At 38.0% G+C, this 142,153-nt stretch overlaps 1 protein-coding gene across 1 annotated transcript; it reads left to right on the forward strand.

The window, feature by feature from the left end:
* The first annotated feature begins 14,889 nt into the window (after positions 1 to 14,889).
* Positions 14,890 to 114,522, forward strand: FUT9 (fucosyltransferase 9). Its single transcript, XM_065632457.1, has 2 exons — positions 14,890 to 15,034; positions 113,435 to 114,522. The coding sequence occupies exons 1-2, from the start codon at positions 14,890 to 14,892 to the stop codon at positions 114,520 to 114,522; spliced, it is 1,233 nt and encodes a 410-aa protein (XP_065488529.1).
* Positions 114,523 to 142,153: the final 27,631 nt, after the last annotated feature.

Genomic DNA, 142,153 nt, shown 5'->3' on the forward strand with positions numbered 1-142,153 from the left:
TGTTTCAGACTGGCCACTGAATATCTCTGATAATGAGACCCATGAATCACTTCTCTGCATGGAATTCCAGAGCCTTTTCTCTTACTTCTGCTCTATGGAAAGGCGTGTCTAGAAATTGTTTCTGCAATGCCTCTTTGTACCTGCAGTACTCTGGCCCCTCATCAGAACAGAGACGGTACACATACGGCATTTATCTCAGGTTTTAAATGCTGAGCTTAAAAGAGAATTTCTGGGGGAAAAAATCAATTAAAGCATTGGGAACAGGTCTTTTGGTCAAACAGCTGCCTCTTCAGGCACTTAATTTCAAAATTGCCTCATGCGAGTCACTTAAAGACCCTTCTTTCTGTCCAGAAAAGTCCCTGTGGCTCCTAATTACTTAACGCTTGGCCACAATGAACAGTTCTGTGCCTGTTTTGTGCCTAAAATGCAGTGGGACACACAAGTACCTTTAATCTTCCTTAGCTGTGGGGTTTTGCCCTAGGGCATATGCTCTAACCTCATGGTATAAACCCACAGGGGGAGATATCCCTGACCATTTGAGAGTCAACACATTCACTTTACACTGTCCTTGGGCCAGAGACAGTACACATGTGTTACTAGACTGTAAACTGGAACACTGGCTTGGAATAAATATTTGAAGTATTTATATAAATAAGTATGACATAATCACCAGAGACTAATATTAGTATGTCATACCATATCTTACAACTTGATAGCAAAGATAGGATAGCAAACGAGGAACTGAAATATCCACCTGTCCTAGGAGTGTTTTAAGCCTTTACAAAAAGGTACTGAAATGATCTGACCAGTACCTAAACCCAGGGAAGAGTTAATGAGTGCACAAAGGTGTGTCTACCCAGCTTGGATTTAGGTGTCTCTGTCTCAGAAAGAAGGTGGCTTTGAGCCAGCTTCTTCACTTTAGCAACTCCTCCTAATTCCTTCAGCAGTTCTATATATTATTTTGTGAATTCTGTTCTGGGGTACCTTACCAGTCATTAAAGTATTTCTCTAATCATTTTGTGGAAAATGTGCTTACCTAAAGTGTGGCTGGGGATGCTGCTAAGTAGAAGTGAAGAGGTAGTTTGGCTCACTGCTGCACTGAGCCAAAATTCGCAGAGAGTCCAGACCTCTGAGATCATCATTAAGAGGGGATAAAAACCCTCTTTAAAATAGTATTTCATGCTGTAATTCCAGACTGATGGAACTAATTCTGAGAATTATATATTACTCAAAGTAATGGTGATAAGGACTTAAGTGGCAACTAGAAGCAAGCTACAGTGTCGTATTTTAGGGCCACTAGGGACCACTAAGATCATCTAGTCTGACCTACTGCCTAGTGCAGGCCAAACAATTTCATCTAATAGTTCCTGCAACGAACAGAAATATTCTTCCCTACAATGCAAGTTAGCATTACTCAGTTCTTTAGCTTGTAGCTGAGCAAGAATGTAGCCCTTAAGAAGACATCCAGTCTTGATTTAAACACTTCAATCTTGAATAAACCTTTTTCCAAATAAAAAGAAAAAAAAAATACAAAGAAAACCAAGATTCCATGTGGTTGCTGGTTGGAAGGTGAAGAAACAGTAAGGACAGTGGTTTTCTGAATAACAAAATTCTGAGTTGCAACAAGAAGCTGTATGAGTCCACTGTCAGCCAAAGATGTATTTCTTTGTTTATTTCCTTTATTCTTCTATACATCACTGAGATTTTTAAGTAGGTCAATTCTGGAGGCTGAAAGGGTTTTCCTAGTGATTCCAGTCAATATATCATTGGATGTATTCCAAAACCACTGCAACTAATAGAAATCTTTCATTGTCTTAGACATGCTTTGGAGAGGCAGCTCAATGTCTAAAACATGCTTTAAAATATTGACCCACACAATGGGCTATAAGACAACCCTTTATGACTAATTTTACACTTTCCAATAACTAAGTATTAAAGCTAAGTGGGATCTTGAAGCTCAATTTATGTCCTACAAAAAATAAAGGAGAAAACCTTAACCTTAGTACATGGTACCTAACTTGCAAAAAGAAGCTTCCTTCTGCTGCCATTTATACTGAAAGAAATAAGTAAAGAAAACACTAAGATAATCAAAGACTGATCATAAGATGGATCAAAAACATATTGCAAATCTATATATGTAATACACATAGTAGCTGAATCTGAATATTATATTAGCACTTCAGTGTGTCTCAGAAGATGCAGTGGATAGGCCATCAGAAATATACAGTTCTGAGACTGTTTCAGAGGAGAATTTGGTCTATTGAACTGATGTGATGTGAGGTTGCATCTCCAAAGTATCAAAAATCAAACTGCCAGAGAAATTTGCTGAGGTCATTTGACTCCCTCCTGGAATTTTTCCCAATAATCTGAGAATAAATGGAGTATCATGAGCTTCAAGATAGCCTAACAAAATCTAATTACATTCAACAAACTACTGACCTCTCTGTTGCCAAAGCTTAACGCTTAATTCTCAAATATCTTATTGCACCCCTGTGCAACCTCCTTCATCAATGGTCTGCGGTAGGATAGAAGGGAACTTATACCCAGTGACTCCTCCGTCCCTCTAGTTTCAGTCCAGCATGAACAATCCAATATAGAAGGAAAAATAATTGGCATTAGGTACAGGGCCATTTATCTGTGATTATCTCCTCCATGGAGTGGTTTAGGAACTAAATTACAAATGTTTGAGTCTCAAAATAATCTCTAGTCTCCCTGATCCGCAAAAATGCCACCCTCCCCCATCGCCATCCTTGGCTTTTGATATGTCATAATTGGTAATGACAGCTCAAAAGCTGCTTTGGAGTGTATTTATGACAATTTCAAACCAAATAAAAAGTCATTTGCATGGCTATATCCTGAATTGAGAGACATCCAACGGCTAGTAGAAATTGCTAAGGAGAAAGGATTGTTAGGTCCTAAAAGCATCAAACTTCAGACAAGCTTGAAAAAATGTGAGCCTGATGATATTTTATATCAGAAATGCCTCATGGTTTGGCTGTTAAGCAGAGTAGTGCAGAGCTAAATTGTTTCAGAGTGGAGCAATGCAGTTCTGAGTAAGATGAACCTTCATCTAGTGCATCATTGTTCTGTGGTAAAATGACGGTCTTCTGTTTAGTAAAGGGATTTGATTGGTAACAGAAAACAGCACAATGAGCAGAAGATCCAGAGGAGAGCTCACAAAGAACAGATAATGTTAGATGAATGTAGATAACAGCCTTCTTTCTTTGACAAAAATACCAGTTTTCATTTTTTAAATGTGCCAGAAAGCATTCTTTCACTATCATCAGCCAGGAACCTAGGCTATTTTCATTAAGTCTTCATTTTTGGTATGAATATTGTATGAATATTCTTTGTTAAAATATGTTAAATGAAGAGAAGAAAATGTTGGTTTTGATCCTCAAAAACCCCCAAGAAATTCTAAAGATGTGCTTTCAGCCCCTCCGATGAAGAAATTTAAGAGATGCATATTGAGTGGTTGCCTCAGATTCCCAAGTCTTCCGTACTCAGTTTTGCAACCCATTCCTAAGGACTTAAAAGAAAATAATTTCTTAATAAACACTGATTACTTCAAATCATGTTTATCACTACTATGTATACTAAAATATTATTTTGCAGTTGTGTGTCTTTAAAGACAGCCTTCAGCTATCCATGGGGAAAGCGTAAGAACTAAGTAATTTTAAACATTCCTGTGTGACTTCTGCAATATCTGTTCATTACTCAAGAGCAGCACACATTACATGAATTGTATGCTGTTATGGCATAAGATGGTTTACAGTCAATGCCATCAGCTGGAAAGTGTTTTATCTCAGCTCAGTGGTTTGCTGGGGATTGTGTGATCCTCAGGAGCTTGCAAGATTTGAAATATATAGACATTTCATAGACTGCTTTGTGGTGCCTGCTGAGTGGTTTCCTGCAGGTTGCATCAATTCACCACAGTAATCGACAGATAGCAATAAACAAGAGTCATTTAATTACTATTAAAGACCACTTTCTGACTCTGGATATAGACAGGTAACTGCCAGTGACTTTAAAGGGAGGTGCTGATGTGAGCCTGAGTCTAGAATCTAATTCTATGCAGTCTGGTTTTATTCTCTTGCTTAATGGTTCGGCTGGAAGTCCAAAGACCTAGATCATGTTCTCAGGTGTCTTTCTCTGGCTGCAGCAAAACTGCTTTATCAAAATGTTCCACCAGTATCCTCATGGTCTTATCTCTCAAATGTAGACATTTTCTGGAACTGGAGTACCCTCAGCATGCTGGAGATGAACATCAAAAAAGAAAACTACTCCACTCCACATGCAGCCTGGACAAGACTACACTTGGAAACACTGATGCTCCAAATCACAGCCTGCAAGGTAGAGGCAGCACCTCAGAGCACATTTTGAGTTTCCCTCTTCTAAAATTTCACAGTGCTGACAGAGGTCACTATCACTATTATAAAATATTACTGTTGTCCACATGCAAATGCAGAGCCAGACTCTGCCCATACCATGCCAAACAGGGAACCACCCAAATGTACCGACAGGGCTTACGCTCTTCGCTGCAAGCTGCCTAGCAAAGACCTTCCTCCTAACAGCGTCATGGTCCAACATGGATTTATCTTTTAATTTATAGCAGATCGCGGGCCATCACTAGCTAATCAACTGAACCATTCCTTTGGGCAGTGAATTCAGACTAAGACTTAAAAAAAAAAATCAGTCTGGCTGGTGAGATATCAATGTCACCTTGCAACTTCTACAATAAGGATGTAACTCTTGGAAATTCATAGGAAATTATTCAACACTAAAAATGAAAATGTTGGAAAGCTCATTATTCCTTTAGGATTTCAAACCATGTTGAACTTGACGACTGATACAATCCAAAGAGCTCTGAAGCAGTATCTTTACTATGATTAGTTTGGCAGGCTGAGGAACAAAATTTTTGCTCCTCAGCTCTGGTAGTAGCCTGGTTGTTGCTTGGTCTCCTAAGCCTAGACTCAACTCATCTAATTTTAGAATCCCAAATGAGGTAACGAGTTCATCCCTATAGCCAAGGAAATGCAGTATCACTGTGGTTAGTGACACTTACAGACTCTTTAATAACTGTAAGGCCTCAGGATGGACGTGTTCAGACCCTCTTTGTCTGGTCTTGCCTTGTCAGTCCCAAAGTTTGTTTCAGCTTGCTTAGTTGAAACTGTAATTGCCTAATGACCTTGTGGGCATTATCTAATTTCTTTTAGCCTTGCTTAGCTTTGTATGATTTTGTGTTGCAACATCTATTGTTATTGCAATGTTGATGTATTTCCTGTAAGTAATACATACTGGTTACAGGTAGCTATTCTGGTAGTTAATCTGTGTAGAAGCTATTATCTGTGTCTCCAGAATAACAACATGGTGAAGTGCAAGACAAGTGCAGGATGTCAGCAGAGGCCATAGAGGCACAGGCCAAAGCCCATAGGCTTCAGGGTTGCACACAACCTGCCCATTATCAACTACTGAGCATAAAATTGATGCAGCTTCTGGTGCTGGGTGAAACTGATTCTAGGAGTCACCAAGAGAACAGGGAAAAAAATGTCTGACACATAATACACACCATATGGAATAAATTCAGACATAATTTGAAACTGCAGGTCAATGAAGAAGGAGCAAGGTGTAGGCTTTGTTAAAAAGACAAAATAGCCTCAAATTTACACTTACTTGAGGAGGAAGAAACCATCGACATCACTCTCCTCCTTGCAAAAGGACTTGAGATGCTAAGTATTGGAGTAATCGAACTACCGAAGTGAAGCAGAAAATAACAGTATATAATGACTGGAGAAATAAACAAATTAATGAGTGAAAGATAAGTAGGAAGAAACAAATGTTGTAAATATTCAACCCAAGACATATGGGGACTGATTTACAAAAGTGCTGAGTGCTCACATCTGCAAGTGAAATGTACTTAAACTGTGTTCTGGATATACAAAGTGCTATAGCAATTTTAAGTATTCTGAAAATGAGGCTGCCAAGGGCCATATTTTAAACAATTTTAGGCACCAAAAAATGCAAAAATCATGCCTACAGGAACTTTCCAAAGGACCTGAGAAGTCGAGTGCCTAACACCCATGAAGAAAGGTTAACATCTCCCTAGGATAATGATCTCCTTGGACAAATTTGCCCAACTGCCATTTTAAGGTTTTCAAAAATCTGTCTCCAAGTATCTGAAAAGTGGTAGACAAAAAGAATTGATGTTTTTGACACTGTTTATGCAAGTCACTCTGTGCCTCAGTTCCTTTTGTCTAAAAAAATAACAATACTACCTTGTGTCACAGGGCTGTCAGGAAGATACATTGAACTAAAGGCTTTGTAGCATTCAGAAACAATGGTGAGAATGTTATTGAAACATCTTAGCATCTGATCTTATGTAGATTTACCCCACAGTGCAGTATTTGGAAAATGTGGACAAAATACAGCTTGAGCTATAGCCAGTCAGGAGAATCAGGCCTGCGAAGAGAATTTGAAGAATGGGTCTGTGTTTTTCTTTCTCTCTTTTCTTTATTTTTTTTAAGAATGTGTGATTATAATTGAAATATATATATATTTAAAATATACAGATATTCTTAAGAAATTCTTCCAGATGCCAGACCATTATCTGAGCCAGAGAGACTTCAGCACCTCACGAGACTCATCATCATATCTGCTATCCTGATTCACAATCTATTCAGTGTATCTAACAGAAGTTTAAAAGGCAGTTTGATCATGGTTCATAGGGACCTAGAGAGGAAGACTTCTGATATTTGGAACACTTTTATCTGACAAACAGCATAACAAGATATGGATAACTGGATAAGCTGGAGACAGAAAAGTACAAATTAGAAAGAAGAAATAGATTTCAGCAAGGAGGGTAGTTAACCATTGGTGCAGCTTACCAAGGGAAGTGGAAAATTTATCATAGCCAAGTCTTTAATTTCACATTGAATGACTTTCCAAAGGATGGGATGCAAACAATACATTTTGGCGCTAGGTAGCAAAATGGAAGAACAGTTCCTACCTGCAGAGGAATTACTGGCTCACATTGCCTGTCCTGTGATACGCAGGCATCCAGACTAAATCAGTGTCATCTTCTCTGGACTTAAAGTGAATGTATCTATATTTGGCTGCTTTTCACGCTGAACCAAAGATGGGCACATACCATACTTGTACAGCACACAGCCACTGAACTAAACATGCAGCAGCTATCTTTGGGGCATGTAGTGTGTATTTTCTTAATTAATTAATAATGGCAGGTAATTATTATGTATCATTTTTATAACATCATATATCTGCACTGTTGCTTAATGAATATACATTAAAACACTGCCCTGGCCTTCTACACTGTTAATTAAATAATAAGCAGATCAAAGGAGAAGGAAAGAGTAAACTACAATTATAGTGTGAAAACTTTTCACATTCAGGCATATGCAATGGCATTTCTGGTTTTTGCTTTTGATGTCATTTGCTTACACTTGCTTTCGGTGTCATTATTTCAATATAAGTTAAGGTTTTACATGTTCCAGAGACTCTATTCCTCATCAAGGGCAATATACATGGTAAGAATCAATTTTGTAACTGTTTGGGGATTTTGTTTGTTTGTTTGTGGGGGTTGGTTGGTTGGTTGGTTTGGTTTTGTGGTTTTTTGTTGTTCTGTTTGTTTTTCCCCAGCATTAAATGTACATAAATATATAAATACATGTATGCCATTAGTTTTGAAGGGGTTGTGTCCCTTTCTATCAACCATGAATTTACATCCTAACTTGTATGTCCCTACAATTCAGTGCAGCTTCAGGATGCTTTCACAGAGAACAAGCCACTTGATATTGGACACTCCATCTGGGACATTTTAGCCAATTAAGAATGATCATAATTGAGATGGTATCCATTGAAAAAGGGGAAGAGAAATTTCTTGTGATAGCTGCTTTGAAACCCTTGCATTTCAAAAATTCACATATCCATTGATTTTCCCCTGAATAAAATTCCAGAGGGGGATTTGAAGTTCATATAAATTCAGGCAGTGGCATCTAGACTCCGATTTGTAATAGCTTTTTCAGTTAGGTATTTAGAAAGAACATGACAGGACCTAATCTTACCACTTGTTATTCATGCTGCAAATAGTCCTGTTGCAGTCACGTGACTCAGATTCATCAGACACAGCATTTAAATATTCAATATTCTTTAAATAAAGGGGAGGTAATAAACTGGAAGTGGGAAGGGAGTATTGCTTCCTTTCCAAATCCATCCGCTAGTTTTGCAAGAGAGATTTCTTCTCTCCACAGACCTTGCTTCTCATGTTCCTAGACCAACACAGCCACAGCAACAATTACTCAAACTAGGACTTTTTGATTTAAATATTCTGACTGATCTTCTGGGTTTGGATTTAGCTGTTGGGTTTCTGGAAACTGTTTCCCCAGAAGAGTGAATTAAACTGTACTTTGTGAATATTGGCATCTAATGTGATCATGTTCTGAATACACCAATGGAATTCTGCAGTTTGTACTCAAAATAGGTTAATTACTATATGGATTTTACTCAAGTGGAACTTCATGGCAAAAATTGTAGTCACTGTCTGACTTGTTCTTTGATCTTATGGCCTCACTAAATTTGAAACTTTTCCAAATCTATTTTCTTAGAAGTTTCAGTCTGTTAGATGCACATGTATTTTATGACTATTGTTTTTGTAGTGATTCAAAAAGCATATGAATTATTTTATATATTTAACTTCAAGCAGCATAAACAATTTGAAGTATTTTCCTACTTGCTCTGTAAATTTGCAAAAAAAAATTTGAACTTGAACCTATCATTAAATGGACTGAAAATATGGATACATGCTTGAGGTGGAAATTTCCAAAGCACCAAGTGGCTTTTTTCACCACATCTCCTGCTGTCAGCAGGAAGGCAGCTTCTCAAATCCCTCTGTAGGCTACTAACTTTGGCTTGTCTGCACAAACAAACTTTTCATGGCTACTTCCCACTCCATTGCATATTTTTCTAACATCAAAGGAGTTTGGGTCTTTTCACACCTCTCAGTTGTCTAGCCTATGTGAATAGAGGATTTGGAGCTGATATATGATCATTATTACTAGCTGTTATTTGGAACCATACTGCTGGACCATGACTCTCTCTTGTCCTACGTACTGTAAAATGTGAGAACAAAAACATGGTTTGTGACTCCAAACAGCTTATGGTCCTTCCAGACAAAAGAATGAAGTCAGGAAAGTTAGAGAGCAGCTAAAAAAAAAAAAAGAGACAGATCTATAATTAATCATTAACAGTTGTAATGGATACTGAAGAAAAACACTCAGAGAGAACAGAGGATTAACTGTCACATGGGTGAAAAGACTTTTAAAGCTTAATATGTCCCTGAAGGTACACTGTGAAAAGGACCACTATGTCATTTAATGCTTTGCTTGTCTCCATTATTTCAATGTCATATATACAGAACCATGTTTCAAATGGAAAACATATTCATTTTTCTAACTGTAGGCTCTGCCCAACCAGACTTGGCTCTAACATGAAAAGGATGTATTTCTATTCCACTCAGTGTTCGCAGTGAAAACTGTCAGACAAGTTGAGACCTCAGATATTTTCTTACAGTAATGCAATCAATAACATTTCCAATATTCTGCTATATATATCAATCAGAAATTAAGCTATATCTGCATTGTAGACTTCCTCTGGCATAGCTTTGTGAGCCACTGATATGAAAATATCTTCCAGAAGTTCCTGTTACAAGCCCACTTGCATTTAAGAAGAAATACAAAACCACAGAACTTTTAGCTGTTTAACTCATTTAGCTGTTTAGCTTGTTTGACTCAGAGGTAATCAGATAAAGCATGTAACACACAGCTTTCACAAGATAAGCTGCATCCTTATTAGGAAAGAGTTGATGCTATGGTACACTACTGTAGGAATCACTATAATTCATTCCTAGTGAAGACACAGCCCTTAGCGAACAATTCTGCTGATGTCACACAGAACAGACTAGAGTTTGCAGTGTAGCTGTACTGACTCGGTAGCACTAGCTAATGTTAGAAGAAATTGGTACATTCTTTGTTTCAAAAATCACCAGGTTTAATATTGAGTTAGTAAAGAAACAATCTGTTGATGTGTTTATGCCCCTTTTTTTCTGCATGAAGCTTCATTTTAGTACACCACTGTTGGAATATATATGAAGTATCAACGACATAATTCTGGCACACAAGATAGGATTCAAGGCAAGAGAAATCCATAATTAGATTTTTCTCAGTACATCCATCTTCATTTATCCAAGAGGCCAAAGTCATTATTATTTACTCAAGAATCTCCTTGGAGAGTAGAACTGTAAAGATTTACTGCATATTATGAGAATCTGTAAGTATATTGAAGTTCCCCTAGTTCAATTATTTGTCTTTTCTACATTTGATTAAAATAGGAAGAAAGTTATGCCAGCACCTATATATTTGGTTTCTTATTTTATCTTCCTTCTCCTAAATTGTTCCTCTAATGGAAAAGAGGTAATGGTATTTAATTTCTTCTCTCACATTGTGTTTCCCTTTTTTTTTGCCAGCTGATATAAGCTTACCTGTAAAGTTCTTTGTGTTTAGTAGAAGAAGACAATCAAGTTTGTTAACAGATTAATGACAGAAAGTCTCAAGTAGAGAAAATGTACATTTCACAGCCATCCTTTGAGCTCAGTGGAGGTTGAGGCTCGGATGCAGCAAAGTACGTCTTACAGATAGTGGTACCCCAAACCAGTTTGAATTCACAAGTGAAGTCCTTTCTGTATCTTGGCCTATTAAAACAAAACACTTTTTCAGGATCAGTCCTACAAACCAAAGTGCAGAGGCATTTAATTTTAAAATTTAAATCTGATTGTCCTGTATAATGTGAAACTGCTTTCTAGCAAAGAGTCTTACTCAATAAAAATGGCACAATGCACACACACACAGAGAGAAACCCCAAACCACCCCAGTTTACCATAGATTACTTAATCTCAGTCTTTTTTCCTTCATAAAACGTATTGAGCAAACAAAATATTCTGTGAATAAATGAAAGATATAATAAAGCCTACAAGTTAAACTTCCATATAGAAGATATTTTAATAAGTGATTTATTTTATTTTCTCTAACACATGCTATAAATGTGCCTAAGAATGGAGACCTAAACCATTCAGATATCAGAGTTAAATGTGTTCAAACTGCCACAGAAAGTGAAAACTGAGAACATACAGTTCTTTCTCAGATTCAAATAGTAATAGTATTTTATGTTATTTTCTATCTTAATCCTATACAAACCTCAGCCTGGGTTGGGTCTCACTATACAACACAGCTCCTATCCAGTCCCAGGATCCTACTCCTCATCCCATAACCCTGCAAACTGCAACGGGCCACTGCACTATTCAAGGTCATTAAGGCAGATTGCACAGCATCAGGTACTGGCATTAGTCAATCCAGCTGTAGGATCAGGGCCAAGTTTAAGGCAAGCCATAACTAACAAATGGCAAGAATAGTAAGCCAAACGATGATAGATTTTTAAATGATGCGGTTAACCCTCAAGCCAACAATCAATTGCAAACAGGGAAAAGCACACGGGACTCCCATAAGCACAGGTTCTGGGTCCTCTAAAACGAATGTGGATGTAAAGAGAAGCCTTGCCCCTGCAAACACTGGTGGCACTAACTTTATGGAAACAACATCAGTGGAACACACTTCAGTACTGCATGTGAGTTTTTAGTAAGTGCTTAGATGTTCTTACTTTAAAAGCATGCCTGACATATATGTTGAGATCATGTTAGGTAAAAAATAAAACCCCATCTTTTTTACATGGTTTTGATAAATATCTATGTTAGGGATTGGACAGCTGTTTGGAGAGGGGATTGCTTGGTTTTGTTTTATTTTTGTAATTTTGTTTTCTTTCCTTTGACCTTTACAATATCCTGTTTAAAAAAAAAAATGGTCTCTATCTACATTTTTTTTGCTTTTAAAACTTCTGTTAATATTCACATGCATTCCATTATGTGAATGAAACAATTTGTCAAACTGTGTTCTCAGAAAATATCCTGGAACCTTCAGAAAACAGCATACATATACATCTAAGGTAGCAAACTCAGCAGCCAGCTTTTGCGAAGGCAATTTATGTAGCAATGGTGTAATCGCTTACATTTTCTCTCCAGTGAGGAAAAAAAAAGTTTACTGCTCTCACACAAAGGTTTTATAGAAGAGAAGCAACCTTATATCTAAGAATAAACCAGTTCACTACAATGACTCTGAAATGTAAGGGTCAATGTTTGTATTCTTCACAAACACCATGGTGATATACTTTAAAAACAGAAAATCTTAATAAATCCTTGTACATATACATAAACGGCATGCAAGAATCTGAAGTGAGCCCTGTGATAACCTGAAGAACTGACAAATTTCCAACAAAATAATTGTGGTAAAGAAAAAAATTTCTGTGGGCAAATATGTGCTTGCTTTGACGCAGACTAAATTTGTAGTCAAAGCCAGGAGAGAGCTGAAGTCATTCATCTGAGGACAGGACCTCAGCAGTTCATTTCCTATTCTGGATTTCAGAGAACAAAGATGTTTACCCTCAGTCTCCCATTTCTCAGGAATCATTCTACCTACCAGGCTACTGTTACACTGGGCTCAGTTGTCCCTGCTGGAGGTGTTCATCAGCACCTACAGAGCAAGAAAGGAACAACATGTTTTAAAACTGCATTCAGTGTACTAAAACTGTGTATTTACTATATTAAAAAATATAAGAAAATTTCTGTGCCACTCACACTAGATAAGTTCTTGTTCAAAGGTGTCACTGTCTATGCAGAGCCCAAATCTTTCCCACTGCCCAGTTTCCATTCCCTTCCCTGTGACTTCCATCTCTCTTTACAGGCCAGAGCACTTGCAGGGCAAGGCAGAAGAAGGATGGAGGCAGGCGGGAAAGCTGATATAGGGGAAAAGGCAGAAATCTACAAGTTAAAGAGCTGCTTACATCTAATCTCAGGACTGAGACCAGAGAAGAGAAAAACACTGAAAGATTAATTTGTGGAGAATTTCCTTGCAAGCAGCAATGGCTCGAAATGAAACTTTAATAAGTCCTGGCCTTACTGGCTTTACAGACATGCAAAATTTGACCTAACAATTTTACAGTTTCCCCTTTTTCCCTCCCCGTGCCTACTGTATTTGATGGTTGTATGGCTTGGTTGAGCCTACAGAGACCAGAGGACATCCTCCAGCCAGGGACTGTAACCTGCCTTCTAGTACATATTTTTGCCAATAGCTACAGGGAAGCAGAAGCAGGTCCCTGATCTTGTCTCAACAATTTTGTGAAAAAGATGCATATCTTGGTAATTTTTCTTTTTCCCAGGGAGTTCTTACTGGTTTTGAAGAATAGTGACACTCAGAAATACCTTCATGCTAAAAGTGAGCTCGCAGCAGTTTGAACCAATTCCCACTACGGTTACAGAAATATTCATTTTGTCTTTAGAGAACTTGGAGTCAGGCCTCTCCTTTGGAATAAACCTGTTAGAAGACCAGACCAATTCTCTAAGTGACTGTAGCCCTTACAGCAAATCAGCGGTTTGAAATGCAGAGCTACGTGGAAATCTACCCAATCTCTCTCTTCCCTGGTTTCACAAGTGGGAGCTCTTGATACCTGCACGGCTCTTGGTACAAGGCAGAGCAGAAGAGCGTAGTAAGTTAATAATCCACAAGCCACTCAGAAACGTCTAGGACAGAGACACTGACACCAGGGAATCGTATGTCTGCACTCAGAATCTAGTAAATTGTTTACTCAGAGGACTGATGAGAAACGCATAGATGAACCTCTGAAACAACTACTTGGCAGGTAAGGCTATTAATGTACGCCAATAAATAGCCCTATGTTCTTATCACTGCTGTATCTTTTCCCCAAATGTACTTGCAGCAGTTTATCAACATTACATAATGCAGGGAGAGTTCAGATCAAGGGTAAAGAGTTGAGAGGCAGCTTTCGGTGTGCTTGTTTATTTGGCATATTTGATTTTACAGGTCTCCTGTTTACACGATGCACTTTGAGCTGTTGTTTCTTGCATTTTAATATTAAAATAATTACTCTTGATCCTAAATAAACATCTGGAAAGTCCTTTAAATTTCAGGAGCAGGTTTGAAAGACTGCTTTTAAGAACTACTCTGGTGTATGGTTTGTTTCCATACAGTCAATGATTATCGTACTCTATATGTTTTCCTCTTGTTTACCGGCTTTTTTCCCTACCGCAGCACGGTTTTGTTCTCTCCTGCCGGGTGGGAAAAAAGAAAGAAAAGGGAAGAGCAGAACAGGCAAGCGCTACCAGCGCTTTTCCCCTCAGGGTTACGGGGGGCAGCGAGAAAGCGCGGCTGGGGACCTCCTGCCCTTCAGAGGAGCAGGTCGCCCTTCCCGGGGGTGGGAGGCGAGGGGCGCCGCGGGGACGCGCCGGCGGGGCAGCAGCGTGTCCGCGCCCACCGGCGCTGCCTGCGACCCCGCCGCGGTCCCGGAGGTCTCTGGGGTCACCCTGCGGCGGAGGATGGGGTAGGGAGGACTGCGGGGGTCACCGCGGCTCCGCGGCCGGGGCAGCGGAGGGACGGCGGGATGGATGGATGAAAGGATGGAGCGATGGAAAGATGGAGGAGTGAATGATGGAGGGATGGGAGGACTCGGGATGCAGGGATGCGGATGGAGGAAAAAGGGATGGAAGGGCGAAAAAATGAGTACTGAGGGACGAATGGATGAAGGGCCGACGGACGGAGGGCTGCAGGAGCGAGCGCCCGCGCTTCTCAGCTGCTCCCCCTCCGCTGCGCGCCCCCGCTCCGCTCCCCGCCCTCCCCGCCACTACCGCGCGTGCCCGCGCCCGGAGCTGACTCTCCCTCGCATCCTCCTCCAGCGGCGGCGGCGGCAGCGCCGGGGATGGGCAGCGAGAGCGCGCCCAGGAGCAGCCCGGGCCACACCGCTCCCCCCTGCTCCCGCGCCCGCTGCTGCTCCTGCCCCGCCGCCCCCCGCGCCCCGGGGGCAGCGCCGCCGCCGCGCTACCCGCAGCCTCCGCCTCGGACGGGTGAGTCACCGGGCCCTTCCCCCCCACCCCAAAAAGCACCTGCCGTTCATCCCCCCCCACCCCTTTCCCACCCGCTTCCCATCCCGGAGCGGCCCCGGGGATGAGCGCTGGAGGAGACAAGGGGGTGCGGGGGGAGACACCGCGCTCCCGCCCGCCCCCGAGGAAACGGAGGGTCCCAGTCCGTGCTTGCGCCGTCCCCGCAGGGCGGCGGAAGGTCCGCGGAGCAGCAGGGATGTCCCCGGGATTCCGCGGGGGCTGCGGGGAAGGGGGTCCCTCCCTGCTGCCCCTCCCGGGCACCGCTGCCCATTCCCACGGGGGTCTTTCCCACGCACAAACAGATACCCCGACAGCCCCGCTCCCCAACCGGCGCCAGGAGCCCCTTGACCCCCCGCAGACTCCCCCCTCCCCAGGGCGGCTCGGGGGAGGGGGCAGCACTTTAACTTTTGCAAGGGACCATTTGAAAGTGGGGTAGACCCAGCTCAGCAGAGTTGGCGGCTTCCCAGGAGTCGCTCCTCGGAAGGGTCGCGGGGGAGGGTCCCGGTCCCCCTCCCCGGGGCCGCCGCGCTCACCGTGTGCAGCGAAGCTCGGCCTTTCCCGTGGGGCGGCCGGAGGGGACGGAGGGGCGGCTTCGGGCAGGATTCAGCTTTCAAAGGGACTTTCCTGACACCCCCCCCACCCCAGCTATAGTCAATTAAATTAAATAAAGCTCGGGGTGGTGGTGGGGAGACGTCTCTGCTTGCTTTGCCTTCGGTCCCCAGAGCCGAGAGTGCACAGGATGGGATGCTGTGGCTGAAGAGCATTTTCTGGTTTTATGGATCATGATGCACACGGTTGGTTGTAGGTAGTGTAGTAACTATCTGTATCCCAATAGTTCCCCGTCGAAGGGTTGTTATGGCAGCAGCGCTTTCCCCTTCTTTTATTTAGCGTCTCTGGCTCAGAGTAGTGTTAAAGACCTGGAAACCGCCTTTAAAAAAAAAAAAAAAAAAATCAACCTCTCGCCTCTTTGCCAAATAGCCAACAAGTACAAATCTAAGATTCGTACTAAATCTTCACGCCCTTCTCCAGAAGCTGGTGCTGTGATAACACTTAAAACTGAAGGAGCCTGGGGGAAAACATTTCATCATATTTTTTTTCCACAATTCTTGCTTTTTGTTAAATTTTGTTGGAGATTTTGCGTCGGTTTCTCTTATGTGTTTCACTTATTTTTTTTTCCTAGTATTCTTTCTCACTTACAGAGGACTTCTTAGTCCTGCATTACACAGGGTGAGGGTAAAGGGATTCAAGCAGTTCTACATACAGGTAATGCACAACGTCTGTGGGAAGGAAAGCTTGTAAATCTGTAGATTTAGATTTTCTATACAATTTACAGGATAATTAGTTTTATTCTTGCAATACAGAGAGGAATCTGCATGAGATGCATCAGAAATGTTTCAGCACACCTTAACTGCCACAGCTGGTGGCAGTCTGAGACAATAAGATTTAAAGGTTATTATGAAAAATAAGTTCCTTTGTCACCTGTAATGGTCGGCCTGTTCTCAGTCAAACCACAAATGACTGTAAGATAAATGCTCTTCTTTTTATTTCAGTTTAGTCAGTAGTGGTTTTTGGAAACGGTGTTTTTAAATCATGAAGCCTTTGATGAGGATGGATGTTAAAACCAGCTGAAATTGGTAGAGGGCTATGTTATTTTGTAGTTTTTACTCTGCACTTACATATGTGCCATTTGTTGTCCTCAACTGGCATTTGAGCAGTAAATTATAAGGACAGAAGGATTTTGTCCTGGAAGCTCACACATTTTTATTTCCAGTATAATATTTGCAGACTGATATTGATATTGCAGGATGAAATGTTATTGAATTGTGCTATCTTGTTTCCCACTGTACATTTCGAAATAAGTTTTGCTTATCAGTAGGAAAGCAACACGAGTGTGTGACTGTTCATTTAAGAATGAGAAATTGCTGTCCCAGGATGATTCATATGTTGAAACAGACTAGATTCAGGTTAAATAGGTGAACTAAAATAATATAGTGTAAGTGATCCATAACTAATTTTCATGGCTTGTAATGAAAACAGGCATTCTTGGTTTTGAATTGGAATAATGAGATGTTAGAAGAGAGATGAAGAACAGCAAAATATATCTTCTTAATGACAAACTAAACTCTTGAATAAACCTCAGATATTTCTGAGGGAATACAAGCACGTTTCTTGGTATAACTGTGGTCATGATTCTGATCCCAGCTAAATCAGTATGAGATTCTCCTCAGGCACTGCTGTGAGCAGAATCAAAGACATTTCTGCTAACGCTTTTTGAGGAACTAGGACATTAAAAGATAATTTGTATTTTTCCCCATTGTCATGGCTGGAAGGATTTATTTCGTGTCTCATATGGAATATTTCACACTTTACCCTTCTCAGCAGTACTCAAGCCTATAGTTCTTACCTGCCCAGACAGCTCAGCTGAAATAATTCTTGTGAGAAAGAATAATATATGTATAGCTACGAGCAGTTTTATTGGGCCCTACTAGTTAAATAATAGACATGTTTACTGGAAAAAGGGTTTGACTTTGAATGATATTTTCATATCTGATAGCAGATATGGGAATAGCATGTTTCTTAAAATGGCATTATTTGTTTTATGGTTCTGATATGAAAGGACTAGCTGCATCTAATCAAGCTGGAGAGCAGATGTTTCCAACTTTAGTGATTTAAAAATATCCTTAGTGATTTAAAAATAACCTTAAGTTGTAATGAAGAAAATACAAATTTGGTCACTCTGAAAAGGGTTACAGCTGAAGTTGTTTGATACAATCAACAGACTGCACTTAACAGTAAACAGAGGTAAAATGGGACAAAAAAGAAAGTTGGCAGAACACAGTCATCATAGGAAAATGCACACTAAAACCCCTTAAAGACTAATGCAAAAATACCCAAGAGGTTCCAACTTTAAGGGTCTGACTCTCTTATGGGAGTTAAATGTAAAAAGCCTCAATGACTTCAGTGAGCATTAATAGCTGGAGCATATGCTAAAGGATGGGTAAAGTTAATTAAGTAGCACAAGAATTTTGACACATAGTTACTAAAACCAGATTGGAAATTTATAGGGTTTTTTTGATTAGGAGATAGTCCTGGCTCCACCAAAACTGAATTGGAGTCTCGCCATTGATGTCACTGGGGCCAAAATGTCATCCTGAGAATTATTTTCCAAGTGACTTCTGAAATATCTTGCTTGTTATATTTAATCTGGTTTTAATTTGTATGATATTCCACTAAAATGAAGTTACCGTTGCCAAGCTTGAGTTATTAATTAGTTATTAGCAATTGTTTTCCCTTTCCCTTTATATTTTTTTAAATGTCAGTTTTTCAGGAATGGCAAGAAATACAAAATAGTGTTCCTGTAGGAGTGCACTCATAAGCTGAATAATTCAAAGCCTGTACTGTCATGGTGCAATCAAATTTTTAATATGATGCTGTCAAAGCCATAAAAAAAGAAAATCAAATGTGACATCATAGAAGACAATGTATATAGCTGACATGACATCCGAATGTTTTAATTTCCCCACCTGATATTTAGTAGTTAATGAAGACAGACTTTTCTTTCTTTCCTCTGAGGAAGCTCCTAATACAAAATATTAAATGTTCAGAAGAAAATTATGTGTATATTTTCTTAAAAAGAGATATACCTCTTGTGAAGAAAAATCCCTAATGTAAAGGAAATGAAATCGTAAAGGAGACAATTTAAAGCCTTCACTCAGAAACATAGAACAGAGGTAATTTGCAGCTAATGAGAAAAAGTATTGTCAGACAGGTTTTCTAGAATATAGTAGGTATAATCTTGACAAAGGACAGTTTATTAACTGTTCCTAACTAGGTATGTACCTCTGTGTAAAAAAAGGCACTAATGTGCTTTCACCCTCAAAAACCACCATCATTTCTGTGGTGTGTCTCTGCTGTTTTTCCTCTTAAGTACATTTAATGCTAACGGAAGCACCAGATTGGCAGCAATGGAAAACGAAGCTCTGTTTATACCCAGCATTTGTGAAGCACAGAAAGCAGCAGTGCAATGGGGAGACCCCAACACCGAGCTGCCATTTCAGCCCAGCTTGGCTGGCTACTCGACATGGACAAAATGTTTTCCCACCAAGACCCTCCAGGTGGCTAAGACCTCTTTGCCTCAAGCGGTCAATGTACTGAGGGAATTTGCCTGATGTGGGACTTTGTTAGCCTCGGCCTCTGCCGTCCTCAAAGAAACCAGCCCTGGTTGTGGCTCCGTGGGGACCAGGCCGGACCCTGCGAGGAGCTCAATGTTCTCAGCGCTGGTGCTTTCCAAAGTGCCGAGTGCGTTTCCGAGATCCTCTAAGAAATGCGGTGAAGTCGCCAGCTCATTTCAGACAGGCCACAAACCAGCTTTCAAATCACAATGATTTTCTATCACTACTGTGCGTTGGCTGTGTTTGAATCAGTTAACTAGAGGTGAAAGGCTCCAGAAATGTGATTACTAGCCCCCTGAGACATTTAGTCCTTCAAGGATATCTTACTGGAAATACGTGTTTGTATTTCACAAACTGGAGCAGAGTGGATGAATTAATAACACACAAATATTTTTTCTTTTGCTTCAGACGAAGATTTCACACTTTTTTTTTGGTGGCGGTGAGACTGTTAATCATGTCAGAAATTTGCTGCTGAAATATGTTTATAATCCATGGGCAAACAGCCTCCTACTTGCTCATATTTCATTACCACATAATACTAAATTTTTGATCTGACCGTAGACAGTGATTTAACCATGCACTCCCATACTAATACTAATGTTTGGGGTGTTGTTTTTTCCGCCCTAATGTCTGCTACTAAACAGCAGAAAATGTCAGAAAACAAAATAAATAGTGAATAAAAATCTATTATTTATAATGGATTTTTATGTATAGTGGCTTATTTTATATAAATTAAGCCTACTACTCTTTTGGGAATAAAAACAAACAAACAAACAAAAACCCAAAAACCAAAACAACAACTTAACTATTGTAGTGGGTTTACACTACAACCTAAACCTACCATGTAAGTAAAGGTGCTAAACTAAGGGAAGCTACCAATTGAGCAATGAAAATGAATATTAATGTGTTAATCCAGCTGTTCAAAGGTCTCTTGTCTTTTCTCCAACTGTCTTCTTCCTTTTAGTTTATCCAGGACAAGAACTACAGCAGTTTTGAACTGAGAAAATGTGTTAGAACTGAAACTGCAGGAAAGCCTGTTTTCCCATTTTAGTGTTTGAATGGAAGTGAGAGACAGACATTTATAAGGTCTCAAGTTTGAAGGACACGGTAACTTAGAACATATACTTCCTTCAATTTTTTTTTTCATTTAGGAAATGAATGTGGGGTTTTTTAAATACGGAACTTACTTTTAAAAAATGTATTAATCTAGCACCTTTTTTTTTTTTTACCTAATAAAGCAATCCTCTTGAATATTTTCTGGACTTCAATTGTGTATCAACTTCCGTCCTAAAGCATCTAGCTAACCTTAAAACATTAATCATCATTTTTCATATTAAAATACACAAATTAAAAATCCTAACAAATGACAGAGGCAGACTTCTTTGTGATTAGTAAAAAAAATGGTATCAAATGTTGTATAATGTTCACATTTGACTGTTGATTAGTGTGCTTTACTGGTTAAGAGAAAGTGTAGCTCAAATATTCTTTAAGAAAACAACCAAAAAGCACATAGTCCACAACTAAAGAGTCATTTAATACATTATGTCTTTCTCATTGATTTCAATTCAATACAATTCAAGTTGAAGATTTAAAGCACTTTGGTAGAAAACTGCTCACACTTATCACTAAGCATCTTGTTTACATTTTTGTATTTACTTTTCCCCACAGTTCCTTCTGAAGATTTTTTCACCTGTTGTTTTCACCCCAGATGGAGACACTGGGCAGGAGTTCAAAATATTTTTAAATTGCTTCTGAATAATAATTGAGCAGCATTAACTCCCTGTATATTCACCGTCTTTCTTCAGATGAATCTCTACATCTTAGGAAGTCAGGTACCAACAGTAGTACACATAGCAGATTACTAACCAAGGACAGATGGATGCAGGTGGCAAGTAGACCATGCCAGACACCATCGAGTAAAGCAGGCCCATAAAGCAACAAAAGCAGTTTTCTCTATTTATCAGGGTGACATTTCAGAGGGTTTTGAAATTACAAATATCCCCTTTTGAAATGAAAAACAAAAATTTGGAAGTCCTTAAAAAAATCCCCAAATTGTTTTGTAGAGACTGAAATGTACAATATTTTAAAACACGTCTCAAGATATCAGAAACAATTTGAATATTTCTTTTTTTGGTGTTTTTCTTTCAAATCAAGACTTCAGCAAAATTAGTTCAGTTGCATGGAAAATTGTGGTTTTAGTGGAACTGCGTATTCCAACAGAATAGGATTTTAGTGAAGTTTCTTCAGTGGCTTAAACTATAGAAGAAGAAAGACTTCCCTTATAATTAAGGTTATGCTGAATGAAGGAATCAATCCTGAAATGGTTTGGGTAGATGCAGAGCTTTAGGAATGTGTGTATTCCAATAAATTGGATGACTGTGTAAATCAATTTACTCATGTGACAAGTACTCTGACTTTATCAGAATTGAGTCTTCACTAAACTTCGGCAAAGCAGTGGATATCTTGTCTTAGAGTGAGAGGATAGAACTAATGGTAGAACTTGATTGGGATTTCTCCATAAAAATGTTTTCCAATAGAAATAATCCATGCTTTAAAATTAGAAGTGGCATTAGTTTTGGTCAGTAGTAGAAGATCCTTAATTTAATTTGAAACATTGAAAACCAAGAACTTTTGAAATGAAGAATTTGAAATGGGATATATTTTATGTTCACTACTGCTGAATATTTCATTTAAATGGAATGGGAGAACATCCAACTACACTTAGAAAGCAATCAAGTTATTATTATTGGCTGTATTGTTATGTTTGGAATAAAATTTATCAGCTAAACAGCAAAGGCTATCAACGTAAGCTATACCAATTCTACAATTTATTTAAGCTGGCAATACAAGATTTTCACAAACTAACTGCTTAAGACTATTATTCAGCAGTTCTAAATACCCATAGTTTAAAGGCCAATGTTTAAGTATAATGAAGTAAGCTTGCTCTGACACAAATGCTAATTAGTTTCTTGCAACTACCAGACTTAAAAGAAGTTTTTAAGCAACACAGTTTAGCTGAATGGAGAAGGAAAATGTAATAATATCCAACAAATGCCATTTTGGAGCATAACAAATTTGATAATTCTACAACTTGCAAGCATTAGGAGAATTTTAAGTGAGAATGCTTGCCCCAGACAACAATCACCTCAACCACCTATGCTAAGAGATGACTGATGTCCTACATTAAATATTAGCACTGATATCAGTGTTGCAAGGGAAGGAATCAAACTTCACTTCCCAGATGCTCTCCGCATCTCCACTGTAGCTGCTTCCCGGCCACCCTTGCTGTGCAGAACACAGAGCGAGCAAAGGAATGACCAGCTGCCTCCCCAGCAAAGCTTCCCCAGGGGACACAGCCAAAATTCCCCATTACCTGACCTCGCTGCACCCAGATGCTCTGTACCTGCCTTCCTGCACCTGCTTCCCTCCACACCTGCTGGGCCTCCAACATTGGACCCTATGCCTGCTTGCAGAAAGCTAATAATATTTGAGATTCTAAATAAAGAATACTTAAGGAAAAAAAAACAATGAGAAGATTTCAAAATAACATTTAACATATTTTGGCAGTTAGAAATCACATAGCTAGATACAGTGTGTTTCCTTAAAGCCTCACTGAGATGAAGAGCTATCCCAGGGCAGGCAAGTGCAAGCAGCTGAGAGCATTGGTATTGTTACAGCAATCATAAGGAACAAAAACATTAACAACAGTAATTATATCTGGTTTTTAGTTCTTTCCAGGTGAGAAGTTTAAGCTTTTCATGACAAGCGGTACCAATAGTTGGTACGAAGGAATTCCAAACTGAGTGCGTGTTGGAGTGAAACACAACAGCATTGCTATGAAACTTGGGGCTGGGGATTTTTACCCAGTTGATGATATCCAGGATAAGCCTGGGTGTAATTTAATGTCATGCAATCAATGAAATAAATACGAAAATGGTTGGTATGTGTGTGTACATATAAAGTACAGTATTAATTAGTCAACTCAATTCAGTAAAAGGAAAGTAGTTAAGGAAGTAGTTGACCAAAACCTGTGAACCAGAACAGTGGGTAACCAAAGAAGATACTAGCAGTTACCATTTTTTCACATTTATAAGATGTGCTTACAAAATGTGGAGACAAACGCGAGTCTTAGAAGTACAACTTGAAACTGGGAGACTACCTGTTATTAAAATAGATTGCTTCATCCCACATCATCTTGACACTTTCAAATAGGCCTACATTTACCTAGCTTTCAAATCACCGCATTCCTCTCAATCTCCACTATCTGTGAAGACAATTCACTTCCTCCAATACTTTTGTGGCCAGATAATACAAAGTATTGGTCACTAAGGAACAAATTCTGTTTTCCTTAACACCTAAGATACACTGTGAAAAAAATGTTACGACTTTGCTGTGTAGTTAGTGTTGAAGCACTCAGTCATATGAAAATATAATTTTGTTCATGGGTGATCTTACAGTTTCACCAGTTTTCTGTTCTGAAAAGAACAAAAAATAAGTTGAATGTTTCTACAGGTTAAGAAGTTAAGCTTTTGTTTTGTATGATGAAAAAATATTGCAGTGGAAAGCTATTTCAGAATAGAAACTTGAAAAATATTGCTTTTTCACTTTTTCAAAGCATTTTTTTTCTTGAAATTTGCACAATTTCATGGGATGTTTTGATGTAAAAACATCAATTGTCCTTCATTCTTCTCTGAAAATATTTTCATGCAGCTCTAGATCTACAGGAAAGAACATGATATCCCATTGCATGTTATTGGGAAAACTTGCATAAGGTATACAAAGGAAATAGTCTAATCTACTGAACAGAATCACTGTGTCTTAACCATATAATTTTTTAGGTATATATATATGTGCACTTATACAGGAACATACACATATATACACACACACATATATACATATATACTCCTATTCCTCCTGGTTCACAATAGCAACTGAGCTCCTCAGGCACCCTACGTGGTTAAAATCCTCCTACCTGAAAGTCAGTGCTTTTTTTTTCCCCTAATAGAGCGATTTCCTGTGGTGTATTTATGAATTTATCTCTTTTCCTGAATTTCGTTGGATTAGCCCAATTTATGATTCTTTTTGCTCGCATTACTATGCAGATAATATTTGTTCCTTTCACTGGGTTGTTATAGACTAAGCCATTTTGATGTTTGTGCCCCATTTTTGTAAGTGCTTAATGCTGTGTAATGGTTATGGATTATCTGTAGTTTTCAGGTAAGTAGGAAAAATTGCTCCAGAATTATGCCTCTCTGAAGGTCAGAGATGCACAGCCAGCTATGGAAGCTGAGGCACCAGGTTCTCAGTCCCCAGGTCTAGCCATGCCTCCTCCTACAGCACAAAATCGTTTCAGTACAGATTTTCTCCAAAGTATGGAGAACACTTTTGATGCTACAAAGGGAAAGTAATATATGATAATCACAGGCTATTCCAGCAGCAGTGGAAAAAGGCTGGTATAGACTTGCGAGAATAGTCACTTATCAGTTTAGATAGTACACTAAGCTGATATATTTATTTTTTAAGCTTTCTACAAAGCTTTCTTCAGCTTCTGTGACACTTTCTTCCTGCCTTTGTTTCTTTTATTCCTTGGATTTGTTTTATTTCAGTTCTTAATTTCCGTCTTTTCCTTTGCATCATTTTCCCAATTATCACTTCTTACTTGATTATTGAAAAGTTATTTTGTTTGCTCCAGAAAAAAAGAGGGAAATTGAAGTTTTCACTAACAATTTTCTGTGATGATTGAGGTCAAAATCCACACAGAGACTTACAGCTAAATACATTAAGGATTTTAGGCAGCAGAAGTGTGACTTGGATGTATTTGTCTGTATTAGCTAGTAATTCAGCACAATAGGAGCAGACCGGTAGATCAAAGCAGCTGGTGCTGAGGTCCTTATATTTAAGGTATGTGATCAATGTGGTTTACCATGGACTAGATTTAGTTTGGTCTCTTGGACCAAATGTTATTAACCTGCCTGTAGTCTGAGGCTGTTCAAAGGACTAATTAGTTCAGATCCTTTTGTCCCCACTGCAGGTTATAGTACATTTGGTACAGACTGTAAACAGAGCTTCCAATTTACTTTGCTTGAGAGGAAATCTAATCAATGCACACCAAAACTGCTTTGCAAACCAAACCAGTGTAAGGTAATAGGAATTCACTGCAAACCTACACTACTCCTCCCAGTCATATGGCAGTGCAGTCTCCTGGGCTCTGAAGAGCAAACCAGAACACTCATTGCCCTGGAATTGACCGTTCCTAACTCAATTTTTAGTCTCAAAATTTTCATTTGTGTATTTCCCCAGAAGATCCTTAGGTCTTCTAAAGACTGAACAAGCTCAAGAACTGTGTAAATCTTTCATCATGCCAGCTCATGGACCAAGGTGCCCATTCCTTGGGCAGCTCTCTCAGGCACTGGGCTAAAGAGGCATCCACCTCTTCTGCGTGGGCCAATAAATATTTAATTCCCCAAGTCTGATCAGGTAGTGACACGGCTCCTACAGGTGTGGCCAATGTTTTGTCTCAGAGCAGCCTCTGGGAGTAGCAGGTTGCAGTTCCACAGCCAGAGCAGGGAATCAGTAGAACTGAATCCAGGCTGCAAACATATTTATGGACCGCAAATCTAATCACAGTATTATTAAGGGACCACCAGCATATCTCTTTTTCTTTTTTTTTCCTAAACTAAACTATTGCATTTCTTTTTCTCTTCCATCTTGTTTCTAAAAATAATTTTTTAAAAAGTCTACTTTGCTAACATGACCTGAGGTCTGGATATGTAGATGCATATCCTTCAAATACTAAGCAGGGTGTTTAGCTCCTGGCTGGGTGAAATTTAAGACAGACTTTGTGATTATCATTCCCGTTCAGTGTCGTGACTTTACACTGCTCTCTGCTCTGTGTGCAGGTTGCCCGCTACCCAGTCTGGGTACCTTTCTGGGGGATGGTGTCCAGCTTATAAACACTTAAATGTGGATGCTTCGTCTAATACGGGGACAAGACACCAAAACTGAAGTAATTACTTTCTCTGCCTTTTTGTATGCAACATCAAGCATTGCAATGTCTAACTGACAGGTACTTCATTTCTAAACACTTGGTCTCTACCCTGAGTTAGGATTCCCATGAAAAGTATAGGAGAAAGATGAGTAGGAGTGGAATTCAGAGAAATCAGCAGGCAGAAGGAGGGGTAGCTTCAAGGAAATATGACAGGACAGTAATACGCCTACAACCTACACCTTAAAGGCATCTACTTTCAGCACTGAAAGTAAGCATATAAGCTAGACCTGCCTCTTCTCCAAAATAATTAGAATATGCTGTTAATCGATGCCCAAATATCCAGTAATTAGAGCACTTACCATTTAGGTGGATGACCTTTTTAAAACATACCCACACTTCTGAGTTGGAGAAAAAATTACACTCACAGGGACTTTCAGGTCAGAAATGTGCCCTAACTTCTGACTAAATAGTTATTTTGGGATGAAGTGAATGACTTTCTCCTCTTGAAACTTTGCCAATTTGGATAATTGATTAAATAGCTAATGGAGGAGGAACTTAAACCTGACCCCCTTTCTTCACAGAAGAGTGGACTAACGTTGGTCTATGGAGTTAATTGCTCGCTATTTGGCTGAATAAATATTTAAAAGCAAACTGAACAGTTCCAAGAGGGGAAAATGAAAAAGTTGTCTTGCCAGATAACAAGCACCTTCTGGTTAATAGGAACCTCCTGGGAGGCAGACACCCTCAAATCTAATACTCTCTATAGATCAGATGAAGTTGGGGCTGTCTGTCTCCCAAGACACAACTTCATTTACTCCCATTTCAGAAAGTCTTGCTTCCTACCCTTTTTTTTTTTTTTTTTTTTCCTTCCCCATGCATGTGATGTCTGCTCTGGCAAGCATGTTCTCAGAAAATGTACTAGTGCTCTCTGGAGGATGAGACTGCTGCCTCTTGCAAGAGAATTTGCGCTCGGAGAACCTTGGCAGGGTCAGAGCTAAAGGGACCTGGCGTGTGAGCACCACCAGCTTGGACATTTGTGGCTGCAGTTGCATGAGGGCTGGAAAATGTTAGTGATGTCTGAATGCTGAACTTAGCATTGTCCAAAGTGGCAAGTAAATGTCCTGATAGGCTTTACTTTCATACTTCATTTCAGGGTGTTAAAAAGCAACACTTAGGAGTCATTAGAAATACAGAGAGGTATAACAATAGAAACCTTCAGCAAATTAAACATTTTATAAAAAGTGCTTAGTAGCCAGTTTGAGAAACTGAAGATCTCTCTCCTTTCACATTAGAGGTATAGTGCAGTGAGCAATAATGTAGTTCTCTCACACTACTTTACCACTTTGTTTCTATTTGTTGTTAGAAGATATTCAAGTCTGTGGCAAAGGCATAAAATAAATTAATGTCCAAGGCAGAATAATGTGCTAGTTTAGGGAATTATACTTTGGACAAAAGTAGATATCTGTAACTTTCCCATAGATACTAATTTCTGACAGACTGTTTACTCAAAAAGAGCTTTATTTTACCAGTCCTTTGTTGCTCTTCCTGTTTAAGATTTTTAAGTCTTCATGGCAGAGACTTTTATTGTTTGCTCTTGTGTCCTTGAAAGCAACTATGTACTAACACGATAACTCAATCTAATCTAGTTTTTACACCTTATTTTACAAAGCAAACCCTTACATAGGTTTCTGTAGCACTAAAAAAGCCTTGCTGACGTCCTTATTCAAGGTGAATTAAGCATTCATTCTTCCTAATGCTCCTTGAGCCATTATCAAATCATAGATATGATTTCATCGAAAGCCCTAATGTTTGTGTTAATTTTTCTCTTGTATGGATAATGGAAGAGAACAAACCATTGAAATTTATTGCCCCCTGTTTTGGCTGAAACCTTTCTGAAGCAGGACTACCTTGAAAAGAGCATTAGAATTTCCCAGGTAATTATTTTGTCAGTGGCTGCAAATCTGCTGTTGGTAGACAGGCGGTAGTCTGTCTTTATCTGTTAACATTTTATGACCTCCTCCAATCCGAAGAAAAGCATTTTCATGCAAAAATTTTATCTAAATTGTAACAAATTGGAAAAGATTATTTTTCTAATTATAATGTGTCATTTCATGGCTGTAGGTATAATTCCTTTTGGATGACTAGCCTGCGATTTTTTGATAGACCAGTTTTGACTTGGATTCTTCCCAGATTTACAGTCCAGTGACTAGAATATATCTATTCCACAATATCTTGATTTCACAAATTATTCTTAGGTTTATGTCTATTTCTGAGTTCTGGAAAGGCTAGATTTCCTTTCTGAAACATAGTTATGCCAGATGTGCTATAGATTTGCCATTGTTTCCTGTTAGAGTCAAATCTGCAGCTACTGGTTGGTTTCACATTAATACACCTGGGAAAGTGAACTTCGAGTATTTGCTTTTTGAAATCGCTGAATTTTCTTTAAAGGCAGTCAGTGAAGCTAGAGATGTGTCCCTGACTGTGAACTAACTAATTTAAAAGACAGCCTACACTTCAGTGTGAAACCACTTGAAATTTTAGGTTTAAGTACAGATATGGCAATGTATTTTTAACTCTGTATTTTTTCTCTTTTCTTTGTCACTAATAATCCGCACTTTTGCTTCTCATCGTCTGTATTTTCCCATCTTCTTCAGCCGTGTTTTAACACTCAGAGTCATGATCCTACTTGTAATACTGTAATCAACCCAAAGTTGTAAGCCTGGAGTGGTTCAAAATGTACTCATAGGTGGTTTTTCTCTCACCTAAGTTTAGCCACCAAAAACTAAGCTAACCTTCAAGGCTCCCTCTGTAGTTGTAAGACAGACATCTCCAGAGAGCAATTCATTATGCTTTCTGGACATCTGTCTTAGAACAGGATGGATTACACTGTGAAAGTACTTGTCTCTCTATATAGGAGAGAGACTATAAAGGAGTTTCAACGAGTACCATGGAGAGTATGTCTAACTTTTTTAAAAAATATGACTGCATTATTTAAGACTATAAATTACTTTTATATAGAACTCTCAGTTTCCAATATCATCACCTGTGTTTGACTTGAGCAATGTGTAGAGAAGAGGAAAGGAGCCAGCAGAGCTTGCTCTGCTGCCCCTGCAGTTGGGAAAGCGGAGGATTACGGTACAGAGATATTTGAGCTGGCAGCACAGACGCCATTGTGGGACTAGGAGCAGCACAGCTGTGTTCATGCCACACTGCACACTGAGTTAAAAAATGGTGCTGAAACCAGCTGAATTCACTGGCACAATACCTGATTTTTTATAAAATTTGTTTATAGCCAATAGACAGTAGAACAGTCTATATATTTAGCAAGTTTCTTCCAGTTTACCACTTTCTTCAAATTTCTTACTTGGTTTTGAATGAATCATCACAAAAATTCAGACATCTTATACAAGCCATTTTCTGATACAGAATATATGCCTTCCTGAGAAGCAGTACAATAATTCGTTTTGTCCTGCCATTTCTACATGTATGTACATCTATATTAAGGAATATGTCAATCAGGGACAGAGTGAGAACATCTTGATACTCATTTCTAGAGGAGTAGTAGTAATGCAACTTAATTTAATTACAGAAAAGTCCTTTCATTAATTTCCATGAATGAATACAAGTTGAATGCTAACAGAAGAGTGCATACCATTAATTACTGCTAAAATGAAAGGATACACAACCTAAATTTGGCAATAAATGCTCGCAGCACTCTTCCAAAGAAGATTTTCTGAAGCTGTTCACGACATATCAATACTTCTTTTTAGAACTGCAAGGCTATGGAGGATAAAACCGCAATCTTCTCTGAAAGCCTGTAAAGCAAGTCTGACTTTCTGTGCAGTGATTATCATTTTGCCAGCTAAATGGATGTCATTTAAATTAGACCCTGTAATATTACTGCTATATACTGTTTTATTTAAGAGGAAGTATTTTGACTGGTGGAATCAAATGTGTCTTCACCAAAGGAAATGTCTTTTACATTGGGATGGAGACTGTTCCCCATTTTGATTTTTTTTTTTTTTCACAAGGATTGCTGTAAGTTGTCTCACCAAAAGGTCCTTCTAGTTTGGGAATTGAATATCTATGCGTGAGGAAATCCTAAACCAATGAAATGTAGGTCTCAATAACTTTATCGCTGTTATTCTCAGCAGAGATGAGTTGGGAGTTGATCTCCTGAGAGGGAATCACGGGTGCCCCTTCCTGTGAACTGTCAGAACAGCATGAGCGTTCAAACTTTATCTACTTCCCTAACTTGTCTGTGCTCCAAGAGAAGAGCATAGAGACAGCAGGTTTGAGATCCAGCTCTGTTTTCTTGGAATAAAAAGTTGACTTCTGTTCCTTTCATATATACACAAGTGCTTTACTGGACTTTTGGGTTAAATGTAACAAGGCACACACAAAAAATTGAACTAATATTGGTTTTATAGCAGCAATGCATTTACATCCACTTTACTCTTACAAATTCACTGTTTAATTTCCCTACAGCTTATGGGCACATAAAAGGGCTCTTGATACCTAATCTCATTATTTATGATATGTGCTGTGAATTTTTTCTATTAATGTTCCAACTTAGAAAATTAGAGCATTGCATGAAAATCTCAGATAACATTAAACAGAAAAAAAAAAGAAACCTAGGAACATACACAGTACACTCCCATACTTTGATTATCATATGCTTGGGCAGGTAGTACTATTGACATCAGTGTGACTGCTTACTGGTAAGAATATAAATCAGGGTGAGTAATCAGCATGGAAACCCCTAATGCTGTAATTATAATCTTTTGCAAAGTAGTACTCCCCTTGACTGCCATCTTCTTTCTTAATACCTAAAACTAAGGTTTACACTTGAATCTTTGGTTAGTCTGTGTGTCTTTCTTTTATGGGATAGAGTGTGGGGAATGGGTGATGCTGACTCGTTATGATTTGATGCCATGAGCTGCAGCTTTCCCAGAGCAGCTGCTTTTTCTGACAAACATAATGCTCTACACTAGGCCTTTGATTTTCTGAATATTTTACTTGCTCATTAGGTCTCGCTCTTTGTAGATTACCGCTTCATTCATTGTACTTATTCTACTGTATGGTCCCAGATGGTCAAGTATTTTCATCTGTGTTTTCTGTTTTGCTTTTGCAGAAGTTGCTGAAAGTTTTGATCAGCATGAGTGGATGCAGGTTTAAATTATAATTTAAGAAAATAAGGGGAGGAAGGGGTCTGAATCACTGGGTGTTCAACTGTAACAAAAATTGTGAGAGCGATGGGGCAGAATACTAGGTGTGCACAATTTTCTGCTGCACTTTTGAGAGCTAAATCATGGAATCATAGAATCATTTTTGTTGGAAGAGACCCATAAGATCATCAAGTTCGACCAGTCCAAATCAGTACTATGAAGAGCTAAATCAGTATTATGAAGAGCTAAAGGTCTGCACATGAGCACATGCCACTTACTGGAAATTGTTCCTCTGACTATCGCTTTCACTTGGAAAATGCTCAAGTCCTTGGCAGTGTACTGCCAACATTCATTCTGAGCCCTCCATATGGACAGAGACGGTATTGTTTAACATCTTGTGTATCTGATGATTTCCCACTTTCGCAGGAGAGGTTCTTGTTTGAGTTTTGCCTAAGAAAAAATGGGTAGTAGTATTTACAACTACACCAAAAATTAGTTTAATGAGTCATCAAGTTTTAATAATCTTTTAGTAACCCTAATGCTCTGTGTTCCCTCCACCTGCTGTACAGACAACATCGAGATGGTAGCTAAATTCGTCCCAAAAGTTTCAAATTGGATCCCTCTTTTTGAAACACCCTGTAGTATCAAAGGAAGAATGTTTTGCTTCATATTCTTCTTGTTATTTCAGTTTAGTAGCCTTCCATCCAGGGAGCCTTGCAAACACGTAGAATAAGTGTTGGGCCTCTAGGAAATACTTTCACAGCATCATTCCCATTGCTCTGTGTAGCTCAAATGCCTTGTGGAAGGTAGGAGCATCACAGATGTGTTGGAGCATCCAGAGAAAGAACCAATCTTTGCTGTCCTGAAGGTTTGCTACTCCTCGCTGCTTTGAAGCTAGTACTGGTGGGTCACAGTCACCAGCAGGAGCCAGCACAGCTCCTCCAGGCACCCTCTGGGATCTTCTCCGCAGACACCCATCAGCTGGGGGCTGTCATGTGGAACTCAGCACAGAGATGAAGGGCGAAGTTTTAACCTCACAGTCCTTCACTAGCACCATTCCAGGCTCCCAAAATAAGTTTGGAAGGTCTGGAATAACAGGTCTGCTTCTTCACAGGGATCACAGAACCAGCCTCTGTATATATGCCTGTTTTCAAAGGGAGTGAAAAGGCCTCAGTAATATCTGTCCTCCAAGGAATCTTGATCATCTGCTGTTCACACCAGTTGAATAAAATTGCTTTCTAAACTATTTTCTAATTAAGGAAATGCATTTTTTTCCAAAACCAAAAGAAATCACATCCCCAAATTCCTAGCCAATATATTCCGCAATTGACATTTGTCATCTTTGTTATGCAGTTTAAGGGGACTTAACTGTTGCATTCAGTGTCACTCAATCTCTGTGTATTACAGACTATTTGATTTCTGTGTATAACACCATACTGTAATTATCAGTCCATTCTTCAGAACTTGCAAAGTCTTAGTAAAAGCTATACATTTCAGGCCTTGAAAATTAATATTATTTTTATGACTATGTCAAGATGAGATCATTGAATAAGACAAATGAGTTTTTCTTCCTATAGATGTGTAGTGAGTGCTAAATGAAACTCAGCTATGCTGAATATGCATATATTTACTTTAAGTAATTTGAATCTTTGCACATATATAATTAGATGTTTAATGCTAATTTTAGAAAATTGCTTGGGCATGGTCAGCATAATCTATTTTTTATCAGCACTTCAGATTTATTCTGGCTTTGATTCTTACTATCTCTTTACAACAACAATAATTTTTATTTATTTAAGAAAGTAATTAAACTCAGTTCAGCATCTTTTTTTGGAAGTAGAATAAAAAGCTCTTACTGTGAGACTAAATGTAAGCCATTTATTTTCTGGGTGAAATTATTGCACTAATGAGTAAGAATCCATTTTTTAGCTCTAACTTTCCAACTTTCTCATTTATACAAATAGTATCATTTAAAAAAACCCTCAACAGTTTCTTACAGACTTCCTTCTGAATGACAGTAGTTCCTGCTGCTGTTCACACAGGCTGTTTTCCAAGACCTTAAGCTTCACTGACTGATACAGAAGAAAAGCAAACACAGCTTCAATGATTAAAAGAATAGAAGTTTTCTTCTCGTCTGTGCTGAAGAGGTTCTGAGGGGCTTTTGCTCAGGTTTTTTTGCAAGGAACAGAATTTGTAGTAAATACAGGCAAGTTTAAGATGTGACTCTTTGGGGTTTTTTAGAGCTTTTATAGTTTAACTTGGACTCCTAAAATTTTACTGTAGTTGGATGATTATGAACATATCTGCTCTGCCATTTTCTCAGGGAGGTGACATTTCCCTGTGAACCTGGCCTAAGGAAGGTTTGGTTTGGTTTGACTGATTTTTAAGAAGATTGAGAGAAACTCAGTTAGTTAATGACATCTTTATATCCGAGAGGATTTATCTCCTTATGATTAAAGATTTTTATCAATAAGAAATTACAGTGAATTTATAATTCAAAGTGGATTATTTAATGATCGTTCAACGTTGTGCTAAGATGTAGGGATAAAAATATTTTTTTTTACTGGCTAGAAATAGTGGCAGCATGTAACAGAGCAAAAATGTTCATTCAGAGAAGGGTCTTAAAGAAAACAATTAAAGACATAAAAAATGAAACAAAACAGTTTTATGCTCAGCAAAGAGAGAGAAGAAATGAGAAATATTGAAGACTGCAACAGCCACTGCAGATAAATTGCTGAAAAATACCACCTCTGAATTATCAAAATAATTTCTAAATGTGTTTCCTGTTCAAGAAATAGAAATTGCCTTTAAAATTAGTAAGAAAGGAAAATAGATCTATAAAAAAAATCGATCTGGTAGCATAAATTCTAAGTGAGAAATTATTTATGAAGAGATAGGTGCCACATGCCTAGCTTATATAGCTCAGTTTCTGTAGTATAGAAGTGCAAATGTCCCCCAAATTCCAGCAAAAAACTTCCTTCTGATGGTGGTCACACATTAAGTACTTGAAAAGACTGAGCTGGGCTTTGTTTAAAAAAAAAAGGAAACAAGTGTGACTGGCAGCAAAAGTGGTCACATCCACGTATTTTATGGCAGATTCACCCAGGCTGCCTCATTCTGAGAGGGAACTTTCCCTTCATCCTTCCTGCTTTTGATTTAAAGTAATCATACATAATAAATCCAAAATTAACTTGGTAAACTTCTGAAAGCAGTCAGAGGCATCACTTTTTCCATTAAGGGAAATAACCAGATTTTCAGATTCTGTATTAAATTGTTGCTGAAGTATTATATTACATTAAAAACTGCAATTTTTGTTTGTGTGTTTCATCTTGATGACATTAAAAGTGAATGGGATTTAAGAGGAAGAGACAGTCTTCTCTCTAGGGAATCTAGGGGATCTGTTAGAATCTGTTCGTGCTCCAATTTAAGGATTATCATTGTCAGACAGGAGGTAGCTGATACCAAGAGTTGTAATTATTGTGTCCTGGTCAGGAGTACTAGGAAAATGTTACACTGACTGAAGAAAGGGACGTGGGAAGAAATCTCCAAACAAAGGGATCGTGCTTAAGATTTTGTTTCAGCTCCTTGCAACAGCATCTAACTCTATAGGGCTAAAGCTGGCCAAACAAATTAATGAATAATCAAAATAATTTCCACTAGCTCTATTTAAAGCCAAATATAACAGGTGGAGGATTGTTTCCTCTTAATCCTAAATGAGCAGCCAAATTAGCTTGAGGCAGGGGCTGTGTTTGGATACTGAATTAGATAAAATAGTAGTTTCGAAGTCTTAACTTATTAGGAAAGACACATAATTTTTATCAGCCCAATTTGAATCTCGCTGTTGTTCATACTAGCAGGGGACAACATTTTTAATGTCTCTGCTGCAGTTATGACAGTTTCAATCTTTCTTTCTGTGCCTTTTTTAATGATCATAGCATTAAAAGCTAAGAAGGGAAAATATCATATCATCTAGCCTGACCCACCTTCTTTTACGGTTTGATATTCAGCTTCATTATCGCCTGCCTTTAAATGGTCAGTGCTAAAGCCTGTAACTGATCGCTCTTGCTTTCAGCTTGGGAAATCTGAGGCGCTGTTACTGTATTCAGTTTTGTTCTGTTTTGCTGCCCTTAGTTGTCACTAGGTAAAGCTTTTCCCATTCCCAAGAAACGAAGTGCCTCCTGTGAATAGTTCCCTTATACAAGCTCCCTTTGTCTGAAGTCTTCTCACTCAGCGGAATCAGCAGTGTAATAAAAATGTCAATTTAATTTTTAGGAGGAAATGCTTGACTTTTTTAACAAGAGAGGAGTACTCAATGTTGAAACAGTCATGAAAGAAAAACTCTTTTCATGACCACTGGAATTAGCGGACAGGGACAGTGAGGGAGAGAGCAAGGGGTGGGAAACTGGCTTTCTTCCAAAACAAGAAAGAGCTACGTTTAAAGACATAATTGAATGATTTGGTATTACTTTGAAGAATTAATGCAGCATAACCTTTTTAAATGAGTAAAACCTAAGTGTATTATAATTCCATATGAAAGATATATAAAATAATGTTTGAAGTATTAATGGATGAATTTACAAATATTTTAAACTGGGAAAACAAGCGACAACAAAATTGCCATCTGGATTTAAAACTACAAACACATGTACACAAGGCCAATTATCTACAGCGAAGTAGCATTAGAAAAAGGAAATGAGAAAACTTTAAAAAAAATTAACATCTTGTCAGCACACTGACTTCACTACTTGCTTAATAGAAAAAAGGGTGTTATCAGTTTTATTTCCTTTGAGGATAGGGAAGAAGCTATTATAGTGCAGAATCCCTTGTGCCTATGAGAAGGGAGCTGAAAATAGGCTGAAAAATGTGTGGGAAAAGCAGGCACAATCAAAATCAGTTACTCTACTGAAACATTTCATTTTTTTTATATCCCAGCTAATGATACATTTTACACATTTTTCTATTTACCTAAAGAAGCCACTAATAGTACTTTATGTAAGCACAGAAAGGAGAGAAACTGAATTATAGCTAGTTTGCAGAGAACTCAAATTCAATAATGGCTACATAATCATGCTTAAGGAAAGATATTCAAATCCAATAAAAAAGGGCATTCCTATAAATACTAAAAGTGTCTAATTAAGAGAGAATCATAGCTGAATTTATAACATACCCTGAAGGTTAAATATTGTTTTTTGTGCCTAGAAACAGGCATGGGAGGCAAAAAATAAGAGCTATTCATCATTGAGGCACAGTGAAACTTGTCAATAACAGCCTTGCAAAAGCCCCAACTTTCATCATCTTTATAACCAATGGCTGCATAACGTAGGATGATTAATGTGGAGTGTGTCTCCTGGGAATGAAGGTTTGTGGTTAGGGTAGGTGAAAGTTGCTGTCAATTCACTGGTGATATTTATCTCATTCTAAGACACTATTTTTCCCTTTTCACGAGCAGGCCTGGCATAGCGGTGTGCTTCCAAATGTTGAAATCCTGCATGATGCCCAGACTGGAGAAGGACAAGGTCAAGACACATTTCAAGAGGTCATAGGCCACAAAGTAGGAACTTGAGTCTACATCACCAGAGCAGCAGAGATTTCTCTGCTGGTGGTCAGGTTTTTTTACAGCAGAATAGAGAGGATTGTTGAAGAGATATTTAGCAGGAAATAAGTGCAAGGATTTGGGAAGTAATGAAAGGCACGTATAGATACACCACCAAACTCACCATTCCCGACTAAGCCTTCTCATTTCTTATTCCTCCATGGCTTTCTACATGAGGAGGTCAAAGAACAGCTGGCTTTATCTTGATTTGTTATGTTATTGTCTAGGCTGCTTCCTTTGGCTGCTTTCTCCTTTTCTTGGATTGTGATGTATTTTCACTGCAAAGTTCATGATACGATAGGAATCATTATAGCACAGAAGAATGTATGATATAGAAAAAGTGATTGAAAAGCTGTTGGCGGTGAAGAAGTGAATAAGTCAAACTAGCATCAGGAAGAGAATAAACAGGGAAAATGGTCTAGACAGCTGATATCTGCCTCATCTACCGCTACCAAATAAATATATTGTTTTCACTGGAAGTGGCCAGGAAACACAGTCCCCCAGAGAAGTCCCACTTTGCTCTTTTCCAAAGAATAAAGTAAGAAACATCCACAAATCAGTTGAACAAGCTCGGGAATATCAATGAAATTCTCACTTTTATAAATACCTTTTGTATTTGGAAAAAATATTTTTAAGTTCCATGGAATATAATCATTCACCAGAGACACAGAGTGGTTGATTATGATTGATTCACTAGATTTGATCAAAATGCTGACTATGCTGCCAGAAAATTTAACTTTTCCTGCTTTTTTAACCTTCTGGACATTTCAAATGGCACCAGCCTCGATTTCCACTTCTTAGCTTCTATTATTGCTTTTCGAGTGCTCATAATATGTTGTTTCTGTAGTGCCTTTTTGCTTTAGCCTCTTGAAGTAGCGTTGCCACACATTCTCCTTGCTACCAAGTACTCTATGAGCTGAATATGGCATCTTTGACCCAAATTACAGTTGCTCTGATGCTCTGAACAGATGGAAACACTGTTGTATATCATCGTTTTGTGAAGAGAAGCTCTTCAAATAAACCAATGTAATTGCAACGTTAATCTAATAAATGTAAAAAGACCAAATAAACTGTTTTCTTTCTAACTGCCATCCTCTCCAAAATGCTATGAATTTTTCCTTTTCCATACCTAATGGAAGTCATCCCAAATTCACTGGAAATGGAAGCAATCACAACTTACACAAAATATTGTGAGAGATATTCCCATTCGTAAATAGCTCTGTACTATATTGCCAAACTTTGGTGATTAGCATATATTTTTAAGTTTATGAACGATAGTTCTGTTTCATTATAGCATAAAAATCAATAAAAGCTGACATAAACAATGGTATCTTTATTACTCCTTTTTCAGTGAATTCTCTAGCAGAATGTTGCCGAAGGTCCTGCTTTGCTGCTGGAGAGACAGGGAGGAAGTGATTTAGCTCCCATAGATTTCAATGGAGTAAGATTTTATTTTTAGAAGAACCCAAATTCCGTGGCAGGTATGTGACATAGGAGAGGATAAGTACTCCTCAAAACCTGCAGAGCCCATTGCCTGAGACTGAATGTAAAAAGACTACCACTTCTCAACAATCTTTTTCTCCTTCTAAGTTTTGTAAGATGAGTTTTCTGACAGATACAATTGTAGTACTTGTCTAATAATAGCAATTGTCTGTATGACTGGGAGCATAAAAAGAGGTGGGTAAGCCTTTGAGGAAAGCCAGCTAAGCATGCAAACGCTGCTTGTAATTGGTACATAAATTTAGGCGATCTAGTTGCATATGTATTTCCTGCTTAATGGTGATGTTTAGAAGCTCAATACTTGCTCCGTTTCCCAACTTTCAAGGCTCAAAGCAGGGATCCTTTGACACATTTGACTTTACATAGCATTTACAAGGCCCTACACCCAAAATTGGCTGTTGGAAATGAAACATTTCATCCATCTGCCTTTTTCCACAAATAATAATAATAAAAAAGCAGAACATTATGGAACAATAGTTTGTAGATAGTTCACACTGTTTTCTCTCATGTTGTTTCAAATTTAGGCTTGAGCTCCACAGGTCAAGCTTTGTCTGGGCTATCTTCTGCATAAAATGGTTTTGCAGACCACTCATATAGACCAGACTGATTTTCTTCTTCAGAATTAAAGTCCAAGTTCACTTCCTCCCATAATTTTCCTATATCCCCAACACAGAGCAAACTTAACTGTTTCGTATACTCTAATTTCAACTTTCAGGATTCTATTTTCATCAATTAAGTATATTTCATTAGTCCTCGCTGAACTCATCAACAACTTCTTCCAACTATATCTCATTTTTAATCTAATACTAACTTTACTTAGTCCTAACTTCTTGGAATTTGCCTTCTCCTTCCAACCCATTTTTTTCCATTAATTAATTAATTAATTGTTCTCTCTCCTCTTATCTGTCAGTTCTTCCTCTCTCCACTTCACATCATGTAGTTTCCATGCTCTTTTTTGTTTCTTCTAATCCCTCAGATAGTGGTCATATTCACTACTGACTTCCATCTGTTGTTACTGTTTCCAGTTTTCCCAGGTAAATCCCACAGTATAAATGATGATGAATCCTAGTCCACTGATGGCTGGTCGCATCCTCACAAGAGTTAATAATGCTAACATGATTTCTGAGGCAGTGACCACAGGTCTGTCTCCATTTCTGGGCTGCAGGTGTAAATCACTTTCGATAACACTTCGAAGCACATGCAAAGAACAGCAATGCTTTGATGAAGCTGAACCCAAAACAGAGATGACTGGCTGTTAGCCAGCGATCTAAAATTGTGTTCACACCTTTTCTTATTGAAATTGAAGCCCATACACACTGTAGGAGATTTGCAGAGCAAAGACTAAATTAGGATGCAGTCAACATGTACTGTGACAGTGCTGATGACCACTTTTTATTACTATTTTTTTACAGGTAGCAGCAGTTACAGATTTAGTCCCCATCATTATAACTCTTGACAGTAATCGTCCCATTTAGTTTATGTGCAGGTTTTAAATTGAGACATTATCAGTCGATGAATAAATGTCCCACTAACATCTCAATAGTATCAATTGTCACTGGATGCAATCATGAATGTAATCATATGCACAAATAGCTGCATTGCCATTAAAATGTATGAAAACTGGATAACTTTGAAAAATAACAGAATGTCTGTTGTATCATTTTGCTGCTTTTCACAGTTGACATCATTCTAGGAGTTTGCACTCTGCAAGGATTCACAGGAGTTTGTTGTTTGTAGCATATAATGGCTGTACCGTTCTATATGGTTCCCATTTGATTTAAAAATACCTTCATAGTACTTGATTGTGGCATATGTTTTAATTTGAAAGTGAATAACATATATCCGTATCCTCTTTCAGGAGGATAGAATCTCAATTTAATCTTGAGGAATGTGTAGGAGAAAAGAACAAGACACATATGCAGGATTAACAATGCTATTTTTTTATTCATAAACTTAAAAACAAAACATGAAATATGTTATAATTAATAGTATTTGGATGAGTCCTTGTAAGACCTTTTTTACAGCAACACATTATGACTCAGGTCTGAAGTTATAGCCTGATTTCCAGTTGAACTGAGAAGAAGCTTGGAACCTCAGTTAACAGAAAAGCAAAATATTTCCTGTTCAAATTAAGGATACAACATGTACTTAGTGGAATTCATTAACTAAATTATCAATATGTCTGTCATCCTTCAGGTCAAGTATTTATTTTGTCTCCCATTTTTACCCTGATATATTTATAGAAATTAACCACAAGCTCTCTCACTCTGATCTTTGTTAAGTCTCTTAACTTTTTCTAAAGAACAATCTACCCTCTTCAGATCATCATAGTAAGGCTTTTGACATCCTCTTCCTGACTGAATAAGTTTTACCTAAATGGGAGAGATCAAAACCTTTACTAGATTTCAAAATGTATGTATGTGTAACTTTTTACCAGGGAGAGGTTTGGTTTTTTCCTTCAGTTAAAAATATTACCTGATATAAACCTGATATAAAAATCATTAATTGTTTTCCAAACTGAGACATATATGATGGCCTTTTTCCCCTGCAAAGGATCACACCCAAAGATGGTAGACAAATAAACACAGGAGGTGCAGGTGATCTTCAATTCCAGTTCTTCTAGTCCCTAGAAAAGGAAAATGAAGTGGTGTCAGATGTTATATAGATGTTACAAAAGCTGCTATTACAAGGTAGCTTTTGAAGGTGCATGTTGTAAAACAGATGCTGGTACAGATAGATTTTTTTTTCCTCTGAGACTCATGTTGCTATGACTGATATGAATCAGTGAAGAAGTAGAAGAAAACTGAAAGAAACTTATTTTCATTCATCCAGCTAAGAATTCAGTTAGTCTCCCTTATGAGGAAAGGCTGAGGGAGCTGGGTCTCTTTAGCTTGGAGAAGAGACTGAGGGGTGACCTCGTTAATGTTTGTAAATATGTAAAGGATGAGTGTCACGGGGATGGAGCCAGGCTCTTCTCAGTGACAACCAATGATAAGACAAGGGGCAATTGGTACAAACTGGAACGCAAGAAGTTCCACTTAAATATGAGAAGAAACTTCCTCACAGTGAGGGTGACGGAACACTGGAACAGGCTGCCCAGGGAGGTTGTGGATTCTCCTTCTCTGGAGACATTCAAAACCCACCTGGACGCCTTCCTGTGTAACCTCATCTGAGTGTTCCTGCTCCGGCGGGGGGATTGGACTAGATGGTCTTTTGAGGTCCCTTCTAATCCCTGACATTCTGTGATTCTGTATAATATCAGCGGAGAGGATAGTCAGATAAGGAAAAAACTAGCAGTAGATTTCCAGATTTTGAGTAGATTTCTTTTTCAAAGATACAGAGTAATTTTGACTGTTTCTCCTATTTTTTTTCCAAAATACCCATCTTTGCAAGTTGTTTTGCTGTAGCAAAGACTGTAGCGCAGTAAACCGTTTTCAACACTTCTGTTCAATCCTACAGCCCACAGTAACATTATTTAAACTATGGGACCCATGTGCCCCACTGTAGTAAATGATAGGACACTCACTGTCACCAGTGGAATAAGGGTTAAATTACTCATCCTTGTTTGATTTACTTTAACTTGTGAGATCAGAAAAACTGCATTCTTAGAGAGATATATTCTCTAACATCAAATTCTATTTCATGGTGTAAGAGAATGCAAAAAAGAATCTTAATCTGCCTACATATATCCCATGGATATCGTGGTTTTAAACACAAGTCACAAAAAGAGAATGCATTTTTTCTGTAGTATAGTAGACAAAAGGTTTATTTTTGTATTCTTTCAGAAGAGCAGATATTTCAGATACAGTTTTGACAAACTATAATTAATATCTTTTAAAACATAAATTCAGAGAAGAAAAAAAATGTTAGTCACTTAGAGCAGTCATCACTTTTTTCCCCTGGAAAATACTTGTAAAAATAGTTTTGATCCATTACTGTCTTTTACGTTTTAAAGACTATTGCAAATTGCGAAGAAGAAAACCATGAGAAGCTTTTTGCCATATGAAAAGGAAGACAAATAGGAGTGACATGTATTAGCAAGGAAACACTGATCCACTCATTGCTAAAAGAAGGTAGCCTTTTTTTTCTTTAATTTTCTAACATCTCCTTAAACCCTTTATATTCTGTTTCACCAATATGCAAATCCTGAGTCTCATGGCCATTCCAGATGTTCTAGGCTGGGGACATGGTCTTGATTGCTGCATAGCTGATCTCCAGAAGTTATGCTATACCTTCTGGAGCCTTTATGATACTGCCTGTTACTGGGAAAGACATTGCAATTGCTCTCTGAAATATAAAATATACAGTAATGACAGTAATACAACTGAAGTATAGAAATACCATAAAGTATGAAGTAATAACTTTATGACACAATTATACTATTTATACAGTACATGTAAAATAAAGATAAAACTGAAATCATTATATACTGTACATTTTTTTTTTTACAAAATTGCCTGCAACTCACTACAAAGTTAGTAGAGCAAAAGTTTAAAATCAGAATCTGGTGCCTTATGGTATATTATATTCATCACTCAATTATTAAATAATTCTACATTTTCTTGAAAAATTAGCAAAAAATATCATTTAGGGAAGATATAACTGTCTTCCAAAGATTTTCCACTTTAACAATGCATCAAAACAAACAGGATCACAAATCCATTATTTTCCTTCCCAGGTAGTATTTTCTCCAGGAATCTGATTTTTCTAGGGGAGTCTACATGCTACCAATCCATACATTTTTCATATGCAGAAGCTTCCTGCACAAATAAGCATTACTGACAAAGCATATGCCATCAGAACCCCTCTTTCGCTAAAAAAATGTTCCTGGTTGCAGTGCCTTTGCAGTTCCAAGCAATGCTGTGTGGCAAAAAGAACAGTCTTCTTGGTAGGAAAATGGTGAACTGTGAGGAATTTTGAATTCTTCCAGCTGACAAACAGCTGCTGTAGTTTATGGAGTGTTATTTCCAGTCTCATCAGCTACTGAACAGGATGCAAAGTTGCACTGTTTTTCGGAGCCTTTTTGTGGCCAGGGACCAGGGTGTCTAAACTGAAGTCCCAGAATGAAAACAGTGATTGACGATTTTGTTCTACTGGCAAAGGGAAACCTTTGCAATGACAGTAAATCTTATTAAAGAGAAAACAGTGCTTTTGCTGGGGCCAGTCTGAGGCTGAGAAATCGACTTCTCCAGGAGGCAAGGACCAGCATAAGTTTGAGTGCTGCCTTCCTTTCCAAGTGCAAATTGGATTTTCTTAACCTTTCCTTCCGTAACATAAACATTTAGACAAACAGTCAGACGAGTATTATATGCTGTAAAACAAAACATTGCACAGTAGACACATCTTCCCCTGGGGAGAGGAATGAAGGAATAAACACATAACAAGCATTAGTCACATTGCTTAATGCACTACTGGAAGACACTCAAATATTCATTGCGAGTATGCTATAAAGAGAAATATAAAGTATAATAAATGTACTATATAACTTGTCAAACGATCTACTGCATTCTCAATCAGCCTGAGTTAGAAGGAATTTTAAAAGTAGTTCCATCTACAGTTGAAGAAAGCAGCAAAATCTTGTCAGAAAGATGATTTTGCATTTGTCTTACTAAGCACAGGTACAAAAAGCATTCCTGATCTTTTTTTAATGGAATTCCTTTGCAGCACCTGTAATTGGTAAATCATCAAAGACAATCTTTATTAACAAACAGTAGAGAAATATCCTGAAGAGTCTGGGATACTGTCATCATCATCATCATCTGGCTGTTTCCTAGCAACCTTTTAGTACTATCTCAGTTTTATTTCCATTTCTGTAGGGACTGAGGCAGTTAACAACTACAGCACACAGATACAATCCACCTAGGAGTGGAGAGCGGTCACTGGAAGATGAACTGAAGGGAGTCAGAATTTACTTCGGTGCTCAGCAGCAAGTTCTTGGAAATATTTACCACTACACAGGTGAAGCTTCCACCTCTGTCTGAAAGTTCATATCTACAGTCAGTCACTTGGAGTCCATAGCTTATAAGCACTGCTTGCTCATGGTACTTAATTATTCTTCAGATACAACCTTTAGATAAGACCTCTACTCTCTCCAGTTGGCTTGGGGACTACCCTTCCAACTTCATACATAATGAGCTCCAGCTCATTTCACAAGTGTTTTGTATCTCATGTTAATTAGACAGTACAATAGGTATGGTGGGCATGACTCTTTCAGAAACAGATTAGTACTAAAAATTGTAGCATGTTTCTTCAACCATTAGAGAGAGTGAATAAACCTGTTGTTATCCTGAGTTCTTATATCACACCAAGGCAAATTGATGGTCTCGGCAACACAGTGGTCAAAACTATGATATTGCAAATTCACCAGTGGTTACAAATACACACTGTGGTCTACAACTGTGCTCTGCTGTCAGGATTACATTTTCTGACAAAATGGGAAAGTTTATTTCTGCTGAAAACAGCAGGTTTGCAGTAATGATGATCTGTAATAAGGTGATTTTTCTAAATGTTTTGATTTTGCATGTTTTTTTTTTTAATTCATTCGTTTGCTTATTTATTTTGCTTACATGGAATATTTCTCTATTTCTCATCATTCCTTACTCTTTGGCATGGGAATTTCAAACTTTGTTACAAGGAAATCAGCTCTGTCACAATCCCTTCTTTAGACCAGTCAGTGATGAAATGTGAAGCACATCACTTCTTGCCAAGAGTGAATCCAATCTGTCACAGTTTTCTACTTTTCCTAACATTTGCTCATGTGGTGTCACCTTTAATAGAATTTAGCTTCTGATGTGGGTTCCACTACAGTCACTGGAAGTTGTTCAGTATCATACGGTGTAGGGACATGTAGAGACCATGAGCTGTTCCCAGAACTGGACAAAAAGGCCGTGCAGACCAGTCTAGAATGCAGCCAACCATACTTCTCTAAGCATTCCTGCATGATCTGCAGCATGCTGGGGTTACAGACCTAAGTTTTTGACTGCACAGTTTAGGGGCCCACCTGTGTTTCATAAATCACAATTGCAGAATTTTATGTGGGGTGTCCAATCTCCATTTGATTCCGCTTATTTGACTGTTGAGTGGTTGAGAAGTGTTGTCAGCATTGTTGCCATGGTACGAGGAAGAATCCAGATGTATCATGCAGCTGAATAGTGCTTCATGTTGGTGGTGAGTTCTATAGGCTGTGTTGTGTTCAGTAAATGACTCAGTATTGTGATGCTATAGTGGTGACAGAGGAGCTTGTACAGACTAGGCCAGAGCTTTCCTGAAGTTATGGAAAAGACAGAGTAGAACAGCAAGTGTACTCTGCACCAGGGAAGATGCACATGCTAGTAAGGCAACCTAAAAATGGAGGGGAATGGGAGGAATCAATTAATTTAACTATTTACAGGTGCACTATAAGAATTTCAACATGTGTGTGTAATGGTTCTTACTAGAGAGTAAATTAGGTGAAACTCTGCCAGTCAGTAGCAAACCTTCCATAGCCTTCAGTGGTTCCAGGATTTCACCTCAAGCACCACAGAATCAATGTTTCTCTTTAAAAAGCAGTAATTCAGGCTTTGGAGAGGTAAAATGTAATGCCTCTAGCTTGTCATGCATGAAATGAGTCACAAATTTTAGAGTTAAGTTTACCTTTTAGTTAGTGTTATATCACCTTTTCTGCATACAATTTTTATATCAAAGGCGAAAATTCTGAGAGCAAGGTTTTGTAGAATACTGTAGGCCAAGGTAAAGAGCCTTCTACTTCTCTTTCTGCTTTGCCAGTTCTGTTTTTATTAGTCTTGTTGGCTTTGTAGCACATCTTTGAATTGCCTCTTGTACAGAATCACTGAATTGTTTAGATTGGAAGGGACCTTTTGAGAACAGCTAGTCCAACTCCCCTTCTCAAGTTCATCTTCCTTTACCATAACGGTTGTCACGCTCTACCTTCTTCTCTGAGCATTGTGAGCACATCACCCGTGCCCATCTCTGCCGAGCCTTCTTCCATTGTAAGGATTTGTGGCTCAGTCACAGGCAGACATTTGGTCCATACAGGAGATGACCCAATTTAGGAACTTTCCTGAGAGCCAGGAGTGAAAAATGCTGGAGGGTGATACCTGTTGGTGTACCACCTGAGGGTGGTACCCATGGTGATACCATGGGTAAAGTGGAAGTATTAGCCATGTCTGACTGGGAAACGCCCATACCCTTGCTCAATTGGCGTGGAAGGTTTGGGGACAGTGTGGGACAAGGGCAGCTCTGGCTACAGAATTGGAATTTTGAGGACAACAGGAGCTATAGGACCACCATGGGGGCAAATGTCCTTGGTGTCCAGCTCCGGACTCAAGAAGGTCTGAGCTCACTGTGAGGGCACTGTGCGGGCCAGCAGCTCCCTCAGGGCCAGGATGCTGGGGGGCCGAGGGCAGCCATGGTGTGGGGGGACAGTGCCCATACTAACAGGGTATAGCCCCACAGCACCAAAACCAGCCAAGCCACGCAGAGTGGTGGTGACAACCGGCCCTGCTGACAGGCTGATGAACATCAGTCAAAAACAAGGTAACAATTCAGGGTCAAGGACAAGCCAGGAAATCCAAACAACTGTTCAGGAACAGGTCTGGAGACCCCGCAGCATCTCTGGAGGGTGCTAAAATGGGGTCCTGGATTGTGGACAGGGTGGCAGTAGCCCTGAAGGGGCTGGACAGGGACAGTCAGGTCCACCAATGCTCTCACAGCCAGACGAGGACTATATTTGGCACCCAGCCCACTTTGGGATGTGGATGTGTCATGAATAAATAATGATAATTAGCTGGTGCAAAGTAAGAGAGCATTCGCTCAAGCTGAGGAAAATTGAGCGATACCATTTCATTTTTGTTAACCAAAATGAAGAGTTGAGGGAAAAGATTATAAGAAGATAGCTTGCACTGGCAAAATGAGTAAGTGATGTCAGTGTAACTGCAAGGTGCTCTCATTAACTGCATGATTTTGCAGTAGCTTTGCACAATAACTGTTGAAAGACTTCCAATATTATTCAAAAAGTTCAACTATGCCCCCATGAATTCCACTGGATTTTGGTTTATTCCCTAGGGAGATGAATTATTTATTGATTTGTTAAGGAGAACAATGATCTAAATGCAAGAACTGGAGTGTATGTAATTGAGATCCAACTGGAGGGACATTAACCTACTCACTAAATTTAAGTGCAGACACTTAAATTGGCCCCAAGATTAAAAGAAATTATTTTTCAGTTAGATTCTTTCACTGCCAGAAAGTACATTTTAAGAATGAAAAGACATACATTTTTCCTTTTTTTTCTTTTTTATGTCTCATTCTAAATTGGACAAAAGTGGCAGAGCAGCAGAATGTATTTTTAAAATGACCCAATACTTGCTTACTTGAGACTATAAACCCAGACTGTATTGTAAGTACTGCTATTTCTAATATGATTCACTAATGTCGATTTCCCAGCATGTCACATTAGAGCAGAAGTTCTAGGAGAGCAGAGTGATGAAGGAATTTCAAGACCTGGGAAAAAAACATGAATCAGTGTGCTTTTTAGTCTGAGCATTGGGAGAGTTCAACACATTTTGCTACAGCCAAGGAAAGAAATTTATTGTAAATGATATGCCGTTAACCTTTAAAAGTAACTTTCCTTTAACAGGGATAGTATTCTACCAGCATCTTATTATGCTATCAGTTCCTTTGAGTAATTGAGGCTGTTAAGCTACCTCTTAAAAATTAATTTCTCTTGCTGATAATGGGAGCATCACTGGTGCCTGAAAGAATAAACTCTACTTGAAATGACTCAGTCCGAAAGTATTAGCTTCTTCTAATGCCATGTGTTGTGAGTAAACAGTGAAAAAATATTTGATTTTTTATAACGAAAAGTGTTCTCACCTGTTTGGCTTCCACAAGCTATAAGTGACTGAATTCCCAACTGGGCAGTTTGAGCAGTTTCATTTCTTCAAATTACAAAATGTCAGTAGGTTGGTATTCCTCTAAATAGCTTGTGAGCCCTAGAATGGTGCTTGCTTTGATGCTGCTTCCAATGCTACTAGAATGCACACAAAGTGATACCATCTATGATTAGTTAGGCTTTACATGTCATGCATGGTCATTTACCTGGACAAAAACCTGTGTTTTCTTGTAAACCAACACTCTGCTAATGAGAGTGTTAATATAATATGCAGACTACGGACTGGCTGGAACTATATGACTTTGCACTGGTAAATAAATGATAGGCTCATATGAATGTCTTCAGCCCCACTGAAAGAAAGATCGCTATGTGGAAGACATTAAGTGTGGACTTAGACATGCTGTGCTATGCCTAATTCTTCTCTGTATTTTCATCTGCAGTTCTATATATACTCAAGATAGAATCTGACATCAATTTGTTTTACACAGTGCCCTATACATCTATTGAATTGTGCAAATGATACTAAAGTTATAAAATTCTTCTCCAAGTGAGGTCATACCTTTAAATCCCTTATGAGCAAAAAGAAAGAACAAACTTGAGCTCAGGGAATAGTGTTATTAAAAGCTTCCCTGTCTCTGACACATTCATTCTCCTTCCATCTCCCTCCTTTCCTTTCCTTTGTCTCTCTCCAGGGTATCTGGTGCAAAAATTTACTATCAGTGTAATTTGGACCTACTCAGCTAATTTTGCTGTAAGGTTGCCAGAGATATATGGTCTTTTTCATGATCACAGAAATGTTCACACTTAGTTGTCGTGGTTCTAGCTGTTGTTTTAGAAGTATCAATCTCCTCTTTGTTTGAGGCAAGCAAAATTAGAGTTAAATAGAAGCTTGAGATTCTCACAGTCCAGAAATAAATTTAAAGCACTCTTGTATGTGATGCGTTGTTGTTAGCAGAAATTTATTTCTGTATTGTCTTCCATTTATGGTGGATTGGTTGCAGGTTGTAGGGCCTCTCCTTGTCTTTAGTAAAGGATGAGACCACTTTATATTCCGCAAGTTACAGCTTTGTTTGACCCGTCAAAACCTTTAAGTGCGAACACTCCTGTGGTCTTAAATCTGGTTATAGAACTTGCCTGAAAAGATTGTTAGTGAATGTTGAGACAGGCAATGTGAACAGCATTCTTCATAATTGGGTATTTCTTTTGGCTGATCTGGTTTATGTTTGCTTTGAGATCCAAAACAAGATATTATGCAGAATGTATATTATTTTTTTACGTAAATGTATCTGTAGTTGTTTTAATTTGTAGATGCCTAGATATGTTATACCTGATTTATTAGATATGTGATATTTACTTTATTTTATTTTACTTCATGTTTCCTCTTGACTTGAATTTTAAACAGATTACAAGACAACGGCTGTAGTCCTGTGTTCAATAATGACTCTACTAATTTTAAAAACAGGTGGTTAAAGGCTAATGAAAGCAAAAATGAAAGCATGGAATTCAGCCTCAGGAGGAGCCCTAAAGCTGCTTGCTCTCTTCTGCCATATTTTGACCTTAGAAACATCTGCACCTGCCTTGAAAATAGTGTCAGAGCCTAGGACCAGAACTGCAATCATTGTATCCATGCATGGAAGATACACATTTTCCTTCAAACCCTCTAACTGTATTGGAGTTAGTTGATTTGATCAGCTTTCAAAAAGTGAGCCCCTTTTTCTTTTGCTCTTCTCCATTCTCTGCACTGCTTCTGCACAGTACAGTAACAGGAAAAAAAAAAAGCCCAAGTCAGTAATGACTCTTCTATAGAGCAGTTCACTAACACTGTCATATTCATTTTCTTGTGGCTAACAGGAAACATTGGGATTTTTGCCCTAAAAAAATACATGAAGATAAGAATCCAAAACTGCAAAGCACATGAGTGAACTGAGAATTTTTGTCAATTTTTTACTTTATCTTTTTCTCACTTACTGAGATTATAGATTCAAATACCCATGGCATTGAATCAGGATTCAATGATAAGAACTATAATTTATTAGGAAAACTAGAGAATCATGACTTCCTGCAAAGATATGAAAAGCTTCCACCAAACTATAGAACAGCTCTAATGAAAACATATCTTATATTTCCTTCCATCTTATTTTCCAAGCTGCTAGCCGTTCCTTGTCATTCTCCATTTTATAAGAACCACTCCTAAAAAAAATTATTATTCCGGCCAAACCTGCAGAAAATTGAATAGTTTCAGAATGAAAAATTCAAATGACTGTGATTAGCGAGGTCTCCTGATGCCTGGTGACGTATTTTAAGAAATTACCATCCTTATTTATTTGCTCCACATATTTTCTGTCTTAGTAGCAGAAATAAATGTATATTATCCTCTTGGTTGTGACATGCTGTGGCTGAGCATATCATCCTAAACTGAGCTGAATGGCTTTTATGTTAATGTCATAGGTTATGAACTGTGGCAACTGAGAAGACAATGCAATTTCACTTTTGTTGGCAGTAACAGCCAGCAATAGGTCAATACATATAGGAAGACAATATCATCTTAAAACTCCACTGCTAATAGGTTAGAGCCTTGGCTCTGTACTGATATAATAAAATGAAAATAAGATTCAAGTACCTGTTCCAATGACTAATTATTAATACAGAGAAGTCAGCATGAGCAGGACAGTAGTAAAGACCAGCCCCAAGAACTGTATCTTCATTAAACAGAAGATATTCTTGAGAATCTGGGAGGAAAATTGCCTGAAGAAGTGACAGTTGTCTCACATGGACAAAACCAAAACAATGGAAAACTTGAGAAGAAGGAGAATAATTTTCCAGTCTAACCAGCCGTAAGACAGCTCACGAACTGTTACATGTCAAGAACCTCATGGATTAAGACTGGGAGAGAGATGTGGAGAAAGAAGTATCTTTCAGACAGATATCTTTTGTCATCAGTGGGTTTCCTGAAATCCTTGAGCATCTCAGCTAAAATGCTATTTTAGAGGGTATTGTTGCCAACCAGTTTCATAAGCTATCATAGCACATATGTTTATTAATTGCCAAAGGTGTCAAATGAATCCTTCTGCATCTTGGCTTTCTTACACATGATGGCCTACACAGAATGTGTTTTTACTTTGTCATAGGCTGCTGTACTTCAGGTGAAATAATATACTGGGCTTGAGCCATTGACTTACAACATGTACATCCTGCTTATGCCAGTAGTTTTATGCATTACTGACAGTAGGTACAGACCACAGTCATATATTTCCCCCTTTCATTTCAGTGGAGTAAAATTAATGTGTCTGATTAAAATATCTTCACAGACTGACAGGGACAGCAGTATCACTACAAGGGAGGTTCTCCTTGTGTTTGAAAATTACCTGAGGGGTTTCAGATGGTCTTTTAATTAATTTGTAATAACTTCTGAACATAAATGACAATACCAAATCAAATTATTGAGACAAAATGCCCACATGCCATTTGAGTTTTATTCAGTAATTTGACAGGCCTACTGAATTGGGATTGCCTCAACATATGGCAAAGATTCAATAAATTTCCAACATAGAATAGATGACCGAGATGAAGTTTTACACGTTACACTACTTGAGACATTAATCTGTTGGAATATATGTATTACTACAGGCTTCGTTTTAAAGAATGTGTGTTTGCTCTTGTTTCATCATTACCTGTACATTTGAAAGACGATACCAAAATTACCTTTGTGAATACATTTACAGGCAGATCTTTACACCCATTTTGAATATACTGAAGATGCCTGCACCGTGGTGCAAGCATGATTATACACACAAAGCAAATAGCAAAAATGTTACATGTGCAAATTTATTTCAAAATTAGATTTCTGGCAAGTACATTAAATTTAATCAGTAATGTGGAATGTGAAGAAGTCATCCCAAGGTCAGCTTAAAAAGGAAATGAACGATTTAAACAGCCATCACACAGGACCAGATGGCATGACTGGGAGGTTAAAAACAAGAAAGGACAGAACTCTTCAAAGTTGCATTAATTTGTTAATGTATGTATACTAGAATCATGTAAATGAAAGGTTCACTGATTATTTACAAATTAAATTTACTAATTTCCTAATTGCTGAAGGGAAATGGAGATAAGAGGCTTAAGACACACATAACTTTTTTCTATTCCTATGAATAAAAAGTCCATATTTTTTTCTTCAAGATGTTCATATTGTTCATAGACATCTCCAGCTCTCCAGGGTCCCCCTACACATTTTGGAGTGTAAAGAAGAGCAGGCAGGCTGCATGTCTGCTCCTGCCACTTTCTGCTAGTGCCTTCACAGAGATCTTCAAGGTTATTTCCATCTTATATCTATTTATCCTACATTTTAATAGAGATAGCAAAATACTTATCTAAGAACTAAAAATGCATAATTTATCCTTGTCTATGAGGTTCCCCTTCAGACTATCAGTTCCCCTTGTTGTGTTCATCTTATCATCACATCTGTACTCCAGACAATAACTTTATCTATATTCATTGAAACTATTCTTGAGTTTGCTGTCACTTAAGATATTTGTCTTTTTGACACCAAAGGACACTGCATTTGTAATTTGACTACTCTTTTATTAATAAATTAATAGCTTAGAGTTGTAAGGGGCTAAAAGCCAAATACTAGTCAGAGACGTCTGTAAGAGCACTGGACCTGAAGCCGAGTACTGTTTTGGAAGCTGGCATATAAGATGCGGGATATGACCACCAGCACCTTGGTCCTTGACTTTTTCATCTGATTAGACTGTTAGGTAGGATGATAATTTTCAAGGAAGAGCATCTGATAAAGATGAAGGATAGTCTAATGTCTATAGCAGTAGCCTAGAAACCAGGAAGGCAAAGCCCTTTTGTGTCTCATGCCCCCATCCATATACAGGGAGTTATGGTAACCTTCTGCTCCATGAGGTAAGTAAAACAGGCATAAATACAGTTCAGAAACTACAGAGAAATGCTGATGCTGCTGCTGCATTTTTAGTGTACATGTGAATATGCGGGTGAACAAGGAAGATAAATAAATACCTATGATAGGAATTTACAGATAATGGCTTCTCCAATGGAAAATACTTTTTGTCACTATTATAAGGGTGAGACTGGAGAAGTATCTTGTCATTTAAGACTCCTTTTCTATGATTAGTATTATCAGTCAATCCATTTGTTAGGTGTGTTTACGTTCCCTCATAGGATGACATTCCCATTTAATGTCTGCACCTTAAAAATCAGGCATCTTAATCTAAGCAAGATTCTTTCCATAGCAGCTTAGGCATCTTGTGAAGGCCGTTAGCTCTTACAAAGAGTTAAAATCATAGGATAATTCAGGATGGAAGGGGCCTCAGAACATCTTCAGTCCAGCCTACTGTTTCTCAGGTTGTTATCCAGTTCGGTCTGGAAAACCTCCAAGGATGGAGACAGCACAACCTCTCCAAGCGACGCATTCCATTGTCTGATTGTCCTCAGCAGAAAACACTTCTCTTTATATCTAGTCTGAACCTCTCTTGTTTCAATGTATGTCTGTTGTCTCTTGTCCTTCCACTGTTCATCACTGTGAAGAGACTAGTTCCACCTTTTCAACAACCTCCCTATAGGTACTAGTGGGCTTCTGTTTGGTCACCCCAAAGCTGCCTCTTCTCCAGCCAAACTCCCTTAATCACTGCTCACAAAGCAAGTACTCCAGCTTCCTGAGCATCCTTGTGGCCTCTGCTGGGCTGTCTCCAGGTGCCTTTCCTGGACTGGGAGGTGAGGGTGGGGGATGAGGGAAGGAAAAGGAAGAGCCTCAAAAATGGGGGCTCTATCTAGATGTTGTCTCTGAAATATTTATTAATAGTAAAGGAGAGTAAGCACTTCCCTTGATCTCCTGGCTGAACACCTGTTAATAGATCCTCCCATGCCGTTGGCCTTTGCTGCCAGGACACACTACTGTCTCACACTCAACTTGCTGTCTTCCAGGATCCCTAGGTCCTTTTCCACAAAGCTACTGCCCAGCCAGTCAGTCTCCAGCCTGTTTCATCATAAGGAGTTCTTCATTCTGAGCTGCAGGACTTAACATTTTCATTGAATTTTAAAGGTTCCTGCTAGCCCATTCTTTCAGCCTAAGTCCCTCTGGATGGCAGCCTGGTAGCCCTGCTTTCAAGTGAACTGACTTGTGCCCTCCGTTCAGTGTCATCTGCAAACTCAGTGAGAGTGCACCCTATCACCTCCTCCAGGTCACAGATAAAAATGTTAGGGGACATATCCACATTTAGACCCCTGTGATGCTCACTTGTTACTGGCCTTCAAATACAGTACAACCTATTAAATGCCAGCCTCTGAGTCTAACCCTCCAGCCATGTTTTATTCATACAGTTTTCTACCCAAACAGACCATAATGTCTTAACTTACGTACAATAACACTGTGAGAGACAGTCAAAAGCCTTGCTGAAACCCATGCTAATGACATCCACTGCTCTCCCCTTGTCCAAAGATCTATTTACTTTACTATAGAAGTTTAGTCACGTATGATTTACCATTTCCCCCCATCAACTCTGTAAGTTTACATGGATTACTGCTTAGATTAAAGGCTTTTATGTTGCTAAAATAAGATTAATCAAATCCTAAAATTGGTGTTTCATAGTTCTAGGAATTTTTATTCACATTGTCTTTTGTAGACACACAACTGTTTTCTTCACTGAGTGTTTGAACACTATCTATCAGCTCTTATAGCAAATGAAATAAAGAGGTTTCGAGTTATAAAAAAGTCTGGTATTGCTTTCAAAAGAGAAGGAGCTCTGACAGACTAGATGGCAACTGCAGCACCAGGTATCCTGCCAGTTCTAGGTTGGCTCCTCAATACACTCAACTTGGCAGAGTTAGCATAGACACAAAAGTCATTTAGTTACGGATAGAATATTTTTCAAGTTTGCCATTTTATCTTCTGTTAGAATAACTCATGAAACTCCCATTGCTTTTTGTGGAAACTAGGTTATGCCATTAGAGCTCTTTGGAAAATCCAGCATGTCTCATTTGGTTTTGAGGTACTTCAAAACAGCAGTTTAAACTGGAAATTGAGTTGTTCTGAAAGGAGAAAGCTTTACTCAGAAAAAGACTGTTCAAAATCCAGAAACTAATTTCCAAATCTAGATTAGAGAATTTGTTTGCCCTTGTGAAATAGCACCTCTGCAATACATTGCAGGAGAGTATAAGAAAAGTATATGTAGAGTGTATAGAAAATTAGCCCATGCATTTATCTGAGGAGTTGCTAAGAACTTTTCAAGGTTTGATTTATTTTCTAGGATTTAAAAAAAATATTTTAAAGTGTGTACTAAATAAAAAAGGTATATTTGGATTTATAACAATATTACATATAGACAAAGATAAACTGCAATCAGAATGATATTGCCAGTGCTAAGGCAATGTAGGTATTATGGTCCAGAAAATATTACATATTTTGGTAGTAATCCCTTCCTTCCTGGGAAACTCTGTTTCTGCAGCCTGTTGGGTAGTTCAGACTGGTAAGGAAATCACTTTCGCCTATATAACTTTAACATATTTTGTTTTCTTCATACTCTGTTATCTGTGAATTTTATCCCATTTGTCGGTCTGCAGGTGCTGTTTCCCTATTAAGACAAACATCTTCATAAAATCATTAGAACAGATACTGGGTTAAGTCAGTTCTGTATATACAGTTAAGTACCAAACAGAACTCAAAAGATTATATTATCTCTATACATCAAAGATCTCTAGTTCACAGATCCAAGGAGTAGGCTGAAAACCCACAGAATGAATCATGGGGCTTAAAACCTTCATAACAAGGAAATATTTGAGGAAATAATCTGTCTGTTGGGGGAAAGATAAGAGATTGACCTATAACATAATAATAAAATAGGAGTATGCATTAAGAGAAGGCTAATGGATGTCATGCTGTTCATAACTACAACAAAAAACACTGCCTACAGTTTATAGTTTTCAAACTGGAAATATGAGACACATTTCTATCAGTGAGAGAAAATAACCACTGTGTCAGTTTGGTGAAGGAAAATAGTAGATTTTCTGTCCATCATAAAACATTTTAAAATCAATATTGGTTTCCTTCTAAAATGTGTACTGTATTCAGCTGTAAATTATTGGTCTTCATGTATGTGTTAGTGGGTGAGATCTTACCACTTGTGTCACATCACAGGTCAGACTAAATGACTGCACTGTTCTCCTCTGCCCTTAAAATCTATGAAGTGATCGATAACTGTTAAAGGAACACAGCCGTGGAAAAAAGTAATGATCACTTTTGGTTGAAAAGAGGAGACACCCTGTGATCTGTCAGGCCTGCTCTGTCCATACCAGCCTATGGAGGCTTCCAATACTCATGGCAAAAGTGATCATACCTACCCACCCCGTGCTTTCTTCTTTTAGATTCAAATTCAGTACTTTATCATTTTAACTCTCCTGCATAGAATGTAATTGGTTCACTTAAGATCCCATTTCATTTCATGAAAATAGACACAAGTACACAAATAGGACTGGCATTTTAATATATGCAAACAACGGGTGATTTTCCTTCCTGTAGTTTGTCATCATTGCTCTTTTTTAACCAGTTTTCTGATCTGTCTCTTTCCCTTTGAAACTTTCTCCTTTTTCCTCACCCCCCCTCCAACCTTTGGACTAATGCATCATTAATATATTTGCATTTATTTATTATTTAAGGAAAAGATGTCTGAAAAAATAGAAAAAAAATATGATCGAATGACAGCACTCAGAACCTCTCACAGTTATGAATTCAGTATGATCTGCTTTGCACTCTGCATGATACCCTTAGCTTCTCCAACAAATAAATAAAAGTTGGGTTTTTTTAGGTTGGACTTAAAGTGCTTTTAAGATACATTATTCTTTGTTTTCCTAAATCTTTTACATGTCTTGGGACACAGAGAAGTTTTTTTTTTTTAAGAATAAAATTAAGAATTAGTGTCTTGTTCAGACAGAAAAACTTTGTAAAGACCACAGTCTGACCTTGTATATTGTGTGCTATCTTAATTAATTTAGCTGTAAATTAGCCTTCAGGATTTCCCTGCAGTCTGTCTGAAAGGTCACTTGAATATTAACAGATTCTCTTGTCTTCTTTAGCTATTCTATGTACAGTAGACTGTGTAGTTAGAAGTCACTGAACATCCTTTGAGACATATACTCCAAAACGATTTTTCTCATCAGAAGTATGCATTACATGGGGTTTAAGAAAAGTGCATGTTTTAAAAATATGAATAAGTTCTGGGTGCTACTTGTGAGGAATCTTCATTTTGTTTCACTCCTATTGAGTGCAGAGCACTGTGACAAGACGCTAGTGAAAGATGGATAATTTATATAGATATATACATTATATAGACAGACATATATAATTCCAGGATCTGAGGGGAAAGGAGGCAGGAGGATGGGAGGAATATCTCGTATCTCTCTGTGACAACATGTTGCTGGATGGGGAAGACCATTACTGGCCCAATCTCTTTCAAAAACTTTGTTTCAAAAATTAAGTACATAGGTTACCCCCCTGAGCTGATATTGTTTCATATTTTGTTCTTCACAAAAGTAATTCTCAAGCAGCTGTATAAAAGGATCTTGTACATGCAGGGGAATTACTTTAAATTACATTCTTACTTTAAATTACATTCTTATCATGATGAACAGCTATAGCAATCACACGAAAATCCTGTTAGTCTTAAAAGAACTGACAATACAGACATGATTTATAGAAGTGCAGGTAAAATGCTAGAGTCTTATTCTGTGGCATTGTATAAGTGAAGGTAGATTAAATGATTCGTAATAGTATGCTTTGCTCTAGTACAAGCTGAGTGTATTGTATGTATCTATGCTGTTGCTATCTACGTAGAGTAACATGCCGTCAAACTGCCAAAGTTGTAGCTCATCCTGCCTGGTCTCACACCAAAAGAATCCATAGAACTCCATGAAACGTTGGGCAGAATTGTTTTGCCTTCATTTAATTGTAAAACCTTTTCCTTTCCACAATGTGTATTGCAAAAAAAAAAAGACAAAACGCATGAAAAAGATGTTCAAAAATGTTGGGTTTGTCCTGGTAGATTATAAACCCAGATAGTTCAAATTCTGAAGGACTAAATTCAAAGAATAAGCAAAAGTGTATCAATTGATGAATTATCAAATATTTCCTATAAGTTTTGTTTTTAATTGTAACTTTACTTACCATCTTTAATAATTATTTGGAAAAAGATATATTCACAGCTGTTGCTATCAAGACTATCAAGACAGGAATTTAAAGCCTGGACCTTGTGAAATCTGTTAAATCTGTAAAAAAGATCATAATAAATTCATCTTGGAAGGAAAAATGCTCTAAGAAGACATCATCCTAGATGAGATTACTTAGTAGAAAAGAAATAACTTTAAAAATTGTGCAATCAAAATAGGTGTAGTCAATAATTTGAATATGTTATAATATAACATCCATTTTTAAAAATCAGCTTCAAATGTGGTCATGGAGCTAAAAGTAGTACCTAAAGGACTAATTAGAATACATTGACTCACTATAAGCACAAGCAGCAGCAGCAGCTTAAACCGTACTACAGTATTTTCAGTCCTGAGTGTTTGGTTATGAAGAAACTGGTACTCAAAGGAGAAAACAACCTATACGTGCTTATACACCATATAGCACTGCAGGGTAGCCATTTGTGTCATAGTGCTATTTCAACCAACACAAGGGAGACTATGTCTGCAGCTCACTTCTGCATCACGTAGAGGTTCCCACCTCTAACAAGCAAGCTCCAAACCAGGAGGCATCAGAGTGGAGGAATCAGTTTAGCCAGGTTCCTGAGTAACTAGTGCTGTGAATCAGAAGAATAAAAACACCTGGGGATATTCTCTGCTATTGAAAGCATCATACTAAGATCACTAAATAAAGGAGAGGCATGAGTCACAGATGTTTGATGACTTGCCACAGATTTCTCTGTAACAGCTGTTGAAAACTGGGCTAAGGCCTTTCACAGAGCTGCCCCTTACTTGATTCAAAATGAGTGACACCATTCTTCTTCTCTCCTGCTTCATAGGCTTTGTTGTCAGTGCCCATGTACTCAGAGATTCAGGAATGACTGTACTAAAGTGTCTTAAGCTGATCTTCTCATGCCCTTTTCTGTTAAGAGGGAATATTTACATTTTGCTGAACTTCTGAAAATAATAATCTGGAAATGAAGAGAAGACTAGAATGCAGGACACTAAGTCTACATCACGCTAATTAAATAAGCAAGACACTAGCATTGTCTTGCACTATTCAGTTTTTAGCATGTTCCTGGTCTTGATTTTTTCTGTCTCTAAGAAATACCAAAACACAGTTCAGGATCTGGCAAAACACATGGAATCAGTTCAGCTGACTATATCGATAAATCTGTCCCATTGCAGGAGAAACAGGTTTGTGCATAGCCATGTAGGCATAAGCCACCCTTAGACTCTGGATTGATTTTTGCTCTATGCTTGTGACCTTAGATTGTCATCAGCTGTCTTTCTCGAATGAGATACTTGAATTGAGTCTTCAATATCTAACCTTAATCCCCTCATCCTGGATTAAAGATCATTTAGACAGGAGGAATCTAGCCATGCAAAAAAAACCAACCACATTTCATCAAATGTGTTGTTTCCCCAAACAGTTGTGGTTTTGACAACTCATTATTTTCTTACAGAAAAATACTGAATCCCAGTCTGCTCCAAAGACATTCTTGTTTTGTTCAAATAGCAAAACATTACTTAACTTTGAATTATAGGTTCTTCCTTCTCTCTGTCCATATTTACTCCAGTTCTATTGTGCACAATAAGCAAAAATGTATTTTACAGTACGTATTTATTTTTCCATCATGCACTACATACTTATTTCTAAGTATTATTGATCAGCCACAGCTTATCATTTTGAAAAAGGAAATAAAAACCAAACTCTTCACCAATGCTATTTTATGATTGGGCATTTATACACACTCAACAGTCAGAAGCTGGCTTTCAAATTTGTTGCAACACTGCCATACCTTACTTCAAGACCTGGTTTGGTGAAGCTGTAGGTATATACTTACATGTGCACTGCCAAATATGATTCTAATATAAGAAATATGGAAAATGCTATTCCAGTCCATCAGCTACTTCCATTGATCTGCTATACTAAATTAAGAGCTCATTCTTCTACATATGGCCATTGCTGAGTTAACGTCTAAGGATGCTTATGTACCAGCATTAGCAATACACAGCACCCAAAACTAAAGTAACACATGCAGTCTCTTCTAATGTCTCTTTTGTTCAGAGTACCCAGTATTTCATATCTCCTCCAGCATCTTTTATCTACTAGTTCCATCTCTTTTATCTACTAGTTCTTTTCTCTTGTCTTACAGGACTTACTAGCCTCTACTACTCATGGCAAATCTTGTTAAAATTGTTTGGACATCACAAAAACTATGATAAGTTGTTTCTAAATCAAGTTACCCTTTGTAGTAAAGTCACTTTACAGTTCAGATCTGGATCTAGAGCAGATCTACAGTGGATCTGCAAGATCTACAGTCTACATCTAGTTTCAGTCTAGATGCCTCAGAACTGAACTTAAATTCATTAGGTTACCAGTCAACATTGATCATAATGTTGGTTCTTAAGGAAGACCTCTCCTCCTCCACTTCAGGAGATTCTTTTAATTCCTTCCCTAAATTTCCATGACACTTAAAAAAAACACTTGTGGTTGGTTCTACTTGTACACGTTTTTATCTATGAATCATCTTCACCAAGTAAATAGTGCTATCACCTTGGAGCAGTTCTTCCTTCATTCTCCAGATTATTCTTCCTCTGGCCAAGCTGAAATCTTCATCCTTTTAAAGTCTTTTTATAGGTAAAAGTAGTGTATTTCGGAGTCCTGGTAAATATATGTGGTTTGCCAGGAGTAATGTTGCATAGCATAACATAGCAGAGAATAGCTAGCATAGAAATGGAACCTCATCAACTTTCAGATCTTCATCAGCTTTAGCTGTGATACTTCGCAATCCAGAGATCATGAAATTTATATTTACACAGGACTCAAGCCTTCAGAAAACATCCAGAAACAGAGAACTACGGACACATCCTAGTATCTCACATTTAAACTCCAATCCCTTATTCATATTCAAATAATACACTAACTAGTACACACACCTCGGTTTCACGTGCATGTCTTTTATCAGTACACACATCTACAGAGAATCTACCTTAAGCATAAAAGAGATCAGTTAGAAATTGGTGTTCCTAAACAAATCTATCATGTTAAGACAGCTGCTAGAATTTACCCTGTACTACTGTAGCAAACGAAGTTTTGCCTTAGACTCTCCTGAGAGCAATTCTGTAGGCTGTGCTAGTTAGTAATTGGGGGGAAAATGAGGAGAATTCAAGTTATATATCAGAACAGGACAAAGATTTCAGTGAGACTGAGATGAAATAATAAATAATGCATTTTAACACAACTGTCATGGCAGTAACTTAATTCACATCATATTTATACAAATAGAATGTTCCACAGCCTCTGAAGTATTGATCTCAAAGTTTTATGGAAATAGAGCTTATATTATATTATATTTATTTAGAGTTTAAATTATGTTTATTTCCCAGGCAGCCAGTTTATTTGAAATTTACTATTAATATTCCAGGACAAAGTTGTGATTGTTAATTATCTCTATATATGGATTACTTAAATAAAAACCTTATTTGTCAAAATAAATGTTATTAAATATGGTGTAAATTAATTCAGATCAGTTACCCTAATAACTGTTGTCTCTAAACTAGAAGAGGACTCCAAGAACAGCAAAAAGAACAGCCCTGGATAGAGAATAGAGTAAAGCACACACAGTGAGATTTAATTTTAAAGGGTGAGTGGGTTTTTTCTCTGTTGGTTACCCTTCGGCATGTTCAACTAATGTGCTTCCCTCTCTACCCGCCCCTTTCACCGTTCAAGACAATTTCTCCCAATGCAGAATGAAAATGGCAAGGCTTTTTGAATAGTTAAGTAAGTCTATTTGGCAACGAGTCTAAAATAATTTCCAATAATCCACATTATAAAGGAATCTTATTTCTATCAAGTTAGAAACATACATTTTGTATTTTAAGCAAAATTGAATCAGTTGCTGAAATTTTATCCCAGAAACAGAATTTAGTAGGCATTTAGCTTACCGGTTCTTAGGCAGTTAACATATTTGGAATATATAATAAAGGAATTCAGTTATGATCCAAAATTAAACCCTGTCTAAACTGGGAAGGTCTGATTTTCTGCCTTCTTTCCTCCCTCACCTTTATCAATGCACAGGTTTACCAGTGAAAATTAATTCCAGAACAGATATAGACAAACATGGTTCTGATTTGTACGTTTCACACCAACCTAGTAGAGTTGTGAGTGATTATATGCAATGTTATGTAGTAAGAACAATGACCATGTTTGGATTCAGTAATCTTAAGAGTCTTTTCCAACCTAAATGATTCTATGATTCCGTGTTTGTTTCCATTATATCTTGTGTCATTCAATAAAAGAGGGAATAAAAAACAAGACCTGCCATAATTATTACCATTACCACTTGCAAACACTATGAAAAGTCCTGAGGCTTCATGTTTTGAGGCTTAAACAGGTCTGTAGCTGTAAGATATGGAGAAAAGACCTGACGAAAACACATATTTAGAAAACCAATGGGAGTTTCTAAAATCTTTCTCTAAGTACTATAGTATTAGTTACAAAACGTGGAAACAGATTGCAGTAGAGAGCCTAGGAATCTGCTCTAGAACAGTAGTTCCTGTTTTATCTGAAAGTGCTTTAGAGTTGTTAAGGTTATTTTTGCAAACTTACTCTTACGACTGTATAGCTCAGATAAGTCAAGAATATAGATGTGGATCAAATAAAGAGTATAGACATGAATTAAGGATGAAAAATCAGCCCTTTATTCAATGTAAACTGAGTTAATTGAAGCCATCAGGAAAAAAAACAACTTGGAGTTAAAATGCAGCATCAGATCAAAAGCATGCATCAACAAGAATTAAAAATTCGAAGGTGGAAAAAGAAGCATATCTTTCCAAGTTGGAATTGCAAAAACAATATAAGCAGGTGTTACCCACATGCAAATGGGCTGAGGCACTGACATTAATTTCATAAAACTAAGTGTGTGTTGAACCTCCTTCTGGTTATTCTTTTGCTTGTTTTTACTAAACTCATTAGCTACGGCACTTGAGAAAATTTGCACTCAATAATTAAGCACTCAGTAAATTACTCAGTCCCAGTGACGTGTTATGGCCCAGAACCAGAGTTAGAGGAAATAGAAGCTTTTGAACAAATGTGGATGTGTTCTTAAATTCTTTAACAATGTTGTTTAAATTAATAAAACTTACTTGCTGGAACCAAAGTTTTTAGGCAGCTGCACAATTTAGACTTAGCCTTCACCCCTCCATGCTCACAGTCAGAAGAGCTGGGGCAGGAGTTGGCTCTGCACCTGGGATTCACCGAACAGTCAATTAACTTCATCCCCGTTAGCAGCAAAGCAAAGGCAATTGGAGAATCCAGATGGGTATGGAGATGCCTGTTTGCGTTCTCAGGTTGAGGCTGTTGGCCTGAAGTAACACAGGACTATGTTCCTTTCCTTTTTTTTTTTTTTTTTTTTAATTTTCAGGAAGTAGCCCAGCCCTGGACAAAGTCCCTTCATTGGATGCTTTTTAGGTTTCTTTTCTCTGGTAAATTAACATAGAAAATGAAATTAAATTATTTGAAATTAAATAATACAATTGTAAAGATTGCATAGTTTTGCACCAAAAAAAGTGCTGAAACTACTCATGCATGGAAGAATTATTGCATTACAAGATTTGTGTATTCTTCTAACACTTTGCATTTGAGTAACCTAAACATTATCTCAGGCACTATTTTGTCTTTATCCTATACGCAGCCACTTGTGCATGTTCTTGGAGGACTGTATTTTATTCTATGTCCAATAAACAACTTCTGGGAAAAAAATCTATTGTCAGTCTGTAAGTGAAACACAGCTCCAAGACACCGTATAGACCTCTTGACACAGTACCTATATGGGAGCACATTTTAATTATAAGAGCAATGCATTTAGAAATAAATCACAACTGTATTTTCTCCAGAAGCTATTATCTCTGATATCACTTTCTTCCTAAAACCTGAAAATAAAATCATGTTGTGTCTTTGCATTGTTTATTTGTTTCTGGTTTTGTCATACAGATTAAAAATCTACAAGCATTTGTTACTGTCTGTATTAATTTTTGTTACTCCTTCGGTTGTAATTCTTTGTCATTCCCAAGTTTTACCACCATTAGGATTTTACGTAAGTGTACACTCGCTCCATCTTACTAGCCAATCCTTCAGGCGCAGAATTTAGCGGTAATTCTGTCTGCACACTCTGCAGATACCTCAGCTTCTTCAACATGAGTACCTCATCCTCAGCTTCTTGTCCCCATTTCTCCCATGACCCTTTCCTTCCTCCTGCATATACATCATTCTAGAAAGTGCGACCCATCCTCTACACTGTCTTTTAAATTACTTCTGAATAGTCTGCTCTTCTGTGATGTCCAGGAGAATCTCATCAGCCATTGATCTACTTATTTATGTTTTAGCCATTTACCTAGATAGCATAATAAATAATGTTAGCTTGGATCTATCCTGCCAAACATTAACCAAGTTGTGACAAGGATCTGATCCTGGTATGAAGGGAACTCCTCTACTTCTACTGTTCTGTCTTTCTGCCCTCACTCTTTATTCTCAAATTCATTATGTTACATGCAGACTAATTTGGCCTGTTTTGTTTGGGTAAGGATTCTGGAATTTAAGCATAAATATTTGGTGCTTATTGATTATCATTAATCCACAATATTAATTCATTTTTTTGCAACTGGAAACACAAACTTGCAAAGAGAAAAAAGTGCATTTTCCCTATATTTCTATTAATCTAGTTACAAATATGGTACTAAGTATATATTTTTAAATGCTTTCCATGCGTTAAATAGTATAATAATATTCTAAAGACATATTCAGTATTTGGAAACACAAAATGATTATATTCATGCTTTGAGCTACGCACAAAAAAAATAGTTATGAAATTGTATATTAATAGATTACAGGTCAGATAGGGATTTATTTGCAAAAGAGAAACATTTTCTGCTAATGGTGTAATAAATGTACACACTGACAATTGCTAAAACACATGCATCAGAACAAAGGGAAGATCACATAAAAGCATGATCAATATAAATGGCAAAAAATGTGGTCAGATATATTTAGAATTATGAAATGTAGCACTAGCCTAAAACTGAAAAAAAAAGAAGTAATTAAGAAAAATAAATTACATAATTACAAGATCATCTCTACAGAGTTGGAGATATAATAGCATTTTATCTGGGAAATAGCATGTGATCTTACAAATGAAGACACCTTTCATGGCACTTCAGAGAACGCAGACAGAATATTAGCATCTGACTCCAAGGACGCAACTCAAAGTGTAGAAGCACTTTTGAAGCACGGCTTCATCTCATGGAGGTGCTTCCCTTCTGGAATCTCAAAATTCTAATTAAAATGTCTGTGCCTACACATACTCCATAATGTGTCAGGAATACAATTTAAGAGGCAATTTTAGTAAAGTGTGTGTTGAGTCACACAACAAATGTGCCTTTTCTTCTTTGCCTGCTTTTTGTTAGCGTGGACCAGCAGTGGGATGGCTCTTGAAGAATCTCTCTTAGCAGGAGAGGACCTGTCCCTTCCTCCTCTGCATTGTCAAAAGTCTGTTATCCCTAGTGACTATGAGGGAAGAAACACATGGAAATAAAGGGAAACCGAGGTATTTTGGACCATGACATAAGCAGTAGCTCTTGGCAGAGTATCAAAACCCCATGCACAAGCACTGAAAGATAAGAAGCTGTTGAGAGTCTGGAATAATTTGAGTATCATGGCACACATTCACATCTCATCCTCCTCTGTAAAGATGTTCATAGAATATTAATGAATGAGAAAAGTTGGCTATCAGGGATCTTAAAAACAAGACCTAAACAGCATATTTGATCAAGGTCTACTGTGCAGGGCAGTTGTTTGCAAATGTCTCCGTGGAGACATGTTTCTCCATTCTGAGCTGTAAATTCCTCATTATTCTGAGCATTTAGTGCCTAGAAAGCTTTCTGTTCCTGGTATTTTATCCCACACACTCATTTCATTCATTTTTTAAATGAAATTACATTCCTGTTGTGGAATCTCAGTACCATATGGCCTACATAGTGCACCTGTGATGAGCGCTTGCCACTTTATTCTAATTTTGTTGAAGCAAGGTCCCAAAATCTCCTGGGAAGTCTGGCTAATATAACTCTTCAGATCTAGGGGTTCATGTTAAATCAATGGCAACAGGGTATGACCACCTATTCTGTTAAATTGGCAAAAATAAGGATTCAAATCTTTGTGCCTTAACATCAAACTTGGAAGAAGACACTCCATGTTTTAAAATCACAACATGTTACTGTATTACAAGCCATCAGTCTGAGACAGAAATCACTCACAGTGACTTATGCAAACCAATAAAACCTGTTTTCCTTTAAAGTGTTTTATTTTAATATTTTCATCAGAAAGCATGCAGTATTTCTATAATAATTTGTGTATGACATTTAAGTACCTCAAGTACTCATAGAAAGTATCTTTTTCTTTTCACTCCCAGTAAAAACCTGTTCTTTCTGTGCTGAATAGATGTTAGTAAATGTTTATATTTTGCAGTCAAGTTATCCTCATTACTTGTGATGATGACTCATCCTTAATTTCTTGATAGATTTTTTAAAAAATCCTGAGATATATAGTTTGGAAACAACCCAGTTAAAAAAAAATAGACATCACCATTTTTAATGTGATAGGGAATTAATTTCAGTTTAAGAAAAGTGATACTTTTGTCATTTTACAGTGCAGGTGATTTCTTGTAGTGACTGTTTCAGAAGACTGAAATATCATATCCTCTCTGATGAAAAGTATATACGCTTGTATTTGAATGTAATTTCAGAAGCATGTTTCTAACATGACTACAGAACATAGCTGTAATAAGTAATTTGAGATGTTTTTTTCTGTATAACTTGTATGTGATTACAGTCTTGTTCTTAGAATGAAAGTTAAGCAGTGCTCTGACTTGCTTACTGCTATGTTTTCATATTCCAAGAGGATGAATTCCATAATTAGACATATTTAACATCTTCCACAGACAATTTGATTTGCACATTACTCATTATTTTAGGGTAGTCACAATAGTCTCTTAATTATGCAGCCTGTGGTGAAAGCATGTAGCTGATAACCGAAACACAGTGCTTAAAAAGAGATCAATTCTGATATCAAAATACACAGAAATGAATATTTTAGCTCTGAAACTAGAAACACAAAAAAAGGAAATATAATAGCAATGATATTGTATTTATATATATGCTATTACTTCTTTGTTGTTATATGACATTGCCTTCCTCCTGTTTGTCTTGAACAATGCCATCACAACAGCTGCTCTCTGCTGATATTTCATCACACAGCTGTTCCATCTATCATTCTTACACTCCTGATATGTAAGGGACAGTGAGGACTGTCTCTGTGTTCTCAGGTCAGCCACCCTCCCATACTGAATTCTTCTCCATTCTTCTTTTCAGTAAGTTGGATGCTTCTCCTGTTCCATGCTATTATTGCTCATGAGATATTACAGGTTCTGTGAAATTCACTCCTAAGAGTAACAAAAGTCCAGTCATGGATTGGAAAATAAGGGAGATGAATCTGTGCCAAAAAAGGGAAAGGATGGAGTTAGAGAGTAAGTGCAAAAGAAGTGTATGGTTCAAATATAGAGATAACTTGGATAACTTCCAGAAGGTAAAATGAGGAACGGAGAAAACATACATAATAAAGGAAGCTTTGAAAGGTAAAAGGAAAGTGAATACACAAAAATTTTAAACCGTATTTATTATTGAAAATCTGCATCCACCCTTACACTGAGTCAATCCAGTTCATAAGAAATTTGCTTTTATTTTACCTTTGTATAATAATGTTGTATGTTAATATAAATAGTGTGTACAGATTTTAATTGTAGATTTTCCAGGTATGTCATGAGTGCTTTTCATTTCAAATATAATATCTTTGGCAGTGGGGAAGATAACCAGGAAAAAAAAAATCATTTTTTTGTTGGCAAAGCCTAGGTATAAAATCGTCAACCTTGACAATCATATTTACAGGATAAAATTTATGTCCTTCTACTTAAAATAATGTTGCAGATGACAAATCAAGCAAAAAAGTTAAATTTTATAGCTTCTGAAGTATGTACAGTTTCTTCCTCACTACATCTTTACTCAAACTAGAAAAGATTACCTTGCCTAAGCATCACTGTGCTTATTGGATTAAATAAATTATGTTCAAAATGAAGCCTGGAGAAAGTGCTGCTGTATTGTCAGTCACTTGAGCATGATTAACGTGCTTTTTAAAACAGGTTGGTAGCATAACAAGAGTTCTGTATTACTTGATGAAATAATACATAGAATTAATGGGATGAATCTTGGTCTGGGGTGCAAGCCATTAGAAAGTATACTTTTTGTTTCTCAATTTCTGCTAAGACTTTTTTGTTTTGTTCTTTAGAGATTTTATAAGTCATATAGGTAAACCAGAGAAGAGTGATATCAGTTCCATGTGCAGCTCATTTTCACTTGATTGTACATTGAACCATTAAATTTTAGTTGCTCCTCTTATGAGATATCAAAGACTGTACTCCTCTTGACATAAACAAAAATGTGGAAAAGCAAGCACTTAGGTTCATGCAACTGTGAGAAGAAATTAGCTTACCCTTTTTTTTCCTTTTTTTTAAATAAGATGGAACTGAAGCCCTGATGAAATTATTTAAGAAATCTGTGACACATTTCAACAGATTCAGGTATTAAGTGTAGTGCTCTAGCAAAATCACTAGTTACAATCCTCTCTGATTTCAGTTCAATGTAGTACTCTCATTTAAATCCTTCAGTAGATTCCAATTGCCTATACTGTGCAGGATGACCCAACTGAACTGGCAATTTCACTGGACTGAAGACTACAGGAGTCAGCCTACAGACTATTTTCTGGTTTTACTATAAATGTTCTCACCTAATGTTTCCTGGGGTTTGTATACTTCCTCAATATTTAGTGAGTAAGAACCCTAGAGTAATTCAGGTAGGAATGAACCTCATGACATTTCTAGTCCAATTTCCTGCTCAAAGCAGTCTCAGATGTGAGGCCAGGCCAGTTGGCTCAGGGTTGTGTCCTGTTGAGTCTTGAAAACCTCCAAGGATAGAAACTGTACAACATCTCTGAGCAGCCTGCTCCATTGCTGGGCTCTCATCAGGATGAAAAAGTTTCTCTTTATGTCTAGTTTGAACCTCTCTTTTCATTTTGTGCCCATTGTCTCTTGTTGTCTCACCATGTACCACTAGAGAGGATCATGGTTAGTTGTCTCATTGAACTCCTCGTAGGTCTGGGAGTCCTCTGAGTGCACTTAAAGCCACCTCTTCTCCAGGTTCGAAAAGCACCAGTCCCTCAGCTCTTCTGAGCAAGTTCTCCAGCCCCCTGAGCATCTTGATGGTCCTTCACTGAACCGTCTCCACTTTATCAGTGTGTCTTGTACCAGAGAAACCAAACCTTGCCACACAATCTAGGTGTCACCTGAGTGCTGTATAGAGGGGGATAATAATTTCCCTTGATCTACTGGTTATTCTCCCATGCAGCCCCTGATGCTGCTGACCTTCTTTACTGCCAGGGCACATGGATGGCTCACATTCAGCTTGCTGTGTGCCAAGACCCTCAGGTTCTTTTCTGCAGAGCTGTTACCCAGCCAAACAGTCCTCAGTCTATATCATTGCAAGGAATATTCTTCCCAGGTGTAAGACCTGGCATTTGTTGTTGAATTTAGACACCTTCCCAGTGGCTCATTCCTTTGGCGTGTTTAGGTCCCTCTATATTGCAGCCCTGCTCAAAAGCAATTAATTTTTCCCCAAGGAAAAAAAAAATCTTACCAAAACACCCCTCACCAAGAAACAACTTGATCATTTAATGACAGACATCTTTGAAAGTTTTGCCAGTTGAAGAGATGACAGGGAGTATCTTCTCATATGAAATGTGGTCAAGTGTCTGGCTTTTCTGATAGCCAGGTCATACAGATTCTGTGTGCTAAATGTGAAAATGTTCAGCACTGAAAGGACTTTGTTTAGGTTATGGTCTGGGGCACAGATATGGCTTTATGGTTTTACAGGGACAAGAGACTCCTGGAGAAGGAGATGGTGTGCAGCAGCCTTATGGCTGGTGTAACTGGTGCCAGTGAGTAATGGTCATTCACAAGTCAACCTAAGTCAGAACTAGAGAGCTCATGAAGGTTAAGCCATTCTTAGTCCACACTAACATGAATTTGTATTAAAATGGCAATTTTTGTTGCCCTCACATAACCTTTACCACTGATTTATTGCAACTTTAGGGTTTACTTTCCTTCTGAATAAGACTGCTTCAGAAAAACACAGGATCTGAACTATCTTTGTTGAAAGCAATGTCAAGTTCGTTTGAATCTTCAAATAATACTTTTTCTCTCTTTCCTGATACACTAAATCCCACTCATGGATTTGCCAGTGCCAGAAATCACGAAGCCAGGTTGTCATCGGCAGGCAGGTCCATTCATATGCATGCTGTGTTTTTCCCTCACTCATATCCAGGGAGTTTCATCTCATACAAAAGAGAAAAAAGTGAACACCTTCCTCCTGGCTTCTTTCCCCTCCAGGTGTACCCACCAAACTCTGTAATTCATATGATAAACTCAGGAGTGCCCTTCTGCAACCCACTATCAAGATCTTTCCATCAACTCCCAGAGCAGAAAAGTTCTTCAGTATTTCATTTCAGGTCAACAAAAGGTTTCTTTTCTAGGTGGATGAGGGTAGGTCTGTGGTCACTAAAAGTGAGAGGTCATTCATCTGCCCGCATTCAGTGTCTGATTACAGTAGATGAATTCAGTCAGGCACCAATTACAGTGAGCAAGGTTCAATTCTTTCCAGAGCCCCATGCACTGAATTTAGACTGAATGAAGGTTTTGTATCTTTCCTGCCTCACAAGCAATTAGCACCATAAACATGCGTGGCCCTTACGTTTTCCTTGCCCAGAGTAAAAGTGGTGATGACTGAGAAAAGGCAAGTGATGGAGGTTGAGACCAGCCACTAGAGCAGCCAGCACCACAAGTTCTTTCTCCCAGCTCCAATTTAACATTAATATGCTACCAAATTTGAAATTTAAAATCTAGTCCTGTTGTCTCTGTCACCTATATCCAATCACTGTTTCTTTTTTTTTCTCCCATTGTTTTTCTAATGTTAGTCAACCTACTGAGCTCTCTTACCAGCTCATCTTGGAATGAATTCGCAGGGCTACCAGTCCCCAAAACCCCCATATTATTCCAGTAACATTTCCCTGCATGGCTATAAAGCATGCCAACTTCTATTGCTTTATTTTATCCTTCCTCACAGCTTAGCTATAGGTTTGTTTTACCTTTTTCATCTCTCTAATAAATCAGTTCTTCCAGGACTCTTTATCACTTTGCTTCCATTTCATGATCTCGCTCTGCTTTCATCAATATCTTCTAAACCTTCATGTCCAGGACTGTGTCCTCCCCTGAGTGGTACAGAGAGGTACTGTCTCTTTTTTCCTTCTTTCTTATGATGTGTCCTCAAAAGCAGCCCTTTGTTACATATCATTTTATTTTAGTTTATTTATTAATATCTTAACATGAAAAGAGTCTTTAACTACAAAAACAAAAACAGATAAAGAAAACCTGAACTGGAGCACATTTTCTTAGTTCTCTGGTAAGCCTGAAAATTCTGGCAGCTTTATTGTCTTCACCATGAACCATAGCCTTGTTCTTTTCCTTTCTTTTCAAAATAAACACTTCATTTGTTTTTTGGCTGGTTAAATATGTTAATAGCGATTCAGGAAAATGTTGCAAGGGTAAGCGAAGTTACACCGATGAACAACTGAGGTAGCAGTGTTGACTTTACGTGACCTTTCTACCCTGGATCTTGCATTAGCTCTATTCCGTATTCTAGAACCATTAATCAAACATCTAACAGAAGCTCACAAAACTCAAACAAACTGAAAAAGAAACCCGAGACTTATTTGTATTCAGGTTTTGAGGGGTGGCTGTATTTTCAAATTTATTTCTTGTGTTTTCACAGAGTTCCAATTAAAATTTTGAGGAAAACAAACTAAACATAAGCAAACAAACAAAAAAAAGCGGGGAAGAGGTGCGGAGGGAGGCAAATGAAAAAGATTCCAAGGGACTCATCATTAAATGTTTGACTTCTGGAAGACTATCTAGGCTCGTCTTCTGCATGATCAAAGAGGAAGACTGTCAAAGCTCTGAATAGAAATCAGAAAGGCTAGTTCTCTATTTCGTTCGAAACACCATTCCTCTTAATCTGAATCTACTGGCCAGAACAACGTTTTTCTAAATCTACTTGCACGTGATTGTGATTTTTTTTTTTTTTTTTTTTAATTTCCAGAAGACATTTCATTGGGAAGTCTAAAATTATTCCTGCTATATCTTTGAACAGATGATAGTAAGAGCAACTCATTAGTTCATAGTAAGGACTGGACAACCTTGGACATTCAAGTGAATATAGTAAAGCTAAAATTTACACAGTGTCTCACAAAATGAGACAGAAATGTTATGTGTTAACTTGTTGTCAATTCTTCTTCCGAACCTATTGATTTTGTGATCATTTATTCCTAAAGTGTCATCTGTGTATTCACTCCATCTCCTTTTTTTAGAGTTGTTTGCTGCCATCCTTCTTACACATGATGTTGGTACCTTGTAATCTTTGTCACAAGCTCCAAACCGCACCATCCCCTCCCCCATCCCCAGCTTCTCTCAGGCAGTTTCTCCTAACGCCACCAGGGACCTCAGTGCAGTTGATCAGGATTTCACCAACAGCATACTTTCTGCCTTCTAAGCATCTGAAATCACAACCTTAACATTGGTTTTTTTCTATGCATAGAATTATTAATTTTCAGTGAAAACGGAAAAAAACGTCAAATATTGTTTATCTCTATTAACATTTGTTTTCTTCTGCTTGGTGCTCTATTTTTATCTTCTCCTTTGTGTTTCCCTGCTGCTTCATGTTTTACAACACATCAGACAGAATAATGGTCATATGCCTCATACCTGATTATTTCTATGCCCAAATTTGCTGGAACATTTGCTGGAAACTTTCCAGGATTACAAGCGCAACAAATAATCTTCATAAAACAGAACAGATGGTAGGCACCTTTGTCTTTATTATGGCAGTGTTGCTTCAGAAATCTACAAGTCCAGATGCTAAGAAAAGGATGGAGCCTTGTTCACTGAGACCAATATCTGCTGCTTGTTTCACACTGTGTTAAAATTATGGCAAATAAGTCTTTTTATGACCCAGGAGCTTCAGTTTATATGTGCAATTGCCTGTCTTTTATTTTCCCACTTAATTTTAATAAGAATATTGCAGAGTCAAATGTAATTTTAGAATGGTAGCAGTCAAAGAATTGCATCTTGGTGTGTGCTCACAGCTAATGAACTCACATTCAGTTAATGAAATCCATCAAGCTGCTGGGATAAGTGATAAGAACTGATCAAGGGTTCCTTATCAGAAAAGATCTCAGTTCCCTCAAGGCAGGATAGACCAAATAATGGAATGGCAAAAGAAATGGAAACAGTATGATTGTTGGGATTTAGCTCCCATAGATATTTTTAGATATTTCTCACTTCAAAATGCAGCAAATTGTACCAAACAGGCTCTCATCTACCAAAAAAATAACGCAACCGAGTAACAGCATATAAGAATCACTCCAAAGATGCTTTTGCCCTGTCTTTAAACTACCAAAGTCCAAATATTGATCTACTGTAGACTAACTTGGAAAATCAATCAAGTCACTTCTTTAACCTGCTAGCTGGATATATAGATAGCCATAGATAAACATATCTGGGAGGAACATAAATAATTACATGCTATGAAGAGCAGAGGTTTCCTCAGAGGCATAAAAAGAGATAAAGTAACATGATGTTAAGTCGATGCATTTTGAAAGAAAAGTAGAAAAAGTTGCTTAGTCTACACAACACACAGTGGAATCACCTTCTTTGGGAAGTTGTGCAACACTTAAATTTAGTTCAGACTATTAATTTCTTTATTTGAATCACATATATTACAAATATTCGCTCACATATATCAGATTTTCACCCACAAAAAATACATTGAAGAATGTTACTTAGGTTGGAAAGCCAAAACACTGTGAGCTAAGAAATTACAGAATCAAGGCTGTTTGTTAGTCTTCAGTCTACCTTTGTGTGAATATGTGTATTAAATCTTTAATTATATGACCACATACTATTTTTCCCAAAGGACCTCTGACTCAGCACAAAAGCTGGAAAGTGCTCAGTGAATGAGGAAAATAAAGCATCAGCTGCTCAAAAGCTAAAAAATCCTGAAAGAAAGCTAGAGACTTTTTGGCCAATATTACAAAACTGATACAGGAGAAACTGATTTTCACTTGACAGATATGAAGTGGATGAATACTTAGGAGTGGCATCAAGGTGTCTAAATACTGATAAATATTCAAAATGGAAGTTGATTGGAAGTATCCTGGTTTCCTAAATATTTTTTAGAATATTTAAGTACTAAAATTCTGGCAAGCTTCAAAAGGGTCAAGCTGTGTGACTTCTATTAATGTCAGTGGTAGTTGCACGACTAAATTTCTCTGCACCGCTACAAATTTTCCTCCATATTGTATTTGGTAATAAAGATTATGATGCACAGTTTTAAACAAATGATAAGACAGCCTAGTTACCCAGACAAATTATAAAGTAAGTAATTGTCTTTAGTTGTATTTAATTGCTAGTCAGTGGAGCAGCTAGGGAAACAAAAGTGCTGTGAATTTCAGTGCTAGGAAGGTAGAGGATGGCAACAGTAGGATGAGTATATTGTGGATGAGCAGGTAGTTCCAGTATACGGAGTGTAGCTGGCAGATCATCAGACACAGGAAACCACTACTCTCATTCAGTATCAGACTGTAGTATTTTTCTCCAATTGTGATTTATTGTCTTACCTTATGAAGATTATTCACCATCTGTAAGACTCCATAGATTACCAAAACCAAGAGACAGGAGGCAGGATCTGAGGAAGAATGCCAAGTACTTCACTCTCTTAATCCAGAAGAAATCTTAGACAAATCAAAAGCAATCAGTGCCACCACCCAGGATTTTTGACAATGTCTTCTGAAGGCAAAAAAGAGATGAAACAGTGGCCTAGAAGACAGCTTCCAAAATCTCAAGGCCACGTTATTCAGGATAGGCAGAGCTAATTCTTGATATATCCAGATAAATGATTTTTCAGTTGCTTGCCGCTTTGTAAAATTTCATTCATTTGAACAGGATTTTTCTGTGCTAGGTCTTTCAATTCATACATACTCAGTGTAGCTACTAACTCCTCTGAAAAACCTGTTTAACCTGAGAATGTGACATACCAAACCTGTGCAGACTGAAAGGGATTTTTCTCCCAGGTTCTACAGGTCACTCTTCTGACACCAGGGACCAAGAACACATAAACTGTTTCTCTTGTGCATGATATTGTCCAAGCTAAAAATCAAGTTGAAGGCTGATTGGAATACAAAAGAGGCAAGATTAATTCACTTTAGATTATTATAGCCACTTTGTAAACTAGAGATTTCTTGAACATTTCTGAGCTCTATGGTTTAACCTCCATCATAGACAGGCCTGGCCAAATTGATTCATGAGTGCCTGACATAAAGTCTGACTACTCAACCTTGTGTCTACAAAACAAAGCTCCCAAATCAGAAAGGCAGTTTTAAAGTCATTGACTTTTCCACCTAACAAACCAGTATGGTATGAATGCATGAAGTAGGTATAAATAAAAGGAAGAAAAATCTTCTGAGGTGAGAGAGTCATGTGGTAAGGTTTCTGCAAATGATTTAAAAAATAAGTCACATAAGTCTCATCGAGTTGCCTGCTCTTTCAGACTCTGTTAGAGGGAAACGAGGAAAATTTATCACTGTGCATTACTCTATTTACTTATTTCATATCCAGTTATGAAGCTATTTCAGGCTTTGGAAAAAAGCTATGTTGTGCTCGAAGTTGAAATAGCTGAGTTATCTTTTTGCATTGTGCAATTTGCAGGCACTTAATCTGGGGGAAAACAATTTTGTTTCTGTCTTTCCAGTTACATACTAAGATTTCTTATACACGTATCTTTAAATAAGTCTCACATTTTCCCTATTGCTACCTGACCTGTTGATTTTGCCTGCAAAAATTTTGACCTGTTTTACTCATTCTGTCAAAACCAGTAACGCAGCATAGCTAGCTCCAGTTTTATTTTAATAAATTGCTAAGTAAGCTTGAGTTTGAACTGTAACTTTAATTATGCAAGGCAGGATAAAGAACACAGTACTTAACAAAAACAACTACAGAAACCGATTGTTGAAATAGGAGAGAAGTTTGACCTAGGGATGTCATGGTATTATTGTTTGAAATTTGAAGCAGCTCAGCTTTGATCCTGCAAAGGCATGCTCAAAGGCTTAGCGTAACTCACTAAAATCAATGGGGCTCTTTGCAATGCAAAATAGCAAGCAGGTGCATACATCTTTCTAGTACTGCAGCCTAAATGTGCCTATAATCAAAATTTCACATGAAAGGCCACAGTGTCACTGTTTAACGGTTTTTGTAGAATGCGATGGGAATCACATGTTGATCTGAACTCCATGTAGTTGTCAGCTTATGTTATTTGTTAAATATAAAAAAATAGCAAGTTTGAAGGAAAAAAAATAATATGGTATTTAAGAGAACATCACTCTTCATGATGTACTTCCACATAAGAATTGTTCAGCACAATATGGCTTTTTTTTCTTTTGAACCATTAACTGTCACTCCACTGAAATACATGTAAAACTAATTTAAATCAGGCAAACCATTTACTCCTGCAGGCTTGAGACTTTTTTTTTGTAAAGAACTTTGGCAAAAATAAGGCAATGGTTGCCACAGCATTGACTCTGACCATACTTAGTCTCTGTAGTTGTCTGCTTCCATCTGATCAGTTCTCAGTAGCTTAAAGATAGCAGATAGGAAGGGTTTAGTAGCCAAGCCAAGTAATTTTCTCACTGAAGTCTGTGGGAAAATACACTTTGGTGCTAGTGAAATTAGACTTTGGGGATGGGTTTGGGTTTTGACTTTGTTTTCTTAACTTCCGGCAGAAGTGTTAAGTGATAGTCTTGGTTTATGAAGATAATGAGACTTCAGTGGCCCAACTACAAAGAGGTCCAAATCAGTATTTCATGCAACTGCCGAACACTTTAGGTTATTAATTTGCAGCTTAGCCGTGTATAATGAATACTGATGAGTTTAAATCTATCAAGACATGGACTATGGACTAACAAGATTTCTAAAAAATGATTTCATTCTTTTATTTAAAACTAAGCATCCTCTTTCTGAAAGCATTGGCAGATAGAGAGAAGTGCTGGTTGTTGGTGGAATAGCAAAGCTGAATCATAGAGCTCGTTACTCGTACTTCTTGTAAGTGATGTCTTTGTAATTTTGTAACTTTAAGTTAATTGAAAATTTAAAAACCAAACAAACAAAAAACCAAAAAACAAACAAAAAACCCCAAAACACTTAAATATTAAGTGGTTTATATATTTATTTATTCTCCCTCAATACTCCCTTTCCCATCCTCCACTACCAGATTATAATGAAATACCAATGTATTTATTTCCCCAAAAGATCAAGGAAACTGTTGGTTTGGGGGTTTTGTTTTTTGGTTTTTTAATTATGGATAATCCCCCTTACCCGCTCCATTCATGTATTTGAATCTGAATTCTTCTATAGGTCAATAGTGTCTTCTTTGGTAGTATAATGGTATCAGGTAGGGATAAGGTTCTTTGTCAGTTTTCATAATGGTGGAATACACTAATTCCTGTACATATACACAGAAAAATATCCTTTTAGCAACGCAACTGTTTTGTTTGGATAAACGTTAAAGACTGCACTAGTGATATCATTTTTCTAGCAGCATAAATCACTTCTATGTGAAGAACACACTAACAAAAGGACAGACATGAGCTGGTTGGAACTGCCCATTTGCAACATTAAGACCATTTCACTTCAGATAAAAGTTTCATACAAGTGGATTTAAGCATTTTACAATTGTCTGCAAGAAATGCCTTCTGCATATAAAATCTATGCTACATCACTTAATCTTCTTAGGTGGATGAGAGAGAAATGCAGCAAAGAGTCACTTATCTTGTGCTACTTCTAATACTGCCAACTCATGTGTGTCACGTGTTCCTTTTTTAAGGAATAATAACAGGAAACAGTGAGCAGGGAATAGCTGTGAGGTATATAGTTTGCCCTAATGCATACAGATGAAAATTCTAAGGCCAACACAGGTCAGACTGGTAGTGTGTAGCACTGCAGAAATATAGCAGAAATAGAATATTGCTATATATCCCCGAGACAACAGTTCTCAAATTCTAAAATAGTATTTTCCATGAATCTCAACCCGCCTTCACTGTTTGCGTATTCTATCCCTCTAAGGTCCTGTAGCCTTGGATAGTTGCCAGCCTGCTAGTAAATAACCTGATCCTGCAATCCTTATTTAAACAAATATTTTGTCGACTTTTATTAAGCCTGTTCTGCTATCTGTCCTATTTGCAGTGTCTTCAAAGGATACAGGATACAAACACGTATGCTGGGGCCAACATCCTTATAAGCCTTGATTTGGGAATTGATCATGAATTCTTCATTCAATCGAAACTTCCAGATGGAAACCACATATCGTTTTTTATAATATATCATATAGACAAGCTAAAATGAGAATGTCCACATTACAGCTATCTAAGCTGATGCTCATTTTGTTTAGATGGAGGTGCCAAAAATTTTAGTACTCATGTGCAGGCGTGAAGAAAGATGTGTATATGTCTTAGTTTTGCCTTTTGCCAACAAAAATCTGAAACTTGAACACAGGTTGTTCTAGAACAATGTTCTCTAAATATCTACAGAAATATAATTATTGTCTTAAAATTATTCCTGTGAAATGCTTTTGTATGTGTTTACACATGTGAGTAGCAGTTCAGCAGAATTACCAAAATGCATTAATGTAAATGATTGTTATAGTTCTTTTAGAAACTTAGTACATTAAGGAATATTAACATCTTCGTAGTGTTTTAAATTATGGAGAAACATAGATTGATTCTAGTTATTCATTTATACAAAATTTTTGGCTTAGATTGCAAGCTGTAATGAAATCTATTTTTTGTTTTGAAGCAAGTCAATTAAGAACGTATTGTAAAAACAGCTTTTTTGTGAGCTGAGTAGATTTATATCATATGTAGTTAAATAAAAGCCTATGAAAGAACATAAGAAAAAAAATCAATAAATACGAAGTGAAATAGCAAAAAGATCAGTCCTAGGAGAAAAAAACAAACAAACAAACAAACAAACAACAACAACAACAAACCAGGATCAGAATAAATTGGGATAATGGAAAACAAACAAAAAACTGGCAGGAAAAAAAGTCAAATTAAGATAACCAGTGGATAACAAATACAAAAAAAAAATTCTTAGATACGGTGAATGCCATTTCAGATAGATAGAAATCTTATGGAAGTTATTTGATCTTTTAAAAGTAACAGATAAGAACTTGCGGTGGAAATGGCACGCTCAGCTTTTCTGATGAACAATGTGGATTGGCTGCCAATCAGCATAAGGATGCTGAAAAAGAAATTACCTGCAGTTGAAGCAGCAGATTTGTTTCATAAAAGGACTAGTCGTCCACTTTAGTAATAATTTTTTTTAACAATTTAATTGTATATGTTAGCTGAACTTCTAGGAAGTAAAAGGAGATAAAATGTTATACAGTTGTGAAGCATTTTAGTTCTTCATAAAGACAATTATGTAGTACAGTGTAACTTTTTGAAATACAACACTTGTAATTTTTGTTCAGTTTTTCAATTTACACTTCTGTGCTTATGTGACCCAACAAAGAAATAATCAACAAGCAGCACTTTATTGCAGAAGGGCTTTCAGGTCATAAGAGACTAGTCCCATTCTAGAAAGTATTATGCAGCCTGATTCCCATCACAAGGATTTACATAGTGTCAAGATCAAAAACAAATAGGTTTTCTTGGATGAAGTTGGAGAAAAGGGATACAAGACTTGCAAAGATCATTTCTGAAGAGAACGGCTTTCCCAGCAGACCAGAAGCAGCTAGGGACCTCCTCATTTGGAGCCAAAGTAGCCATGCCAGCTGTATACATGAGTTAGAAGGTAAGGGAGACAATGCTATACTATCTCGATAGGTGTTCTTGAAAATTCCGTCTCCATTACTGAGCACCTAGGCACCATCATGTATCTAACTTTGTATCCTTGGCCATCCAAATACTTTGCATGTGCTCATCGCCAAGTTCACGTGTAGTTCTGCTAAGCTTAAGTGTGAACATTCAGAAGTTTCAAATGGGGAAAGAAAAAAAATCCAAGTCTAAATTCAGGGCAGCATCCAATCTTCACAGAAGGTTTCTTCTGTTTGGAAGATGAATGTTTTAAGGCAACATAACTATGCTGGCTTCATGCATCCTCAAAACAAGGAGAATTTACTTCTTATCTTTTCAGTTATCTCCAAGTTAAACAATGTGTTTGCTGAGTAACTACAATTAAGCACATAGGCTGGAGACTTCCAGCACACTCTCAGATGAATGTTATCAACAAAGCTCTGTGCTCTCAAGGTATGCAAGACACAAGCCTTTCAGGCTTTGGTCTTGAACTGACTCCATGCCTTTCACGTTCTTGGCTGACAAATTCCAACGGGCGAAAAAAAAAAGGAAAGTTATTTCACCAACATCTTTCCACAATGACACTGCTTGTTGGCTTGGACACTCTTCTGAGCCTACTCACTGCAACTGAATGTTGTACTCAAACAGTCATTTGTACTTCCCATGATAGGAAGCAAAGATCAGTCAACACCCAATTTGGTAACCAACTTCAGGAGCTGAGCTTCAGGGTCTACATTCTAGTTTATCAGACGACTACAAATAACCTTAAGATGCTTGTTTGTAACAGCAATGGCTGCTGTAGGTTCACCCTCCTCTGGACTTGTTTTAACACCAAGGTGTTTCACCTGCTGACAGGTGCAAATCCCTGCTGTAGGCTTCCAGATGTCCCATTTATTCAAGGGCTCACGGACACCTGACTTTATATCATTAACCGCACTCCAGGTGCTCCACTGCTCAGTAGCACAGTGGACTTTTCAGTGCAAACATTACACCTGGCTCCAGGTGTGTAAGTTTTAGGCATTGCATTATATTTTCCCATTCTCCAGTTTTCCTTTTCACCAGAAAAAAAAAATAATGACAAAAATTGCCCTGAGAGTTGGATTACAATCAACCAACTACTGAAAGAATAAGCATAATTCTTTTGAGAAAAGCCAGGGGGAAAAAAAAAAAAAAGAGTGGACACTCTGCTGCCCACAGAAATGCATAGAAGATGTTATGAGTTCTGAGCAGAGAAAATTATATTTAGCTCCTGTGCAGGATTTATTTCAAAATGTGTTTTAGATGATTTCACCTCAGAGATTAGTGTTTAAAGTGAAGTGAGCAGTTGCAGGATGGAGATCTGATTTGTGAAATGCAATCTGGAATGGAAACTTTCAGTTTGGGAAAGGATTGTAGTATGCTAGAGTAATTTTAGGGCTATTTTGCACTTAGATAAGGTACCTGTGATTTGATGGACAAAACTGATGGAAAAATGGGTAAGGAAATGATTTAACTCTGGAGCAATGCAATTATTGAGACATAATTCATACAAACAGCATCCCTGGGATCAGCAATACATGCCTTTTAACTTCTATTTGTTCAGCATAAATACATTCTATAAAGGTCCCTCCTTATCTGTGCTCAAAGAGGACTTACTCTGTAGAGAAATTTCCTTCATTAAAAGGGTCAAGGTGAGAGCACCTTCACTGTGGTGGTCACACTGCAGAAGGGAAAAGAGAAGATGATGCTGGCCTCTGCGACACACACTTCATTATGTGTAAAGTTAGCTGTCTACTCAAAAAGTACTAAGCTAATAAATAATGCAATTAGATTTAAAGAATTTGGATGATTCAGGGGATTCAGCAAGCACTGAGCAAATAGAAATCAGCCTGGGGAGGTTTAGGAACGTGCTGGGAAATATTTGCTAAAGAGAACAATTGTAAAGTACACTGGAAAGAAAGGGAATAAACTGAGGAGCAGTAATGAAAACACTGACACAGTGTGTGGTCTTAGGGATATTGTCACCCAAATGGCCCGTCCCTTCTCACCATTAAACTGGATTCATAGAACCATAGAATCATAGAATGTCCTCAGTCGGAAGGGACCCACAAGGATCATCGAGTCCAGCTCCTGTCCCTGCACAGGACAACCCCGCAGTTCACACCATGTGTCTGAGGGCCTTGTCCAGTCTCTTCTTGAACACTGTCAGGCTTGGGGCCGTGACACCTGCCTGGGGAGCCTGTTCCAGTGCTCCACCATCCTCTGGGTGAAATGAGGCAGTCCTTGCAGAGTGCTTGAACAATCCAAACCTTATAAAAAACAGTGACCTCTTATCTTACTAAATAAATTTTTCAGTTCCTCCTTTTCCATTTCCTTTGTGCTGTGATAATGCCATCCATAGCCACTTGTTAGCTACAATAGATTCCTAAAGTTGATTAATAAATTGAACCTATTCTCTTCCTGTTAGCACCTAAGGACTCACTGTGAAGAAAAATTTTTTAAAAAGTAGAAAAATAAAAAACTACCCAACTAAAGTAAAAAATAAAAAAGTATAAAGAATAAAAGTGAATACTCTGACATGAATTCACCAGCAAATAGGATGGCTGATATAAATCTATTTGAAGCTTTCCAAAGCAATTTGGACGTGCATACTTAAACTCATAATTGTACTTCTGCTATCTTTGTCTCATCTTTCTTATCTTTTGCCGCAATTATTTACTGTATCTTGGTTCAAGCAAAATACTCCTTGTGGCAAATTCTCCCCCTGTATGCAAATATTCATAATACAAATAAAATGAAGTTTCTGTTCTGATGAGGTCCTCTGGAAACCTACCAAGATATACTGTATTTCTATATAAAATATAACTTAGTGGTACATTAGTCAGTCAAACCCATACACCTTTGTAAAGAAGAGGGTTCTGTGCTCATGTGTTTATTCCAAACTATTAAAGTTTGAGCCGCCCTCACAACACAAATCACTCAGTTATGGAGGAGGCTCTATCCATCATCTATTAAGAAGAAAGCCATCACTTTTAAAAGTGTAAGGCAAATTCCACTGAACTAATAATATCGATAATAAAATATACTGTATACCATAAAAAAAATAGGAATTTAAGATTTCTAGATGTACTAAATCTTCTGTGTGTTTTATTTGGGGGAAAAAAAAAAAAGAAAGTGGACAGTTTTTCTGGTGATATATAATAGCATAGATTAGAATAATGGTGCAGCCACCAGGAAGTGACAACTTCCATTTGTAGTCTTAACCCTACACTTTTCCACATGTTTTATAGTACAGCCACTATTTACACGTATTTGGTTATTTATCAGGTAAGGTAACGCCCTTTAACTTTTTGTCTTTTCTCTACATTTCTAACATTTTTTAAAGTCTTTAAAACAGCAACAAAAAGTCTTTAAAAGCTCTGTCTGAAAACCCGGTTTGACAGATGCAGCTGAAGAAACTTACTTTTAATTATTCCATTTATGCTCTCTGACAGCACTGAGCTTGCTAACCTAGTCCCCAAGCTCACATTTGCAAGAAGAAAGTCAAAAACACCTGAACAAATGCATGGTAGGCAACCTGACCTTGATGCTGTACTATGTACATTATACTAGTGATGTCTTTGTAAACTGTTGTTTCAACTGAGTTAATGAGTAGGATTTCTAGACAAGATCAGACTGAGAGTTTGTGAGAATGCAGGTGACTGAGAGCTGATGTGATATGAGATGGAGCAAAAGAGAACAAAGACACACACTCACTTTTGATTTCCCTGAGGGGGTAAACAGAGACACTGAGAGAAAAGTCTGTTGGAGGAGAGAGGGTGGAAAAAAAATGCTGTCTGTAAGCATAGAGAGTTGAAAGGTTTTGCACTGTGATCTATTTTCAATATGTTCTGTGACAAATTGCTCAGAGTCTCCAGGAGAGTTCCACACTGAGAAATCTCACTGTAGCAAGTAGCTGATAATTCCATTTTAAGTTAGTATGTTTTCCTGCAGTACAATTTTGCCCTTATAAGCACATATCTAATAAATACTCTAACCCAAGAGTTCTTCAGCTGCTTGAAGGTAAGGTATGCAGCATGATCATTATCACCTGGAGCTGTGCTCCAAAACCTGCTGTGTATTTGACACAGACTTAGCTGCATCTTTAACAGACCAAATAGACAGTTTTAACACAAACTACAATACTCAGTTTAAATCCTTGCCCTACACAGCAGCAAGCTGGGAATATTCAAAAAGCTTTGACCTCAGTGTTGAAAGGAGAATTTGGCATAATCCGGAGAAAACTGGAGGCTAACCAAGAGCAACACTGAGGCGTTAACAGAGACAGTCAATGACATTGAACTAAGCGAAAAATTTTAGTGTGTATGAAGTATATAAAAATCAACTTTTTTCACATTTCACCTTTACAAAATGATAAACTCTTCTGATTAAGTTTGAAAGGACCTAAACTACAACTGAAATATTTAATGGGTTCAAAATGGCTAGGAAAGGGGAAAAAAGGCTAGGAGCCTACAAAATAAGACACCTCATGTTTTCCATGTGTGATTGTTTTCCCTGGAGTTTGGACCAGAGAGGTGTGATGAACACATGGGAAAGTTCAACAGAACGGCATGCAAAAAAGGGCTAAACATTGTGCCTTTTTGGCGTTCTAATTGCATTGCTTCCTTCTGTTTCTTCAAATCACATCTGACACTTACTTACTTAGATTAAACTGATAGATTGCAAATGTGTATCCAGGGCTGTAAATGTAATTGACATGTGTTAAAATATAATCATCCTGGTCTGACGTGTCTGCATCTTGTCCTCCTAAGGGCATTCCCAATTTTTTGACCTGTAAGTCAGAAATAGTGGGGGTTTTTTCTTTGCATTCTTAGTTTACTCAACACATTTGGACTTCCTTTATTATCTGGGTCAGATCTGGCATATTCACTTGTCATGGCCAGTGGCTGTGATGTCCATAGCTGTCATTCAATAATTCAAAATTGTACTTCTTTCTTCCCTATATTATTTTTTTGTGAATTTAAGAATGTTCACACTGACAAATGTTTAATTAATGAAAGAAGGTAGAGAAGACATATACATACAAGAGGTGTATATACACTGCCCTGCACCAGTTCGGGTTATACAGTTCGACTTAGTCTATAGATGATGTATAGAATGTGTCTGATGTCATTGCATTTCATGCTTACTGCTCATGACAATACACACGTGCAAATTCCACAGAGCAGAGATTAACAATAGATATCAAAGTGTCCTAATCAACTGGTTTTATTTTTTTGTTACGTATTTTCTGTGATAACATTAGACTTTTCTCCATGCTAAAGAAAATGCTTTTTATAATGATATTGGACTTTCCTGCATGAACATGCAGATTCCTTTTTCTCTTTACTCGACAAAAAGATCTTATCCCTAGGATGACTTTTTCACACTGGAGATCACCACGCCTGGGATCTTGTTCTCAAGAAGTGAAGAGTGGGCAGATTTACCTAAGAGTTTTTGATCCTTAGGTTTCTCTGCCTTTCATAAATCCTGCCAAACCATAGTGAGATTTTGTAAGGTTATTGATTGGGACCAACAGCCTGATCAGAAAACTTCTGTCATTTAAGATAATTGTTTTGGGGAGTTTGTTATTATTTGAGGTTGGCAGATCAGGCTTTTCTTGCTGTTATGAGTTGGAATAAGGCTCTGTGGGGAGTTTAACTGCCCTCAAAACATTTATTTCTATTCTATGTAAGGAAAGTGTAGCGAAATTGTGTGCAATTTTTTCTGTCTGCCTACGGTATGATTCTGTCTTTGAGTAGCAGTCATATATGAGAACAGAGCTGCTTCAGAGCAATTCCTGGTTTTACTCTTTCATGTTGTTGAACTAGCAGGACTTTCATTTGCTCAACAAGACCAAGCAAACAAGCTTCCCCAGGCAGCTGGGGCTGATAGTGCTTGTTTACAGCAGGGTAGGATCTGGGGTTACTCAGAAACAGTTTCCAAATGTGAAGGCGATACAGATATGTAAAGCATCAGGAGAGATTGAAGCTACAGGTGGAAGGTGGTTCCTATATGGCATTTATATAGGTTATTTAAAATTATCTGTGCTTACACTGCCATACTCAGAAATGGAGTCACAGAAAGTGAGGAAATAAGAAAAAATCATTTAGACAGTTTATTTAAGATTCAAGAACTGTTACAGGCTGCTGCTTTCACATTGTGTAATCTTTGCTTATAGCATCATTGCAATACCACAGGCTAATTCATGACTGTTACCCCTGGGTTAGGCACCACAGCAGAGCGTCTCCCAAGGCTCGTGTAGTTAATCTTCCTTTCACATGGGAACTCTTTGTTCATGAAAACATGAATCAAATGCTTTTGTAAAAATTTCCCATTAAGCTACGAGGTTGATATACTACCCTTTCAGTGGCATCATCCTCAGACGTAAGAGTAGCATAGATAAAACCATTGCATTTCTCTCTTGTCTATTCTAAATCTGTTGGGTGCCTTGCTAGGAAAGAATGGAGTCTTGCTTTCTCTTTTTTTCTCCAAAGTAGTCACATGAGCTCTTTGTTCTCCAAACTGTGCCTCAGCTCTACAGTTAAAAATCACTTTTCCTTGCACATACGTAGGGAGAGACCACAGCTGAGCTGTGAGCTAACCCGGGCTTTTCTGTTTGCCCTGCTGTGATCAGGAGCAGACATTGGTACGCAGGACTTGTCTTAAGATATGGTCATGGAGATAGCAATCATCTCCACACGTCATTCCTTTTAATACCAGAAAGGGTACATGCCACCTTCTTCAGGTTTATGTTGATAAATAAATCAGGTAGGAAGTTCAGCCTGATCGGCTGCATCAGATATTTTAAAAAGTTGAAGACCTTTGTCAGCACACCCCAATTCAAAGCAATAATTCACAAAGTACAGCCAAAAGTGTCAAGAAAGTGTAGGAATTAAAAAGACCATTTACCTCTGTATATTGAGGAGAACTATGTAGGAAATTTTTAAAGACTTTTGTTGGTAACTGGTTGTTGATTCAAAATGGCAGTACTTGTACATCATGAATATTGCTCTGTAATTTCTCTGAACAATTTATCAGCATTAATTAGAGTGCATTTGGCACTCGTCTGGGGCATATGTGCAGCCTTTTTCTTTTAACTACTGCTTGAGAGATTTTCTCAATATGCTATCTGAGGTAGCCAGATTCAGCAGCTATGTGGTACAGATCTGTGCTTCAGAAGTCCATCAACTTTAGAACAAATCTTGTTGGTTGCCTGTGGGCATATGTTCCAGCTCTAACCAGAAACAGAAAATTTTTTGCAGTCTCCAGAACCTGCATGCTAAGCCTGCAGTCAATGTTCTCTGTGTTGCTTTGTGGGTTTTTTTGGTTGTGTTGTTTTTTGGTTTTTTTGGTTTTTTTAACCATTAGATTGTGTTAAATACAGATTATCTGACAGATACCCTTTACTTGTACTTCCGTGGAACTGGCAAGTGTGAGCAGGGAAAGTAGACTTGCACATTATTGTTCTCTGCTGCTTCTGAGAGTAATTTGGGCATTAATTAAAGAGCCAAGAGAAGGACTTTTTACTTTTGTTCTTCAATACATTTCAGACAGAGTAGTTGTCAGATACAACACCATAAAAAGGGAAGATTTTTGTAAAATAAAATAGCCAGGCTTTACTCTCAGAGCTTGGTAATAGCAAAATAATTTTAATCATTCATCATATTCTGCAATTCCATCTGAAGATATAAATATTAAATAATTAATCCCCACAACCTCTCAGCAAGCTGACTGTCATTATTTCTGTTTTATAGATAAACTGCAGAGCAGAATAATTAAATACTTTGGTTAAGGTCACACAGTAAGTCTGCCGAAGATGTGAAAATGAAATCAAACTGCTGATTCCCAGTTTGGTTCTTTAGCCACAGAACAGTCTTTTTCTGCAACATCTCTCTCACTCATGATACTTCTCATGCATAGTCTAAATTAGAAGCATCATTAAGAAGTGAAGCTAATTACTTTCCCTCTTTTAAAAACTATTCGATGGTTTTAATATTGAATACATTCAAGCAGTTTTCTCATGCGATTATGATGGCAAAAATCTAAACACGAATCTGAAAATAATCATGCCATTTCTCCATGTTTTCAGGGTATAAACAGCTGATAACACCCACAGCAACTTTATTTAAGACAAAGATTAGCAAATGTGGGGGTTTAATTGGATTCTGTTTTCAAACATATGAAAGCCCTAAAAGACTAGCATTTATTCTCCTTCTTTATTTCTGTTCCATGACATTTTAAGCAAACCTGTTGTTATGAAAATTAAGGCACTGTTTGAACCAACAAAAACTCTGCGTTTTTCTAGAGAAATGAGATGGTAGTTTTTAAAAGCACCTTATACAACAATTTCTAAAATTTCATTTTTGAAAGCAAGTACAAGGTATGAAGTGGGTAGAATTTGAAGGTATGAATGTTAATCACTGGATAATACCCAGAAACTTCAAAAAATTCCCTTGGCACATTAGTTGAATTTTTAGGCTCTGACATAAAAAGAAAACATTTGACCTATAGGCACTTCTGGAAATTTTTCCTATAGAGCCTAAAGAGTCAAAGTCTCATTGAAGATGAATGATTCTAAACCTAAAACAACACAGGGACGTAGGTATCAACTTTGTGTTCTTAAATGCAAATATTTAGGCACCTGTGAGACACTACACCCTCTCAGCTGCCACATGCGCTTCCCATGTCTGAAGACCTCTGCACCCAAGTTTTTGTCAGTGAAGTCTTCAGTAAGTATAAAAGTCCACTGTCACCTGAGCTCTGAGGAAACCACACAGCTTTCTAGCATGACTGAGTTGTCGAGAGCCCAGGGGTATCCCATTACCTTGATAGGACCCTCAAATCTAAATGGGTTCTCCCCGGCGTACCTGCATATTCAGACCCCATCGTCACATTTGGAGCACACCTGAGCTTCACATGCATCAGCATGGAGAGAGGGGAAGGATATCTATTTGACATATAGCTGAAAGTACTCACAGTTGATGTTGCAAGATGTGGTTAAAATATATTTTGTTGGAAGTTTTAAAGCAGGGATTTGTACCTTCTGTGAGGTCTTACATGAAGCTGCTATGTTGGGCTGCATCACAGACAGAGAATGTTGGTCTCTACAACCATAGTTTTGATCAGGTTCACATTCTGCTACGGTAGTCAAGCATTTAAATTTCACCCTAGGATGCACAAAGACCTTCATTTCTGAATGCCTCCTTACAGCTGAGATGTTAGGCCGCTTTCCTAGAAGACAGGAAACCAGATCAAACACAGAGGGATTTGGATTTGATTCTCCTGTTTTCCAGAACGGTGTTATAGACAGCTGCTCCTTACACTCCCCACCTGAAACCCAGAAAGGACCTTTCTTTATCCACTTGACTCCTAAAGAGGATTAATGACTCTATATCCCAAGGGGAAATAAGAAATAAGCATCTACTGTCCCTCCCAGACATTTCTGTTATGATGAGCTGAATTATTTACTGAGACATCGATCTCCTTTAATATGAGAAGCTTAGAAGAAACATAACTTTTAGGAGACCAAAGTCCCAATTAAAATGCCTAGGTTAGTGTTGAAAATGGTGATAGATTTCTGAAGCATATAGATGATAGGTGCTTTTGGAAAGTGTGCCCTTAGCACTTCTGCAAACAGGATGCTAATGTATTTCACTGAGCTTACGGTTTAACTTGGGACTTGGCAGAATTGTGCAACATATTCTGCAAGCTAAATTCAGTATTTCCATTTTTCAATGAAGGAGTCTATAAGAATTCTAAGATGTATAACCATATCTTAGATAATACCTGTTTTCAAAACCATTAAACGAGGCATTTTAATGTGGCCATCATTATGAGATGCAAATTGTAAGAGTTAACAATTTGTTTCTGTGTAGAGGAGTTCCATTAAAATTCATTATATTTATGTAATCTATTCTAAAATTCAATGATTTGCTTATACTCTGTATAAATCAGTTATGAAGTACTGTGCAAAATACAGTTATAAAATACTATGTAAGGAGCTTTAAAAAGCTAATTTTATGTATAAGTCTCTGCAGAGAGGAATGGAAACACTTGCTGACCCTTAATATTTAATCTTCTGGTTGTCACAACATCATTTTTTTTTCTTAGCTCTTCTTTTTTCAGCTCCAATATAGAAGGGATTCTGGAAGAAAACGGAAATAGGAGGCTTCACTCATCCTTATTGTCGTTATGACTAAGTTCATGAAACAATAGTACCAGCTTAAAAAGAGCATGTTCTTACAGATTTACAATGGACATGCTGTAATTTGTATGTCATAACAAAATAGCTCTGAATTGGAAATCATGATCTGGGGAAATAATCTGAAGTACCTGAGAGAAGAGAACTAAGGAAGAAAGGAAGAGTAAGTTTTACCTAGGGGATAGTAGAGTCCATCACAAGCTGAAACTTTATAATACTTTCCAAAAAATTTATTTTTTATTGTATCTTAATAACAACATGCCACAATGGCATAATGCGACAGTAATGTGCAGTAAGGCGTTAACATGGGACAGAGTTCCATAAATACACTTTTTTTTTACTAATGCACAACTGCCACAGTCTCCTTTTTTTTTTGTTATTTCTTTCTTTTTAGATCCATGCCAGCTAAAAAGCACTTGAAACATGTCTGAAAGTAAGGGACAGATGAACAGAGACTGCTGATACTACCTACTCCTCTATTTCAGAAAATGGAATGAAAAATAGAATCATTTTCCTGTGATGAATGTATCCTTACTTAACATTCGTTTTTTTATAGCATATTGATTGCCTTTCACAAAGTCTCTAAACATACAATATACAAAGGGAGACAAAATGTAAAAATAATAGCTGTACTTCATACCAGTTTGGAGTGTATTTACCTGCTTTCATCTTTCTCTGTATCCATCAGGTCCATCCATCCTTTCTTTCCGTCATCTCAAGATTAAGAACTGCTTCTTCCAGTTATTCAGATCATACCAGAATAGAGGCTGGTTTTTATCAACCTAAAAAGCTTGGTGTCCATCAAAGAAACTACATGGCAATCTCACACGTGGCAAAACCTTTATACACAAGAACTATGTAGTGTGTTATTTTACCTGTATGTGCCTTCTGTGAGCAAAGTTCTTAACTTTCGTACAAGTTAGTAGAAGTGCCAACAAACTACAGCTTATATGTACTGCCACAATGTGTAAGATCTATGCTATATAACTGCTCTGGCCATACTCAAGAAGCGAGAAACAGCTCTGCTCTGGGCTGCGTTCAAGGGCATCAGCACAGCCAGCCCTTCCAAAGACATGCTGAAAGGTTGGGTATGTTAGCTCAAATAGATTATGGCTTGTGCTCACACGTTATCTGAACTAAAATGGCTTACTTTGGGCTTATTTGAAGGGCAAATATGCTGAGGCTGTAATGTGAAGATATGGACCTACCAGTGGTGCAAATCAGAGTTTCTTCTGCAGTCAGTAAAGCCTACTTCATGCAGTTGACATGACACTGATATTAGGAAATAATTTGATATATCACATTTAATTTTTTTTATTTTTCCAGTCTGCTGGATCTCACCTGTGCTGATTTGCAAGGCCAAAGCCATCTCAGATTCTAGTTACTCACTTAACAGAGATTTCAGTCAGTACAAGCAAACTAGTCTTCATTGCATGATAATTTCAGTACGTACTTTCAGAATACTGTACAAAGAAGATGAGTCTCCTTAATTCCATTTTATGCTTGAGGAAGCTGAATCGGGCAAAAGACGTAACTTGCCAGTGTTACTGTCACCTGTGCCACCACTCAAGCAAAACAGGTACAATGTCATCTACACCGAAACTCCTGAGTATCTTCCAAATAGGTTGCTCTGATTTCCAGTCTCTGTCAAAATTACCATCATAGCTTCTATTTTATGGTAGTCTAAAGTGTGCTTGTGTATGTAAAGGGATTAAATGATATTTTAAATGTGTAAATGAGTTTACAGTGAGATAAACTGCTCCTTGTTGGTCTAGAGGGAGATTTTATTTATACAAGATAAATATTTCATTCATAGTAACATTTAATACCAGCCCAGTCAATATGCTTTCATCAGTTATTCTGAAAAAGTGGCTTGCTTAAAGGCAATAGCTCTGTCTAACTATGCCTTAGAGATACAAGCATTTCCAAACCCATGCTGTAACAGTCAGCGACCCTTTGGAAGCAATTTTAAAAACTGATACTTTGATTAAGTATTAAGATTGAAGATTAGAGAAAAATCTGTGGAAGAGACTAGAATGGGAATGGGGAGTATATGTGTATTTGGGAAGACGTGCTGCAGATCAAAGTCCTGTGTTGAACAGACAGTTCTGATGGTTGAAGATGAGGTTCTTGTCCAAGAATAGATCCCAGATGTGAAAGCTTTGTAAGCATCCTGACTACTTTTTTTGAACAAAATAAGAAAAGATATACTTTTAGCTATTTATAGCATAAGCACCTCTGAAACACCTTTTTCATTTCAGCATATCTTTCCCCAGCAGAATTATATGTATTTTTGCACTAACACAAGATAAACCTGGTCTTCATCTTTCTTCATGTTTTAGCAGTGGTGACAGTGATTTTAGAGTTGGGAGAAACCACAGGTATTACTTTCTTCACCAATTGGCAATCCTGTACAGACAGCAGTGGCATACCATTCTCAGGGAAGAGACAAACCTAAGCAGGAGTCTTTGTTTTACCAGTGTCACAGTCCTGGAGTACACAAAAGACAATGGAACTCACTACTACTGATATTCATGTATCAGTTTAGGAGAAAACCAAACAATTAAAAAAAAAACCAAAAAACTGTGCAGAAAATACTTTGTAACATCTACCAACTAGCATAGCTCTAACATGCAGTAAAACAGCATGGGAGCATCTAATCAATGGCATATTTCTTTAAATTATACCAGTCATCCTGTGACGGCAATAGAGCTAGAGCAGTTCAGACGGTATGCATTCCACATCTCTGATGAGTTCCAAATACAGATAATATCACCCAAACATTTTTCTACTCTGGGCCTACTCAATTGCTAAACCATTTCCTAATGAAGCTTTGCAGCCAAGTGTATTCAGCATAATTTTTCTCCAGACACCATGTAGTCTGCAGTCATGGTTCAGATCCATGTGGTATCAAAAGGAAGAAAAAAAAAAATAGAGAGAAGTGAGTTCTGTAAACTGTATTACAAGTACTAAACAGTGAAACTTGGCAGTTACTTTCCCACAGTCCCACAATAGGATTTCTTGTAATAAGTACTATATTTTTTTCATCTTAGTTTTTGGGGTACACCAGGTTACTTTTTCAAGCTTTGCTCTACAGCTGTGGTTCCTTCGGAGAATGGGAGCTCGGTGCATTCGCAATGCTGTAGTCCCCAGGAACCTAAGGTTTCCTGGGTTCAGGCTTCCAGAGCACTTGAATAAAAAGCAACTGGTGAAAACATTTCTAATGAGTCTATTGTGTGGGAATTCTTTTGTGTGTGAGTTCATCTGCATGTATGTAAGCATACAGGGAAGATACTAACAGGCATGAATTATATTGTTTTGCTATTTCTTTACTATCATTCAATGTTATGGGCTTTCAGGTGTGAGGTGCACTGAAGTCTGGCAATTCTCATCCATATTTAATTGCTCCTTAGCAGCTATCTAAGGCAGAGCAGTTCACAATGATGTGCACTTTCTTGCCATGCTTAGCTCTTCAGATCTATGTTCTGCAGTGCAGTTGGGATGTTGAACAAGCTAAGATTATTTAGAGATGTTGTTCTGCTGCTTGATTGCCATAATGCTACTTCCCTCATCAGAGACACTTTTATTGGAAATCTGCAGCATGAGTCACAAAGGACAATGTTGATGTAATTAAGATGCTAAAATGACAGTGACAGAGTGTTAGTCGAGATGTGGGAATGACATTCAAATACTGGGTTTCATACTCTGTATTTACAATGGAAATATACCTTCAGAGTTATGACGCTTGGTGGCAAACACCTGCCAGTGTTATCACAGAGGAAGGGGGTTGTCTTATTCAGGGAGTAACAGCAGCTTTCAAAGCTGCAAAGTAAAAGGCAAAGTGCTAATGACTGAGGACCAGGAAAGCCCACATTTGTGGGATATGTGCCCATATCCTTTTGCCCTTAGAAGAAAGTCCTTCTGCTATCCATCCTCAACACTCCTTTTGGAATTATTCTGCTTAGAAGGTTTTTCCATTAAAATAAAAAACTAGAGAGGTAAGAATGGCCTTCACTGTATCATTTCTTTACAAAGCCTCCCTTGCTTTGTTTTATCTAAGTGATTTTTCTCCTCAGCAGCTGCAAGAGGAACGACGTTAGTGTGCTTCATATAGTTTGGTATTAGTTATTCTCTATATCATTATGTGGCTTTGTTTATTATGCTGCTTTTATGGCATAATAGCATGACCGGTTTGGAGTATAGACATGTTGATAGCTTAGTAGTCATATTTATACTATGGCCAAGATTATGGAAACTTCAAGAACAGTGATTCCCAATAGGTAAGGCAAAAACATGTTAAAAGTGAGGTCCAACATGGAGCCCCACCAAACATCAGAGCACTACGTGTGATGGGTGGATGTCAGGCCAGAGCAGAATTCTAGATTGGGCATACTGAGGAACATGTAAAAAGTGACTTGGTGGTTCAGTGCAGCATCATTTGGCGGTAGTGCTGTCAGCTGCATCAAGTCTTCCAGAGAGCTGAGAAGCAGGACAGGTAGGAGACTGGAACTGGAAGCAGACAGAACTGAACACAGTTGGAAGAACATAATGCCTCTTATCTCAAATGAGGCATTTACATAGTAATCTACATGAAGCCTGCAATCATAAGTCTAGAAAATATGTGCAAACCATTAGTGTTATAACCAAATTCATGGGATTTTAATTCATGGTCATTAATGGCATGAAGATTTCACCTGAAAGCATCAGTGATCTGGATCCTGCAGATATTTTTAATTTGGAGTGTCTGCTGCTGGAGGAAAGAGGAATAACTCTAGTAGTGAATAATGAGCAAAGTGAGGTGACTATCAAATGCATGTAAGATTAAGAAAGAAGTCTTTGGGAAATGTCAGGGATACAATACATGCTGCATCATGTCTCCATAAAGGTAACTGTAGCACCCTTAGTCAAGTATACACTTACAGACACGGAAATTAATTCTGCATAGCGAATAACGTGGTAAAGCCATGACTCTTCAAGTCCAAACCCATTTTATATAACACAGTAGGACATGTATGTAGTATAAAATGTCTTAACAAACAAATAACACCATCAAGAAACTACCTTTTTTCTGAGTAAGTATGGAGGTCCTGTCTTTTTGAAGTCCTAAGGCTTCCAGTTCCTTATCTAGATTTAGTTGTTTGAGCATTGATAATCTTTCACCTCTCTCAGAGGAGTGGAGTACCAGAAGAAAAAATACACCGCTTCCAGGTGCTTTTCTCCCAGTCTTCTAATGGGCTTTTATTCAGCAATTTCCATTTATTTAATAATTGTTGTTGGATTAATATGCTGGGCCCTATAGAGAACACTCAAATTTCTGTTGATCTGCCTTAAAATAGGCTAATACATAGAAAATAGTAAACTCTAAATGAGGACAAAGAACAGGAAAAGCGACAATGACACTATTATTTGGTCAGTTCAATAAGTTGTTGGCCAGTTCAATAAGCTGTCAGGATGTTTCTAGACCGGCCAGACTCCCCTAATTGTTGCTAATTCTGAGAAATGAAAAGGGTGTGACAATTGCCCCAAAAAGGGAACAAAGTAAAGATTGAAACAGGGTCAGAGGATGAAGAAAAGCAAAGAGTAGAAGCAGAAGAGAAAAAAGAAAGAAGAGGGGGCAGTTAAAAGTGTGAGTTGAGGTGGTTCTCAGTAGGAATCATGATGTCTGAGGCCGAGACTATGAAGCTCTCACCATGGTCATGCTGTTAGTAGAGATGACTAGTATAGAACCAGTGAGGAGACTGACATTTTCATAAGGTATCTGACATGTGCATCATACAGGCACAATCTCTTTGAGGCAGATCCTTCAAGGTATCCTTACCCAAGAGCTTAGGGGACACTGGGGAGCATGGTACTCCTCTGGGTGCTTGCTGCTAGAGCAACTGTTGCTGGGTTGTCTCCTGATGGAAACCACTAATTGCTCAGGCTATGCTTGTATCGAGGTGAGATGTATTTCTTCCACCTTTACTTTTCTTTAGAAAGCAATCCAGTTGTTCAGCTCAAGAGAAAGTTGTGATGCTGCTGCCATATCCCATCCTGACAGCATATGACAGTGCGTACCTGTCCTCCAGGCTTTACACAGGATGAGAAATCTTACAGCCATTAAGGGTATCATAAATTGATAGCTGGAATGATTTTTTGTCCTCTGCAAATTTTTGTGATGTTGAAAATGTTCTGGTTTTTATCAGGACAAAACTGAAATCTTTCAAACCATTCCCTCCCTAATGAGGTTTGCTTGTTTTAAAGCGGCTATGGGCTTCCTTGAAAATATATTCAAAATCGGACAAAAAATATCCCAGAGAAAATGTTAACAAATGCAACATTATTGAAATAAGTTTTTGTTTTAACAAACTTATAATGGGGAAGAAAAAAAACAAACAAAAACCAAACAAACAAACAAAAACACACACACACACCAAAACCAAATTTGCGATCTATCCTTCTTGAACTTCCATAGATCGAAATATAGTTTTATACCCAGTGTATCAGAATCCAACATCATTTGAGAACCAATGTATGGAGAGAGAATAGGAAACAAAGGGCATTTAATTTACTTTGTCCACCGGAAACAAGAAAGTAATTTCCACCATAGTTTATAGTTACTGTCCTGTAAACCTGAGTTTGTCCTCCATTAGCAAGGAACAACAGCTTATACACTGCAGGAATTTGTAAAAGAAATAAAAAATCTTTCCTCTGCATTTCAAACAATAATAGCAGTGGAAATATTTCTATTGTTCTTAGATTTTGTAAATCAAGGCATTCCAAAGCTAAGTTCTGTGCCACATTTGCCTGAACACTATCCCTTTTATGCAATTTACCTTGTATGTGGCAGTTAAATCCAACAGTGATGTAAAATCCCAATGGAAAAATAAATCTAGCTATAGTAATCATACTATCAACACATCAACTCTGCAAAACTCTGTCTTGCTTCCTTGCACAAAATGACAATTTAAAGTATCTTTCCAGAAGCCTCCTGGGAGATTATCATATTTTATTCTCTATTTAGGGAAAAAAAAAAAAGTAAATTTCTTTGAGAACCTATTAGAAATCTCCTAGTGAAATACTTACAGTTCAGTTCAGCATTATACAGCAGTTTCAGAGAGGCTGAAATGTAATTTACTTCATTTTACTTTCATCAGCAAGTAAAGATCATCCATCCAAAACTGGCTTTTCTGGATGCACACATTTCATTTGTTATCATCTTAAATAACACAGAAGTGCAGTCAAATTCCAATATCTGTCAATCACACAGAAGTTCTTTTAAGCAATCTGTTTTCTGTTTAAATGCTTACATCATGGACATTGAATAAATGCTTGCTTGGCATTCAAACAAGTGGCTTAAAGCAGGAAGACTTCCTTTAAACTTTAAGGAATTTTCTAAGTATTTTGTAAGTACCTGAAAAACTATTTTTTCCAGTTAATATTACTTTATTTGGAATACAGAAACAGTATTCTGCATGTAGTTACTCCTCTAAAAATCCAAAGTAAAAATCCGAAGGAACTCCTTCTCTGATCTTTAAACATAGTCTTTCTCGTCATCTGTTGTATCAATTCCTAATAACAGGTGTAATTGGGAGCTTACTAGGAACTAAAAATACAGAAAAAACTTGCAGACACAATAACTGTGCTAATATACCATTCGGCATACAACTAATACATTGGGTTATTTCTGTTCCTTTGGCAAGCATACCAGGTCTGGGCATATTTTACTGTTGAGATTGAAAAGAGCCTCAAGCATGGTTAACTATTCTTGTGACTTTATTGCTGAGGCTATTGCCTGCGTTAATGATCTGATTTGGATCCATATTGCAATTCTGAAGCGGATTCCCTGAAGGGGAACCAACACTGTCTGTTGGTTCAGTCGTTAAAGAGCTTTAGGAGTGTACAAACTATTTTCCTTTCCAAGAAGTAATCGGGCTTTGTTTCGAAACTGCTCCAGAGCTTCATGAGGATATTCAGCTCCAAACCGAGGTGAGGGCTGGAACACCATGGGGTCCTGCAGCATGAACCCTACTTGCATCCAGCAACAGGGTTTCCAAAACAGCCAGAGCTCCTACAGCAGCCTGAAATGGTTCTCACAATTTATAAAGGGCCATCTACTTTACAACAGGCTATGTATGTTCTCCTCCCCACCGCCAGCTGCCGCTAGCAACTACGTGGGGTTTTTTGCCATTCCTGCACCATCCAAGAAATAAAATAATGAATTCACTTCAAATACATGCTTGAAGAGATTGACATAAGGTAGAAATGACTCACAGCTAGGTTTTCAACCTCTGGTTTCTGATAAATACTTCTAGCTTCTAACAATTTGAAAGATTTTTTTTGTTCTATGTGTTTAAAGGAAGTAAAATAGATTCAGTTAAGATGTATATTATAATATATATGGTTTCTTTATCTATTACGTAAGCACACATTAGCCGCCGCCTGCTGATTATCCCATAATAAACACTAAAGACTGAGTTACAAAATCTCTTCCCATCTTCATATATATCCATACAATGCCTTCCTTGTTCTGACTTGGCCAAACTTTCTCTAGCAGTAAATCAGTCTACAGAATGAATAAAGCTCTGCAAAAGAAACCCTCTCTACGGCTGAAGGTCCTGCAATAGGAGCCAATCAGTAAGATCCTACACAGAATCCTACACTGATCCTACACAGAAGCTGAGTTCTGCTGAAGACATATTTTATCAGCCAGGCAGCTACTCTCAGCAGTGTTAAGGAAGCAACTGAATGTGTGCACTCAGGTCATTTTCCTCTCATTCTCTCTGTTTTGCAGAACAGAGCAAAACAACCACCTTATGTGTACAGTATAGTTTAAATAGAAAAAATTCCCACCTCTTCTACTTATATTTTAATCTTCCCTTTTGGCATTACAGAGCATAATTTCAGAACAATAAATGACAAAACCAGATGTTAAGTTCTCAGGCATGACATAGGAACCTGATCAGAATAACTCAGAAAATAAACAGAAGATATATGAAAAAAAAAAAAACAACTTTGAAAGACATTCTAAAATGTCCTTAGAATTGTTTTTTAACACACACATGAATATTAAACTTTTGTATTGGCAGTTAAAATTAACCCACTAGAAATAGCTGGTTGAAAACAATTATCATATGTGTCATATTCGTGACTCAAAACCTAAAAGCACAGAAAACTTGAAAGAAACTGGTCATAAAAATGAAGCTGATAATCATTGCTGACACTGAAAATGCAAAAAGAGACAGAACATGAATGAAAACTAAATTGGATTTTAAGAAGCCTTTATCTTTAAAGCTTTCTATTCATATCAACTATGTCAATAAACATGCTTGTTTGCCTATTAGGAAAGATTCTTAATTAAATCCATCTCACTGCCCCATGACAGCATCCTAGTCTGAGTGATTGCCTTCTCTTCCTTGCCAGAGTTTTTCCGAAAGTCTAAAGGCAGATTTCCCATCTCCATATATGCACACAGAGGTCTCATGCCTCTCATGCTGGAAATAATCTTCAGGATTGCAGGATTCGGCTTGCTGCTGTGCTTCTAGCTGAAGGAACGGTTTGAGAGCAATGCTTTCTTTCATGTTGTCTCTGATAAAAGGGTTAAGGTATCTAAGATAGACAAAGATTTTATTTCTCTTATAATAATAATAATCCCCGTCTCCACTTTCTGCCTCGTCTTCCCATCCAGCCCTCCCTGGTTCAGTGCCTCAGCGAATTCAATGCTCTGTTTCTCTCCCTCCTGTTCGCCAGCATGGCAGTGGCAGTCGCTCCACTGCCTCCTGCACCCGCTGGCTGTCAGATTGAGAAGCAGCAGCACATCTCATTAGGACCACTGCCTCTGTCCACTTCCAGCGGGTTGGACAGTAGTTTCCTATATATTCATAAGCATGCGTATGTATGTGCATCTACTTACATAGAAATGTGTGTAAGGGTGTGAATACAAGGAAACATGAAGCAGAACTGACAAGACACATTTCAAGGAATCTAAGAAATGAATCGTGTTACAAATACCACACAAATGCTGTGTATTTATATGTGTGTGTGTGTGTGTGTGTATGTGTATGTAAGTATATACTTGTATTTATAAAATGTTGCAGGTGTGAAAACTCAGGCACGCTTTCAATAGCTGTTTAAATCTTCCTTAAGGTTACAGATTGTGTGTGTCTGTATATATGTGTGTATATGGGAGAGTGTCTATTACTTGTAACTTGTTCCATTGTTTAGATTCCCTGAGCCCTGATTTACACATCTTTCTGTCTCCAGAGTTGCCTTAGGTTTTTCATTTCTAAGTTAACTTTAATCACAAAGGAATAGCTTTTGAGCTGTTTTTCTCACTTCTTACATGTTGCTGCAATCAACTGGAAGAACAAAACCCTAACAATACTAAAATTAATAGAAGGTTTTCCAGTGTTTCTGTGAGCAAGATTTCATCTCTGATACTTCTTGTCTTTCAGCAAATTCAGCTTTGCTGACAGAATTTTGACTATAGTTCAGAAAAAGGGTTGTGTTTTTTCTTATTGTACAGATCAAGGGGTCATTGACTTAAATCTGATTAAATCTTCCATTTCCCTTTACTACCTTACTATAATCAAGAGGATTAGGATGTGTTTTCAGAGACTGGAAACAAAGATACATGCCAGAGATATCTGATCTGAATAAATGTGATATGACTAGTTTCTGGTGCCATTTCTTTGAAGGAAAATGTCCTATAAACTCAACTGTTTTGATATAAATTGAAGTCATCGTTGTCAAATATCTGGTAAAATCTTTACGATTTTGTGGAAATCACTTTATCATTCTGAGATTCCATTTCCACCCCTCCTTCACTCTCCATAGAGCAGTTTCAGTGACAATTTTCTGACTGCTCTGATTAAAACTGAACTAATGCTTGTAAAAGTCCAAACAATTCTTTAAAGCAAGATATTTCAGGAGTGAAAGTATTGTTATTACTAGAGCAGCATTTTATTTTGCTTGTATGTTACTTTTAATTTGTGGATCTTAAAGTATTTTCTTAAAGGAGAGGAAATGTCATTAGTCTCATGTTATAGGTGTCAAAAATGAGATAGAAAGTGATTAACACTTAAATTAAGACAAATTAAGTTCAACTCCACTAAAGTTGAACTGATAGAGCAACTGGGAAGTCCTCCTGCCACTTTGTTCTCTGCCACATCTATGAGACTTGTCAGCCACCAGCAGGCTCTAATTGCCCTTGCAAAAATGCGTTCTCCTCCATCAGACCAAGATGCTGGTCAGTAGGATCAATATTTCCTAATATTATTATTCTTATTGCTTTTGATTTCACTTCCTTTAAGAGAACTTATGATATATATATTCTACCAGAAATCCCATTTAATTTGGCTGGGAGGGAGACTTTGTGGTATTTTCAGCTTTGATTTCTGTGATGTCTCACTGCACCTGATCATGCAGACCAAAGGCTGCACTCAAAAAACTGTTTGTGCACCAAGCATTAGCACAGCCAGCTGCTAGCCCAAAAGCCTCGTTAGGGTGCAGGAAATTAGTTAGGCACCTAAGGATGAAGATACAGAGCACAAGCTTTGGAAGAGGCTGCCCAGAAAAGAACTGGGGTGTGTCTTCCTGCATCCCTCACTAAGGTACGCCCAGCACTCTGAAAGAGTGGGTCATTCATGGGATTCAGATCTGGGAATCCTCCCTTGAGGTCAGGGAAGTAGCACCCTTCTTTATGAAGAAATTAGGGAATTACACCTTTCGAAACACAGACAGAGGAAGATTCACCCAGAACAGAGATCATTTTTTGTGATCTCTCCAACAAAGGAGATTGAAACCACCTCTGCCACCTTCCCTTTACAAGGCTGTAAACTGCACAGGGAAGGAAGTTTACTCCACCCTTTACTGCTGCATACGTGCCTCTGGGCAAAAATCATTAGGGAGTCAATAGGCAAGAGACAGAAAGAGGTCAAGGGAAAATAGGAGTGTCTTAATTAGCAGCTAGGGCATCAATAAGGAAGAAAGGATTGTTCACCTCTAATCCTAAAGCTCTTCACACATTTTAAAATCGACGGCCATTGTCACCTAGGAGCTAGGAAATCTTTCAGAAAAGTGAAATATCTAGGTCTGAATGACTTCAAGCTGAAGAAGGATTTGTATCTGAGGTCATAGCTTCCGTAGTTGCATAAAAGGAATTCATCCCATGCCTGTTTCTTTAAAAGCAGACAAAAAAAAGCAGCTGCTACCACTGCATTTAAGATGGAGTCTGCTCTTCTAGGCACATCTACAGCCCCAGGGTCGGGAGAACAGCTAGTTTATCGATTTTGAATGGCCCTTCCCTGTGAAGAAGAGCTCCTTCTGGGGGTGCGCTGGCAGTGGGGATGCGCTGGCACCAGGCTGCTAAGTGTCCAGCAGCCTGAAAGGCAGAGAGCCAGAGGGAGTTTCAGCATGACCAGCATCAAGAGACAAAGGAGCAGAGGTTTTTCAGGGCTGCAGTTTTGGAGTCAGACACCAGCATTTCCTCTGAGCCCTACTAGTAGCACCTGTTTCTGGTTTGGGGCTCCTTAGGACTTGGGGCAGCCTAATCAGCTAGGGGTTTAGGTCCCTCTTATGATCCTAGTGATCAAATAAGTCCTACCCACCTTTGCTAAGCTGTGTTAACTGCAGGGATTTACAGACTGTTTGCAAAGGCAGTTGCCTGCCATCATTTTTCTTCACACCAATGTCCTTAAAACAGAAATACAGAATTGAACAGAGTGCTGCTGACCTCATATCTAGCTCCTTTTTACACTCTTTTCCAATTTATTTCCCTTGCTCTCCCTCTTTCTCCTTGTATTTCCTCCTAGCTATCTCTGCTGACTTTCTTTAGAAAGCTGCTTTCTGAGTAAGATGGCTATAAAAAGTCTTCCTCATGTAGTGGGAACAAATGAAAACTCTTTCTCCTGTTTAAATACCTATTTTTAACATTTACAGTAGGGTTGTAGCAGAGAAAGACTATGGGCTGCAAACATTAAAATGGGAAAAAGACTGCTTGGCAAATTTCATTTCCAAGATATAGTAAATAATTTTACATTAACTTGTTACTCTAGTGGTAAAAATTTTATTAATTCATTCTGAAATTTTTGCTCCATTAAGAGTAGAATAATGTATGACAGTAAAATCCAGTAATTGAACAATAGAATGAACTGCTTTAACTTACACTCCAAATATTTAACTTCTCTTTTTAACAAGCATAAAAGGAAAACAGTAAGCTAAGAAATAGCAAGCAATTTGAGTCTTTTCAAATGAGGTATGATCTCTGCACTAACTACTGATCTGCTTTGTACAATGTACTGTCAACAGTTTGTGCAGAATATTCTTCACCATATCCTAACCTTGAGAGTTGCTCTCAGAGGCATTGGTGCATATGTTAACTCAGACAGTAAGTAGTAACAAGAAAACATCATCTTAGAACATGTAGGTGTTTGTAACTACTGGAGGATTTTTTTCAGACTATTGTTCCTTCAGCCCATTCCTCTTATGTATCTGCTATTTCTTGACTGAAGGATTTCTTTTTTTCTTTTCTGCAGAAAAAGTCTTTTCAGTGACTTTTTATTAAGCTTTGTATTCCTAGGCTTGTTATCCTAGTAGTTCCAGCTCTCTGCTCTTCCTTTTGTTATGCACACAAAGAGACACTCCAAGAAATTAAGCACTGGTTTCTCTCAACTGTGATTTTGTTTTCTCAGAGGAGTGTGCAGTTTGAGAGGTTTAGGGATTGGTATTTTTGCTGGCTTTACAATATATACTATCTAAAATACATAGTCTATTTAAAATATGCTTTCGATTTTTGTTGTTTAGTGTTTCAGGTTTTAGGGGATTAGAATTTGGTTTCTATTTGTGTATGTGCACATGTTTAAACTTCTTATAGTATTGTTACGAATGATTCTGAATTTACTTTGTACGGATTTTGCTCTTTCTTTCTGTACATGAATAAGAAGCCACTTGAATTTGACTCAAAATTCTTCTATTCTTTTTTTCAGTGTACAAACTCAGCTAATTTGTTTGCTCCAGCAATACAAAGCGTTTCATGTAAGAATCCTGTTTCATAATCACCTTCTACCTCACACCTACCAGCCTCTTTCTTTAAAATGCTTAGCACTACCAAGACAAGTCACCTTGAAAAATATGTGTCTTGGTGTGCAATAGGAAAATGATTGGTGCTATTCTTCCATTTTTCCAATTGTCCATTAATTTAGTGCTGATATCCTTACACTCACAAGTGTTCTACATTACATCATTTACTTCAATTGTACTTTTCCCAGTTGGAAAATAAGGAAACATAATTTTTGGCAGGCAGTATCTTATCATATGAAGGATTTGTATTCTCTATATACAGACTTTAACCTGAAGCTTTCAGTCATGAGTCACTGGTGCTCTTTAATGAAAGCTAAAGCAGTGAGGAGCTCTGCTCAGTCATCTAGACAACAACCAGCAGAACCTAGATGAGGACTCCTGGCCATCATAAGTCCTGTTGACCAATACTTATTCACTTCTTTATTCAGAATAGTCAAGAAATCAAATTTAGTTGGCTTGATTTTTAAAACAAAAGTCTATCCTTCTTCCCTGTTAGGGAATTTTAAAAAATGGTCTTATTTTCAAGGAATATGCACATATTTCCAAAAAATAGTCCTATAAATCATCACCTCTCTTCTCCACTTTCTGACTGCATTCCTAAATAACATTCTCCCTTTCAGCAACAGAGCAGATTGCAATAGATTTAAGCATTTCAGTTGCTCCCTTTTCTCTTTAGAGCAGTTTTTGTCTCTCTGGCAACTACTATCCATAGCAGTTACGACTTTGCAAATTGAAGAAAGAGTATAGACCTGCATCCTAAAAAAACAGCTACATCAGTAGAGATCTCAAACCCAGAGGCATTGTGTTTCTTAAGGAAAAGGTGCTAGGCAGGCAGAGAAGTGAAATGTTAAGTAGAGATCAGATTATGAGGATTTTATGGTATTTTTAGAGGCCTCTCAGGCTTTCTTTCTAGGCTACAGAGCTGTCTCAGGAGTTATGCTGCCACTGGCAAAATCCCCCAGATCTATGCAGTTGTATCTGCAAAAAAAGAAGCATCAAATCCCAATTAAAATTTTTGAGCTTGCCTATGCAGCAAGATTCAGCAGAGTAACTACTAGACACAACCTCTAATCATATCTACACAAACAGCTGCTGCTTAGAGCTCAAAAAGTCTTGCTTTGCCACAGAAGTAATGTCTCATATAGTAAGTATTCACTATTATAAGTAGGTGTCGTCTGCTCTTTCCTGATTCAGATTTGTCTGCTTTCCAAGGAGAGGTGTTTTTCCAATGTCCTAGGGAGCTATATCATAGGGAATCAGCCAGAAGTAACTGTGATTCTGGAATGTGGAGTTAAGCACACATGGACAGTAAGCCCATGATTCTTCTTCTGCCACTTCATGCTCCATCTCTGCTTGGCTTAGCTCACACCTTTTTCACAGCTACTGTGAGTTAACTAGGGCTTTCAGGTGGGCTGGTGGCCATCACAAACACAGAGCTTGTGCAGGTATACTCTTCATATTTCAGCTGGTTGGCTGCAGTTTTACAAGCCAGCCACAAAGCTACTGAAAAGCCCTTTCTGCAGTCCTGGCAGAATCAGAGAGAACAGCAGTTTGCTGTCCCAAAACCACATGGAAAGAAGGGAGAAATAGACCACTTGCTTCTGGGGCAGCTTTTCTTTGATCAGCTTCATTTGCTGCAGAGCCTATTCAGGGCTTTTGAAAGAAGTGTTGATTGGTTTGTGCTGCATGGCTAGAATAAGCTTTATCTTCAGGAAGATAAAAAGCACTTTCCTGACAAGGTAGATAAAGTTTGCCACTAAGCTATGGTACTGAAGAACCCCCTTTTCTGTAGCCAGCACAGTGTGGAAAGCCACCAGCCCTTTCACAGAATGCTATCAGTCATAAACTAGCTGTGATGCGGACAAGTCTTCGTGGAGGTTAAGGTAAAAAAGGTCCTGTCTCTGCATGTTAACAAGGCTGGCAATGCTGCCGAGGTTTCTGATAGCTTTGCATGCATGTATTTTCCAGTTGTGCCAGGGAAGGAATTGTGTGTATTCATGTTCCTTCTGAGATGAACCTAAAAACTCATAATTAGAAAGTGACACAGCAGCAGTGTAAAGTGGGGTGTCCTGACACTAATGCCAGATTGTCTGGAAAAGCTCCATGTGGACAGGATTTTGGGGTAATTTCACTTATTTTTTTGCATATGTGTCAGTGGGAGTGGAGATAGGGTCTCTCCAGTATGAAGTGATGCTGCAGCCGTTTCCCTCTGCTATTCTGAGACTCTCCACGTCCCTGGCTAATGCTTTTTGCTGTACAGTTGGATTGCAGAAAGGAACCACTGAGCTGTTGCCTAAGCAGCTGGAGAGTGACAGTGTGTGACTGCCCTGGGGAGAAGGAGAGGATAGATGAAAATCACGGGGGAAGGCTGGGGGCTGCTGAGCCATAGCCGCGTGCTGTATGTTGCACAGCAATTGGGAGAAGGGAGCTGAGAATAGGGTTTTCCTCAGCAAGGCCTGAGGGGACAAGATTCAGAGATTCTCAAAAAAGCAGCAGTACCCCAGCTAGCAATTGACAGGAAGGTTCACGTTTTGCCTTGGAAAATAGGGACTTTTGTTGTTGTTGTTGTCCATGTGATTTTTCACTTTCCTTCATATTTTCACTGTGTATAGTATGGCTATTTCATAGTTTGCAAGATAAGTTTCCAGATAGACTTTACTCATTTTTTTCAATAATTCTTTGCAGCTTTATACTGCAGCTTGTGTTTTTATTAGGTACATTTTACAAGAACCTGTGTTTAATATTATAACTGAGTGCAAGACTGGAAAGAATCAAGTGAGGCCATCTAGCCCAGCCCCAGGACCTGGCAGCAGAATCTAATCCCTCATTGCTGACTGATGCTTGTCTAACCTGTTCTTAACAGTCTCTGGTGATAGGTTCAGCACCATCCCCAAGCAATGTATCTTAACGGCTACCCGTCCTCGGGGTGCATTTCGATCATTTTTCTAAAACCGTTCAACATAAAAATCACCACTGTTGAATAAAATTATTCTACACTATTCTCGAAGTGCAAAACACAAAACTGAAATCTCAGGAACTGAACAAATAACCCGAAAACAAAGGAGGTGGAGAGGGGAAGAAAAAGCATGTTGCAAACAATAGAGTAAAAATATGCAGTCTGAGATTAGCAGCTCATTCAGCTTCCAGTCTTTAACTGTGTGCAGCTCTGTTGAGCCTTTTCATACTGGGCTGCTTTCAGAAATCTGTGGGACAGGCAAGAAAAGGCATGGAAGCAAGCCCACGTTTAGATAGCATGGGGAAAAAATCCACCATTCTGATTGCGGCAGAGGCATAACTGAGAGAGGTGAGAGTTAATTCCAATAAAAAGAAGCATTCTTCAGTCTCAGGGAGCTAAAGCAAAAGCAGTTTGAGACAGGTACACATAGCAGTGACTCGGAGATAAGAAGTCACACTCACGCTATCCTGAGGCAGTCAGTTTTCTTTTAGTACTGCAGGTGAAAAAGCTCCAGCTAATTACAAGTGTGGTCTGAAAAAACACAGCTCTTAGCATAAATGCAGATATTTCATGGCTGAGGCTGGTGAAACATGCCAGAGGACAGGGAAAGCAATTTCAAATGAGCCTTCTTTCTAACAATAACTGTTTGCCTGTGATCCCTATCAGTTCCCACTGCATTCCACTGTCTTTTTAACAGTCCCAGAGTATCCACCTAGCTAGCTGTCTGCTTTTAAATGGGCAAACCTCTGATTGCCTCCCCATCCTTCTGCTCCTCAATCTCGATAAGTCCTCTGTGCCAGAAATTCCCACTCTGACCCCAGAAGCGATCTTCAGACTTGAGGTTGTAAGTATTTCTTCTTGAGTTATCCTGAGACCAAGTGATGATGAAGATAAGGGTTAGCCCCAAACTCTTAAGAATCCTAAGATGAGAAAAGTAAAGGTGATTTTTTTTATTCATTATTCAGTGTCTATGTTTTAAAAAATCTCTGCTCCATCTTAATTTTAAAATACTGTCTTTTTCCTTCAGAAAAGCCTAGTGTTGTACCAGTAATGAAAGTTATACCTCTGCAAGCAGTGATGTATTTTGGGCTACTGGCAAAGCCTTGAGGGTATACCAGAGAAACTAGTATAAAAATAAAATAAAATTCCATTTTATTTCTTAATGAACAGGTTGCATTCACAAAATAGATACATTTTTTCAAGCTTTGCCTGGTGTACTTGGGGTTAACACTGCTGGTACCTTGTTACTACCTCCCTGTTTGTATTGCTGCTAAATGGAGTTGCTTGCTGATGGAATGCCAAATTTTGCACTTAAAAAGGAGCCTTGCTAAATTTTGTACTGAGAAAAGTAGTCTTGTACTGATGAAATACTGTACTTTCAACTTGGGGAAAAAAAAACACCTAGAAAACACTTGCTATGCTACAGCACTCTGAAATGTACTTTATAACAAAACTATCAAAAGTACCAAATTCTTCCAGTTGGCTAAAGTCTCAGTAAACACATTTCTTTGACAAAGTTTTCTTTTCAGAGTCTGGCATGCCAGAGACTGATGGGGGAGGGGATCTGCAAAAAGGAAATTTGTTATTCTGTGGTAGAAGGAAAACCATGAAAGAGGAAGGGTGAACTAAGGTTACTTGTCTGGATGTCTTGTAGCAAGTGTCTCCTTAGCTCACCTTTATAGTGAGAATCACAGCAGAAGATCAATGGTTATCTCAGGCACAAAAGGGAAGAAGGAAATAAATAAATATGGAGAAGACATTTTGGAGACTATTATGAAAAAAATATTGCATGAATTCTAGCGGACAAACAAAAAACTGCAACCTATATTTCCTAGCAGTATGGACCAGCTACTTTTCAAGAAAATAGTATTTGTCAACAGGTGTTCACCACGTCTTCACTCTTCTGTTGTCTGACTAAAAGTACTTGGTCCCAAAAGCCATGAAGAGAGAGTTTGCTGGTCCGTTCCCTAGATTCCTCAATCTGCTTTATGAAGCACAGAAGCTACTGCATCTGAGGCTAGCACTACATCCTGAAAAAGTACTGCTATTCCCAGTGCACGTCTTAATAATTATTACTGGAGTTAACACAAAATGAAACAGAGAAATAGAATTCCCTGACAAAATCCTGTCCCGCTCCTCAGGGTATATGCAAGCGGTATTTTTAGGACTCTGCTCAGGTCTTCTGTTTCCTTGCAAGCCTCTCATTTCAGGTTTTAATGGATCTGACTTTCACAACCCTTTTCCACCACCCCATTAGCAGTAGCTTCAAAGTGAAGCATGCCAGTGATGCCTATGTATCTAATGGACGTATGAGTCTGCATAATAAATAGTTAGTCCTCTGAATCCAAAGGATGGAAAACTAAAAAGCACTATCTTGACTGTAGGCTAGTGTTTTGGTGAAGGCAAAATCTAAGAACCGTGATCTCAGACCAGGAGGGGGCACACGAGTTCACAGTGCAGCAAAACAATGCAAGGAAACAGTTCATGAAGGGATCAGTAAAGTAAATTCACCTGTTTAGTGATGTGAGATGTTAATATTGGTACTCTGAGCAGCACAAACCACAAGTGTTTATCCTTACCTTGGCACTACAATTCAAAAGCTTCCTACACAAATGCAACATCATAGACACACTAGAATTTCAAGCAGAGAACAGAACACATAATATTTGGTCATTTCCTATGTAGCAAGAATTGCCATGTGACATACAGCTTTTTTTATTAGTCAGCAGAAGAACTTAGTGTAAAATAATCCTCCTCAGAGAAGCTTGTGTCACATGGCCTTTAAATGGAGGGTGACTAAGTTACAAGGCACAATGTTAAGGTCCTTTTCTGATTTTCTTGTCCATTTCAACCCCTAGAAAATGAACAGTCTCTGTGAATAGATACCTTTCCCAACCTATTGTTCAAACACAGCTTACTCTATCTGTTCAGCGAAAAGCTATATCTGTTCCGTGTGTTGGTCTCAATAGCACAGAAGTGAAGAACAGGGTTACATGAAGATCAGCTCAGCCTCTTGATTTTCCTTGAGCTTCATCTCCTAAAACTGCTCAACCTTACTCCCTTCTTCCTCAGACTTTTACTGTGGTAAGGCAGGGAAGCAGCCTTCTGCTCTCATGGGTTATAACCTCCCCTCTAGATATATTTTCTAGCAAAAATCAACATAGGCTAAAAAAAGCCAATGTGATGTTGCTGTAAAACCACATCTTTCTTTCAGAGGAATTTAAACTGATGAGGATGAGCAGAGAAGCCATGGACACAGCAGTTCCTCCCCTTTACTCCGTTCAGGATCATTTTGCTGAAAGCAGAGAGGACCTGTTAAACTATGTTCAAAAGAAAGGGGCTGAAACAAAGGAGTCAGACTCAACATGCTACTATATTTTACATAACTATATTGGGTCTCCTTGCCCAGGTGTTGGCAGTGGGGGTCTGCAGGGTGGTCTCTGTGAGAAAAGGCCAGGGCTGCAGGTGTCAGACACATTCGGTTCCAGCTGGCTCCAAATGACCCACCAAAGGCATTGGCTGAGCCCAACAGCCAAGGTGGTGGCACCTCTGGGAAAGTGTATTTAAGAAAGGCACAGGCAGTGAGGAATGAGGAAAAAAAAAAAAGTTGTGAAAAAAACCAACCCTGTGAGCACCAGGGTCAGAAATGGAGGATGGGAGGAGGTGCTCTAGGCACTGGAACAGAGAACCCTGCAGTTCATGGAGGACCACAGTGGAGCAGATACCCACACTGCAGCCCAGGGAGGACCCCATGCCAGAGCAGAAGGCTATGCCTTGAAGGAAATGCAGCCCATGGAGAGCAGAGGGTTTTTTTCCTGAAGGATGTGTATCCCATGGGAAGGACTCATGCTGAAGCAAGGGAAAAGTGTAGGGAGGAAGGAGCATCTGAGAGGAATTTTTGTGGAATGACTGCAAACCTGCATTCCCCATCCCTCTGCACCACTCAGGAGCAGGGAGGAGGTGGAGGACTTGGGAATGAAAGAGAATGTTGAGCCTGGGAAGAAGTTAGGGGAAGGAGGTATTGTTTTAACTTTTGTATTTATTCCTCACTAGCCTCATCTACTTTAATTGGCATTAAATTGCATTAATTTTGCCCAAGGTGAATCTGGCTTGCCTGTGGTAGTAATTGGTGAGTGATCTCCCTGTCCTTACCTCAACCTATGAGATTTTCACCTTGTTTTCTCTCCCTGTCCTCCTGAGGAGGGGGAGTGAGAGAGCAGCTGGGTGGGTGTCTGACAGCCAGACAAGGTTAACCCACTGCAATAACTAAAACCAGAATTAAGACCATCTGCCTTCCCAAAACAGGGGAGATATCATGGCAAATTCCTTTTTCCTTATGATATATAATGTTGGAGTAAATCTAAACATGATGTTCCCTCCTTTTTCCTTTCTTCAGAAATGAATGTGAAAACATTTTTCTTTTAACTGTAGTGCTACACTCACATCAGTTTTTACACTGACAAAGCAGCAACGTTATGTTGCATTAATGGACCCCTGAATCAGATGCATAGTGCTCTTTACGTGGTTAACTGTTTTTATGTTTAGAACACCTCTGAGTTCTAGAGCTACATTCAGGAGCAAAGGTTAGCAATAATCAACCTCTTTGCTAGATTTCACAAGAACCATGTGGAAGAGAAGTTCCGGAAAGAGAGTTATTACTTCTCTCAGGAAGAGATAACCAGAGGACAAAGGAAGCTATATGAGCTCCTCAACCTTTTTTCCCCATGGAAAAAAATGGCATCTCACAAAGATGAAACATATCTCTACTTTTCCTAATTTTTAACACAATGCCGTGGCAGAAAAACATAATGAAATATTTAAAGACATCTTTTTACTCATTTTTCTTCATGTGGGAACTGTGTGAGGCTGTATATGGGAACAAAGGAGCTGAGAACCTCTACTGCTGTTTTCCTTCCCTAACTATTTTAGGAGTCCTCTGGAGAAGTTATGAATGTTCATCCCCATGTAGCCATCAGGCATGAATTAGTTTTCTAACACTCCCATTGATTACATAATTAAAGTTCCGGTCCCTCCATTTTTCATTCTTCTAATCCTATATCTTCCATACCTCTATACACACAAATATGAATGGACCAAATCTACAGCATGCTATCCCTCACACATACACGAAGACAGAATCAAAGGGTAATTTTGTATTTCTTGTGTCTCTCTTAAACTCTTGGCATAGATTCTAAGCAGAAAGACTTCTCAAGATATATACTGACATATCTAGCATGAGATGCATTAAAATCCTCCTTTTGATTTATGTCAATTAGCTTTTAATGTGTAGAGGAGAAATATTGTCACTTTGTAATGAATAGCATGCAAGAACCCACACTCTCTCCACTCAAAGGAAATTTCTGAGGTTACAGATCAGTGATAGTGAAGTTCTATCAATTTTGATGCCTGATGTCTGATTGCTTTAGTGGGACATATATATGTAATTTAATACCTGATGTTATTTTCTCTCTTTCTCTTCCTCTCTTTTTTCTCAGAACAAATTATGACATCGACATCTAAAGGAATTTTCCGGCCATTTTTTATTATCTTCATTGTCCTTGGTTGTTTCATGGCATTTATATTAATTTATATCAAACCAACAAATAGCTGGATCTCTGGTCCTATAGAATCAGCCAGCTCAGTTTTGAAAATGAAGAGCTTCTTTTCTTCCAAAACTGATAATCTTAATGAGACTACTATTTTGATCTGGGTTTGGCCATTTGGTCAGACATTCGATCTAACATCCTGCCAAACGATGTTCAATATCCACGGGTGCCATCTGACTATTGACCGCTCACTATATAACAGATCCCACGCTGTTCTCATCCATCACAGGGACATTAGCTGGGATCTCACTAATTTACCTCAACAAGCCAGGCCACCATTCCAGAAGTGGATTTGGATGAATTTGGAGTCTCCAACCCATACTCCACAAAAGAGTGGCATTGAACACCTCTTTAACCTGACCCTGACTTATCGGCGTGATTCAGACATTCAGGTGCCTTATGGCTTCATGATGGTCGGTACAGGTTCCTTTACATTTGAAGTGCCAAGTAAGGAAAACTTGGTCTGTTGGGTTGTAAGTAACTGGAACCCTGAGCACGCTCGAGTCAAGTATTACAATGAGCTTAGCAAATACATTGAAATCCATACCTATGGACAAGCCTTTGGAGACTACGTCAATGATAAAAATTTGATTCCAACTATCTCCACTTGCAAATTCTACCTTTCCTTTGAAAACTCAATCCACAAAGATTACATTACTGAGAAACTTTATAATGCTCTTCTGGCTGGATCAGTACCAGTTGTATTGGGCCCTTCCAGAGAAAACTATGAGAATTACATTCCAGCAGACTCTTTCATACATGTGGAAGATTTTCTCTCCCCAAGAGAGCTGGCAGAATATCTTCTGATGCTTGACAAAAACAACAAGATGTACCTTAGTTATTTCAACTGGAAGAAGGATTTCTCAGTGCATCTTCCTAGGTTCTGGGAATCACACGCATGTCTTGCTTGTGATCATGTGAAAAGACACCAGGAATACAAGTCTATTGGAAATTTAGAAAAATGGTTTTGGAATTAATTTATGTGTGTGTACATGTGTGCACTTTTTTGAAGAAGTCAGAAGAAACTTCAGTTCAAGTGGAGAGGAAAGGAAAAGAGAAAAAAAGAAAAAGAAATGAAAAAGGAAAAGAGAACCTTGTGTCATGGCTTTATCAGTTATCCTCTCTTGGCTATCCTATTTATATTTTGTAAGAGATTTTAAGAGATCATCAGCAGTCATCAATACTCAGTTTTAAATTATACTGTACACACTAATTCTGTGCACTGAAGAATATTTGATTGTTTACTATAATTTTTAAACAAGATTTTCCACTTTTTCTGTGAAGTATGTCCCAGTCTTACACTTAAGGTAGCCATTTTAATACTTCTTTTTTATTTTTAACATTACATTTACTTTTAACCTATTTGGAAAATGAGGACACAACTTTTAAATGCCAGAGAGAATTTTAAGAGCATAATTTGCTGTTCCAGGCTGAAATGTGTGGTATATTTCAAAAAGCATTAAAGGTGTCTATGGTTCATCTTACATTTTAAGAATACAGTAAAGTTCAATACTTACCATTATTCCATTGTGACCAATTTCACCCCTTTTTAAGGATGATGAATCTAGAAATATAATTTTCAAAAGGTATTACAATAGTAGACAGTCTTTGTTTCTAAAAAGATGTCCTAACAAATAGCTCCATCAGGTTACTTTAGGAATATTTCTGTTCTTACCCTCTGAAGAGTAAATAAGTCAGATATAGTGAAGATGAACAACCTTAGTGACCAAAGCCCAGGTTAATCCGATCTTTGAGAGTATTTAAATGCAGCATATCCTTAAGATTCATTGTGTATCAAGTATGGTTTACCTGAACCAGGGCTGTAAGTGGTGTTATATCCATACAGAGATAAACAGATTTTAACATAGACATTTGATTACATTAGCCTCATGCACTGAATTCAGCTGGGAATAGTGAATTTTTAGAAACAGCTTGTTACAAAATTTTAGCAATTTCTCTCATATAATTTCTTCAATAATTGTGAATTTGTCGCCAATTCTGTAAAGATCTGTTGAACTTTAATTGTAGCAGAACAACTTGCTGTTACGGCTCACGAATTTGGGAAAAAAACAAAACAAAACGAAAAAACACCACAGTTTATTTTGTGAAAGAAATATGCTGAAATTCAGTAAACAAGTTATCAGGCTGACATATTCAACCATTCAACTCAATTAACTAATGAGTTTTGGTTTTTGAAAATATTTTATGTGACAGGTATAAACAAATGCAGTCTTAACAGCATCAGTTGTTATCAAAATTTGAATATATAAATAGGTTCTTAAGTATTAAATTTGCTCTGATAACGAATATATAAATGTGATGATTGTCATGGTTGTTTAAAATGTCTGCTTTTAACATGTGTCATTTGATTTTATTACTTTTTTCTTTCAGCTAAGACTTAAATATCTGATTTCTATGTATATTCATATGTACAAAGTTGGTTTAATGACATATGTATGGATACTTTGGTATCAAATGAAAGTCGATTAGCTTGGTTTTTCAGGTCAAAACCTTAAAAATCACACCCTCTGTTGAAAAAAAAAAAATAATCTTAACTGGAAATACTTCAGCTTATGTGATGTATAAGACCCTGATCGAGCAAAGTAGTTGATCAAGTACTTAAGACTAAAATTTCAGACAACAATGTTGCTGAAGTAAGAGAATAAGGGTTAAACAATGATAAACACTTAGTAAAAGATAAGGTGATTTGTCAGATTTTTTTTTTACCCCGCACTGGAACTGAAATACAGAAGGCCGTAAAAGTAATGAAGTTATATTTCTAAAAGAGGAAACTCCACAGAAAGGTCATGCTCTCCTTATGGCTTCAAAAGCTGTTTTCTTATCCAGATATTTATTTATACTATTTATTGCTGTATTTAAAAGCTAGTTTGCAATATACTGTGAACCTCCTAAATCCACCAGCATTACAGTACGAAACAAGACGAGCTTACCTTGCAAATTAATGCAATATAATGAAACGCAGTCTTCTAAAAGCAATTTAACACGAGCAGTATTTCTATCATTTTGAAGGCAAGTGGCTATTACCTACAGTCTGTCCTATAGGACATCATGCCTTTTGTTTTCAGGAAGGCTGTGAAATTCTCAGCCGCTGAATATGTCACTACTTTGGCTGGATAATCTGATTCCCTTGATGCTGGAATTTGGAATTTCTTTGCATTGATCTCAGTGGAAGTACATTCACCCCTTGGTGAATGTGCACAGTTGTCAATCCTCATTTCAGATAGTAGAGTTGTGCTGTGTTTTACAAGGTCTTATGTCAAATCAGACTGGTTTCTTGGCACAAAGACAGCCTATAAATTCTTATATTAATAACAAGTAAGCACAATAATAAGATATATGAACTGTTACTACAAATATCAGTCTGTGTATACACAGGAATGTTTTGAGATATATGCTAAATTTTAAGGCTGTAAGTAGTGCAATACCTCTGTGAACACTGAATCCAGCCAGCATGGCTAATCTTGTGCTGAATTTTAAGAAATGTCTTTTGATGGAACTGGAAAGAGAATTGTTCTCTTCACAGAAACTCCACGCAAGGCTTATACACTTTGCATTCAGGACATGTTGCTAAAATTGTCTCAAAGGTTAAAAGAACAGGAGATAAATCTAATCCAGGTTGAAATGACCAAGAATCATGACCAAATCCTATACAAGAGACAGGACCCTAACACCTCAGTTCTTGAAGAGTATGGGCTGGAACATATGTGAGCCAACCATTTTATGAAGATTTCAAGGTGGTCTGTAGGTATAAAGCCTTAAGCAGTTCTGGATATAAAGAGCTTTGCAGACAGAAGATAAAGCATCTTCAGGCATGTTCAGCCAAAGTGGTAAATGATGTGAAGCAATGGATGTAAAACATCTGGACTCCATGCATGCGTAAAGGCAATATACCCAGACCTACACACCTAACTAACAGAAGATTGATTCCAGTCTATGTACAACATAAAACATTGTGATATCTGTGCTTCTTCAGTGAGTTACCCTACATGAACAGTGTGCATAAATAGACTCAAATAGCAAATCATTGTGAAGGAGAATGGATAAAACCAATTAATTATGGAAGTATAAATTACACGGAATTAGTTAAAATAGAGAACAAGGTATGATTAGTGCCTTGCTACCACTGGCAAAAGAATACAGTTGTACTAAAAAGATGAGAAATCACAGAATCACAGAATGTTAGGGATTGGAAGGGACCTTGAAAGACCATCTAGTCCAATCCCCCTGCCGGAGCAGGAACAGCTAGATGAGGTTACACAGGAAGGTGTCCAGGCGGGTTTTGAATATCTCCAGAGAAGGAGACTCCACAACCTCCCTGGGCAGTCTGTTCCAGTGTTCTGTCACCTTCACTGTGAAGAAGTTTCTTCTCATATTTAAGTGGAACCTCCTGTGTTCCAGTTTGAACCCATTACCCCTTATCTTACCATTGGTTGTCACTGAGAAGAGCCTGGCTCCATCCTTGTGACACTCACTCTTTACATATTTATAAACATTAATGAGGTCACCCCTCAATCCCCTCTTCTCCAGACCAAAGAGACCCAGCTCCCTCAGCCTTTCCTCATAAGGGAGATGCTCCACTCCCTTAATCATCTTTGTTGCTCTGCGCTGGACTCTCTCCAGCAGTTCCCTGTCCTTCTTGAACTGAGGGGCCCAGAACTGGACACAATATGCCAGATGTGGTCCCACCAGGGCAGAGTAGAGGGGAAGGAGAACCTCTCTCAACCTACTAACAACATCCCTTCTAATACACCCCAGGATGCCATTGGCCTTCTTGGCCGCAAGGGCACAGTGCTGGCTCATGGTCATCCTGCTGTCCACCAGGACCCCCAGGTCTCTTTCCCCTACACTGCTCTCTAACAGGTCGTTCCCCAACTTATAATGAAACCTGGGGTTGTTCCTGCCCAGATTCAAGACTCTACACTTTTCGATGTTATATTTCATTACATTTTTCTCCGCCCAACTCTCCAGCCTGTCCAGATCTCGCTGGATGGCAGCACAGCCTTCTGGCGTGTCAGCCACTCCTCCCAGCTTGGTGTCATCAGCAAACTTGCTGACAGTGCACTCTATTCCCTCATCCAAGTCATGGATGAATATATTGAATAGTGCTGGTCCCAGTACCGACCCTTGAGGCACTCCACTAGATACAGGCCTACAACTAGACTCTGCCCCATTGACCACAACTCTCTGGCTTCTTTCCGTTAGCCAGTTCACAGTCCACCTCACTACCCAATCACCCAGTGCACACTTCCAAATCTTCATGTCTTTCACAGCAAATCTTACTATTTTCTCAACAATTTTTTTTCAGGCATTTGGTTTATTTTATTTGCCAGCCCACAATAATCCTGCACATGCACTTGTCACAAGTTAACTTGTCAGTCACTGAAGACAAAGAGTAATCATTATTCTTAATTTTACAATGGCTTCTTTTCAATGTTTTTAGTGTCTCTGTCATGCACTGAGCTACCAACATTACTGTCTTTCTCAGTGTGGAAAATAAGACCCAAAACAGGTAAAATACTAACTGCAGATGTATTGCTACTCCACTGAATGTGAACAGACATCAGACGAAACTGGCAGCAGATCCTTTTAAAGTAGAGATGTCCTTTTATTTCACAGACACTCAATGACCACAGCAGCTCTTGCTCAGTGTGAGATCTCCATTCCTTAGCAAATCCTGGTTGCCCATTTCTCTGAATACCTCTTGCCCTCTGAGGCGTCTGTACTCACAATGAACAAGCAGCTTGAGCAAGGCCTGCAGAATGTGCAAAACACAGCCAGCAACATATTCGCCTTTTAAGAACAGATCAAATAAAATGAAAGTTGGACTGAGAGAGCATGAATGTGGGGATTTGTAGAGTTCATGCAGGCTGAGCAAGGTACGGGAAACTGGCACTACTAAACACAGTAAACAGATACTTACTGTTTCTAGTTTGTTTCTCAAACTGGGCTTTAAAAAAAATAAACATAACAAGTAATTTTTTCCCATCTCTAATCAAGCAAGCTTCAGTTAAATAACCAAGAAATGTTACTGATTATTCAAGCATGGGACTCCAATTGGCCTTGTATTATCTCTTTTATTAGATAAAAAATAACATTCAGGGGGAAGAGTGAAATCCGTCAGTAAGTTAATAATATTTCTTATCTGACTTCGAAAATCTTTATTCTTATTTTTTCTTTATTGATTTTGAAACAAATCTTCATGTTCTCTGGCAACAATATTTTCTGGACTTGATTCAAGAAAGACCTTAAGCACATGCATATGACCATGAGATTCGAGCACATGCTTAAATTAAGAGCATCTTAAATGCTTAAATGCATTGGAGCTTCATACAGTATGTTTTTACTGCCTTTGGGAATCATACTAGTGAGCACAGTCTATAATCAAACAGAGGTCAATTTGTGTGGCCTCTTTTGCATCACATGTGTCCATCCTGTGAGTGGACTGGCTGCTCCACACTGAAAACTGTTAGCACGAATTCTGTCATAGTGTCCATCCATTACACCTTGGCTCTACTCTTGTGCTCCAGCGTACTATACGTGCCACCATTGCCTCATGCCCGCCACTCAGGCACCCGTCTCACAGCCTGCCTGTGCTGTGCGGGGGGAGTGAACTTGTATGTGGTGTAAGGAGGGGAGAGGAGCTGAGGCTTGCTGAGATTTTGAGGGCTGTCTTAGGAATAAAGCATAAAACCTGGCCCACGTGTGCATCCTTTTAATCTGGACTGAGTATGCCCTAGGGAGGGTCAATCTCAGCTGTCCCTGATTTTCCTCTTGGATGAAAATATTTCGTTTAATCTAGATGAGACTCGGTGAGCAAACAACTGTGCGTGCAAAGTGGGAACAAGAGATGTGTCTGTGCGGGCCGACAAGGAGGCTTCTGACCTAGTTAAACCTAATGGTGAAAGTTAATCAAATACTTTAAGTGTTTCCTTGGTCAAAACTAGTACATTATTCCAAAGAGAGTCCAGAGGAAATATTTGTTTATCTACTAGTTGGTGGGTTTTTTCATTGATATTGGCTGACAGTTCTGTTTTTTTTGTCTTTACTATAAGTGATTTTTAAATGTTAGAAATCAATCAATATGATTCATACAAAATAGTTATTTCAGCTTCATCTTTCACTCCTTGCTCAGCCAAATCTTCCATCGGAGTCAGCAGGTGATTTGGGAGATTCCCATAGCAGTAGTACAGGAATGAACCTAAAGTGGAATGGCTGGGGTAAAAACCAACCTTCTTATTCATGGATGATTACCTTCTAATATTTGAAGAACTAGTTCTAGTACTATAGCCAATTCTACCTTCAGAGGATCAGCGTAAAATTTGTACTGGTTAGGTATATTCATAAAAGGTATAGAAATGCCAAGAAATGTATTAAATAAACCATGCAGTAGTAATTTTAATTCATGGCACAAATGCCACAGAGTGATACAGATGATAAAATCATAAACTCATGAGAAATAATTAGGCCTAGAGACATCACCCTGCAGTTTTCATATGGGAAAAAGTCATTTCATTACTCTACTCGAAAGGTAATTACTTGGGAATCTTTTATGTCACCATATTCTCTACACAATTAACTGAAACCAACAGCCTCTGTGCAGCGAACAGTTAAGAGATTTACTCGTGTGGCAGAGAGCCTTTCACCTCCAGGTTAATAGCCTGAATTATGAGTAGGTTGGTCCAGACTGCTGTTTGGCAACCTCTAGTAGATGACTTGGTGACCACAGTCAGGGTTCTCATTCCTGCTTTCAGCCAAGGAGGCAAAGAACTGAACTGAGAGTCACTTGACACCTTCTGTGCATTTTTTGGCAGCCTGTACCATGCCTGTTTATGATTACACAGAAGACATTGCTGTTCCACGTAACAAGGGTATTGGCATTTTTTTGAAGTATGATGCCAGTCTGTACAAATGAAGTATTCACACATGGGGGAACTCTTCATTAATATTCTTAAGTAAATAATTAGTAGGAAAATTATTTAATAATTGCAAATTGGCAGCAAAAGCAATTGTTTGTTATTCTTAAATGAATTAGTCCAGTGGAAAACAGGCTTTGATGAAACCTTATCCCCCTGACTTGGTACATCCTGTTTGGATCCAGATACAGGCATATGCATGACAGCAAAATTTGAAAGAGATAAGGTAAACCAACTCTGTTTGGCAAACAAATTAACCACAAAATCTGCACTTTATTTTGTAGCACACATGTTCTAAGAGATGAGATTAAAAAGTTTGGAAAGTAAACTCCCTTGGTGCAATGTAGTGTTCTGAAGATTCAGTGGATATACTGAAGAGAAGGAAGTGAAAAGTTTTTCCATCTGCACAAAATCCTAATGTGCCAAACTGTTTCCAGTGAATGAAAAAAACAGTTAAATATGCTGACTTTTTATTGGGATTTGCAAAATCTTCTATTAACGCACTGTAATTTTGCACTATTTTGTAAGAAAAGAAAAAAGGAAAAAGAAAAAAGGAACTGAAAAAGAAACAGAAAAAAATCTAAAAATAGATGCCAAATGTATATTTTGTAAAATACTATTTTTCTTACATAAGGTGTCATCACATTGTGAATCTGTGTTATTGTAAACTGTGAAAAATGTGGTGTACTCTTGTGACACAGCCTTCCAAGGGCCATTTCTAACACACAGATTAGTCACCCGGACTTGTTTATATGAAACATATTCATAATCTGAGATCACTTTTATACTTATTTTTTGTAGACTATTTTTCCACATTTACAACACAACTGTTATTTTATATCAAACATTAATTTTTATTTAAAATATTATTTGAGTAGGTGGGTGGGTATCTTAAATGTGCCAGATATTCAAAACTGTAACAAAGATAATTCAGAAATTATTCTTTGCCAAACTGTAATGCTACTGAAGTCAAAGACATTTTGTTGAATAAGCAGACAAACTGTCAATAAATGATAGTTTCTATTCCATGATAATGATGTTAATGTTACATTTGCAAGGATAAATGCCTGTAGTTATGAGCTGCATTTCCCTTCTGTCTTTCTGTATGTTGGGGAAAGGAAACTGGGTGCCATAGCTGAGTGACATCAATATTCAGCCACTCACATAATGTGCCATGGACTTGACCTCTGAAATATATTGATGAAAACTAGGAAAAAAACCTTCAAACTGCCTGTCCTGATTCCAACTCACTTTCTTTGGTGGGTCATGTGAAAAGACTCTTAGAGCAAGATCAGGACCAAAGTCCCTTTCTTGTGTACTTGAGCTTACAGACATAGCATTGAGTGGGATCTGATATGAACCCTTGCTTCATGCTCTCAGAGAGTTAATGATAGTCCTTGTACCGACAAATTAAGCTTTTATGTTTTATATAGTATATATATAATGCATAAATTCATGTGTAAGAAATAGTAACCATAGAAAAGTGAATTTTCATAAAAATAATGAAAATCATTCTTACCTGCAGGCACATTTTAAGATGCCATGTTAAAAGGAGATCTTGTAAAAAGCTGTTTTTTATTTATTAGTGATTGTATATTTTTCCCCATGATCTAGACATTTTATAACAGGGATTCTACTAAGCTGTTTCTTTGTTCCCTTTGAACAATATCATCACCCAGAGATGCATCTGAAAAATGTAGAAGTTCAATCACTTATGTTTTTCAGTATTTTTTTAATTTGATGTTGTTAAACTTTTTTCTGATTACCTATAGCTATATTCAGAGTTTTCAACACAATATGACTGCAGTCAGAAGATACCTACTGTGTGAAACTACAGGTAACTGTAACCATTTCAAGGACTTCTATCATTTATGGGAAAATTAATATTTCAGAACTCTGATTATAAGATGGTTAACAAGCAGCTCACTGACTCTTATTTATTGATCACTGGAATTCTCCCCAAAGGATAAACACTGAATGATGTAAATAATAGTGCTCTATATAAGCCTAACAAATTATTGTAATAGGTATATTTAAAATAAAAAGAGAACATTCTAAGTGTACTGTAGTCTTTTATCATTATTTCATAGGTCAAATGTCATCCTTTTTTCTTCTTGCAGTAGTTCCCATCAAGAGTCCAATCTACAGATTGTTGCTAGTCACTCCCATGACTTCTGGCTGAGATGTCACAAACAGATTTGTAGTTATTTTCAAGCTGTTACACATGAAATTCTTGTAAGCGTTCAGGGTCAAACTGAATTAATACAGACTGTCGCATGCTTTTGCTGTGTACAGCAAGCAACACAGCTGAATCAGTATGATTCCACAACTGAGGTTACTTTGCTGTGCTTTTAAAAACGCAATTATGAAGCACTCTTTGAGCAATCATCTGATTTTTTTGAATTACAAGATATTTGATATTGGAAAATGGGCTTTATTAGATGTATGTAATCTTTAAAAGTTCTCAGAGGAGTAGAATAGTAATTTATATGTTCATATTTCATTGCTTTATCTACTCTACAAATAACCCACATTTGCAGAGCTTAACTGTATCAAAAATAGCAAATGTTTAACACAGTGGTGTCAGTTTTATTTTTAAATATAAATTCAATAAAATGAAATAGCTGCCACTGAAATAAATGTAATAAATAATACAGTACTCCTGGTAGTACAGAACATTTGGTCCCAGTCGTCACGAAGTTTATCCAAGACAGAATATTACATCTCGCTACTGTGCAGCTTGAAGAATGCGTTGGGGTCTTCAAAAATCACAGAATCACAGCATGGTTGGGGTTGGAAGGGACCTCTGGAGATCATCTAGTACAACTCACCTGCTAAAGCAGGTTCACCCTGAGCAGATTGCACAGGAATGTCTCCAGGCGGGTCTTGAATGTCTCCAGAGAAGGAGACTCCACAACCTCTCTGGGCAGCCTGTTCCAGTGCTCTGGCACCCTTGAAGTAAAGAAGTTTCTCCTCATGTTTAGATGGGACCTCCTGTGCTTCAGTCTGTGCCCATTGCCCATCCTATCACTGGGCACCACTGAAAGGAGTCTGGTTCCATCCTCTTGACATCCACCCTTCAGATATTTATAAGCATTGATGAGATCCCCTCTCAGCCTTCTCTTCTCCAGGCTGAACAGTCTCAGTTCTCTCAGTCTCTCCTCATAAGATGCTCTAGCCCACTAATCCTTTTCCTTTCTATCAGACAGGCAAATTTGCTTTTCTCCTGAAATAATACAACTTTTCGAATTTGGATACATTCTTTAAAAGTGTATTTAATTCATGCCATTTACTCAAGCCAAACTTGTCATCACCTTGAACTCATTCCTGACAAGTACAGAGACAGACCGATTTTTTAATAGTACATGGGAAAGAAGTCCCTGCCACATTTCATTCATTCCCCCCCCTCTCACCTCTCTTTCTTGCATTCAAATACAACATCAAAAAGTCAATCTAGGGCAGAACATTAAACTTTCTGTCTTTGAAACAGAACTTTTCTTTTTATTCTGAAATGATCCATTTATTCTTCCTTTCACTTACGAACTCTCCCTGGATACGCCAGCCTACTGGACACAAAGCCTTGTATGTTTGGAAAGCCAGGTCTCTGCCCCCGAATGTCAGAACCAGCCGACCTAACGATCTGCTTCTGAAAGCTCAGCACTGACGTGAAGCCCAAAAAAAAAGGGTCATACCTAAAAGGTGTGCGTGTTCCTAACACTGCCAGCAACAGGGGGCCCTTACGGACGTTGAAATCACATCTGTGAATGATAAGGCTGTTGTGGGCACAACTTCCTCACACAGCAAAACAAGCAATAAGCCCTACGTAAACTTTACACAGGCCGGTCCTTCAGCACAAAACAGTTCATTGAAGCAAACATGTAGCCGCTGTGAGTCCAAGAGCAGGCTAGCACCTTTCAGCAAGGCTAACAGAGAAGGTAAGACAGACAAAGAGTCTTGCTACTTCTGGGTCCATTAGCTGGTTGTAACCTGGCTCATCACACCACTAAATGCCCCATGTCAATTCTCACACTAAAACAGGAGCTTTCTTTCAGGAAACATATTGCCTTGACATTTATTTTAACTCCAGTAAAGTCTTTGGATAGGATAACAAACCTTTAGGCAAAAGACCTGGCTGTAGCTTAAGATCACAGCACGGATGTCTACATGTAGTTCTACAGAGCTGCAATGAATTTCTAAGTCCCCACTACATGTACAGGAGTCACAGGTTTTAAAAAGCAAATGGACTCTGCAAGGAACTCAGTTCACCTACTCAGGATGTCTTCTCTTTAATCCTGTATAAGATCATATTAAAAAATAACATACTACCTAGCAGTTCAATGACAATTGTTGTTACAACTGATTTTGATGTACAACAAATCAGAAAAATGAAAGAAAACAAAGCTTCTTGTGTTGAAAGGTGAAAAATTATCAGGTTTCATTTTTTTCAGTCATAATTGTTTGTTTGTGGTGTTCTAATTAATACCTTTATGAAAGATCAAAATCGCTCTCAAATTTGTTGCCTTTAATAAAAAATTTAATATTTTAGTAATAGCTAAAATAATATTAAGATTAATTTGGGAAATTTCATACTAATTTAGACAATTTTTATGAGATTTTTCTTTTTCTCAAAGAAAACTATTTTTCAATGACAGGATTCTTGAATGAGGAAAATGTCATCAACCGCATTTTCAGCCTCCTCTTGGCTTCTGTCATCTGAATTCTGTCATGTGTAAAGAACACATACTCAGTGGGACGTGGTTAATCAAAATGGAAGTGTTGTTGCAAAAGGTTTCAAAATAATTTCTATACAGTCACAGACTTGCTCCTATTCCATAATCATGTTATCTTGCAATAGGAGTTATCATGTAATAGCTGATTGCCATTTTTCAGAGACATACTGTGAAGTTATGAAGTTCACTTTGGTTTTTAAGCTGCTCAGTCTTGTTATTAGCACCATTACGGTTTCTGACATTTATTGACATTGCCTCACCTTATGTCCACTTTGTCTCCTCAGCCATATCATGCCTTCTCCTTCTACATGGACTTTGTATTTTTACATTCTCTGTCATCATTTTGACATACAAAAAAAAAAAAATTTAGTTCCAGCTAGAATGATTCAAACCTTTGTAACCTTGAACTAGTGAGCCCTACACCTTTACGCCACTGCCCCTTCATTGTCACTAAATTAGATTTAATTTATGGCTAAGTGTCTTGAAATGAAAAGTAATAAGGTACACGGGCAATCAGGTGCTTTTTAATTAGCTCTGCTTGTCAACTAAATATATTATAATGCAATCAACCGGATGTGTCAATTACCTCCAGAGTGGCAGTTTTACCCTTGAAACCTTTTATTCTAATATAGCTCCAGGCTGTCATGTGGTGGTAAAAAAAAAAAAAAAAAAAAAAAAATACAGCTAGACATACTGTATAATTTACTACAGCAATATCTGCTTGCACAGACTCAGCTCATGTACAGCAGGCTTTATCAGCTCCGTCTCAGCACAGCCCTTGGGTCTGCACCCAGTATCCTGGCTTCTGGCTGGCACAGAGCACCATATGGACCCACAGAGCTCTTCAGCACCCCAGACAAGCTGCTCAGCAATAATAAGTGCAGATGCATCTCCAAGCATTCCTCAGAGCTGGACAGCACTGCCTGGCAAGCAGGATTAGCCTGTAGGACACCCATCAGCCATAGGAGATCTAGGTCAACAAGAAAGTATGTTCAAAAGTGCAGCTTACTTTGTCACTATCTTTTTTTCATGTCTTTCATGTAGGATGTCTGAAAAATTCTTTTATCTTCCATCTGTCTGATATTAAAAAACATCCTCTTTCCCACTAGCTCTGAAAGCAAGGGCACTTAATATTATCACTCAAAACCTCTTACAAAAATTACAGAACCTTAATCTTTGTAGTGATTTTACATCTCCGATGCATTACATTTTAGTTTGTGTTCAAGATGAATGCTTTTCACAGATAAACATATTAGATAGCAAGACAGTGCTCATTTACCTTTTTTGTAAGGTTGAAATATGTATTTACAAATGAAAACACATTTCATGAGCTCTGTCTTATCAGCAAAAATATGCAGGAATGTGTACCACATTGATAATAATTCTTACTGCTTGCAATCCCATTCAGCCAAGGAGATCAAAGAGTTAGTGAAATAGATCTGACCCTTTAGTATTTATAAAAGTGCTTTTCCTCGATGATGCAAATTTAAGACTTAAATGATTTTGAGACTCCTTCCACACTTAAGTAAAGCATCTGCGCAAGTGTTTGCAGAATTAGGGCCTTTACTTTCCAGACAAACTGGTGCCTTGTATAAGTACTCATGTTTTCATCTTCTGCATTAAAGAACTGAGGCAGAGTTTATGAATGACATACTACATTTTAGCTAGCTGAGCTGTCTGCACAGCCCAGCGCAGTCAAGAGCAGAATGAACCGGCTCAGCTCTTTCACAGCACAGCTCTACAGCAATATAAGCACCTGTCTGTGCTGTCCCAGCACCCAAGCAAGCTCACACTGAGCCATTGCACTTCTGCAAGGGATCTGCTAAACCTTTCCACTCAGGAAATCTTGGAATCCTCCCTGAAAGTTAGTCAGAAAACAGACATTAAGTGGTATTCTAATTTTTTTAATCCTGTAATGAAACCTGTGACTAAGTCACCTGAGAGCATCTCGCTGTGGTGAATATTAATGCATAACCTTACAAAGCAATTGACTTTACAGATGACCACATCATTAATAAAGATGTCTCAGAAGTTCTCTTAAATTTTCAGCACAATTGTTTTAAAGTGACTACAACTTGTCTTCAGTGAAATATTTACATGTTTTGGAAAATATTTAATGCTAATATTCTTATTGAAGAAGTAGCTGTCTTCTCCCTAACAATTGTTTTTCTACTCTGTAGCCTTCTATCTTTTTTTTCCTACAGTTGCTGCCAACCTGATATCTAAGATTTAAGAACATGTTCTAGGCCAGAACACCCAGATCTAGTAATTCTCAGCAAACCTCAGCATACTCTTCATACTTAAGCTTGAAACGACTTACAAAGCTGTTTTGCTGCTCTGGAATCTCAGTGCTTCAGTACTTAAACTATTCCTTCTCATGGAAGCCAATTTCATCTTGTGACAGCACTGCTCTTTAGCTTAAGACGGAAGAAACTCTTTTCTCCCTCCCTTAATCTTACCCTCATGATATGTTTCCATGGTGTTGCATCCATTCTTCATTTTTAGTTTGGTCTTCCATTTGTTTTTCATATCCTGAGTTTGCCATGCCCTTATATTCTTAGCTGTTAAGAGGAATTTATCCTTCCTGAATCTGAGTGACTAGACATCTACACAATATTTGAGATGGTTGGTAATAGTGGCTTCAATAGCAATTCTCTAAAATGATTGATCCCTCTTCCGTCTTCCTCCCCAAAGAGACCTTTATAGGTGATGTCTCTGGTCTTATAGTGATTTCTTATTTTTCTCCCAATAGCTGATTGCTCTAGTTTGAGGGCATTTCACAACTACCTTCCTTTAACTGTTCCTCAGTCCCATATTCCCGCTACAGAAGAATTCCCTTCATTCATTTACCAGCTCAGCAACCTAATGTTATCTAAAAGCCTTACATAACTTTTGTTTTCTTAATTTAATATATTAACATAATATAATTGAAATTGCTTGGGAAGTCCAGAAACATTAATTTCAAGGCATTGTAGATTGCATTGTTGTAATACTTGCAGTAATATCTCCATTGTGTGATACTACACCCCCCAAGACAGAAGAATACATGCCTAATAAGCTTTGTTATCTTCTCTGAAGCTAATTGCTTCTGTGGCTTTTGCTTCACAATACATTCTGGTTTCAAAAAGTTTCTAAAAACATCCCTCTCCACCACCACCTTTTATCTTTGCAACATGATGCTCATTCTCACTCTATTTACTAAACATAACAATGCCTCTCCACAGCAGTCTTTCAGTGAAGTTCATCACCAGCCTCATCCTCTTAATAGACGTTTAGTTCTTTTAAGAACCTTTAGAAGAGGAAGCAACAAAGCCTAGTTTTATGGATTCAGGTCTTGTAGCTGGACTCTCTAGCAGATAATTAGGTGTGATGTCTGATTAAAGCTTTTCTCAAAGCTTTCCTCACAATTAGGCCACTCATAATAGCTCTCTCTTGTGGATTCTCCGATGTCTCGGGAGGGTTGCTTTCATAAGTCAGGTTTTCTTTCAGAAGGGAGACTTTACAGGTCTATTCAAACTATCTAGTTGCCCATTTTGATGACCACTATGTGAACATATTATCCTTGCATCTACTAACATTGTGAAATTGGCTTATATGTTGCTAAGTTATGAAGTGTGAAAGAGACAGCCAAAAAGAGAAACAAGAGACAGCCAAAAAGGGAAACAAAGGTAGAGACAGGCAGAGAAGCAGACAAAGTAGTCACTTAAGCCTCATATCCTTAGGAAATCTCTAAAATATCTGATTCTGATACATATCTCCTTCCACTGTGCAGCAGTATACATATGTACCATTTGCACACACTTAAACACAGGTTCGACCTTTCACCTTCCACGGAGAACTATGGCAGACAAAACCAGCCTCTGCGCCTAAACCGCTTTTAATCCAGTTTCAAGCCTCTTCATTCTTCCTCAAGCCGTTTTGATATTGTAAGAATTACATTAAGTTCCTTCCATGCAATATTTCTCTTCTTGTCTCACCTACAAAGACTATATTCCCAAAGTGTCCTGCTAAAATTTTTTATACATGAGAATGACAGCTAAAAGATTTTACTAAAGAACAACCACTCCCCAACTTTTCCCTCAAACACAAGCTGCTCACAAATAAGCATGCAGCCAAACAGCCATTAAAAACCTTTTTTTAGGCAGCCTATGATACCGCACATTTGGGCATCTGCTTGTGCCTGTTCTTGGGCTAGACTCCTAGTCTAAATCAGTTTGACCCTTGTGGTGTCCTCAAACAGAAGTATCATGGTGAGCTTTCCATGACAGCGTCTGAAAACTGGCTCACAGGTGCCAGAGCTTTTCATTCCTGGAGATCAATGGCAGCACCATGTTCACTGACCAACTTCTAAAATCCCTTTCTTGGATACCTTACAGTCTGCCTTGGATATGACAGCAGGTGGCAGGCTGTCCAACAGCATCTTTTCTCTCAAAGCAATTCTGTTGTGTGAGTTAAGCAAAAGCTTATCTGGCTAGACCTGCATTAACTCACAGAAGTGCTAAACAACATGGTGCCGGGGACACGCAAGCCAACTACACACTTCAGAGGCAGCAGCATGTGGATGGAGCTATCTCACTACTACTAAGTGTCAGCATCATGACATTGTATGTGGAATCACAAGCAGATTTTTTCATACCATATTTCTCTGTAAAATGTAGACATGTGTCCTTTAACTAATTCCAGAGCCAGCATTAGCTTCAGGGAGCCACAGATGAGTGAAAGACACAGATCCCTCAGTCCTCTCTCAAGAGCATCAGCAGGCTTGTCCTTGCTTGGGTGCATGCCCTGCCATAGCTTTCAGCCCCACAGAAATGCTTTCCTTCCCCGCCCTTAAAGCAGGAGTGTCAAAACATCCCCTAGTGAAAATGAGTTTGACACCCCTGCCTTAAAGTGACTGGGGAATGCTCAAATCTCCCTGAAATCTGCCTTTAGTGAAACTATGGGCCAAATCTTCAAAGGCAGATACAAGCAGTGGGAATAAGATACATAAGGTCACTTTTTCGATCATGTCCCAGGCTTTGTAATCTGTTGTGCATTATTACATTGCTAGAGTCATCCCTGGTACCTTTCCTGCCTCAGGCCTGCTGCTGCACTCCCAGTACCTCACTCCCACATTTCGGGAGTCATCTTGTCCAAGAGGGAAATAATATGGGATTATTCTGTTGGGGAGTATAGACATGACTAGTGTGTACACTTGGCTAGACCAAGAGAATGATCGTGGACATATTTCACTAATAAAACGCATTTAAAGGTACATACAGATTTAAGCACTTAATATTATGTACTTATTTAAATTCTTGAACCAAGTCTTTTTTCCTCAATTAAATCAGTCTCACATCCCACCACCTGCAAAAAGGCATTGTCTTATTCTCTGGGGATAGTAATCATGTTATGCTGAAAGAGCTATAAACTAATTTAGGAAAAATCTTCTGCTGTTACAGTTCAGTGCTTGATCAATTTGGCAGCATTACGAAAATTCACACTCCTGTATTTACTGTGAATTTATGCCCTTTTTAGTAGCAATTTCTTCTTAATGAAAACAAATTTTTACAACCAGTATTAGATAAAATGTAAACCTAATTTATGTCTAAATTTTGTCCTGTTTCATCACCTTCCCTTCCTTGATTACTATGAAAGTCCTCCTGCAGAGTTCAATGATATAAGAGGGAATTCAACATCTTTCAGATATTTGGAGAATAGATAGCTCTTGATTAAAGAGTTCATTCATTATGCCCCACCACACAATGTCTATTCAGGGACAGAATTTTTTCTTACTCAAAAAGGATAGTTTCCATGTGACTGAAATAGAAGGCAAGATTCTGTTCATATTTCAAGTTATGGGCTGTGTAGAACTGGAACTGATAGGCAAGAGAAATAAGAAAAGCAAGCAGAAGAAATTCTGCTCTTCTGATAAGCACCTGCTGAAATACCTTGATTCTGGGGACACATGTTTTAATGATTCAAATGAGAACTAAATAGGTTTATAGAAGCATAGAAGAAGGACACACCACGGCAGGCCAGATGCCCTGCATGAAAGCTTTTAACAAATCAAATGAATATTTGCATGTTTGCAAATATAACTGAATGGAAGTTCAGAGCCCTTCCAAATTCACCTATTATTTCACATACTGTGCTTCATCTTTAAAAAAAAAATTAGGAAATTAATTCATTAGCTAAGTAAAGGTGCTTTAAAAATGTCCTATCTTTAGACAAAAATCCTAAAAACTGCAGATTACAATAGTATTGTAACAATGCAACATACATTGTTTTGTTTGTTTGCAGTTTTTGGTAAGGAATCTGAAACCTAGTAGATCTAAAAGTTAAGATCTAAAAGTTACCCACACAAGAAAATGCTGTGCTAATCGTAAAAGATCACCCATCCAAAACTCTTCACTGGCACAACTTTCTTCTCTAAAGTTGTAACAGGTTATGACTTTATCATCAAAGCTCAGTAAAAGAAAACTGCATCACAACACAGCTTCCCCATAAATATGAGAGTTGGTTAGAGCTGGGTACAAGTACAGTGGCTTTTATAAAAAAATCAGGTTATGTTGAGCTGAATCTACATCCAGTATCCCAAGCCGTTCTGAATCAGTCTCATGTCAGCAAGATTATACCATCTGATATCTAGAACTATGTGAGTGAAAGGTGTATATTTTGATATTTTTTTTAAGCCACTTTTTATCTCTGCCTGAGATGCCATCTTTCTCCTCCCTTTTCTGGCAGAAACCTTGAAATGACAACAAGGCCCTTCTATTTCATTCTTGGGATGGCAACATTCAGTTGTGCCCACGCTACTCATAAACGTTGAGGTGAGTGAGGGATGTATTCACTCACCTTTTTTCCTCTGAATGGACCACACGCTAGATTATCCTGCAATAGCACAGGATGCATGTGGCTTAAAAAAAAAAAAAAAAAAAAAGAAGTCTTCTGGAGAAAATCCATTTTGTTTCCAAAATTATTAATATACAAATCTAATTTCACTGATTTTTTTTCTGAAATTATGTCAGTATATCTTTTGGTCTTAGTTTTTGTTTTGTAAGTCCTTTTGTGTTGATTTTCAATTGATATCCACCTACTTATCTCTTAAGCATCTAATTTCTGAGTAGAACTGAATCTGCACATGTATGGGTCCCCCGTTGGACAAAGCACATAGTTTGGTAGGCATAAATGGTAATTTAATAGACACATAGCAAGAAAAAATCCCTGCCCATCTGTTTCATTCTTCAACTAAACATTTTGGAAGGAAGTAATTCACCTTGGCAAGATCCCATGATCTTGAGTAGAATAATCATGAGTAGGATAAATAAGCTTCCATGTTTTTCTGTTTGTACTTGCATTGTCTCTCAAGTTAGCATGAGCTACCTTCATCTCTTTTAAAACATTTTTCACAGTAAATAAATAGAGCAGCCACTGTTCTAAAAGGCTGTTTTCACAGACAATGTTATAGAATCAAAAGCATTTTTGTCAGAGACGGAATTTAAGAACTGAATTTGGTATCTGGAGGTAAACTGATTTTAACTACACTATCTCTGTCAAATGGAAAGCCACAAATGACCCAGGAAAGACTTTCTCATATTTCAAAGTGGGGTTAAATTTGTGGTTTTTCCCCTGAGCAGTTGCCTTGCTGCAAAGTAACTTTATTCTTTCTTCTGATAACTGTGGAGAATATCCTTATACTAACATTTTAGTAGCCACAGTCTGCTGCCATGTTCCCATCTGTTCTCTTTTCTAGATTAAATAAGCCTAACTGCTTCAGAAGTGCCTTTTTCTTTCATTTCAATGGTGTTTCTCTAGTTTTTTAGAGATCCTTCTTTAAACGTGTTGCCCACATTTCAGTTTTTCATCAGCACTTAACAAGGAAGCAATTGTTTCCTTTATACACTATTCTTATTAATCTATCACAAAAATGAGATACAGTTTTTTATGCTATAACATCCCAGCAGGCATTCATGTTTCATTTGTGATCTGCTATAACTCTCACAGCCTTCACTGCAATATCTCTGACAACTCAGTTATTACTCGTTTTGTACTTACACCTTAGATTTTCCTTCCTAAGTGCTGAACCATACACTTGCGTTTAGTGAATTTTGCCTCCTCAATTTTAGATTATTTCTTCAATCTATTTCAATCAAGAACCTTTGAATTTTGGTCTTTCAGATTCTTCCAGAGTGCTTTTAAACAATCCAGTTTAGGAATATCTAAAATTTTAATAAGCTTATTCTTTATTCTCTTATCCAGATCATTAATGAGGATATTTTAACAGCATCAGAAAAAGGCTGAGGAACCCAACCTGAATTGTCCTCCCAGATTACAAATCCTTCTCCCTGTGTTGTGTTTCTGTATGGCTTGATATGGTGAAGGCTTTACAATTAAATATGCATTGCATCACACTGAGAAATTAACAGGCTGTTCCACAAAACTTAGCAGCTAGGACAGGCAAAAATTAATGCAATCTGGACTCTCTCTTTGATTACCTTGTTATTTCTTGCTGTGTTAAATTCAGCAGATTTTCACTGATAAAATTCAAATGCAGCTAAAACTCTGAAACTACTCTCATGACTTTCTCTTTGAAGTTATTAGTCTGACCAGGCAACTGTATCCTGGGCTGCATCAGAAGAAGAATGACCAGCAGGTTGAGGGAAGTGATTCTCCCCCTCTGCTCTCATGAGACCCCACCTGGAGTCCTGTGTTCAGCTCTGGGGCCCCAGCATAACAAGGACATGGACCTGTTGGAGTGAGTCCAGAGGAGGGACATGAAGGTAATCAGAGGGCTGGAACACCTCTCCCGTGAGGACAGGCTGAGAGAGTTGGGGTTGTTCAGCCTGGCGAAGAAAAGGCTCCAGGGAGAACTTATAGCAGCCTTCCAGTACCTAAAGGACCTACAAGAAAGTTGGAAATGGACTTTTTACAAGAGGATGCAGTAATAGGACAAGGGGTAATGGCTTTGACCTGAAAGACAGTAGATTTAGATTAGATATAAGGAAAAAATTCTTTGCTATGAGGGTGGCGAGACACTGGAACAGGTTGCCCAGAGAAGCTGTGGATGCCCCATCCCTGGAAGTGTTCAAGCTCAGGCTGGATGGGGCTTTGAGCAACGTGGTCTAGTGGAAGGTGTCCCTGCTCACGGCAGAAGGGTTGGAACTAGATGATTTTTAAGGTCCCTTCCAACCCAAACCATTCTAAGATTCTATGATAATATGGTGAGCTGGACTGGATGCTGTATTAATCATGTACATTCATCAAAGAATCTGTCCCATGATGTGATGAATATTCTGGCCCTGATTCAGCCCAGGAAATGGGGATATGAATTTAGTAACTGTGTGGTGGTAGGGCTGAAACAGAATGGTCACCCATCACCTGTCTGTTTGCTCTATAAAAGGAAAGCATTAAAGCTTAGGAAGTGTATGGGCCTAAACCCAAAGCCTATGCAGTTTTCAAAAGCATACTTGCAGCAGAAATGGGAATAAGATTGAATGGCTGCAACTGTGTAGAGTAACATAGAATTATATCTCTCAGTGTCCCACCGTGCAGCAAGGGAACACTTCCACCTACTACATCCTCCCTCAGCCTTATGATAATATGATGCACGGCTGTAACTAGAGAGAAGACACCTCTTCCTGCAGCACCGCAGCTCCGCACCAGCTCCCTGCCTCCTCCAAGGGATAAAAGGCATAGCTTTGAACTGGGAACGCAGCAATTGCAGTGTCACAGCAGCAAAAGAAGAAATGGCACAGTTTTGTGGGATTTTCATTGCTGGTGTAGAAGAATTATAAGTGGAAGGAAGCAACACTAGGGAATCGGAATTTATTGGGTAAGTCGTTACAGAAGCCAGACAGGTTCAAACAGAAGCATCTAGCAGGGAAGCATAAAACAACTAAGACCTTTCTTAGAAATTACAGTTCACGATCCAAAAAAATTGCTAAGTTCAAATTATCAGTTCAGCTAGGAAAAAAAAAAAACAAACCACAATAAAAAAATCAATTTAAAAATAAATACTCCAAGAGAAAAAAAAAAGGAGTGCTTTTACAGTATACATTGTGCTGTCCAAATAGAACTCTTGCATTTTGATTAAACTATTTCCATTTATTTTAAAGGAATGAATAATATAGGACCAGTACGTCTTATGCTGTTCCATGGATTTGTTCTGCATACAAAATTTCTAGGGGTATTTAAACATCAACTATTACTGAAATCAAGAAGCTTGGAAAAAAATGTAGGTCATAAGCAATGTAAACAGTCAACAGCTGAATAGATCTGAGCAACCCTGAAGAGATACCTTTTTCTGAAATTGTTACTACTTTCCTATGTTATTCCATAGTAAGAAGCTATCTATTCTAGCATATCCTCACTTATGTTATCTGATGCGAATTTGACTGCCTCTCATCTCAATAGCCGGCAACAGAGTTGGCTGGAAATATCATTACACAAACTGATTTGGCTTAGGGGAAAAAAAAAAAAAGGAGGGGGAGGAAGTTAGGAACCAGCTAGATGTTCAGTCAAGTTGCTTCATCTCACCTAACTTTAGCTGTCTTAAGGCTGGGCACATAGCTTTACATCCAAGTCCTGTCACCTAGGCTTTCTCCTTTCAAATATCTCCAAGGAATTATTAAGAAGATATGTATTTTAGACATGTAGCATAAATATATACTTGAAGATGCCTGTCTCTCTCCACTGACTGTAAATGAGGTTTGGATGAATGGCTGAAAGTCTAAACATATAAATTCTGGGCAGCTAAATTAGATGAAGCAAATCGTACCTTAGAAGTCCAGCATGAAATAACATCATTTTGATTTGCACAGACTTTTCAGTGGTGAATGATCAAAGAACTGTTGTAGTGTGCAGGGAGGATTAATGAGTGCAAGGGGAGGGAAAAGGATTATGACGTGAGTAAAACACAGAGTAAATTGGAGAGGAAGATTTTCAGTGGGAATGTTATTTTTCTGGAGCAAGGGGTAGAATCAAGATGCACACAGCGTTTTGCTTGTTAGTTTTGAACAGTAAAAATGAAATTATTACTTGTACCTAAGGGCCATTCGGAAACTAAGAGAATCCACAATTACCATTATAATGTTTAAGATCAGTCTGAAGCCTGGGAAGATATTGCAAAATAAAGCATTTTAGATGTGTTTCACCTCAACACTGTATCACGTCTTCTAAGTAAAATAGGGTGGGGGTTCATTTTGGATCTCAGACAAATGCAGCATGGGATTTGAATGTTAAAGCGTTCTATTACTAGATATAGTAAAATAGCTTCAGGAAGGCATTGTGCCAACTAAAGTACACTCCTTCTGGTGTCTGGAATCAGTCAAGTGTCTCTTTCAGGACCTGCACTTTTACAGCACTGGCTTCTGCCTTTCCTGTATGATCAGTGATAAAAGCCAACCCAAGGTTATCATCCAACTTCTGTGTTTATATTTCAAATAAATTAATGGTGATGAAAAGGAAACCTAGCTGTCTTGCTGTACCATTTCTGTTAGGCAAAGTCAAGTTTATCCAAGCTCGTTCTTCCTTGCTGAATTGTTTTTATATTGGCCTTATCTCTAAAAAAACTTTGAGAGATAAAGCTGAATGGGTGCAAATCCATACACAATTTGTAAATTTCCTCCAGACTTATAAAAATGCAAACAGCTGCAAGCCATAAAGAGCAATCCCATTTTGAAGAGCTATTTAAAAAGTATGAGTGATAGCATCCTTCATATGGCATATGAGGCAGTAAACACATGGCAGCTGATTTTTGTGTACTTCACTTTTAAATTGTGAAACACTCTTCCTGCAGAGATGGTTTCCATTTTATTCTCTGTGCTCTGAAGTCTATGAGAAGTTATACTGTCTGATGGGCATTCGACTTTTATTATTTCTTCTTGTTTTCCCTTTAACTTAAAATAAAGGTAATCGAACGGGAAAACCTCTATATGGGAAAACATAATTCCAACTACGTTAAAATAAATGCTATAATCCCCATTTAGTTCTTTTGGTTGAAAGGAAGTAATTATGGCTACTTCTAACTTAAATTATTTTAAAATTTCTTGTTGTTTTAAAAATGGCCTGGCTTTTCAGTGCTGTGAATGGAGAGCAAAAATAACAAATTAATCAGGATGTTAGAATTTTACCTGAAGTTTTATGGGCAGAAGCGTTACAGCTAGTTTAACATCTGAATCACTTTAACTGTATGGGTAGCCTTGAGAATGACATCAACATTTTGAATTGACCTGATTTAATTCCTAGCTTTCATTTTAAAGTAGAGTGACTTTTCATGGTCCCATTTCATTTCAAAATGGTATCTTTTTAGTAGGAGTAGTTACAAATCAGTTCTTAGGAAGGCAAGTTATATTAAGTTACTGTTAATTAGAAAGTACAAAAGACAGCACCAGTGCCCTTTCAAAAGAATTACTAACCCTAGAAACAAGCAGGATTAAGGTTAATATGGAGTTTCTTTTCTTTCCCTTTCCTGGAAGACATGGTGGTTTCTATTTATTTGATATTGGAGAAGCCTGAGTGCCCTCAGCTTCGATTGACTTCCAGATGAGATACAGGCATCCAACAGCTCACAAGATGAAATCCGTGCGAGCATGTGGAAATAAATCTCTCCATCACTCTGCTACGAGTGTGCCTGTGGGAGTGAGGAAAGGTGTAGGTTGCAATAAACTGCACTGAAGGCCCAGGATTTCTGAACTCTACAGAAAGAATATGGAGCCGCTCTGAGGTACAAAACTGCACTTCACAGAGGCCCCTCGTATGGCCATGCAGAGACCATCAGGTCTGCACCAACACCCCCAAAGCCCATGGCAAGGTCCACACAGTGAAAAGGAAAGGCTAGTTCAAACAGAAAACTCAACACAGCCTCGTTTTACCTTATCTTCCGGTTCAGTGTGAACTACTGTCATTACCACTTGTTCTGCATTTCACTTTCAGTACCCACACATACATGTCCTAAGTGGCTGCTTCCTGCTTGCAAAAACAGAGCCTGCAACTAATCCTATCTGCCTTCAAGCACCTCACGTTATTGAATTTAACAATGCGTGTATTACAAGAAGCGAATGTGGGGTCTAAACAACATCCCATGATGCAGTTCCCCAGCTTATATATATATCACAATGTTATATATTTTGTGGGTAAGTCTGAATAGATCTCCTGTCTACAGACAATTTCACTTCAGAGATTAGTCCCTGCACATTGGAGTGTGTGATGAAAAGTGAAGCCAGAAAAAGCATTTAGATTTTCTTTGTAAATTTCCCTCTTAAGCGCTGGCAGGAAATTCCAAGGAGACAGAGTGAAGTAGCTCCCAGTTCTGAAGACACTATCACAGCTTATTGGAAAGTTGTGTATTGGAACAATGCAGGGGTTGCCCAACAGGGGAAACTCATTTCTGTCTAATGCAGCAGGGTTTTTTTTCAGGTAAAGTCATCATAGAGGCATAAACACCTACCAAAGCTGTGCTGAGGCACCTCCTCTCTGCTGCAGCCACGTTGGGTAGTACAACCAGCAGCCAGACACTCACCAGGCAATCCCTGCTCTGAATTAGAGCCAGGGTGAGATTTCACCTCCCAGCTTCCAGGCAAGAGGCCCAGGTGTGCTGCCTTTCAGGTTGGGCCTGGACAGGATGGTCACAGAGGTGAGGCAAGATCCTTTCCCTAGAGTGCATATTCTCACATAACCTTTCTGCTCACCAAAAAGCAAGTAATTCACAGACTCCTCTCACCCAGTCCTCCCATCAAGTAATGTCTCCATTCCCTGACAAAAGTTCATCCCTTTGTTCTCGAATCCTCCATGCTGTCCTTTTCTGAAATGGTCTGTGCTGTGTCCTGTGTGGCAGGGGATCTGAGGGTTTCTGCCTGATTTTCATGCACTCCTTTGGTCTATGAGGGATTACTGTGATGCGGGATTTCTGTGATGCTGAATTTCAAGACCAAACAGCAGAAAGGAGAAGGAAAAGGAGAAGGAACCGCCAGGCAGTGAGGGAGCTGCCCACTCAAATATGAGATGCTTCTTTTTCCCCTCCCCGCTCCCAATCCCATTTCGTCGGAGTGAAGAGATCAAGCATGAGAATAGGAACAAAGGAAGATTACTGTATTCAGCAAAAGGAATGCCTCCACTATGAGCAGAGCTTTTACCTGGTACCTAATTCTTACCTGACATTTCCACTGATCTATTTTTGCCAAATATGACCCAACTAGGAAAATAAATCTCTCATTTGGCATAAAATGCAGACTTTGTATTGGCTTTTTTTTCAATGAGAAACATGAAAATATGCTCATTTCAGTTAAATCCATATGCATCTTCTTTTCCTCCTTTTTTTTTTTTCCTAACTTTTAATTTTTCAGTTTGGCTACTGAACTGAAAAATCAATTATTCACACAGCCCAAGCATGGAGTTCAAGAGTTGTGATTAACAAATGTAGCAGTTCATTTGAACACATCCGAATTCTTCACCTACATTTCCAAAAAGCAAAAAGCTTTCTTTGTGGAATGCATGTATTGCACAAGTCAATATTTAACAGATCCTTTATTGTGCAAGCACATATAAATGTTTCTCTGAGAAATACAAAAATTTAGGAGTCCCCCAAACACATCTCAGTCCAAAAATCCTTATACACATCTAATTTCTATTTGTCATTACAATAAAATTGTCAGCACTATTACTAGGAAATAGTCCTTAGTTCCACAAAGACAAGGGATTATGACAACAAAGGCAAATAAGGGTAATCACACATTGTTTATTTATTGATACAGTTTTCTTTACTGTTTTGTTGATTTTCCATGTCAAGCAGCTAAGTAGGAAACCCCTGGCTCCTTTCTTTTTTATTCTCTGTGATGCTTTCATACAGGAATATCACTGTGGAGCTTCCTCAGCTGGACCTCTGCTTCTCAAGGCTCAAATGGTAACATCTCTTCAAGAATTAAACGTACTGTTCCACAGAGGTATTGTAGGATGCCCTAACCTCCATACCTTCCATTTATGTAGATGCAGATGTAGCAGTTCCTCCAAGGCATGGTCCCATGTCTGGAAATATAAATGAATAGGAAAAGTTTCACTTAATCATGTAGGAAAAAGTTATAACCAAAAGCAGCTGTCTACATTCACCACTGTGGTGCTGGTTTTGCAAACATTTTATGCTCAGACTTAGTGTTGTATGGGAAAGCAGTTAGTTCATTTAATCTGGGACCACTTAATGTTTCAAAGTTAAGCAGATGCTTAATTGCAATATTCATAGGGCAGTAACAATGCCTGAAGTTAATGGTCTCTGACAGTATTTATTATAATCCTTATTTTATGTCTTTTTTTCCCTCATACATGATTGTAGCTAGTGGTTTCTTAGAAACCCAGCAATTTATAAAGCCAAACTGTTCCATCCCATATACTGAAGTAATCAATGGACTAGGTCAAGCAAGTGTTAGGTATGTACAGCAAAGAATCTAATTGGACTTATCAAAAAGTTCTTTGTCTCCCTGGCCACCCAGCTCACAGTGCAAGTATGTTTTGTGGCACCTTTCTCAGCCCTGACCCCTCATTGTCTAAACTGGAAGGGTCTTCTTCCACTCAGTGGTTCAGACTTTGTTTTAATGGAAACTGAGATCAGCAGCTCTATAAGAGGGTGGTTCATGACTCTCTCCTTTTCCAACAGCGAGTGAGGTTGCAGCTTGGATGCGTATCTGCTCTTAGGAGCTGTGAACCTGTCCCAGATCCCACAATACTCACATAATGAAGTGTTAATTATTTTGGTAAGTGAGAGTAGTGGTGATTCTTGGGCACAGTCTCTCTCTTATCTCCCAACCACATTTCATGCCATCCTGGTTTTTAAAAGGTTCTGTGAAACCTCAATATATTGCATAATTGTGTTAATGATAATGCAAAAATTAAACCATGCCATTTCTGAATTTAGAATCTAAGCAGCCTAATACTTAATGGCTTATAAGCTTTGACATTTCATAGGTCTTCTGGGA

The sequence above is a fragment of the Caloenas nicobarica genome, chromosome 3 (assembly GCF_036013445.1).
Source record: "Caloenas nicobarica isolate bCalNic1 chromosome 3, bCalNic1.hap1, whole genome shotgun sequence".
In the NCBI taxonomy this organism is placed as follows: domain Eukaryota; kingdom Metazoa; phylum Chordata; class Aves; order Columbiformes; family Columbidae; genus Caloenas; species Caloenas nicobarica.

Bases quoted from the DNA above. Each gene is read 5' to 3' on its own strand.
- FUT9 (XM_065632457.1), top strand. From the start codon at position 14,890: ATGGGCAGCGAGAGCGCGCCCAGGAGCAGCCCGGGCCACACCGCTCCC. The intron at 15,035-113,434 runs GTGAGTCACCGG...CTTTTTTCTCAG, and splicing joins GCAGCCTCCGCCTCGGACGG to AACAAATTATGACATCGACA.